We start from the raw sequence: 144,168 nt of genomic DNA, 5'->3' as shown, positions 1-144,168 counted from the left end.
CAAGACCATTATTCTTATAAAACTCTTTCACTGCTCCCAATAAAAAGATTGTTGTAAGCACAGAAATGTAAAGTGCTTTGACAAGAAAAAGCAACAGCAAGAAGTAGACATTGGCTGACTTCTGTAAACCTGAGAAGAATTAATCTTTTGAAAACAGGAGGCAGATTCTCAGCCGTGGTATAAAAGGGCTCAATTCCACTGTCTTCAACATAATTGTGCTGTCAGAGCCATCTACCACTGTGTCATAGTCACAAGACATTCTTGAGCTATTATCACAGATTCCTCCTTTTTCTAGCATGGGCAAGGAGACTGCAGGGCTGGATATGGTGGGAAGAGAAGTACAAAACAGAGTTGGAGGAGGAAAAAAAAAACTATGGGGAAAGAAAAATGCAATGAAAGAGCCCAGGCAACTGCAGTGTTAGCCACTGTCCAGATGCGATTGCTTTGAGTACACTGGGTTGTCATGAATTTTGGCAGAGCCACACTGCAAGGTCTACCCTCAGACCAGCTTTCTCCAGGGCATTGTGAGTGGGAAGCCAGTCTTCCCAGAATCTCATCTAACACCCTACTGTCAGAGTACACAGAAGGGAGCCAGATAAGCAGAAGACAAGTTCTCAGTCTAGAGGGGACCAGAGATTGCAAGGAAGAGAGAGATGGATGGAACACTGCTTGTTTCATGAGGACTAGCAGGGAAACCAGGCTCAGTTCATACAAGTAGTGGGGTTTCAGGAATGAATTAGAGGAAAAGAGCTTGGTCCAGTGGGGTTCAAGGACTGTCTGCAGGAAGGGCCAAAGCAGGGACGTAGCACCAGGAAGAAGAGCACAAAAGGGGCCCAGCTGCAGCCTGGCCCCAGGCTCGGCTCTGAGACCCCAGCAGGGCCTTGGGTCCCCAGTGGGCTTGTGTGGCAGCAGAGGGCACCAGGAGTGGCTGCAGCCACTGTGGCAGGGGCCTTCCCAGTGCTCAGATGTCCCCTGTCCTGAACGGACTTTTTTACCCCTGTCCTTGCTGCCCTTCTCTCCAGCTGGTCCCCTCCCTATCACCAGCTGTCCATATTCAAAGCCTCGCCACAGTGCCCACATTCCCCTCATCTCCCTAATTCTACAGCAGGCCTGCCTTTCCCTTTGCTGCCCCTTCTCCTACACTTCCCAGCCGCCCTCACCTAACCATGTGCATTAAGGGGGAGATGCCGGTGGGCTGGCGGTATCTGCAGTGCCTGGGGCACCCGCATTGACCATGCCATGGGCCTGCCCTGTCATTTTGACCACAGGTTTCTTAGGAGCAGGTACTATCATCAGCTGGAGTCCCAGGACATTAGTGTAATGACCCATGTTTTGTATAGCGAGTCAGCACCTGGAAACTGAGTGGTGGGTGCAAGGGGGAGAGGCTTTTTCATGTCTCCGTGGGAGGAGGAAGAGGAGAAGGCAGCCATGAGGCTTGCCACAAGCCTGAAATGGGCAGCAGAGAATTTGTTAGAGAGGGACTGCAACGTCCTGTTGTTGTCAGACCAAGGAAAGCACGGGAGCTGTGGTTCAGAGCAAACCGGTGCTCTCGCTGGCTGCTGAGGATCCATTAGGTGACCTGGCACGGTTGTTCAGCCAAGGAGGACCAGGGGCTGCAGCTTGTCGGCCATCTGTGCCTGCCAGGCTCCAGCCAAAACAGCTCTCCACAGGAACCCACACTGATGCTCGCTCTCATTTTGGCAGGCGAGGAGGGGGAGACAAGGGAGGAGTGGTAATAAGCTCTGTCTTAAGGAGGATTATTAGTGTCAACGAATTTCTGTTTTCCTGTAAGAGCTGTGACTGATTGCACCAAACTCCACTTGCAAACAAAATCTGAAGTGCTGAAGAGTACAGTATAAAAAATGCATGTGTTATGCAGAGCCATACTTGTCTTATCGCTCTCCTACCTGCGGCACATCCTGCGTGCCACTGACTTCATTTAAGCTATATTAGATTGAGGACTTATTTTAAAGAAACACTCACTATCTAACTGAGAAGCATCAATTCATATGGATACCTACACTCAGCATCAAATATTGAACCCCCCATCTACAGAATTCAATGCCTGAGTAAAGGCAAATTTGGATCTGAATAAAAGCCTCTTGCATATTTATCTGAGTCTAACAATTCGCCATGAAATATTAATGTGCCTGTCTAACTATCTACTAGTGCATTAAAACTTCACACTAGCTTTCCTAACACATATGGCTGGACTTTAGGAGCAGCAACTTGTGAGTAGCTCTCAGTGCAGCGAGGCATCAAGTGCCTGTGAGCAGTTTTACTCCCTCAGTGTAATATCCTACACTTCACCCAGCCTACGTATGGTTATTTACTTACTCCCTTCTCTCTGCCTTAAGCATCTGAGACAAAATAAAAGTGGAGAAAGGGGACTGGGTGAAGGGTATCCAGCATCCCTTTGGCTCTCTGCTATGAAACGCTGCATGTGCTGTGGGTTGTATTTTTGACAAGCCTTCAGTTACAGGGGATTTCTCCTGGCATATTCCCACGCTGTGAGCAGTGGACTCTGATCACAGGCACTTCACTTCCCTCATTCAAGGAAACCTTCTGGCCCCTTCAGTGGGAATTTGAGGAAACGCCTCAGGCTTCCCCAGCTGCAGGCTGCAGTGCCATAGCCATGTGGAGTTGCTTGTAGCCATATTTGCTATGTCTGAGTCAGACCAGATGATGTAGTCAGGAGATCATTTTGAATCTGTAGATAATTTTGAAATGAAATTGCATTGAACGAAGCATTAACTTCATCAAAAAGCTGAATTATGCTGGAGTTATCAAACATCACTCAGCTATGAACAAAACTCTGTTACTCCTTCTCTGTGCTTATTTGCTCTTTTCATGTCCTCTGCATTAATTTCCCTTGGGTTTCCTACCCCTAAGTACTGTCTGATGAGGAGAGTCTTGCATTTGGCCCCTGTTACATGATTCTCCAACTGCCTGGTGACAACAGACATAATTAGCCAGAACAGGAGGGAACAGCAAAAGATAATCCTGCGAAACAACAGCTGCAAACATCCCGTTTGAAAGTCTTCAGTGTGTGCTAATGACTGTTTTCAGCACATGCCAGTGAAACACAGTGCAAACATGACTGTGGGGTGGGCACGCACGAGAGCTGAAGAAAGTAATGCAAAATCTTCTACCAAATGATAAATGGGCAAAGAATCATTATAGATAATTCCTTGCTGACATATATGAGCAGACAGATCTTGGTCCATTTCTGCCCTCAATTACATGGTGCAGTGACCAGGCAATTTAAGGGAGATGGCACCTATGTTAGTGATGGCACCCTGGATCCTCCATATATTATAATTACAGGAGGCAGGGCAAGTTTTCAAATATGCCTAAGCACAGCTTACACTTAATTCTGTGAATGAAGCATATTAAGCATGCTGATATTTCTTTATTGTTCTAGTTTTATAGCTAACAGTTATATCTAATAAAATCAACCTAATAATTATGCTATTATTACTAATTAATCAAATACAAAGCACTTAGCATTTTGTCAGAGAACCATATAATTTTTTTTGAGTTTCACATTCCTTGGAGCACTTACCTTAGTCTAGTGAATCATGTCTTTCATCTCCTCAGCCTTTCAGAGGGTGTATCAGATTAGAAGAAGCTGTAACTTTACTGTAAAACCATTGAAGTGACTTGGGCTTCCTTGGAGATCAGTTTGTTCAACTACCTGTACTAGCCTTAAGAAAAGAAACAGACTTCTGGAACCAAAAATGTTTTGCATCTTGGAATACACTTATACATAGGTATTTAAAAATGTATGTCTTCATTGTCAGGTAGGACAATGTAAGTAACTGTTAAGTTAAAGTCTGTTGATAATGTTTTCTGCTTACTATCATTAATAACAAAATGTCAAACTAATTCTAAAAGTCAAAACTATGTGGAGGGGCAAGATGTGCTGGATTTAATGTGAACAACAAGCTAAAATCAAGTCAGACTATTTTGGGGGCAGCTCAAGTCAGAAGTCTTTCTATGGGATGAGGAAAAGGGAATTTGTTACTTGAGATGACAGTACTTTTATGTTTGTTATGTATATTGACCTACAAGACTTACTGTGAGGCTTGCACAGTCTTTAAGTATTAATTTCCTTGCTTTTAAGTCTTGTTTTGTAAATGCTGTGCTAGGTAATTATCTGTAGTCATTTCACAAGTATGGCTTTTGTAAAGGTGTCTATTTTCTACATTTTCTGGTCCTTCAGATGTATTTTCCAGATTTTACTTCTCTGATAGATAGCTAGACAAAATAATAAAATAAATGGAGTCACCAAGGTCACCAGATAATTAAAAAAGAGCGAAGGTAGCTGTGGCTGGAACTGGATATTGATGTCCCATTGTAATTATACCTGGAAAGCATCGGAGAGCAAAAGTGCACTGTCTGCAGACAATATGAGTTGTCAATACACTTGCAAAGGCGTGGGGCACCGCAGCTGCTGGGTATCACGCTGGGTGCCAGCAGCACCCCAGCCAGGCTCTCCACTTTGCTCGCAGACAGAGTGGGCAGCACGGACACACAGTGCCGTGCAACTCACCCTCTGCTTTGCCCTCAGCTCTGCTGTGGAGGTGTGCTCCCAGTTCTCAAATAAAGGCAATTCCCTTTCCATTGTACTATTTCTCACGTTGAATACTGTGCGATTTATTATCAAAAGCCTATCTATCTATTGGCGTCTCTAAGGCACGTATCTTCACGTTGTGATGCCCTGGCATTAGACATGGAGTAAAATCATTACAGCAAGAATGCTATGGGCAGCTTGTAATGACGGCAAATATTTTCATTTCTGCTACTATTTCTATAGGTAATTTTGAAACAAACAATGCATACTTACTCAGCTTGCTATGAAAAGGTTTGATACTTTTTTTCCATTTCCATTTATCTGTTTCTCCTGAGTTTCTTCCTTCTGCACTTGAATTTCCTTCCATCCTTCTTTCACATTGCCCTTAAAAGAGAGGAGAACAAAGAAGTCAGAACTTTTTAAAAGAACATTTCCAAAAGATTTTCTAAATAAACTACTGTGCTGGCTAAAAGAACATGAATTGCACCTGCTGTTGCTTAACTCACAGAGAAAACTTATCTATAGGTATTTAAAAATGTATGTCTTCATTGTCAGGTAGGACAATGTAAGTAACTGTTAAGTTAAAGTCTGTTGATAATGTTTTCTGCTTACTATCATTAATAACAAAATGTCAAACTAATTCTAGTTTGACTGGAAGTCAAGTCAAGTCAAGTGCGGGTCCTGCACTTGGGTCACAACAACCCCATGCAGCGCTACAGGATTGGGGCAGAGTGGCTCGAAAGCAGCCCGGCAGAAAAGGACCTGGGGGTGTTGGTTGACAGCCGGCTGAATATGAGTCAGCAGTGTGCCCAGGTGGCCAAGAAGGCCAACAGCATCCTAGCCTGTATCAGGAATAGTGTGGTGAGCTGGACTAGGGAAGTGATCATCCCCCTGTACTCGGCACTGGTGAGGCCCCACCTCGAGTACTGCGTTCAGTTTTGAGCCCCTCGCTACAAGAGGGACATTGAGGTGTTGGAGCGTGTCCAGAGAAGGGCTACAAAACTGGTGAGGGGTCTGGAGGACAAACCTTATGAAGAACGACTGAGGGAGCTGGGGTCGTTTAGCTTGGAGAAGAGGAGGCTGAGGGGAGACCTTATCACCCTCTACAACTACCTGAAAGGAGGTTGTAGAGAGATGGGGGCTGACCTCTTCTCCCTGGTGACAAGTGATAGGACGAGGGGAAACGGGTTCAAGTTACGTCAGGGGAGGTTTAGATTAGATATTAGGAAACATTTTTTCACTGAAAGGGTTATTAAACATTGGAATAGGCTGCCCAGGGAGGTGGTGGATTCACCATCCCTGGAGGTGTTTAAAAAAAGGGTAGATGGGGCACTTGGGGACATGGTTTAGAAGTGACTTTTGTCAGGGTAGGCTAAAGGTTGGACTCGATGATCTTAAAGGTCCCTTCCAACCTCAACAATTCTATGATTCTATGATTCTATGATTCTATTTTAATTTGTAGAAAAGCATAGGACTGGATGAGGCTAAATAGATATGTGAGCTCTTTTGCTGTTTGAGCTTCTATTATCTAAGGCTTTGTTCCCTCAGCCCATAAACAGACCTGTTTTTACTATGTTACTATTTCTGGTGACAAGATCAAATAAATACCCAAATGCAATTGGGTCTATTTAAAGCAATGATTAGCAGATAGACACTCATATACTTAAACTCTGATCTAAACCTGAGAAAACTATGGGTTTTCATCCTGAGACAAGTGAGACACGAAACCCCCTGTTTGAGGGACAGCACTCAGATCAGAAAGGACACTCGGACACAGCAATGCAAAGAGGCAATTCCCTGAAATTATAGAAGTCTTATTAGAAAAAAGCTTAAATTATTTAAATTTTTTGAAATAAGTTCCTGTTCTCATGCAGATTACTTCTCAAAAATTTGAAGGATCATTCTATTTGTATACTTTCTATAGACCTTAACTGGAATCAGTTTGCCCCTTAGAGTCAGGTATAGATCTATCCTTTTACTGTATGATTTAATAATCCCCCCAAACCTGCTGGCGTTCTTAAAAGGCCTTTATTAACCTTCAGCAGATAAATAAGTACCATGTGAATAACAGCTTACATTGGTATTTACAATTGAATAACGACCAAAACTGCCAGCCATCTTCCTTCTCCAAGGAAAAAAAATATTCATCAGTGAGATCAACGGGTAAAAAGAGGAAACCTGTAATTTACCCTGAATTCAACAGGACCGAAAAGGGATTCTTAACAAATCATTGCACATCTTCATACATATTGGTAGAAAAGTTTGCTGGGGAGCCTCCTCAGCCTGGGGGCACCAGATGGGGCCACAGGGAGGACCCTGGGGGAGATCAGGGGGCTGGCAGCAGGGAGCAGACCCAGAGCTGTGGGCACCCAGGGAACAGCAGGATTCCCCAGGAAACCGGGAGAGCTCCATGGGCTTGCTCAGCCTAAAAAGCCACTGAAAATCATGCGATGGGAAAGCCAGGGATGTACCCTGCAGGGAGATGGGGGAGGAGGGAGGTTGATTTCCAAACCTTGTGCTCTGTTTTGGGCCAGAAAGATGAGTTTATCTATTGAAAAAGGTTATCCTGGCTTAGTTTAATATTATAGCACGTGAATAAGACAAAGCTCTAAGGGCTGGACAGTGCTGGTGTCTTTTCACATGCTCACTTTGAAGAAAGAGGGGGATGTGCCTGGCTCAGGGTTGCATCACGGGTAAGCACTAGTTCCCAAAGTGCTGTTCTGCATGGAGAGGAGAGACTCAGGCTTCTGGTGGAGTAAGAACAAAAATGCAAAGCAGAGACAACTGCATAAAATTTACTTTTCTTTTTTTTTTCTTTATCCTTCATGTCGTTACATTCTTAATGCACGCAGCATTCAGCAACAATTCCATTTTTAATAGAGGGAAATTTCAGATTCTCAGCCATTGATATAAACCAAGGACAGGTCTCTGTCTTTGAGCAAGCATTATTCTTTTTTTTTATCATGACAGATGGTAAAGGATTTCCAGGGATCTTGAGATCAGCTCAGTCTATCAAAATTCTGCCCTGCAAATGAAATAACGCACCACGTTCCACTTCCCAGAGCCCAACAGCTAGATACGCTTGTAACTGGCAGCATCTTGGCAAATTCTGCTTTATGTCTTAAGCAGAAAGGGGGTAGAAGAAAGTTTCTGAATAGCAGGTGCCAAGCTCTGCTTTCAGAAAGTCAGGGGCACCGGGGAGAGCAGTCTGTGGGTTTCCATCGGCTCAGCAGTGCAGCAAACAAGAGCATCATCGCATCCCCCTCACTTCCTTCCCATTCCAGGGAGCATTCGAGTGCTATCAAGGCAGTCAGACATCTATCTCCTTCACTAAGCACCTCACTTCAAACAGCAAAATTTTCAGAACGTTGAGCAGCCACAGCTCCCACTGAGATCATTGAGGGTTGTAGCAACTTAGCATGTGCGAAAGATTGGGGGATTTTAATTCCCACATTAAAATATCAACTTTGGTGTCTAACTTCAGGTGTCCAACACTTTCAATAGGAGCCAAAGCAAATAAGCATGTCTGCTCCTGACTAATACTTTTTGGAAAGCTGAGCACATCAGAAAATAATCCTGGGAATTAAGGCTTCTTTCAGTAAAATTGTTTTCACATGAAGATTATCAGAACCAAGCAATAATTTTTTTTTCTTATTTAAGTATTTCTTAACGTATTTACTCACACAAAATAACAGTCATTTCTAATATAGGACCATGTGTCCAGAGCAAATAATAGAGCAGACCGGAGTTTTCTCCAGCACGTCTTTTCATATCCTCACTTCTGCTTCTGATTAGGTTGGAAGCACAGTGCTGGGATGGAGTAATGAACATCTACCCAGTAATTTATGTGACAGGAAATTGAACAACCAGCTCCTCGGCCATTATTTCTGTGAATTTCCCAAGCTGTAAATGCATCAAACAGTAACAGAAAAACATAAATTCTGTTAAGAAAAAGGTCTCCTTTTTCTAGGTTTTCTAGGTTTGTCTACAGGCTTTATGGGAAAAACCCCTCAAAATTAACCTGTTGACAGAAAACCTGTAAGACCAATGTTTACTCATTTGATAATGCATTACCATCGTGGCCTAAATTGTCTGAAAATGTTAATGATTTTAGATTCCCCATAATAAAAAGCCACACATCTGCCACCCAAACCTCAGACCTTTTATTACATGTTTTAAATTGGGAGTCCAAACTGCTGGACACTCAAAACAGCTCCGTGTTTTTACCCAAATGTTATCCAGTGGACTTGGAAATGGAGAAGGGTGAGGTTCCCTGTGAGGAGCATTACTCTGACAAGTCCACAACCAGACGCTAAAGTACCATCTTCCAGATGTGCTACAAATATAGGACTTGATTTTACTTATCCAAAATTAATACCACTAAGAGTTTATAGAACTAGTTTTGAAAAACTGGAAGGACTAACTTTTTGAACCTGCCAGCCATAAATTTATAATCTGATAAAATATATTTGAACAAGGAAAACTCTGCTGTTCCTTTGTAACCAAACCTTCAGTGAAGTTTAGCGCTTAGGTGTGTTTCAATTGTCTGAAATATACTACATCAAAACCCTCAGCAGCAGCAAAGAGCAAGGTGCCTGTGTCCATTGAGTAATACAAGGATAAAATTCAATTCTATTTTTTCACTTTGACTGCCAATTTTATGGCACTTCATTTAAGCCTGAATCTCCAAAGAATCAATTCAAATTAGCTTTATAATTTTCCCCAAAGAATCTGCTTTAAAATAAATTGAATTGGAACATAAGACTTAGTAAATGAGTATAAAATTCAACTGAACTTCTCCAAAGGAAAACCTCTTTTAATCAGAAGACAAATAAAGCTCAGGTGCAATAATATATGACAGCTCTAAAAATAGTTTGTCCTTGCTGGTGGTTTAACATCGGACAAACCATATTTCGCGTAGTTGCGATGTCTAAGAGTTTCGTGCCATGTTACTGGGAATATGAGTTGTTATATAAGATTGTGTTTTAAGGCAGACATACAAATCCTTTTTTTTTTTCTCAAGAACTGTCATTTCATCAAATCTTATTGATATTGTGGCAGAGCACCAGTGCTTTTTGACTTGTTTTCATACAGTTGTGGTTCAGAGTAAGATTTATTCAGTTTTCTGTCACTGACAGTGGCATTATTTGTTACAACTTTGGATGTTTTCCAGCACAGCTGGTAAAGTTTATCCTCCCTAAGCAGCAACTAGGAAGTCGGGGGACTGCATACCTGTGATCAGCTATCTTGACCACTGACAACGGACACAGGCTCCCAGGGCCAGAGCAAGGAGGTGGGATAGTTGCAGCAGTCATCTGCCAATTCAGTTCAGCCTTATCCCCAAAGAGAAGGAAAAGGATATGCCTTGCACCGGGCTGGAAATGAAGGCACTAAAGCATAGCTAGCAGCCAGTGGTGTTGTCAGAGAAAAGCTAAGGACGCTCACCTAAGGTGATATTAACAGATTTTAACCAATGACGGGGTGTTCAGCAGAGCACTGAACCCAGATGTCAACAGCACTTCTGAGTCCCATCCCATCATTAATTTTCACTGTCTCCTTGGCAATTCATTTAGCTTCCCTTTACAGTTCTGAAGAGCAAATGCTGAGAAGGTGCTAAGTTTAATTATCATATCACATATACATAAAAATCACTTTGCATTCTACTTATACTCAGCTATGTTCAAGGTGGAAAGCTGAAATTGAGACAATATTAATTCCAGCCATAGCTTCCAGCTGCCCCATTATCAGGTGTCCCCAGTAATTCACCTAAAGAAGGACAGTCAGGAGTCGGGGATGCTCTCCTGTGGACTCCTGCGGCTCTTGCCCTGTTGTAGTCTTCGGAAAGTTCACTTGAAATTGGGCAAGGGAGGTGCCTCCTGTTTTCTCATCATGGTGGCAGAAATCTGGATCTCAGCTTGCACAGCTCTAACCACAAATATGTTAATAAAATGTTCAAAGGAAAAACATCATGCCTTCACTTTGTCTGATGCCACACATTTACAGAGGTAGTGAGTAGTCACTTATGTTGTCACCTTCCTTTTTCTATAACATTTCCTACCACCATCCATTGCAAAATCTGGCCACTCATTACATATGGAAGATGGCATCTACATCCAACATGCTGCCAAGTCTTGGTGTTTTGGGAGGAAGGAATGGTGGCATTACCTCAGGAGTACTGAAAACATGAAGATGGGGACTTGAATTTTTCTGCCCCAGAGGAGCCTGGCGTTGTTTTGGGCGGCACAGAGGGACTGTGTGGCTGCTCAGGGCTGCACATGGTGACCTGGTGCGGGAGACCGTCTGCGTCCAGGAGGTAAACAGACCCTTGGGGCTGTCCCCATGGCAATAAAACAAAAATACTCCAGCAATTTACATGACTCCGCTTTGTATCAGGACAAACCATACAACACCTCCAATGTAGCTCTTCTACATTTCTTCTGAACTTAAAAGAAACCACCTCACAAGCTGTTGAGGAAGCATGGACTGGTGGCTCCCTGAGGGCCATGGGGGCTCCCTGGGGCGGCAGGGCAGGGCCTGGCGGCCCAGGCCTAGCCCAGGGAGGCAGGGCAGGCTGGGGGGCACCGGCAGCAGCCCCAGCCCCGGGCATCGGGCACTTCCCTGAGGACAAGGACAGGACAGGATGGGATGTGGGCCTGCCAGTGAGCCCAACTTGGTGGGGCCCATGGCCAGGCAGGGCTGTGTGGAGCTGGAGACCAGCCCCGCTGTGGCATTGCTGAGGCCCCGGGGGGCTGACATGGGGTCCTGGCCCGTGGGCAGGGTGGGGGAGGCCCTGGGGAGGCTGTCCGGGGCAGTCAGGCCTGTCAGTGCCCTCAGGGCCCCGGCACAAATTCTACAAACCCTTGTGTTGTACCCTCTATATACACAGACAGATACAGAGGGGCAAAAGCCTCTCTGCTGTATCTGTCAACCTTCAGTAATGTTCTTTCCGGCTTCTATTGGAAAAATATATTGTCAATATCCATATGGGCAATGAGACACCCAAGATGCCCAACAGAGAACAAATGACAGGAGTACAAACGCTCCATAGATACAGTCAGAGAAGTCTTCATTCAGGACACTTCATTATTCACTTAATTATTCATTTTGTTTATTTACAGAAGAGATATTACACATAATATGGTGTAAATCCCCAGCATCCTCAAACACCAGATGCTGGTTTTTCTCTCCAGTCCCAAAAGGAAAAACCAAAGCATCACTGTGAGAATTAACAAAAAAGCCCAATTAAATTCCTTGCCAGAATGTTAATTTCCCAAAGATAAAAGCAGCAAATTAATAATACGCTTCTAGTCACCTCCCTTATCACTTTTGTGCACATTTGAAATTACAATAATCTGTGTTTAAAAACGGCCATTACCAGGTAGACAAGCAAATTTTAAAACTGACTTAAAAAAACAAATATATAATGCCTTACTCTTTTTTCATCTTAAATACAGGTGATAGGGAAGAATTGCTAAGGGCATTGCTGCATTGAATGACAAGTTATGCACAAATCTTGGTATGGAGGCATGGAAGATGGGAAGTCTTCACGCAGAATACAGAAGACCACAGCAGGGGCTGGAAGGATCTCAGAGATTGTTCTTTCATCTTCTTGCCCCATGGCGGAATGGACTATACCTAAGCTTTTCTTGGCAGGTGTACGTTCAGCCTGTTCTTAGAGCCTCCCTGTTAATGGGCATTTGACAACAGCTCCAGGCAATAGATCCCTGCCAGTCACTCCCTGATCATTAAAGAGTTTTTCTTGCTTTAAAGTAAATCTCACTTGCTACAGTTTAATCACATTACTTTTTGTACTATCAATGGACGTGAAGGAAAGGATTATTTTTTTTTTTCATATCTGCAAGTCTTTTGTGCATTTGAATAATGTTACCGTGTCCTTGCTCAGTTTTTACTTCTTCCTGGGATTTTTTCCCAGTTGCTGTGACGCCACCCCCTGTTTTGGGGGGACAAGGGTGATGCCATACACACTTGTGTCAAAGGGAGTTTTTCCATTTACTGCAGCAGAAGCTGGCCTGAGCCCCAGCCATCTTTGAACCCTGCTCTTGCCTGCTGTTTCCCTGGTGCCAGGGAAGCCCTAGCAGTGTGTGATAAAATGGGCTGAAGGCTTCACGCTGCCACTCCATGCTCACAGTAAAAATGAAATTTTTCAAGCCCAAAACAATCAGGTATCTTTCAGACATATTTTCATTCCATTTAGAAAAATTACTATTAAATGCACATTTCTTAAAATGTTTTGACAAGGCATTGCTCTTTTTTTATATCAGGGTCCTACAAAATCATGCAGGCTCATATTAAACACACTTCTGTTTGATGTGTGGGACCAAATCAGCGCTTTCATTATCAATGAGCAACACATCTTAAGTTGCAACCAGACGGCACTTGAGCAATTATGCACATATATTATCTGACACAGGGAGGAGAAACATCAAACATAGCTTGCCAAACTACCGTTGCCCATGTGATTTTTATGATAATACCAGAGACTATTTCACAGAGGTGAAATATTTAGGTTTTCTGTTGATTGATTCAGGAAGGGGCATTAACAGGTTTTGCAAAACAGGCAAAAAATGCAGTATTCACATAGCTGGAGATAAGTAAAATTGGTTAGAAAACAGTGAGATCAGGACGTTATCTCAGCAGGAAGAAAGATGAACTGTGTATGTACCCTGTTCTTAGAGGCAGAGACCCTTCTAGACACGTTTGTGGAGTACTTTGTCTGCTGGGATGCTGTGCAAGGACAGATGCTGCTACAGTAAATATTCCTGAAATAGCAATCAAGAATATTTAAAGGAAAGAAAAGATTTTATACTGGATTACATGCAGTTCCAGCACGGAGGATTTAAAAGTCATAAAAATACCAAGTTTAAGATAACCCTAGCCCTATAGTGCAGGTAAGTGAACATCACAGATATTTTGTAATATACAGTAACAGTGTAACTATAGAGTTAGACTAACTGCTATGCTGAGAAGTGACTACAATTATTGTTTCTTGTTTACTGGGCACCAATAATTATTGAATCAAATCTAAGTTGTAAGTAAAAAGATGCTTCATGTAGTTGCAAATCTTCCAATAAAACTTCTAATAGAACTGACCTGTTTTCTTGCTGTTTTCTTGCACTATCATCAGAATTCAAGGTTGTGCAGAAAACATAAAATCTTCACTGACACCTCTGATTCCACTGACTATGTATAGGATATTGAAAAATGTCCAAGGGTATTTCTCTGCTGTGGTGCACAAAACAGACACATCTACTGTTAGCAATAGATGAACTACCTCAGATATTGAAAGCAGCTTAGTCTCAGCTACTTTTCACTGACATAAATTAGCTCATGCTTTTCTTTATGTCCTGTGTCAAGCCCTAAGGTATTCAGCAACGTGTTGTACGTAACTTCACTGAGGCATGCCGCTAATTTTCATAGACACTTTTGAAAATCTCATTTTTACCTTGACTGGTGCCACTGGTGCCACTTCACTGTAGTCCTGCCAGTGTTGGATTTGCATCAGGTGAAGTGGATTACAAATCAGCGGCTACAATGAATATTGCTATTACAGTGATGCCTATGGAACAAAAATATATCAAAGAAAAAAAGTTTTAAGTTAATATAACTGCTTTTGTATGAAAACCTCTTCTGCTTCATTTTTCACTTTTTTTTTTTTATCTTCCTCAGTACTTTAAGTGACTTTCTAGTGTCATTTTCCAAGGTTTTCTTAGTTCTCCTGATATGCTCTGCTCAGCCCGATGTGACACTGACAGGCTTCGTCTAGTTTTTTTCTGGACCCTTTTCACTTCTATTCTTGTAAAGAGTGTCCTTAGTAAGTCCCTATCAGCATTTCTGCGATACAATCAGCAGGACTGTTTAAAGACAGTAACATATTTAAACCTTCTCTTCGTGTGTAACAACTTTACCAACACAAGTCTAAATTTTCTTTAAACTGGTGTAAACTAAATTCATGCTGTTGAAAAGTAAATAGAAAAGAAAACAGAAAGGAATTTTAAGTCATTCGTGTTAAGAGTGTGAAGATTCAGAGTACCTCTGGAAAACACCAAAACACAATCTGTTTAACATTTGTCTTGGCTTCAGATTCTCCTTCAGAAGAATTTTTTGGGTAGAATTCTGAGGTATATATGCTCAAAGGCTCCTTGTATTAATTGAGATTTTATCTCCTGGAAATCTCCACTTTTTCTTGTAATAACAGGATGTCACGTCCATAACCATTGTGTAACAGAAAGAGTGAAGAAAACCTCTAAAGTGAGAGATGGAAGATAGGTACTTCAATTATTGCCATCCACTTGAGAAGATGTAATATTTCCTGGAATCTGAGATGTTCTGTACAAGCTCCCAGGGAAACCCACAACTTTAAACATACGCAAAGTTACATAAAAAATATCCACGCCTATGATCTCCATTTGTTCATTTTATACAATTTTAGGATTATAAATGGATGTTTGAAAGAGTATTAACTACTCATTCTGACACCCCTTTGCGGTGTGAAAATGGCATAAAAAGACCTAAATATAAATAAGAATTGCAGATAGTGCATGATATAATACAATACCCAGTCAATAAGAAGTCACAGAATGATACTATACTTACGTCAATCAACACATTTTTAAAAATCAGATCTTGTTAAATAAACTTGATATGGCTTCCCTATGAAATTACAAGCCTGGCATATTAACGTTCTGACATGACAGCCTCTGGGAGGCATTTGACTCAGTGCTATACAACATTTGGATTTTGAAATTACCGAAAAAAGGAATACAGCATACACTAAAGGGATTCAAGTGTCAACCTCCCCCTTCCTCCATTTATGAGTTTATGAGGAATCTTTCCTGAATTATTTTCCAGAAGACTCGTTTTGTGATCTTTCTTTATTAATATGTTATTCTTTACTGTTTGCATTAGTTTGTAGATTAATGAAGACTTGTAAATAATGAAGTAGGCAGGTCATTTTTTACCACATTCAAACACTTGCTGCAATAAACAAACCACATTGGGCACATCTTCGTGAAATACGGGAATATGTCATCAAGAAAAAATATTTTTTTTTCTTTTCAGCCCAACTAGATAAAGGTTTTGAAGTAAAATATAACTGAAGGATTTTTTGGCCTCTTCTGTGTGCAAGTCCATCTTTGGATCTTTCTATCTTTGATACCAAGGTCCCCGTTAAGAGCTATAGCTTTGCCGAAAGCACTATACAAGTCATTTAAAAGAAAGTAGGCGTAAGGGAGAGCAAAGCTGCCACCGAAGAATTCCCTCTGTTGTCAGAAGGCTGTGGAGCACTATTAATTAGCAGTTAAAATCTTATCTCATTTGTATGCTTCCAAGAAAAAAGGAGCATGCTGTAAAAGAATAGTGAATGACATATCTATATAAAAGATCATAAATATACTTTGAAAGCCTTTGACTGTTTACATTTTCTTCTGACAGAGTCTAGGTTTTGTTTTTTCAACGATGATTGGAAGGGTCCAAGCAATTTCAAGTTTAGCTTAGCCTGTGTTTAGCAGTTCCTGTAAAAGTAAATGCATTTTTTTTCCCCGTCAGTCTTTAAGACTTGCAGTGTGCCCTGCAACTTTCTTAATCCAGTGACTATGGATGCTGGGGCAGTATGGGGAGACTGAATCGCAGGTATCATCCAAGCTTGTGTGCTCTTTCTACATTGCGTTTCCCATGGGCACAGTTGGAGACTGGCTATTGAACTAGACAGACCACGAACCTGACCCCATAGTGCACTTCTTAAGTTCTTATGACTTCAGTAGGACAAAGGTGCCTGAACTTCTTTATGTCCCTTGGCCTGTGTACACCATTTCTAAATTTTTTGTTCTGTACTATAGTTAGAGAACAGAGAACTGCAATGATGAATCACCGCAATGGAGAACTGATACACATCAGAGAGCTACAAATATTTTCTTTATGATCCTACTGTTCTTTTTGCCATGACTGGCTCTCAACTATAGATCCAACATGATTTCTTACCCTTGACTTACAGTCCTCAGTTCTATATGTCTAAGAATTGGTCTTTTCCTGATCTAAATTTCGATATATTGTACAAACTTGTAGATTGTTGCTCCTAATCACAATTAGGAGCAAAATATTATAATCATTACAACAACGTAAATGTAGTTTCTGACCAGTCTTTGTCAAAGGTACCTAATAAGTTTCAGTATTAAATGATCTTTTAATAAATCTGGATGACTCACTTTTCCTAAGCTCCAGTAAGTGTAGGTGATTTGCTAAGTTTAGAAATCCTCAGCCGTTCTCATGGATTGCTCTGAACAGAGAAAATCTCTCTAAGAAGTGGTCTCTGGCTGATCATAATTCATCCAGGTTGTGGCACTGCATAAAGATTTGAATGCTACTTGCCTCATAAGGCAGATGAAGCACAGGGGAGCATTGCAGGGGGTTCTCAGGAGATACCGAGGAGGACAGAGCAGAGCACACAACCCAAACCTTGCTTCTGGGCAGCATTTCACCCAATATTGCCCTGCAGCGTATAAATGCACCAGTGGTCAAGCGCCAGTCTGAGGATCTACCTCATGTTCTCAGTGAACTGCAGGAGTGAGGCTGTCTATTATGTGTTGCTGATTTTTAAAATTCTTCTTTTTCTATTTATTCATATGAAGTGTCTAATTTTAAAAATGCGGGCTGATTCCTGCAGGATTTTCAAGGCTATGTATGTCGTTAGTGCATCAACTCTTAGATTCCAGCAGAAGCTAGCACATAGCTGCCTCAATTGTTTTGCAGATTGCTAGAGCCATCTTCCTATTTATTTAGGTGCTTAAATATTGTATTAATCTGACATCTAATTTATATTTCTTATTTATGATATATATATGTATTTTTATTTATGATAAAAAGTTATAAAATGTATGAAAGAAGACCATAGCAAAAATAAAGAGAAATCTAACTGCTTCCTAACATTGTTTCTGAATTAACTGTACTTCCATTTCACTACCGCATCTTCAAATTATTATTATTATGAAAGCCATAGAACTCAAAATGGGAAACATTATTACGCCGCAATATAAAGCCACAGTTATTTCCACAACTTCAGTAGTGAGTACAGTTCTGATGGTCTCAAAAAGACTGCAGCAGGACTGACAAAAACCACAGGGAAAGGAGCAAATGTGGTTCAAGAAAGAATCACTTCTTTAGTACAGGACACAATAGAAGGGAGTGGTAAACCCCTGGCTGCCGGACACACAGAACGTGCTAGGGAAGCATCACGCTTCTACAGCCCTACTGCTATATGGCTAATCGTCACCACCGCCAAATGTCAGACTGGATGTTGGAAGATGTGGATCTTAGGTCTGTCCTGTACAACAGTTACAATTTTTTGGCATTTAGCTTACGTTTCAGGACTCTGCTTTTCATCTTTTATGTGGTGCAATTCTGTCTCTCTCCAGACAAGACTTTTGGGCTCCACCATCTGCACTATTCTGCAGTTGTCCCTGTAGGTCTGACTTCAGGGCAGTATTAAAATCTCCAGTAAAATCTGTTCATTTCACAAAGCTAACTGAAAAAAACCCCGAAGCAATAAACCCCCCAATTTTCAGATACAGAGCCTATTAGAAAAAAGAAAGCTTAATACATGTTGCTAATATATTTACTAGTTTATCAGGCAGTGACCTATTTTCCAAATGGGGACTTGGAAAATCTGGGATATTTGGGGTCTTCTTCAGGGCTATTCTCTCTGGGCACAGCATATCAGTTCTGATACAGGGCTTCCCTCTTCCAAAACAAGGCTCTCAAATTCAGGATTTCGTGTTCTTCATCTTCTGAGGCCTTTTGAGACAGTTAGATGCATCTGTGTGCTGCTTCCCCAACAGAGCGGGTAAGTAGAACTTCAAATAACTTGTTATTTGTACTCTTTTATCACTAGAATTTCATATTACTAACTCTCAAGATTGCCCTTAGCCAGGAATAGGAATGCTAACAAATGTATGACACTTACAAAATTAGTACAATGTTTGACTATGACATGATTCCATAGCATCTGTTACATCTCAATATGTCACTGAATATTTCACAATTATTTAACATCTATCACAGCTTTCTTCTCCAAGAAAGATTAAGTATTTCAAAGTTCTTTCCATTCTAGCATAAATGTTCTGCAGCTACTAGGATTTTCCCAGTAGACCTATCTCAGGTCTTTTAGCGCAGCAACTCATCCTAAGATGTACTATTGTAGGCGTCTTATTTTTCATAGCTAGTTTGTAACCCATCCTTATCTACATTCTTCAACATTTTCTTGTATTTAGTAAAGTCAATGATAAAAGAAACAAAATTTTCAGCTTACATGTTAAATTTATTTAAATTAGAATGAATCTAACAGAATTATATATCTAAATGCAAACTTGACTGGAGTGCACATAGAAGTACTTCTCCTTGGTGTCAGCAAGAGATTTCATCTGGCTAAGGCTGAGGTTTTCACCACAGCATAGGTATCAAAGCAATTTTAAACTCCAGACTTCCTGGCTAACTCTGCATTAGCAAATACTTCAGTGCAAAAGCAGTAGTTCAGTATTATGTTGCCATTGGTGCTGATTCACTCCATGAAACATTCGCAGCACGCATTTTGTTCAAAGTTGTCTGAAGAGAAGCTATGCCACAGAACTGTTGCCTTCTTGTCCACAGGATCCTCCACCTTAGGGAACTCCATGCCATCCTTTTGTCTGTCTCATGCAGAAGACCGTAGCATGTCACTGCCCTGTCTCCTTACAGTCTCAAATTAAAAAATAGCATTATTTCTGTTCCTGCTCATTCCTGGCTGACACCATGATGCTGGTTGCCAAACTCAGCCCCCAATCTAACTTTGATCAACATCCAAAGGTCCTATTGAAGGGCTAATGAAGGACTGGAGCTATGGAAACAAATACAAGAGGACACTGTGACGGCAGTGACACTGGCTTTTCTTTCAAATGAAAAACCAGACATAGACAATGGGATATCTTGCTGCCGTGACTGTTTTGCTGATGGTCAGCCAGACCGCTTGATATATGCTGGAGGACTTGGAGAACTTCATGGTGGTGCAAGCTAGTCGTCATTGAGACTCATGTCTCCATTAGGTATCGAACCATGTTTCATGTGGGCCCAGAGTGATCTTCTAGTTTACTTTCCTCCAAAATGAATCTTGATGAACCATAATGACTCTGAAAACTGAACCCATACACAGAAAGTGGGGAAGATCAGCAGATTTACTTCATCACCACACTATGTTTTGAGACAAAACAGTAATGCATGTGCAGCCTCTGGGTTCTTTCAAAATTCATCACTCATTTTTTATTTATTGCAAATAAGAGGCTCAGATATGGATCTTGAAAGAACTATGATTAAAAACTCTACTTGTTATTCCTGTTTCTTATGGACCATGGTGCAATGTATTTTCCCAAATCACTATTGGCAATCACTACAGAAAAAGTTATACAAACAGGTCTAACTCTTTTTTACATTTGGGCAGCCTTCCCAAAGAACAGTGTTAAGGAATCAAAGCAGGGATGCAGCTGTAATTCCTACTAATTTTAAGACTGCATTTCATTGCCAGAGAAGTGTAAAGCTGATATGTTATAGTAAATGAGAGTCATGCCAAAGCTTTTCTTTGAACTGTGACATTTTGTGTATCATCTAGTTACTGGGTTTGACTTGTCAGCCACCACCCACCCAGCTGATTAAAGATAGAAGACATGGTAACACTGCCACAAACCCAAGCTACTATCTTTACACTAAGTTATATTTTGGGAACCTTTATAGGGACATAACGTTATGACGTGCTGCACTTATTTATTTTTAAATTCTTCTGGTTACTGAATAAATGGATGAAATACTCATTATTTGTTACACCAGGGGGAAAAAGAAAGTAAACACAATATTTCAATGAGGACAATCTTGATATTTGGCTTAATTGTCTGAATTCTTTTTCAGTCAAAGCTCTCCCAGATTTCAGTATACTATACTATGCAGGCCACCAGGAACGTCATGTTGCCCAAAGACCATAGTTTAAAAACTGCTCATTCAATTGATAAAATAATGGAATTTTCTTCTGATTCCATATATAAGAACCGGCAGGTCCCAACCCCCCTGCCATGGGAAGGGACATCTTTCACCAGGTTGCTCAAAGCCCTGTCCAATCTGACCCTGAACACTTCCAACGAACTTCTCTGAGCAACTTGTCCAGTCTAAATCTACCCTCTTTCAGTTTAGAACTATTGCCCCTTGTGCTGTCACTATAGACCTTCGTACAATGTCTAAATCACCCAAATCCTTCAAAAGCAAATTACAGATTACTAAAGTTCAACAGCTATATTGAGTTACAGAAGCCTCAGGGGAATAAATCAAATATATATGTGCAACAAATATATATCCAAACAATATCCATTTGCAAATAATTTAAACAAATGATTCCTCACTTGAAAATCTGAGAAAATAAAATATAATTTTTATGGATATTTTAAACAAGAAAATCCCACTTGTTAAGTAACTGAGGTGTCAGAAAACAACAAAAAGTCTACATAATAAGAAAGTCAATGTGCTCATAAACTTAGAAAAGATAGTATAATATTCAGGTAAGTAAATACTGAAGATCCACCTCTGTATTGTTTCATAGGGTACATGAATAATTATTTGCTAAAGAGCTACTGCAACTCTTTTTTCAGTGCTGGAGGTTCAGCCACATTTCCATTGCCAGGGTTCTGCCAAAGATGGTAGCTATCAAACAAAAGAAGACTTATCTGGGTTTATATCAATGATGTCCTTACGTGCTTGGAAATGTTTCAGATAAGAGTGTAACCTGCTAATGAGTGCATAGTTCCATTTTATGTCACTCTAGAGTTGACATGAATTGTCAGAGTTGCAGCTTGTAAGCTAAGGCTGATCATAGCTCTGAGTTCTGCTGGTCCTTTCATGTCGACCTTTCATGTTGAGCTGTTACATCAGCAACAGAAAACAAAGAAAAATGAAGAGCATGTGGACTCTTTCATCCAATAGCTGGGAAGCTACTGCTTTTACTGTTTCCCAAACCATTACTGAGAATAGGCCACCGCCTAACCCACCTAATAAATGTCATTCCTAATTTTATCAATTTGTAGTGATAGCTGAAGTGTTTCTGCAGTTTGCTAGCCAAACCCAGATAAGCACTAGCTAGTAATTAATTTTTATTCAACTATTCAGTAGGAAGAGTGTCACCAGGGCCTACTCAGTTCCACTCAGCTGTGGTCATCTGCAGTTTCTTTCTATCAGTCCCCACAGGAGGAGGAACAAGAATGCTTATGATCCTTTAATACAGTTCTAGTCTACTCTAAAAGAATTTTCCAACATGGTAAAACAATTTCATTGGCCTCTCCTGGAATTTATGTTCTCAGTAATTCAAGTTCACAGCAACTTATCAAGTCCTTGAGAAAATGAGGATTGAGAGCATATGGAAATAAAGGAGAGAGATAGAGAACACTGCCCTCTCTAGAGTTCCTTGCCATATATACAAGACATGTATATTTCTTTAAATGAAAAGCATACAAAGACCTTTCTGTCTCTTATAATATTTAACAGAAGACTATAGTTATACAATATAGTAGATACTTTCTAGGTATTTAGACAACAAACCACAGCTGGGCTAGAAATACAAACAAGAGGCCATAGACTTTTTAACTGATAAATTAAAGCTAGTACTACAAATAAGAATTCCAGCAGTTGGAAACCTCTGAGATCAGCTACTCCTTATGAGCTAAATAATTATTTTTTAAATAATGAAAATAATAATTAATAATAAAATAATATATCATAATAAAATAACGCTGCATGGATTCAGTGTTTAGGAAGGGTACAGGGTCTGAGCAACATAAAAACTGAAGTCTACTGACCAAAAAAATACAATGCAAGTAATATCACAGCAAACCATCACACATTTTTTCATTAATGTGTCTAGGCCTGTAGCGACTATCCCTGTGGGATAATAATTCAATCTCCTGCATCTCAGAAGAGGCTGTGATGATATTGCTAATTAACATCCATGGTGATGATTCTCTTATGAAAATATTCATCTCTTGGGAAATGGCATTTCTAAGGCAAAACCTCCAATCTATTAGCATGTCTTGCCATCACCTTTCAAAGGTAACACCAGTTCGCTCCCACTGATTAGCACGTAAAGCACGCTATTTGAGATACGGCTCATTTCATCTAATGGATATCTTATATATATAAGTTCTTATATATAGAATCAGATATATCTGCTGATATATTCAGTATCTCAAACTTACTCCCATTATTTATATACTATCTGCCTTGGAATTAAAGAAAATAAAGATTTCACTTTACATGTAGTAGTGAGATACATACATGTAATGGGAACAGAAAACATAGGTGTCATTTTATAAATTCTTAATCTGTAAATTGGAATGCCTCCCTAAAATGTAAAAGAAATTGGAGACTCTCTTGACTTAAGAGTAGAACTGATAATCTCTTCCATTTACTGATCATTATTATTTGCTATTTCTTTACAGCAATATTAAGTATGTGCTAGTCTGTAAGCTCACTTGAAGAGGAGATTGCTACTGGACAGTTTCCAAAGAAATCTCTAATCCAAGCAATGTAACAACTGGCTGGTAAACAGAAATGAAGCAATAGAGTGGACCATATGATCAGAGACAGTGCCCATTACAAAATCTCTATTATCTATTACTATTAATATGAACACACAAAGACAGTAGGAAAGAAGCGATAACAGATAAAATAAATTGAATAAGAAAGATTTATCTCACTATAGCACAGCTTGGCTGGATGTATATAAAGTTACAGCAGGCAAGAACATCTCCCAGTTACTGAATAAGAGAGAAAGAGAAGGGATGACAGCTTTGTAGACAATGACAGATTCTACCTTATACTTCCCGTCAACTCTTGGAAAATTCTCTGATCTAGCTAAAGTACATATATCCAAATTCTACCTAAAAGTCAGCTGAGAGTTTGAATACACACTGTTTTCAGCCTGCCAGACTGAGGTCCATGGTGTACACTTTAAAGCTTTGTTCTTATCTCCGTTTAAAAAAAAAAGCTTAGTATTTATGCTTACTTTACTTCCTTACATACACAGTTCTTGATAATTGTTCAGAATTAAATCATGTAACTAATTAAACAATACCTGCTAAACTAAAAATAATGTGTAATATATAAAAAAGAACAATATATGAAAGTGAAACAATAAAGGAAAATTATTGTTTCAAATATACTACCAATTTGAAAAAAAACAGGCATTATCTGCCATAAATTTAATCACTTTCTATACATGTGAGATATTTTGGTCTGTCAACAAAGGGCTGTTGAAAAAGTGAACAAATAAATTTCACAGTAACTGGAAATAAGAATTGCTTCTTTTTCATCTATTAAGTCAAGAAGTACACAATTGCAGTTCCTAACTAGGGTGATTGGGAATCAATTGAGATTTCAAATATTTTAAGTATTCTACACACACATATACATGTAAATTAATACACCCAACTTGTCAACAGTAAAGCTTCAAAGGCTGTTCTTCAGAGCTACACTTACAGTCAAAGTTCTTAAAATGCTGGCTGAAACAAATGAAGTTTCATTGATTTTTAAGTATCTTGAGATCTGAAGTTTTCACTTTGTCTTTCCACCAGAGAATATTCTGTAGGCAAAGTACACTGGTGATACTTCATCTTGTCCATACTTCATTGCAGATTCAAACTCTTTGAAGCTGATGCGGCCATCAGAATCCTGATCGACTTCTCTGTAAAAGAAAAGAGAATTGGTATTTAAAACCCAAAAGACATTATGTAAAACAGACATTATACTTAGTTGTAGATATCCAACACCAATATTGTTTTTGAAGAGCTTCTGTCCTAAAATTCAAACTCCATACAAAGAATTAATGAACTAAAAAAGGCTTTTTTGTGTAGTACATCTCATACAAGGATCTCAAAGCTCTTTAAAAAGAAGGACAAGTACCAATATGTGTATTCAACGGGAGCTAAAATTTAATTGCAATATGACTTGTGCAAATACAGCACATTTAGCACAGATTTAGTTCTTACACCTCATCCCTAATTCTCCAAATTCAGTCACCTGTGACAGAGATCTTCAAAGTTCCATGACACAACATGCAACCCGAAACACTGCAAACTTATATTTAAAATTTCCTGAATTGCCCATGCTGCAAGCAGATTATTTTGAAACAAAGATTATGTTAACAGAAGACCTACTCTTTGTGGTTGTAAGAAAAAAGTGCTAATTTGTATGTTAGTATATGCTAAAGCGGATATTCCAATACTCTTAATATTTGTTTCCACGATATAAGCTGATAGATGGCAATTCAATTAATGCCATTAACACACAGGGCTAGGTTTTATCAAATACACTTTGCAAAATTATTTGATGCAATTATAAATTAGGCTGACAAAATAGTATTCTATAAAGTATTTGTCTTAGTTCTGCCTAGCTTTCTAACTAGAAATACAACACATACAAAAGTTAAAATTAAATAATTCAAAAACTGATTCATTGTTGGATCTCAACATTCACTCATCATCTAGGAAAACATTTGATTGGTTTATACCAATGTGCAGTCCATAATTTTATTAATAATCTGGAATAAAATTTATGATTGTTACTGATAAAATTTACAGATGACACAAAGACTGGTATGATTGTAGTGCTTCAAACTTTGCCATCACCATCAGTGTTCAATGGTAGTCTCCCTACCATCTTGCAGCATGCAAAATGGGATGCATCCTCTACATAGATGAAACTGAAAATTTTAAAATAATCCATCCTACCATAATCCACCTCTTATTATCCTTTGAAATGCCTTGGAAATTTCAGAGAATCTATACCCTGAAGAACTAGTAAAGTAATTCAGTTCTAAAGAAGCCTTACACAAAGAGATAGGATGTCCGGTTTGACACTTATTCTAAACGCACTCTTCAGAAAAGCCTGGTAAAGGTAAGAGAAAATAATTTATTTACAACAGCTTCAAATACAGAAACACATTACAAAGGTTACAAAGGCTGATAAAAAAAAAATGCTTACATCTGCCTATTCCTACCTTAGTTGCAAGCAGCTTCTCTAGTTTATCCAGCTTTCAAGACATCAATGACTATGAAATCATGGGACCAAAGAAAGATTTCTTCTGAAAAAAATACTACATCTTTAAGTTTGCCTTCACAGAAGAGGATCTTGATTTGGAATATGCGCTTCCCCTTTCCCTGAAGAAGAACTATTTAGATTAAAATGTGATTATTCTCCCCTTCAATAAAAATTATTAATCTTCATCTTTTTCAAGAATCCCTTAGACTACCAACTTCCCACCTCTTCGGAACTTTTTGTGTCATTTGGTAAGATTCCTCTTATCTCTTGGCAATAAACAATCTGTACTAGTGCTTAACTGTGCTACAAATGAACTACTAACCTCTTGTGAAGTAGACTTGGTCAGACAAAGTTTAGTTCTCATTGTGCAATGATTGAACCTTACATGGCCATAAACATACAAAATGACAGCCTGTCCTTATGGAAATATTTAAATGAAATTAATTCCTTCAGCTCATTGTTGGCTCGAGATTAAGACTAGAACATGATGATATTCTATTGCTTCTCAGGTACGGACAAATTTAAGAGGATGGTCACCCTTAATCAAGTCTTTAGGGACAACATGATAGCTGGAGATGGACCAGTCACTCGGTTTCTTGGTGAGAGGGATCCTTTCAAACAGTGCATGTTATAATACAAAGAAATGCAAACTTATTCACCAGTGAAGGATGAATGCAGGTCACAATTACAAAATGGAGATGCTGTCCTGGAAAGCAGTGACTGAAAAGGACTGAGAAGTCATAGAAAATAATCAAATGAAGATTATCTCTTACTGTGGTACTTTACATAAGAAGGTGAATATGATCCTTGAATGTATAAGCAGGATAATATCTAAAACAAATACAAGACTGATTATATTTCTGAATACAGTGTTAGGAAAATTATGAAAGAAATAGTATGTCTACTTTCTGGTGCCCACACATCAAAAAGGATACTGAGGAACTTAAAAGAATTGAGAAAATAACTAATTATCAGTAATTATAAGAGTTCTGTAAAATATGCCTTGTAACTATACATTAAAATACTATGTTCAAGAAAAGACTGGAGAACTGATCCAAACAAATCAAGACCATAAGTATCTCTCTACAGAAAATATTGTGGATAGTAAATATCTCTGTAAGCTTACAAGGAAAGACATGATGATTGGCACAAGTTGAGGCCAAAGCTAGAAAAACATATAACTTAAATAAGGTGGTTTGTTTGTTTGTTTGTTAAAGTGAGGTTGATGAGCTACTGAGGTAACTTACCCAGGGACATCGGAAGTGATACTTCCTTGGTTTCCCCTCCCTTGGTGTATTCTCTCTATGTTCAGGAGTTTCCTAAACTGCATATGTGTGTCTGCATGTAATTATTCGTGATGTATATTTCTTGCATGGATTTTTTAACAGCTTTTTGAACCAATGTGAAGCCCGTGGCTTGAACACCTGCTCTATGATTAAGTACTGCATCTTATTGGTTTTGAAACTGCAAGTCATTTGGTACTCCCTACAATGTAAGAACCCTTCTCAATTACTGTATGTATCAAAAGGTGCATAAAAGGGATCTTTTTTTAAAGACCAACCATTGAAGTATTTTCTAACAAAAAGCTTATTTTAATGACAGTAATTATTATTATAACCTGTGCTACTTGCAAGTACATTAGTTCATTCAAAGTAAATGTACAGATTTAAATACCTGAGAGAATGTATAATAATCAAATAACAAAATCTATTTTTTTAATATTCTGATGTATTCTCGGAAGTTAATTCTGGAAGATCACTTCATGAATGTTTTAGAAGTTAGTGCTGACAACCTGGCTAAACTGAAGTTAATGGAAGTTTTGCCATTAATTTGCAGGAGGCAAGGATTTCACACAAAGTATCTGAGTTAGGGGCATAAATCACACCTTTAATGTTTATATTCACTACGTGTGCCTGTTTGGAAGCTGCTCTTGAAAAATGGCCCTCAACTTTACATGGTGTTTGTTCAACGCCCTGAAAGCCTCTAAATGACTCTTTGAATTAAGGATCATTTTCTGAACAACCTTTCAGCAGACACTAGCAAGATACATTGGGGGATAAATAAACGACAAATAAACTGGTAAGTAGTTAGCTGCTGTAATCTGAAGAAACACTACATTTATTTAAATGTTACAGATTTTTGGAACCTTGCCAAAAGTAATCTGAAAGCAAGAATGGCCTTGGAGTGTTAAATTTTCATTTTCATCTAGCTGAAGCAAATGATATATTCATCCTTGTGATTATGAAAATACTATGTCACAGAATATTGATCTTTATTTCACAGGTCAGTGTTCATTTAACGCTGTTAGTAAAATATATATAGGTATTTCAAGGTATGTAGTGCCTCGGGTAGATTGTCTGATCTTTCACTGAAAATTGAGTAATAATCAGCATCACAAGTTACTGACTGTGAGATATAAATTATTCTCTTATACAATTAGGTAATTGAAGACTCCCAAAATCACGTAAGTGTATTTTCATAGGAAACTGGATTAGATAAATGGCACTTTCCTTCTGACAGGAATATTTTAACCGTAAGTCTGAGTAGAGTAAATGAATAACCTAAAAGACTAATGTTTAATATAAGTTGCCTCTTGAAGTTTCATGTTTATTAATTCACTGAAATGAGTACCTACCAGAAAACTATCCACATGCAAATACAGCCTAGCCTTTTATTTTATAAATAGCTGTATATATTAATCAGTCACTTAAGCTTTTTCCCAACTAACCCCACAACAATTTACATATGATCAGATCTTGTAATTCCTGAGATAAAAACAAAGATGGAATTTGTCCATAATATTTCTTCTTTTTCTATGGAAAGATTCTCACATAAGCACTACCTCTTGAAGTAGGCACACAATCTGAAATATACTGTATCTATCTGATTTATACTTTTTTTTTATTAATCCATCATATCTGTCCAAAGCATGCAAAAATATAGATCAAAGATTTTAATTTTACCCAGTATGTCTCTACATAATTCGGTATCTGTCCTAAGCAGTAAATCAGAGAATTAAGCAATCATTTCTATTACTTAAAAAAAAAGGAGTAGTGAATGCACCGCAGAGCCAGCAGAGACTGCCATTGAGTTGGCTTTCAACCAGTTAGCTCAGTAGGACAAGCCCCCAAAGCTGAATAAGAGCCAGGATAAATTAAGCTCTGCTCAGATCTCTGATGCCAGGGCCATATATCAGATATATGCAAGTGAAGAAGGTGGCTTAAAACTAGCTTAAATTTCTCTACTATGTAAACATCCTTAGAGATCATTAATCATACTACTAAAGACGGATGGTCCTCACTTTGACTTTGAAAGAACTGAAGTTAATGCTTGGGAAGGAAGTTTTCATTTAATCTATTTTATACAGGCAGAAGTTTTCGTAGAGATCAGTGAGGAGAAAACACCAGATGTAGCACATAAATGAAATGCAGGAAAAGAAATATAACATATGGGATATGCCACTGAGAATGAAAACTTCAAGGTTCCTTCTCACAGCATTCTACATGAACACGGATTCACTTTGGTTACTGCTCAAACCGCCCCCCCCCCCAAACCAGTATTTCTTTATCTATACCTATATCTATATCACTTTTATGATAGAAATGGCTACTTGACTTTCCAAATAATTTATTGTCTAATATATGACTTAAAAACACTAATGACACATTTAAGTTTGGGTAAAACAGCATTAACAGTTACCGTAACTAAATATAAAAAGACTACTTTCTCTTTCTGTTTACAAATAAACATAAGTTAGAAATTTGAGTAATTTTAAGTACTTGTTTCCAAAGACTTGTATTTTCCAGTTAACTGAGTTATTATAAGAAACAACAAGTTACAGGGGTCTAGACTTTCCCTACACAGTTGCAATTTATCAAACGCCTACATGTGGAGGCATAATGCATGGCCTTTTATGCATTGCTTTATAGCAACCACTTTCTCAGAGCAGATGATGATGTAATGAGATATACCACATGTATAAGTAACTTATTTCTGTAATAGTCCATGAACTAGAGTGATTTTCTTAATTGTCCATATTTTTTTGTCCACAACGAAAGACTTAGCAATATTATATATATATAATATACTAGTGCTCCTGAATTAGAGACAAAAGCATGCCAGGCACACCAGGCTGGGTCTTCAATCACGATTTCTCTGCAATTTACATTTCCCAAATAGCAGTGGTTTTCCCCTATTTATTGTAGTGATACAAATGAGATTAAGCATTCATACATACTTCTACCTTAAGTCTCCAAAATCTATATATATCAAGTTCCCTGCTATCTCATTATTTAGGTGCATACTGTGAGTAAATTATTTCAGAGTAGTGCTAAGGAGGGCAGTTTCCTGAATTACCATGCTAGATTGAATCCAAACTGCTGTTAAGTACTGCGAACCATTCAGCAGTACTGCCTTGCAACTCTCACAATACATTTATTGTCACATTAAATATTTTCTTCATTTCAAATGCTGTATCTTAGACACCAGAGGCCAGCAGGATTGCTCGCTATGAATGATTTAGGCCCGGAGTCCTTTTTGCGAGTATTTCTGGGCACAGTTCTTTTATGCTTAAGTTCCTGGCAACATTCAGGTCTAAGAATATCTGCCTTACCTTCACTCTTCTGACAATCCACAGCCCATTTTCTATTAAAATAACTTTTCTCATTGTATTATTTATGGAAATCTAATACAAACATCATCGGGAGCCAGCCTATGCAGGAAACCCATGGTGATTTCTTAAGAAGGCACCTAAGAACCCCATTGCCTTTTTCACTAATATCAAATGATGTTAAATTTTGATCTGACTTGTATTTTCAAAGGAGCAAAAGTACTGAAAAAAAGCAACTTGCCTTGTGATCCAGGGATCTTCCTTTACTGCTCTTCTACTATTTCTGACACTATGTTTCCTCTGCCTCAGTCAGAAAATTTGGATTCAATTTCCAAGGGAACCACATTTCCCATTAGAACTTCATCATCCATTGCATGCACCCCAGTGACAAAATTTTCCAAATTATATTTGTCTACTATATGCAAATTCTATTTAACCCTATTACTGACATACTTTTCTTCCACATCCATTTGCTCTGTAGAGACACTTATTACAATGTTCTCCCAACCCTCCTTGATGCACTGAGCTTCAAAGTCATATGGGTAAACGATACTTGGCGCTCATCCTGTTGGCCCTTATTTTAACTTATTCCTTGCAACTTGAACAATGTCAAAAGATCTGTAGGGTAACATGTTGCCTGCCTGCCATAGTCAGGACTGACTGCTTTACTGTCCTTTTCCTCAGATTAAATGTTAAGAACACAGGGCTCAGAATTTTTTTTTTATGTCTTCACTATCCATCTGAGAACTTCAATCCTGACTTCTTTCTTTGGGAGTTACAATACAAATAATAATTAAAACCCCCTAAAAAGAAGACAGTTTACAAATACAGGTCTATTAAACATGTTTTCCTACTATTTGGTCACAGTTTTATAAATTAATATTGACTCCAGTAGGCAACTAGCATATGCTAGAAAAATAAGTCGTATTAACTGGAAAAAGCCTTTCTTTTTATCCCCCATCCAAACTGCTTACGGAAACAGCAATGAAAAGAACAGAACACTTTCTTAGACTTTCCAAAGTACCAGCCTATGAAACAAACAGATTCATATAAATATTCCGTATGATTACAGTGTAATTCCAGAGAGTAAGCAGAAATATCACTGAATATGCATTAAACTATACAATGACCATACAGACCTGTGCATCTACAACAGGTGAAATATTTCATTTCACAGTTTGAATCGCTCTGAGTAAGAAACTCACTACTTGACAATTATTCAGAAAAAAACTACAACCACCAAATAACCTCAAAACAATTGCTAGAAACTGCAGAAATTGATCACATGTATATAATCTCAATAGTTTAAGTTCTCACATCCAGAGTTTAAAATTGATAATATCTTTTATATCCAAATTTTATTGCTATTACATTTATTTCATATTTTTAAATAAACCATCAGGGAATAATTTAAATCAGAGCCAAGACTTTCACTGCATTTAAACAAAAGCTGTCATCTGATTGAGCAGTGAGAGTAAAAATTACACTTCATGGAAGGAGTACCTGCTGAGGACAAAATGACCCACCAATTGAAGATTGAAGGATGACAGCTTCTTCAACAAGCTGCCTTCTCTTCTGATTAACCAGCTGGTTCTTTCTATTCACCCTGCTTGCTTCCTTGTTGACGGGATTCCTGCAGAGCTCCACAGATGTTTTCTTACTAATGTGCATATTAATTTCACTTCTTTAAAAAAACAAGTGTTGAGAAAAGCCGTTCTGATCTTTAGTAGATGCAGAAGAGTTATGAATATGCCCCTGGTTATTTTTCCTGAAACAGGACATGCTATTGGAGTACCAGCAGTCAGAAGTTTCAGTTAGGTAGGAGAGCTTAAGGAAGCATTTAAATTGTCATAGAATTATATTACTATGAAGGTAGAAGTGCACTTCACTTTACTTCAATGCTGTTCAGGTTTTTTTAAATTCTTTTTAAAAGTGGAGACCAAATGAATTACTGAGAGGAGAACTGCAACAACAATATACTACCTTCAGTTGTTTCTTCTCTCTCTGAGTGTGCTGCCTGGGTACTGCTGTCAATAACTGTAATATGCTTCCTTCTTGATGCCCCGTTTCCTACCTGCAATATAATGTATGCTTTCCCCAATTTTATTCTCTCTGAACAATGGAGATAGTCTTGGACACCCTAGTCCTGCCAAATTTTGTCCCTTCTTTCTTAACTGGTTCTGTTTTCTGAAGTCTTTATTATTCATGTTGATCCCATTGGGCTAGTAGTGGTACGTAGGTAGAGTAACTCTACATTTCATTTCTCTGAATGCCTCTCAGCAAGCAAACTACCTCTGACCTTCTCTTCTCACATCTTCTCACTCTCTTTCACTTAGGAAAAATATTTTACTCTTTGAATATAAACAATCCTTGCTTATGTCAATCTTTTCTACTGCTTGTTCTTAAGCTTCTACCCCATAAAGAAATCTACTGAAATCTACAAGGATCTCCAGGTTTTATGAGTGGATTAAGAAATCTCTTTCGGAGCTCAAGAAAGAACTGCCGTTAGGAATCACTACCAAACGTGTGTGATTCTGGTGGATTTATTTACTGAGCGGTTGTAGGAACAACATCATTAATAAAATTTTCATCCCTGATTTGGAATTAAGTAGAATTTATAATCTATGATATATATTGTAATAATATATAATTATATAATTATATATTATCCTGTTCCTCTACTCCACTTTGGTGAGACCCCACCTGGAGTACTGCATCCAGCTCTGGAGTCCTCAGTATAGGAAAGACATGGACCTGTTGGAGCAAGTCCAGAGGAGGGCCATGAAGATCATCAGAAGGCTAGAGCACCTTTCCTATGAAGACAGGCTAAGAGAGTTGGGGTTGCTCAGCCTGGAGAAGGCTCTGGGAAGACCTTATAGCAGCCTTCCAGTACTTAAAGGGGGCCTACAGGAAAGACGGGGAGGGACTCTTTATCAGGGAGTGTAGCAATAGGATGAGGGGTAACAGTTTTAAACTGAAAGAGCGGAGATTTAGGTTACATATGAGGAAGAAATTCTTTACTGTCAGGGTGGTGAGACACTGGAACAGGTTGCCCATCCCTGAAGCGTTCAAGGCCAGGTTGGATGGGACTTTGAGGAACCTGGTCTAATGGGAGGTGTCCCTGCCCATGGCAGGGGGTTGGAACTAGATGACCTTTAAGGTCCCTTCCAACCCAAACCATTCTATGATTCTATGATTCTATATACCACATAATATGTAATATATGATATAATACATAATAGGTAATATTTAATGTGTAATATAGCACATAATCATTAAATAATGATATAATGTTATGGAATATTATGTTTATAAATAATAATTTATGGGTGATTCAGAGAATGATGCAATAGTATGTAATATGGAAGACATGGTAACTGAATACAACAGTCTGAATTATGCATTAAGCTTGCCTGTTCAAACAAAATCACTTTTTGCAGAGTCAAAACTGGAAGCCTAGGAAAAAGAAATGCAGATTATATCCCCAATGGGGATATAATCTTTATCATAGAAAGATGATCATAAAGAGCTCTGAAATCTTAGTGGAAAAGCAACCCAGCTTGCACTTTTAAGGAGCAGTCAAGACATAAAGAGTGAACCCATTTTTAGTTACACAAATAAGGGAGAAGTGTTATTTATGCTGCAGATGCACAATGCCATGGATAACACCAATATTGGAATACTGCATTCAACCCTGGTGTCTGTTTTTTGAAAAGAAAACTTAAAACATTATACGATGCAGAAACCTAACCTGTCAAAAAATCCTTTGGAAACAGGAATTGCCCAAAGGAATTCAGATCCTCCACTTCCATCAGATGCTGTTGACATGACCATAGTGTACCTCCATAGAGATAATACTTAATATCAATGGGTAGTGAACAAGAACAAGTGACAAAGGCTAAGAAGAGACAAACTGAAGAATAAAACAAAAATGTTTAGGCAAAAATGAGTTGAATTATACAGCCTGTAATGTACAAATATTCAAGCTAGCATCTTTAAAAAATCTTAATCACTATACATATGTCAAACATTCAGATAATCCCTCATCTCCTCCTGTTTTACTAAGTGTAACTGCTTTAAAACCATCATACTTGCTGAGGACTAGACACCTAACTTTAGAGCTACTAATTCTGCCTTTAATTACTCGGTAAAAGCACTGAGGCTGACTCAGAGATTGGCTATTGTCTCCATAGTAGTAACTCATCAAATGAGGAAAAAAGGGACTTTAAAAATCAAGGCTTTAGATATATCTAATATATTCGATATTTTCATCCTTTTATCTCCTCTGAACGGATTTATTTGAAAACATGAAATACCTAACTTTGTGGCTAACATATTTAACTATTCTTTGTCATTAATATTCATTTTTCTGTTACCTAAAAGTCCCAATCAGGCTTGAGGTCTCATTTAACAAGGAAATATAAAATACAGAAGACAAAACCTGGAAAGAATGAGCTTATACCTAAAAAAGAAGACATGAAAAAACTAGTCACAGTAGGTGAGTACTAGCCCATCCAAGTGCTGTCTAAATTGGAACTTAGGTTAAAACTTCCTTAAACTCCAGGTGGCAAATGGTCACCCTGCTTTCCAGAGCTGCTGAATCTTTGAGATGGCTCATGAGACATCACTTTGCTTAGCCAAGGATGCCCTGTGTGACAATTCTTCACCCTTGTTCACCCAGGTTTAGTAGAAGCAGAGGGCAGCATTGTACCCACCTAAAGCTCCAGTTGGAGCAGACGGTCACCTGCAGTCTCCCTGCATTCCCTGGAGCAGTGCAAATAGTTAAACACTATCAAGCAACTCAATTCAATGTAACTAGATGGTGTCTAATTTTTGCCTCCTTCATATCTTAACATTTTTTATTCTAATACTGAAAAAGAATACTACTATTCTCCGGCTAACTTGCAGACTGCAGGGAAAAAAACACACACACACACATATATATATTTCCTGGTTTTCTTACCATTTAAAGCTGCACTCTCAGATCTTGCAAGCTAGGTAGGATCAGACCTGAAAAGTTTCAAATAAAATGCATACGTTGGAAAAGTTGGAAAAAAACATTACAATACTCATTCCTCTAAGTCATTCTTGAAACTATGTTCTAGCATGGATAAAGTAGATACTCCGTGATACAGGATGCTATCTTTCCAAAAAGACTGAAAGTTTAGTATTGAAGGTCATGGGCACATGAATAGGCTGAGAAGTGGTAACTTGAGCTCTCCTATTTGTCCAAAACTGCAAACCCATGATGCAAACTTTGAAAGAAGTAGCAAATGTCTTCCTTGATGAACGATGCAATTTTCTCACACTCTTAAATGTTTATCTTTCATGAACAGCCTGCTTATTTCTCATGCTTTCAAATGCACATCTGCTCATCTGTGTGCAGCTGCCATGCTGCAGCAAAGTTTATGCTTTGAGCTTCACAAGCTAAGACAGCACCCTGACGTGGAAGCACTACACACATGTATCTGAATCCAATGTCACATTCAAAAGATGTTCTTGCTAGATCTTGATTATTATATTCTTGTTGCTTACACTTTCAACTGGATACTACCAATCACCTGTCATGATCTGGACTTACTGCAGGACCTGGGATAGAAAGAGCATTACCATCTCTGTCAGACAATCCACACTATGAGCACCGTAGTCATCCCTGCTCCTTTTTTTCAACCTCTCTACAGCATTTGACATAACTAATGAACTATGAACTTTGTGTAAAAGAGGCTGACTGTTTTGAAACAGTTTATTTCAAGAGAACCATAACCAGAGAGGAGCAGTAGAAAAATGTACCTCACTGTTCCCTTTTTTTTCAACCTTATTTAAAATACAGACACAGAGACTGAAAGAACTGGAAAGGTCTCATGAACTCCAGAGAAAACCCTATGTAGGCATTACAAAATTCCACCCTTTTATCATATTGTATTGCTTACTGTAACACAATGTCACCAAGCTGCCTCAGTACTTGAGCTCAGGAATAAAAAGCAGAAGGTGGAAGCAGAAACTCAGAAAAAGGTAAGTTACACTTGGTGGCAGAAAGAAACACTTTAAGGAGCTTGTGGCACAGTGAAGTACCTCCTGGCTGATGTTACACGACCCCATTTAGGCAAGTCAGTCTATAATTTAGAACTGATCCTGGGCTTCTCGCTCTGACAATAACTCTAAAAGTGGTACAAGAATGCATCCTGTCTTTACTGTTGATGTTTTGGCCTCTGTAATACATTCCTTTGTCACCTTTCAGCTGGACTACGGCAATGCAATATCCTGGGCACGAAGCCATTAGCCCTTAGGAAACTCAAAATAGTACAGAACACAGCAGCACATTTCCGCTGCAACCCAGGGTACTATAAGCACATCAAATCTGCTTTCATCTTACGCTAGCTTCTGTAAAATACTGAGCGAAGTTTTATGTCTTTGTCATTATCTTTAAGGTGTCCAATAGCAGAGGAACAGAATACCTAAAGTATCAACTGAGAACCTGCAGCGCTGTCCCATTAAGGACAAAGCTTATTTTGTGCTGTAGATAGAGCTTTGACAGAGAATAGTCTGAAGCAGTTGAACAAATGCTCATAACATCTAAAGCATCATCACTTGCTATTGAGTACAAGATGTGCTCTTTGGATCTAAATCTCAATAACTAGTTCTTTTGTAATAATAATACAGCAGTTTGAAACAAATTCACAAAAATCTAACAAGTTTTTGTTTGCTCTAATAGGAGACAATGAAGAAAAACAGAATCACGCTTAAGTGTTACCCCTATTTGTTCTGGAAATGACTCAGCTACGAAGATAATAAAGTACGTATAAATATCTGAGTAGAAGAGCATTTGCAGCTTCTTCCAAATGTAGTGGCAGTGCATATCTTACATGAACCAGGATATTCCACGTCAGTGGCGATTAATCTGATTTCTAAAAGAAATACATCTGAGCAACGTGTTTTAGAAACCTTTAGGAAAAAAGCAAAATATTAAGAGGTAATGTAAAACTTTCCAAAACACTTTAAAAGTTTGAGGACCAAAGTGTAATTTATTTTCAGTGAGACAAAATTGTAAATGCCTAACAGACCCAGAAAGTAATGTGTGTGTTAGGCACTTTTAGTAATTCCATTTAAATTTTATTAGAGAGTAATATTTTAAGGCGATATAAAAAATGAATTTCTTATGACATATCTCACGTGAAAAGATTAAATTAAAAAAAGGACTGAAAATTCAGAAACACTCCATTCAGCAAAGGACAAATATAAATGAAAATTTATTCAGGGACATACTAATCTTAGTGTCTCTGTATAAATTATCAAAATGGATGGCATATAGTATTAACTCAAATATAAGTTTTATCAACAAAAACTGTTTTTAATCAATTAACTTTAGGAATACTAACAATTATATAATCATCATGTAATAAAAGCTTTTGAAAACTGATGATTATTCAAGTGAAACATCCTGTATCCCATTAAGCCTTCCCTGGGGCATCAAGTTCCCATTCTCTACACCTAATTCAGGTACAGAAATATTTCTTAAATTCTTAATTGTATTTATTAGTATCAATGTAAATAAGAGTTTGAAATCTTACCTCTAGCATGTCAGTTCCTGTTAGACCGATTTATACTCTAAATGTCTCTCAAGGCTTCAAGTAAGGGAACAGTTACAAGGAACCATAAATATATTAACATTAATGGAAAAAAATCCATCTGTCTTAAACACTGTGATACCAAAAAGGAGATCAAATAATTTCTATTTCAAATATATAATCACTTCAACTGAGCTATCCAGTACCATCTTGAAGTTGATCATAAGATGAAAGAAATGGGACAGAGATGATAATCATTTAATCCCTTAAGAACAGCTATTCTGAAGAGCTTTTCACTTTGTGCTCAACAGTGTTCTAGTACGTTATGATCCAGCTAGAAAAGAAGTATAATGATGAGGAAAATTATGTTTCCAGTAACAGAGAAATTCACAGTAACAGGAAGTCCTACAAAAGACATAATACAGGAAAACTGACCACTTGAACAGATGGTGTCACAGATGAGCGTGCCGATGCAGTCTTCGACAGTGACGAGTTCATATCATCTGATGTGGTGAGGATTTGTAACTTCAGAACTAATGCAGCAGAGATTAATACATATTTGCCAATTCTGGGTGCCGAGGATATATGCACACGGGGCTGGATGGGATGAGAGACAGCATGGTTCTGACTGTACACTCACAGATATATTCCAATGAAATCCTAGTCGTGATTCCCAAACTGAAGGTGCAGACAGATGACACCCAATGACCTGAAAGGTCCCTTCCAACCTAGGCAATTCTATGATTCTATGAATACCCAAGCAGCTTCGAGGTGGACTGTGGGAAAAGGAAGCATGGTTGCTCAAGAGGGAGTTCAAGGACCCCTTGAAGACGTTTGACTAAGTACAACCTACCTGTCAACTCGCTGGAGTTCTTTGCTGTGAACGCACTGAGATGGAGCCCAAGAGAAAGGCATGGAATGTCTGGGGTGTCCTGAGGAACGGGACATTCAGGAACTGTTAGTGTTGTTCCCATGGGAACATGAACACCACCTTCCCCCAGGGTGAGCAGCAGAACACCACTTCAGAAACAACCCGCTAGTTTCCTTTCTATGATATATTTAAAAGAGCATGAAAACGACTGTATAACCTTCCTATCAGGTAATTTTTGCTGAGGCCACTTTTACACTTGACTTGTAACACCTGTTTTGCATGCAGGTTACCAAATATTTATGGCTAATTTAATTTCTTTTTATAATGTTGTATGTGGTCTAGGGAGGACAGTATTCAGTATATGTTATCCTTTTCAAACCACAACACAATTTCCTTAAAGAACAAAATAAACCAAAGCCAATGGAAAATAGGAACGAATATCAGTTATTTTGCTACATAAAGGGAACAGTACACATCATAGAGCTCTGGTTCTTAATATTGCCATGTGTTAACAGCAGCTGGAATTAGTATATACCTCAACTTACTGAAGCACAGAGATAGAGTTATAATAGATTTCTATTAATACTTCACTTGGTAGACCTATCACACTGCACCTTCTGCCTTCAGATTTACATAACTGATTTCTTAAACTATGCATGAACTTTAACATTATTTTAAAGATTCAGTTTTTGAGGTCAACTTCAGGTACACAACTTTTCCATAATATTTTATGAAAAAATGTGACCATTTTGCTACACGCACTACTGGAATAAGTAGAATGTCAACAAGACCCCTTTTAAAAACATTGTCATTCATATGAATTTTTCTAATTTGCATGTATTTGGCTTTTAATAACAGTATTTTCTACAACATTTCTACACTTAGTGAAAAATTAGTATCTCTCCATTTTATTTGCATCAGAAAATCTCCTTGTAATCACCTATTCATGCTACTAATTAACCAGAACAGACTTGGTCTTCTGTGTACTTTAAGAAATAGAGGCACTATGGTTTCTGTGACTAGCGTTACATGAAACATAAATCCCTCATGAGACGAATAAGAATTACTGAAGCAGGCAGTCAACCTTATACCTTTGATTATTACATTCTGCCTACCTAAACAACTCTCTGTAATTGCATACGGTAGGCCTTATGTATTGATTCTAACTTGATTCTTGCATTACCATACATTTCTGCCACATTTCTCCTCAGAAGTGCTTTTATTCCAGTGATGGATTAATGAGTTTGCATATGTGATTGTGAAACGTGAAGTGATGCAAAGATGCAAGTTTCTAAGAGTATTTGTATTCTACTCTGTAAATCATAAATTTTCTTCCAGTACTAACGGGACAGATTATATTATTTGTTTTGAGGCATAAATCTCAAGGAACATCAACTGGGAGGTAAGACTAAATCCTGAAAATGGTATCAGGAATTTATACGTTTCAGTGATGCTATCTGCACACTTACTAGAATGCATCACATGACAGACACCTTAAAATATTTATTTTTTTCATTCAAAGATTTGGTATTTTAGTGTTCTGTTTTTTTCCCATATTTTTCCTATGCACATTCATCTCAATTTGAGAACACAGCAAATACATTTTTCTAAATATTAAGAGAGGACTAGCAAACTATTTTAAAAACAAATCACCCTGAAAAAAGTGTTAGTTACAATGAATCTGAAATCCCTTTTGTGCTTTGTTGTTTCTATTTCCTAAATATTATTGGGGAAAAAAACATTGTATACGAGGTAAAAATAGCATTAACTGTGTCTCAAATGTTTTTCACTTCGAGGTTTTCAGATATTTATGACTTCTGATTAATTCTTCTCATTTTTCTCCCTATTTAGCAACTGGATTCACCATCTGTTTCAGTATAAAGCATCACATAAGGGCAGCACAGAGCTGGATAACATAAACTGCCTCAAAAGCTGCCTTGATAAAAACAGATGGAATCATACAAACATAATCTTCAAATGTGCAGTTGCTGAAGTTATAGTTTTTCTTTATAAAAGGGAAATTTTAGTATTTATTTAAAGAAAACCAGGCCAGCTATCTAGACTATTTCAGTAAAAGATATGTTACTACATGCTTTAAACATTGAACTAAACTATCATTCAAACTGCATGCTTCATTAGGTGTGCTCCTATGTAGCAGTATTGTATTCAACAAGAAGTAAAGATATGCATCAAAGCATAAACATATAAATACATGCTAAAAGCAGGTTTAAGAAGATAACAGTAGAGGTAAATAAATCTCTTTTCAGATTTACAAAAACCATAAATTCAGAAGAAACCCTAGGTACTTACTAAACTTAGTAAGTAAATATGTTTTCTAGAATCTATTATTCTACACTGGCCAAACCATATTTTCTTTAAACTGTCTTTTTTACATTAACAGAAAAAAGACTTTATACAGATATTAAAAAGAATAACCTGGTTTTACCAATATCATATTAAAGTTATTTCAAGATGCACAATACCAGCATATTCTATGCCTCAGAAAGAGAAAAAACACATTTCTATTCAAAATTCTTAAAGGAAATGAAAGCTATTTACCAGTCTATGGAGCTAGGGTATTCTGTTTCTGCAAATTCCCACTACTGGGAAGTACATGCTTTCACTGTTGAAAGCAGAGGAGTGTGAACCAGGTGTATGCTATATCATGAATACAATACTCTATACTGAGTTTCATGAAAAGCTACGTCCCATGCTGTTGTAGGGGATGTCCACAGCTGAATTAACTTAAAAACAGCCCTAAAGAAGTGAGAAACTCAGAGAATTTACACTTAAATTCTTCCGCCGACTGATAAAATTCCTTTTTCTTTCAGGAACCTGTTCTATAGTTTTCTCTCTGCCATTGAGATATGACTGCAATAGGTAACAAAGGTAAGTAGTGGGAAAGAGTAAAAACAAGAAGATGATGTTTTCAAAACAAGAATCTGATTACACTCAGACAGTATAATTTTTCACTGGAACTTCACATTTTTTCAAAATTTATACATTCCTTCAGCAATCTAGAGAAAGCTACTTCACATTTTATGGGTAAATGTTCTGGTACAACTGCACCCTCTAACACCGTAAGAGGATATAATGCAAAACCTAGTCCATTTGAATAGCATATGAAATGAACTAGCTTTTCTTTAACCTGATGTTTTCACATTAGAAATAAAGAATATAAACACAAAAATTGCCACACTAGATCAAATCATCAGTTTTATCTTGTAGCCAACCTTTGTCAGCTATCAATAGGAGATACTTCAGGAAAAAATACAAGTGCTTGCCAGTAATCCTAAATTTTAAAACAGGCTTTCACAGAGGAATGTTCTTCCCAGTGCTCATTGATATGTGGCTGCCTTATACTCTAAGTGATCCTATTTTCTCAACCAAATAAAAATCTACTTCATATAGCTTTCTGTATTTTTACTCCTCATAGGAGTAAAAGGCATAAGCTTTTTCTGAATACTATTGAATATTGGGATTTATATAGCGTATTCTGTGTTCATGTAAGCCTCATTGCATTTTTTTCACAGGGTATTTGTACTTTTATTACAATAGAAGATAAGTACTAGTTTGGCGTTCCGTGTCTTTTTTAGCATCCTCTTTTTTGTTTCTTTCAATCATGCACGTTCTTATTCATCTGTTATTCAAGCTAGCTGACCCCAGTCTTTCCAATTTCCTCTCACGCGCAAGTTTGCCCTTATCTATAATACTTTTTGCCCATTTCTGGAGTTTTTCCATCAAAAACAAAGCCCTTCTGAGTCAGAAGGTAGAATTTATGTGTCCTAACTTGCAAACTGTTCTTTCGGCTATATATAATATTAATTCTTTAGGTAATGGTGTTCATCTGCTATTGGGCTACCAATTAACTTTGAATGAAGGTTCCATTAGATATCTTGATAAACTCACACAGTCTCAACCAATAATCTCACATTCTTTATTAACCAGTAACTTCGTTATTCACCCCCTTCTAGTTAAAAAATGTGAAATAAAAATGTAGGATTTAATCAGATGCCATCCCACTATTCAAGTCTCGTTTTTGCAGTTTGCTCTTTACTTAATGCATGTACTTTTCTGTTTTTCAGACACAGACATAGTCCTAATCCTGAAAGAGGCCAAAGCTCTGATCAGCATGGAAGCTTGCATGGAACAAAAGTAAAATGTCCACAGGGGACCTGTAACGTCTTTGTGGAAACATATTCTTCCCCACCCTAAACTCTCTTTCTGAAAGTATGCATGCTTTTTCTTCTACTTCCACACCACCAGCCTAGGTAAGAAACAATTTAAATTAAATACATAAAAGCATTTAGGTACACTGGATCCGCTATACCCATAAGTCACAAGGAAAGCAATGACATCACATTATTTCGCAGTATAGACCATGTAAAAAGATCATGTGGAAAAGGAGACAGCCAACCTGCAATGGTCAATGTTTTAGAAAATTTAGTAAATCTTCTACCACATGATACTATTAATTTTCACATAAATTTACTTATAATTATCTTTACTTATTAGAATTAGGTTTTCTCAATGACAAAAAAATCTCTGTGATCAAATGCAACTGTATTTTATGCTCAGATACTGCAAACAAACTGTAATGAGCTCTGTAAGCAAAACAAAACCAAATGAAAGCAGAGTAGTAAGTAATGCCTACTTTACTATTTAGATTTAAATACTATATTCTTTCTCATGAAGGCTTGTAGTTGCTCTGTAAATAAGTTACGTTTCTGTTTCTCAAAGGATATCATGTATAATTGGAAAGGCACTGCATAAACAGTGGAATATGTCATTCCACTTAAAAAACTGATATATGAATTTAATAACCAATCATAGACAGAATCATAAAGAAGAAATATGGCTGGGAGACAGAGAGTCTAGTCTAGAACTGGAAGCCTGTGTTCAGTTAATGGTGCTTCTATTTGTTCCATGCGTGACACCAGCCAAGCCATTTCATCTACTCTATACTTCAACTTACCTGTTTACAACACAAGAGAGATGCAACCCTTTGCTCCCCACAAACCTCTCATTATACACTTTAAACATGGCTGTAAGATACTCAGATCCTAGTCTGAGGACATAAAAGTTCCTAAGAAACTTACTGCACTCATCACTAAGGTAATTAGTAATTTTAGTATGATATCCAACACAAGACGACCTTTTTTCCCCATTTTGTCCAACACATAGATAAAATCACAGCTGCTTAGTAGTTTAACCATGAGCCAACTACAGCTCGTTTCATTCCTACCTGTGCTTCTTTTTCTCTGTTTTCATTCTTTTTTGCTGTTTTTTCATTGCAGATATTGAAAAAGAGTTGAAGTAAGGAATTTGGATTTTGGTCCTGAAGACAAGATCAACTTTCTCTCTTTTGATAAGAGTTTTAAAGCTTCTTCCCTTGCATTGAGGAAACTCAGCTTTGTAGTTTATGATGGATTTAAGAGTTGAAAAGTCATTACTGGAATTTGGGATGCACTATCTATCTCCAGTACCTTTTACCAATACTGTTAAAAGTCTTTAATATGAACACTAAACCACCAAATTCAGCTAAGAATAACAAAAAAAAAACATTATTGCTGGGTAGGAAACATCAGACCAATGGTCTTAAACATCTTATCTGAGCACATGGATTGCTACAGCAAAGACTAACAGATTGGAATTGCAGTGAATATCTTCATTAGCTCATGAAGGCAAGCATCACTAGCACAGCTCACGTGTTGTAAGACAGAATGCAATCTTCTGTTTATTTGAATATGCAAAAAGAGAGTATGTTTTTGTAGATTTCTGTCTCACCCAGTAATTCTGTGGATTCTAAAAAGATGTCATTTGCAGTCTGAATGGTGACTTGTCAGCTTGAAGAAAAAGTTCCTCTGATCCACCCTTGAAATGGAACAAATATAACTGTTAAAGAACTTCTTCCTACTAATACTATTTGCGCACTCCCTTTCTTTTCAGAGGTGTTTTAACCAGGTTAAGTCTCATCCAGGCTATTGTCATTTGGTCTGGGCTGGCCACTGTACAAACGACAGACGCTCTCCTTAACCTTTCTCCCTTCAGAGAAGGGAGAGCAGCTCCCTTCAGAGGACGGGAGAGAAATGAGAGAGAGAGAACTTATGGGTTGAAAAAGAAACTAAAATAATTTAATGAAATACTAATGAAAAAATAATAAAAGATAATTATATTAATAAGCAAATAAATAATGAAATATATACAATATACATAAAACTAGAATTGAGATCCCAGGATGACAATCACGCATTGGGAAAGTCCCAGACTGGACTCAATGATGAATGGGAAATGGATTCCAGATCTGGATTCAGGAACACACAGATCGGGATCAAAGGTGGATGAACAGAGTCCTCCTTGGAGGCCGGCCATTGACTGACTGCCTAGGGAAACTAGTCGTAAAGGTATGTCATGTAGATGCCCATGTACCCATGAGTCGGGCCACTGAAGAGCATCAAAACAATCAGCAGGAGGGATCAGGCTGCTAAAATTTTCCAGACATATTTGGACTGGGAACATAATGGCGAGCTGTTCTTAGCTCGGTGGGCCTATGACACTTCAGGTCATGAAGGAAGGGATGCAACATATAAACGGGCTCATGACCAAGGGGTAGATTTAACTATAGACGCTATTGTGCAGGTTATCCACAACTGTGAAACATGCGCCAAAATGAAGCAAGCTAAACGGTTAAAACCTTTGTGGTATGGGGGATGATGGCTGAAAGGTCAGTATGGGGAGGCCTGGCAAAATGTCTGCATCACAGTCCTTCAAACCCGCCAGGATAAGTGCTATGTGCGTACAATGGTAGAAGGAAGCACTGGATGGTAGGAAACCTGTGCCGTGCCCCACGCCACCACCTGGAATACCATCGTGGGCCTTGAAAAGCAACTCTTGTGGCAACATGGCACTCCAGAAAGAATTGAGCTGGACAATGGGACTCATTTTAAAAACAATCTTCTAAGTAACTGGGACAAAGAACAGGCCTCAGTGATCCTTACGGGCTCCTTCAACTTGAGATATGCTACGATTCTATGATATTCATAATATCCTGAGGCTAGGAAGTTTTGTGGTAACCCAAGCCCCAAGGAGGCAGAAAGCTTCCCAAAAAGGCACGTCTGGTTGGCAGAGTAGGGGGGTAGTGAATCAATTCCCCGAGACAAACAGCTCCGGTGTTGGCACGTCGGAAGCAGAGCCAGGCGACCGCGGCAAAAAAGGGCTTTTCCCGGGTTTTCCTGAGGCCGGCACAAGCCCGGGCAGCGGCAGCGACCCGCAGCGAGCCCGCAGCTCGCGCGAGGACGACTGACGGGGGGGGGGGGGGGGGGGGGGGGGAGCGGGCAGCGGCAGTTTTAAAAGAGGCGTAACTGCCACCAACGGTCACTCGCCGAGACAAACAGCTCCGGTGCTGGCACATCGGCAGCGGAGCCAGGCGACCGCGGCAAAAAGGGCTTTCTCCCAGGTTTTCCTGAGGCCGGCACAAGCCCGGGCAGCGGCAGCGACCTGCAGCGAGCCCGCACCTCGCGCGAGAGCGGCTGACGAGGGGGGCGCGGAGCGGGCAGCGGCAGATTTAAACGAGGCGTAACCGCCACCAGCGGTCACTCGCCGGGACAAACAGCTCCGGTGCTGGCACGTCGGAAGCGGAGCCAGGCGACCGCGGCAAAAAGGGGCTTTCCCGGGTTTTCCTGAGGCCGGGACAAGCCCAGGCAGCCGCAGGGACCACAGGGAGCTGGCAGCTCGCGCGAGGACGACTGACGAGCGGGGGTCGGAGCGGGCAGCGGCAGATTTAAACGAGGTGTAACTACTACCAACGGTCGCTCGCCGAAACAAACTGCTCCGGTGCTGGCACATCGGCAGCGGAGCCGAGCGACCGCGGCGAAAAGAGGCTTTTCCCGAGTTTTCCTGAGGCAGGGACGCTCAGCTCGCGCGAGAGCGGCTGACGAGACGAGGTCGGAGCCTGCAGCAGCCGCGGCAGATTTAAACGAGGCGTAACCGCCACCAACGGTCACTTAAAAGGCGGCCCTCGGGAGCGCGACCCACCAGGGCGTGGTGTGGCAGTTCGGGTGGGAAGGGCGCGAAAAGCTGAGGAGGGGAGCTCAGCCGTGGTCTCTACCCGAAAGACGCTGCTTCCAGCATCTTCTCCACTTGTCAGAGCAGATGTAGCCATGCAAACAGAGCTCCCGTGGAAGCACCCAGCCACCCAGGTCTCTGGCTGCAGGGAGCGCCTTCACCCCTCGCGGCTAGTGGGTGGTAGAAGGGGTGACAGCTGTGTGAGGTGCGACCACGTGGGTGATCTACTCAGCCTGGTGGCAGAGCTAAAAGAGGAAGTAGAAAGGCCGCGGAGCATCAGGAAGAGTGAGAAAGAAATTGATTGCTGCAATCAGGCTCTGACCTCCCTAGTGTTATTTTTGTAATGTATTCCTTCTCAGCTTGTTTACTGTGTTTTATGTGAGTGTCCTTGTCCCCTTATTATGAACTTCTAGTTCTGGTAATCTCTTTTGGAATCAAATATTTTTAGGGAATGAATGAATTAATAACCCTGGATTTCTTGACAGGTGAAATTTTGATTCATCTTGTCTACTATAACTGACAGTGTCTTTTCCTTTGTCTAATAAATACTAAGCTGTTTGTCTTACACATCTAAATCACAAACTTGGCAGCAAATTATCTTCTTCCTTCTATTGGTCTTTATCTGCTGGGCTTTTCTCCCATGAGTAACATTAATATGGTATATGTACTACAATGCCGAATGCAATGTTAGTTCTTTACCTAATTTAGTGAATATAAATACATCATGGCATTGTCTTCTGCTTATGCATAAATATACATAATATGCTGTGACTAGAATTATTGAGTATGAGTGTTTATTCCAATTTAAAGATCTAATAATTTTATCCTTATATTAATTCTATAGTGAAAAATAATAATTCTGAAAAAAAGTTAAACATTTTAGTGTAACTTTAAAGGGCATGTCAAGATTTATTTGAAAGAATTATATCAACTATTTACTCTTTTCCTCCTGGCTTGTGTTGGAAGGTTAATAAATTCTTCAGCCTAACTTTCATGCTGACAAACTGTGCTTCATAAACAGTTCAAATGGAGTCTTGTCTGGAGTCATCTAGTTAAAACAAGGTCAGGAAGGAGTCACTGATGCATTTAATTAACAAGATTGTAATTAACTAATTTGTTCTCTGGTCCTCACCTTAGTGTTTTTCTTTTTTCTGAAGATTGATTTTAGTAAATGCGCCTTATGCTTATTTTCATATTTTCAAACAGCCATTCTGTTTTACGGACTCATTCTCTGTTTTTCATACTTTTAAAATCCTGACTGCGACTGGAAGCTTTTCATAGTCAGCCCCTTCTGGTAGTGAATTTCCTTTAGCATTTGTTAATGTCCTTCATTTATAAGGAAGTAAACAATGGTCATATCTCACATATATGCCTAGAAATAACTGAGGAGGGTATGAATTTTAGTGACTGTAGCTTCTGAAGTCAAGTGACTAATACTGGTGTTCAGAAATCATTGATTTCCCTCAAGCAATGTCAGTAGTTAGAATCTAATGGGTTTGGAAAATACTGTTCTTACACGTTAACTGTTGTCCATAGTAATGGCTTGTAATAGTTTAGACATTTTTGTCTTTTATGTTGTTTTATACTTTCACTTTTAGGGGTGGAAAACCTAAGTACCTACACAGAAATCGGAAATAACTTCTTTCTGTTCTTCAGTTAATACAGTTTTAGGTAGCAATAAGTGCTAATTTAAGTCCAGAGCTCAATTAATACTGTCAAGAAATCTGGTGACAGTCCCATAAAAATTTATAAAAAGTTTTTAATCTGTTTATTTAACGTGATTACAATTTTTTTTCACTGGCGTGAATTGAAATGTTATCTTGCCGAACTGAATGTATAATGTAGCCTACAGAGGCTCATATATACATTTGCTGCTTATTTAGTGCGTATAATGTTATTCCACTTCAAAATCTGTATGACCTTGCAATGGAATAAGATACCATATACAGCCTCCTAGATTCATGTGAACTCTTTCATAGTCTTGTGTCTTGATTGTAGGAGGCCTTTTAGATGTTAAAGTAGCTATTATCTACTACTGCAGCTTTAATGGGGAATGATGAAGCATTCTTTAGGGTCATTCAGGTTACATTGGTTTAACTTTCTAAAACTTCAGGAAAACCCAGCATGGTGGCAGATGTCCAGCCACAATCAGGAACAACTGTGATTTACCTAGACCTGTGATAGTCTGGGAAGTGTTTGTCGGCCAGTATATGCAGGGCCTGCTTTGCAGGGAATAACAATGAAGAAAACTACATGTTTACTTTGGTTTGAGATGTCATCCTCAAATACAGCAGAAGAGAGAAGCTGGCAAAACCCGAAGTGAAACAATGAAAAATTGTATGAACAAAGAGATTCCCGTTTAAACAGATTGCAGAGAAAAAGGTAAAAAAACCCCCTCTTACCTCTGTGCTTTTTTAGTAAGGCCTAACATGTAAGATGGGGAACATAAAATACTTTATTTAAAGTTTGTTGACATAAATTCATTGAAAACTTGTGGAAAGGAAGGCAATCAGTAGAACATAGTCATGGACTAAATCACGCTTGTGTATGAATGAAATCATATATTAAAGAAAATCTTAGGAGAAATTGTTATGTTGGTGGAACTGTTGATTTCTCCTCCCTTCCTCCTCAACCCTTTTAATGTTTCTTAATCCTATAGAAGACATGTATAAAACGAAACAAGATTTTTGGAGTAAATGGGAAAATTATGTGAAGATAAAGTTCCATGGCAAAGAATAAAGCTTTCTGCTTTGTGTCAAAAGAGTGATTCAACACTGGCATACATAACTGCTGTTTAGGAAACACACATCTTGTGCTGATGGTGCCATTGGCATACTTTCACAGAGGGATACAGAATACCTTTGTCAGTGCTTGAGTATAGTTTTGATTTAAGAGGTAAGTATTGCATAGTTCAGTGCAAAGTTATAGGCCTTCTGAAGGGATCACGTATGTGCTGACATGTAGAAGAAAGGCTTCACAATGGGTAGCTGAAGCAAATTACAACATACTGCCCTACTCTGGAGTAGAAACACACCTTGACTTTTCATTCTGTACAGTGATTTTTGATCAATACTACCTGTATTTTTTTATTTCATCATATACTCTTCTTGTTTTCTAGAGAAGTAAGTCACACTAGAAGTAAGTCACACTTTCTGTCTATCCTGCCTTAATTATTTTTAATACATTGGCTAATTTCAACCAAACTGGAGACAAATAGAAATCTAAACCATCCTAAGTCTCTAGAACTTAGCATTTTAGCAACATGTGTTGTTTTCCAGCAGAGGCAGAAAACATGCTATTTATTCATTCTGAGAAATAGAAGCAGGTTATTTGTTAAGCCTGTATTTACTCTTTTCTTATATACATGTAGTTTTTAAACATACGTAAAGCTTCATTCAGTTGTGGCATATACTGCCTCTTACTCAGCCAAACAACAAGGAAAAGGATGAGAAACATGAATTGGAAGTATTCTAAAGTGAGAAGTCACTGAGGAATCAGGTTATTGTGGTAGGTAGATGAAGCAATCTATAGAAGGCTAGATTCATTATTTCTCTACTCATTAAACATCTTGTTTCTGCTCCTCTAAGTAATTTTTTTTCTAAAAGAGAAAATTGATTTGATGCTGACAGCATCTGTTGTTTGGCAAGGCTAATTCCTTAGGACATTATTAACCCCTTTCTACCCTGCCATAACCCTGTCTGGCTTTTTGAAGAGAATTTATTAAAATATTCCATGACTCTGAAAGAATGTAAAAGAACAAAAATTAATAAGAGTTAGAGGAGGCTGAAGGATGGCAGGTGGTTGAATTTCTTTTATATTCTATAACAGTTTATAACCAAGCTTTTTTTCAATTTTTAATGTTAATATGAACCCTTAAAAGTAGACACCTGTGATGTCTATATAGTAAGTCTTAAAAGTCTTCCAGAGAAAACTTTACTAAAGTTTACCTGTTTGCTATTCTGTGTAGCTTTCAACAAGCATACAGGAACAAAGCCTGCTTGGGTTTATCCAAGGCATTCTGTGTGTTAAGTCCTACATTTGCTTCTGTGTCCTAACTACATCAAATTTACACTTTTCTCTACCTCCAGGACCCCACCATATTTATGAAGCAAGGTCAATCTTAGATGCTAACTTGTCTTTTGCCCTTCCTGCAGGTCCATTTTTGGTAACCTTTATCTCTCTTTTATTCTTTACTTCGTACCTCTGCCCAAGTTAGCAGATACATTTCTTCATGCAGATTATTTTCTGTATCTTTTTTTTTAATTGAATAGAGATAAAAATGAAAAAAAAAGAGCATCAACATTGAGTATTAAAACTATAATGTCTGTTTAGGAATTACTTTTAAAACTGTATAGATATTCTTAGGCAAGTTACTCTGAACAGGGCGTGAAAAAACGTGGAAATGAACAGCAACATTGAATGGGATAAAGTATTGGAAAAGAATGATACAAATGGGAAGTAGAACGTGTTCAAAGATAGATGTATGTATGTTCTAATGTTATGCATGTTGCTTAGTAACAGGCAGTAAAAGTGTGGATGAACAAGTAAGTACCAAACGTAATTAAAGGAAAGAGGCACGTGCGTGGCATGGTACAGTATAATAATCAAGAACCCAAAAAAGATGAGAAAAGCAAAGATGGAGAAAAAACAGATCTAAAGAATGTTAGGAGAAATATTGAAACATTTTTTATTCTTTGTAGACTGATTTTGTTCCCTGTAACATTAGCTGGAAAAAAATAGCCAGCAACTTCCTCTGTAATAATGCCTTAAAATAATATAGCTTACCTGAAGGGAATATAAATTTTAAGACGTGAATTGACTATAAAGAAAATGTAAAAAAAACCCAAACCCCACAAAATAATAAATCTAAAATATAATAAAAGTTTATTTTGCAATGTAGAATTAACACAGACTTTTAATTATTTCGGCTACTTAGAAAATAAGCATTTGAAATAATACCGTTCTCTTTTAGTGAGAATCCAATTTGCCCACATTTTCTGTCTCTGAATCACTTCTTGAAAGACTGTGCTCTTGTGGTTGCTTTTAAAGCTTCATTTTCTAATGCTTAGACAGATTTCCTTATAGTACAGGTTTTCACTGAACTGTCTTCAAATACGATTTGGAATTTATGAATATATTTTTATAAAAATCTATCAAAATAAATATTAGGCTTTTTTTCTCTGCATCATTGGATTAGAAAGTTACGCTAAGGGTGCCTAATATACACAGATCAATGAACACGTTTAGAATGATTGTCTTTTAAGAGGAGTGAGAGGATCTGTGGTTTATAGACCTGCCAAAGGTTATTGCATACTGTTCTGCAAATTGCTGTACCATTTGTGCCTCAGTTTCCTTGTCGCAAAATGGCATTTCTCACCAGCCACACCGAGCATATTAATATCAGAATCATAGAATCACAGAATCATAGAATGGTTTGGTTTGGAAGAGACCTTTAACGGTCATGTAGTCCATCATCTCTGCAATCAGCAGGGACATCTTCAGCTACATCAGGTTGCTCAGAGCCCCATCCAACTTGGCCTTGAATGTTTCTAGGGATGGGGCAACTACCACCTCTCTGGGCAACCTGTGCCAGTGTTTCACCACCCTCATTGTAAAAAAACTTTCTTCCTTAAATCACCTGTTCTGAAGTCTGTCAGGAACAGGAACAATTCAGCAACAGCAAGGTTGCTGTTCCTCTTTTCAGCCGTGAAAGCAAGAGTAAAGAATGGAAAACCAAGCTGAAGAAGATCTAAGACTCTCTGATCACGCTTCACAGAAAGTTTACAGAGAGAAGAGAAACACATTTAAATGAATATTTAAAACTTACTGAAGTTCTCCAATGTGTATCAGTGTTCTAACAAAACCATTATGAAAATGTATATGATTAGTAATTTCTGCAAGGAGCCAAAACTAAGTAATAAGTATCTTTCCTCTGTCACTGTTTCTGCTCGCCTTTTTAAAGGTGCAATATCAGTGAATAAATGTCATTTTCTTTCATATTTTATAATTGGTCCCTATGAGGAAAACCAACTACTTTAGGTGGAACGTGCTTTAAAAGTAGAAGTGTAAACCACTTATGTTCTTACAAGATGTAGGTCTGCCTTGATTCAGAGCAGCAAAATAAACAAAATGCTTTAATTAATCTGACTTGCAGAGCACTTGAAACAATGAACTCTGTATACAAACATTGCAACATTAAGTCTCCCAGAGGAGGCAGCTCAGGCTTGTAGAGTAACTGGATGAGAATGCTTAGAAAACAAAAAAATTATATCTAGTATTTTTCAAAATACTTTCAATCCAAAAATTGTTGAATTCTGTACCAATATAATGCTGAGATTAATTTTAGCGTTTGTTTAACTAGAAAATTATTTTCAATATGCAACTTTCCTTTGATGAAAATGCTATTTAAATGTTGGTGGAAAGACAAGAAAACTTTTTTTTTACTGTAAGGGTGATCAAACACCGGAACGGGTTGCCCAGAGAGTTCGTGGAGTCTCCATCTGTGGAGATATTTGAAAACCAACTTGAGATGATCCTGGGCAACCTAGCTGGCAACAGAGTTGGACTAAATGATCTCAAGAGTTTTCAACCTTAATGATTCTTTGGTGACATTGAATTAAAACATAGGTGTATCTATTCTCAGGAAAAGTTATGGTTCCAAAGTACTCCATAAATATTGAAGTCAAGCTTTAGAAGGCTTTTTAGAATATCCTTTTGGAGAAACTTCAATGATGGTAACAATCAGTTAAAATGTATTTCTGTACAATGGTGAATGAGAATAAAAGAGTAAGAAAAATTTGGCCATTTTTAATTTTCAAAAGACTTATAAGGAAATGCCCACGGTTTTTAAAATCCAATATAGGATATGAACAATCCAGTAGCAATACTTAAAAATGACATAATGTTATTTACCTTAGTTGTACATAGAGAAAGTTTTGAGGAGTCAGAGGCTCCCAGCAAAGCTAGGAGGAATGATTGATAATTGCCCAACGATTGATAAGAGATGTGTTCAACAATAAAGCTATATAAAATAGAATGAATAATTATTTGGTTTCAGATTATCTTTTATCAAATTAAGAGAAGTGCTAATTTGAGTTTTCACTGGAAATGTGAAATTAATTTCAAAAAGCACTGAAATATTCAATAAGACTGGAGCAGAAAAAATACTATGAACAAGTATAGAAATGTGTGAATCAAAAGGATGTTCTGCCTTTGAATATTAGCTTTCTCCAGCTTAAAATGAACTTGAGGAAACAGGAGCAAATCTCGTTAGACTTCCACATGAGAGGAGACTGCAGAGTTGGGGACTCTTCAGTTTAGGAAGTGGATAACTATTAGAGTATATACTACCAGTTCTCGTTATGGATGTAAGGTGTCACAAGTGCATTTTTCATCTGATGAGGGCAGTAAAGCAAAAGGGTAGTAATAGAACTGAATGAAAAAATTTTGTTTTGCTGAAAGGATATATTTTTTGATATTTATTTTGGCCCAGACCAGAGAATAGTTGTCTAAAGAATGCATTCCATGAAAGATAACCCAAAGTCTAAAGCTATAGTCAAGAAGTTGAGACAGTTATATGAATAATAAGGATATTTGCAGTTACACTGACAGTACATTACAGTTACATTGAGTTTTTTAATTAAATTACATTGAGAGTTACATTACAGCTGGTCACCAGCTGATGGGTTAGGTTAAGAAGGAAACTTATCTGTGAACAATCTATTTAATGGTTTACCACACTAGAGTTTCAGGTACCCTGCTCTGAAGGGTCTAGGAATAGCTGTTGCGAGGGAACAGAAACTGAATTAAACAGGTCTTCGGTTGATTCTCATGTTTCAAGAACACCACCACACCAGATCTCTTGGAAACAGTTGACTCTTATAACCACCACGTTACAAACAGGAAGCTGATGGAAACAGAAAGGCATACTGTCAGTCTGAAAATCCTGTTTCATTCTGAATATGATCCTTACATGTAATTATAAAGAATCCTCTTTTAAAATTTAGAAGCTTTTTTTAACCTGCTTTTACCAATTCTTACTTGGTGGCTGTGAAGCTACTTCTGTCATGTATTATTTTCCCCAGACTTCGAAGAGGATGTTTTCTGAGAAAACCATCAGCAAAACTGAAATTAAAGGATAGAGATGCATGTAGAAAAAATAGCATGGACAGAAAGTCAGATATTTGTCATAGCTGCACTTGTACTGGCCAGAAGGCCTTTAAACATTGGTTGAAGATAGAGCATTTTTCAATCAAACAAGGTAGAATAAGGTATAGTTCCTCTGGAGAACACGAGCAGTGGAAACTTCATGAATACCTAACTAGTGTATAGTACTTCTCATCAGCACATCACAAAGCTCTTTGCATAAGAGAGAGTGTCATTCTTCCATTTCACAGAAAGCCAAATGTGGTGATCTCATCAGAACTGACCAGAAAATCAGAGTAGCAGGCATATTCAAGGCATATTAGGCAAATGTCAAATTTTTGTTGTTGAATGTCTATTAATGTTGTTTTCTCTGAATTAAACATGGTAAAGTATCTGTCATTTGTTAGGTGTTCTTCAGGTGGAAAACATATCTTCTTTTGGTTTGGTTTGTTTTTTTCTCTTGGTTGCTTGTTTGCAGTTTATGGAATGTATGGGAATGTCACATTTTGCATGTTGAAACAGTTTCTGTTAGATTAGTATCTGAAAGAAAGGCAAAGTAACTGTCCTGTCAGTTACCAGATAATTTTCTGTTTTGTGAATCATTATGCAGCAACACTATTTAAGGACCATGAAAGGTCTTTAAGTTAGGAGCTCTCTTTCAGCTTTCATGGATATAGTAACAGAATGGACAAATGACGACATTGACATAGAGGAGACAGGGTTGTAAAGGAATATTTTGTATAGACCAATTGGTGCAGTTGGAAAAACTGGAGAAGTTTTCAGACGTACCAGCTTTTATTGAGGTTAGAAAGCCAAGCATTTTTTTATCAGTCTTGAGAATAAATTCAGTCTCTGTCTGGACTTGTGCCAGAATTCATCCGTCATAAATGGGTATCTAGTTGTTTGGGCTGAGGAATCAAACCTTGGCCATCTCACTCTCACATGGCTGGCTAGAGAAAATAGCAAGCAGAAAACTGTTCTACCATCGTGAATACGTAGGTTGGATTTGGCATTTAATCTTGACTCTTCAATCTTTCTTTAAATCTTCTACAAATATATATATTCCAATTATAGGCCTTCATATAGATAAAACTGAACACAGAGCTTACGAGTGTAGGCAGGTATAGTGACTCCAAAGTCATTCTCCTTCCCTTGGACAGGTCTCTTTTCCCCCAGTCATTCCTGTTGCAACTATTCTACCAACAATTTCAACTTCTATTTTCTAATATTGTGAAGAAAACATTCAGTATCATAGTTCTGCTATTGAATGTGCATGGATCTATGTACTTTAGAAAAGAAAACAAATTCAGAGCTACTGCATGGCTACTGCCATCTTTTTGAAATAATTGCATGATTTTTATATTTTGCCTCAGGTTCTGTGTGTGTCTCACCTTTAGTAACTCTGCTCAGAAAGCAAAGTGCAAACTGAAGTTATTGCACCGTAGCTGCTAAAGTTAGGCAAAGTTTGCAGTTTTGTCATTGGAGACTTGATACTAGCCTGCAGTTTGTCTTGCTACCCAGTTACATATAGGTGAGCACTGAATAAACATAGAAACACCAAAGACCAGCATAAAAAGGAATAATTACCTGCTTGCTATGCTAACATTGAAGAAGTAGTTAAAGCTAGCCTCCTTCTCCTTCCATCTTCTCAACACCAATTAGTAATAAAACACAGTTCTCTCCAGGGAGTCCTGAGTCTTAAAACATGCTTTGGCAGGGTTATAGGTGATATGGTAATTATTTTAAGATTAATCAATTATGGACACTGGGGCTGTAGGCAACACATCACTTTTTGACTCATACTTCAGTATTTGCCCAATTTTCATTAAAACAATTGGTCATATAATGCCCATGATATGAATAGATTCTGGAGTTTTTTAACAAGATGTAAAATGGTGATAACTTGACCTTTGAGCTCCAGAGGTCAAAAAAGTAACCTTTTTGTAGAGCTCATTAAAATGAACATGATAGATATGCGCAACTATATAAGAAATTTGGAAGACTCCGTCAGTAAGGAGACTTTCTTTAAACAGAACCCCTACCTGCCCTATATGTGTATTTTTCTACGAATACCAGCCAATACTAATTATCTTACCCACCTCTTCTCTTTAATAAAGATATATAAGCACTAGTAGCTTGTAAATTAAATATTCCAAAATAATTCCATAATCTCAAATTATCCAAACAAAGACATCTCCAATATTCAAGATTTTGCACGAACAGACAGAGAGACCATACTTATATGAACATCTAGAGAGACTGTATTTAAAATTAGATGAAATCATCTTTGATTTAACTGAATGATGTACTACAGGTACAGTTCCACTCTATGCTGTTCCACACTGCCCATTTCTTGTGCTTCAAGCCTAGGCTGGAGGAGCCCGCTGTAACAGTAAGAAAATCATTGTGTCTCATGCCAATTTTACCACTTGATTCCTGTGTTTTCATAGATTTCAACCCCTAGTTTCTTTGCTGAGACTGCCAACGAATTTGTTGCAGGTGTTTTTTGGCAGAGGCACTGTCTTGTAGGGAACTAGACTAATACCATCATGCCTAATCCTTGGTTTGAACAGTTTTGAGACTTTTAAAGAACTTATATCAGATACGATCTGGTAAATTGAAGGTAGAGTCCTCAGTCCAATTATGAATCTCTTCCAAGTCAGCACAGTTCCCCAAAATTATTTAAAGTACTTACTAGTATGAAGAGTGGAAAAAAAGACAGAAATTCCACATCTCTTTGCATTTTTTAAGTTTTTTTTTAATAAAATGGCATTATTCTACACAAGAATTTCAGAATTTTTTGCTTCTGGAATAGATTCTATTTTAGTATGATGACCTAATAGTTGTTACGTGTGAAGAAACATGTGTGCATGTTCTCTTTCAGCTTGTATTATATTTCCTGAAGTGATGGCACTGAAGTGTTTTGTATTTCATGCTGTTTAGTACAAATAAATGTAAAATTAAAACAATAAAGAAAATGACTGAAGTTGCACAATGTTCACATTTTGAATTAATCATATATATACTTCAGGAGATTTGAAATATATTTTTTTAAGAATATATATGATACTCTTCTTGAGACATTATTATTATATTAAAAATATTTTAGTATTTTTAATCCGCTCCCCACCCCAAATGGCATCTACAGAAATTGAGATCAATGTAGTAGGTGGGTTATTCTACAAATCAGTTCATTTCTTCAGCTTCAATAAACCACAGTCGTGTTCAGATTAACGCTTTCGTCATGTAATCTGTTATATTAATACAAAATTTTGAATTTTATGTAAATAGTAAACCTCATTACTGGCCAAAGTTAGTAGCAATCTGAGGCTTACTCATTTTTTCTTAAGATACCAAGTTTTTTCATGTTTTTGTTAGGACTTCTATTCCTGGCTAACATTAAGTAATAGTAACAATAAATAATAGAAGCTATTCAGCATTGCTTTTCTTGGTTCACCAAAAATGTCAGCTCCAAGCATAAATATACCAGGTAGATGCCTGCCTATAGCATTTCTGCCCAGCAGACTGAATCATCACCATCTACATACACTCTTAGTTAAATGGTTAATTCCGTCACAATTATGAATTCCTGTTGGCTTTGTGGGACAGGATTTCATCCAAAGAGATCAAATGGAGTTCTAATTCGGTCACTTGTGTTCTCGGTAACATCTCTTTAGATTAACTTGGAAAGATGTCTCCAATTTATTTTTGTTTAACTTTTGTGGCAGTTTCTAGTGCTTCAGAGGTCAGCTGACAAGAGGGTTTTTCATGCAGGAAATGCTTTCTCCAGTTGTTAAATCAGGATTAGTAGAGGCAAAAATTAGCGTGTTCTCAATAAAATCTCTCAGGTGGTTTTTGGACTTCCTTTTCCAAAAATGAAAATGACATTTTGTAAGGTACTTCCTTTTGTGCAAGTTCCAGTTAGACATTTCATTATGTAAGTCTAGATTAATAAGTGAATCCTACGTATTTCTACTATCTAGTTCCAATCACTTCATCTGGTTTCTGCCACCTTTTACTCCCTTCCTGTTCTATTATTTACTTTTATTTACTTACTCCCATAGATTGCTTGAGACCTAACAGGTTTCTTCCTTGAAATTAATCCTGTTACTGTATCTTTTTACTTAGTGTTCTTCTGTTGATGTACCTAGCTCCAAAGAGATAAGAATATATGCCTACAAAATTAGATTTGCCTATCCTCCTCTTCCAAGGCAAGAGACTCCTCAACACACTTACCACATTTTTAAAGAGATACCCACAAAACAGGCCCGTTCAGCTTTTGCTGAATTCTGTTTCTTCCTTGATTTGACATTTCCCTAAGTCCCCGAATTTGTAAAAGGTAAGCAATGGATTTATTCATCATAATGACTAGGGTAGTCTATTTAAATGCTTTTCCTAAAAAGCTGTCTCATCAATGTTTAAAACCAGGAAACCTTTCAGTGCACGTGCACTTCAGCAGCATTCCCAAAATCCTTATTAAATGTATTGCATTGCTAAAATTGTTGTTTACTATAAAATCAGTGAACTCATGTTTCTGGTGAAGCACAGCTATCTAAATAGAGATAGACTGGTACGTGGTTTATATAGATGTGCTACAATTTCATTCTGTTCCTGAAGAAGCTGTCAATACCCTCAGAATTTCCATAAAGAGATACAAGAGTTCTAGATCTAATCCCTGCATATGTAGTCTTGATTATCTTTTCTGTTATTTCAAATGAGTATAAGAAAGTAATATTGAAGGGTTCATTTTATTTGTACAGATGTAACTCTTAAAAGCTAAGCTGGAGTTTGGTTTTTGATGTTAGTCACTTGAAATCATTTACATTAAAAAAATCTTACGAAGATTTGAACATGCAATTCTTTGCCAGTAGCCCACTGCTTTTCTTCTTCTTGAAACGGTTTTTTTTACATATTCTGTTACACATGTGAAATATGTTTTTCAGATGTGTGGTTATTGCAGCACGCTGCTTTCCATGCACTCCTCGTATTTACATCAAAAGTTTCCCCTTACTTAGGTGTATCAGCCATTTATGATTAGGTTTTGGGTTTTTTTACGAAGTTGAAAACACAAGCAACATGTTTCTCCTAGAAAACATATTTAGTGAAATTACAGTCTTGTTTGCCATATGGTACTTCATACAGACGGATGATTATTATGCAAATCTTTTGATTAGTGAGTTTCTGCTAATCTAGGAATCTTTTCTTTATATGTGTTGGCTTTGTACACATTTAGTTCCATTCTTAGGATGATCTGGGACTGTGCCAAATCCTTGATAACCTTGATGATACAGTTTTTCACAACTTTAAACTTTTTCTTGTATTTCTGGCTTATTCCATTTTCTTTGTTCATCAGGCAAAAGAATTAATTTTTACTTCAGTTTACCATATGAGAAATATAATGCAAGAAAGCATCACTCCATGCTGAATGAAATAAATAGCAAAATCTGCATCTTTCCATCATAGACTTTCCCTCCATAGTTATAGGCATGTAACATTGGTGAGTAACACTGATGATTCCTACAAACTTTTCCCCAAATAGCAGGTTTTGTGGTTGAGGACTGGTCAGAGTGATCTATAATGCTAGGGGTTTTTTTTATTTCTACATGGTTCATAAAGATTTTGGATAGGAATTATATCTTCAGCTCTTTATGAACATGGAATGTGAAAATTGTACGTGAAAAGAAAATGTTACTTTTTGTAGCTAGCCCTTCTGTTAAATTTAGATTCCTTAGATACAAGGGACTAAGGTCTGTGAGTGATGGAAAGCATTCAGTATATGTTTAAGTCCGTTACTAACATAATATGTTCTGTATTATGATTTGTTCAGGCCCATATGAAAATCAGAGTTTTTCCACTGCCTCCAGCTGGCCTAATATTAATAAAAATTAAGCATTCCTATATTACATAGTTGAGGTGCATGGACAGGAGCATCAGACTTCTTATTTCTTCAGAGAGGTAAAAATTAGACCTTAGTACAGATGAGATCCAAGGAGGTATGACAGATGTCATTTAGGCTCTCCCACAGAATGGTAACGCTGCACATCACAGTGTGTGTTCCAGGAGTCAATTTTTGTAAATTAAGCTAATCTTTTATCTTTGTCACAAAACATTCTAATGAATGAGTCTACTAAACTGAAATTTAGGTTTTTAAATGTTTTGTTTCATGCAATATTTTGATGTTATGCAAATATTTCAGACATAAACAATATAAAATGATACAATTATAACTTAACAGTATAAAATGATAAAGTGATATTCCTTAACTATATAATTCAAGGTTATAGTGAAGGAGATGGTTTCCAAGAGTGAAATAGTATTTTATGATCAAAGCTGTTGCCTTTCATCCATTTATCTAAACCAGCTCATTAAAACACTTAATGAATATACAGATACCTATCCCATAGAAAGCAGCTCTTATTTCTTCAAAGGTGGCTGAAAATAAAGCAGTTTTATCTATATCTAAGGTAAAAACCTAAATTGACTAGCTGTAAAGCCGAACTGAATAATTTACTTCATCAGAGGTGTTATTGGTTGGAAATTTTGGGGCCTATTATGCCTCAAGGAAGACTAGATAGTTATAGCAAGTCATTTTAGTTTTAATCCCATGACTCTATTAATCATCTGTCTGTAATCAGTAGAATTTTAGATTTTTTTAGGCCACTACAAGGTAAAAGAACAATTTCACTCATCACACTATGTTTCTGTATTTTGAAAAAATACTATTTTTTCTTTTCACTAGTTAAAACTTTGATATACTAAGAAGTGTTTTTTGCTACCTTGTAAACCATTATACCTATATGAAATAATGTTCTTAATTAACTTTTGAGAATGTGTTTAAATACTTGGTAATCTAAATAGTGGAATTGTACCAGAAGTCGGTCCTACTTTAAGAGACAATAGAGCCATCTTTGGACCTTCTTTTTCAGTTTGATTTTGCATATGATGAAGTTTATTGTTTATTACTAAATATGTTTATTACTAAATATTTATCACTTTGCTCTCTCTCTCTTGACTATTTACTGTATCAAAATGAGATGGTTGTTTTAATAAGGACCTTATAAATGGCATGTCCACAACAGTAAGCAGATAGAGCAACAGCTGAGAAGTAAAGAAACCAAATGACTTTCTGAAAGGTTCAATATCAAATCAGTTAGAATTTAGAGAATTTCTTTGGTAGGAAGTACAGAGGCTGGATGACTCAGTCTCTCAGTTTCCTATCTGAACCTTTTAAGTACACGACTCCTTATCCTTCCTAGTTGCCAGTCTCAGTTCTGCTGTCAGTTTCTCTTTAATCTGCTTGACAATCCTGTCTGTGAGCGTTAACGACCCTCAGTTCTGGCATAGCACGTGTCCTGCACTGAAATATTATAGCACCATTCTCTAGTTCTTGCCAAGACTTACATATAATACTGTGTAGTGAGTGTTCGGTGTGTATTAATGATCACTACGAATTGCAATAGTAACTGCTAATTTTTCCAGTATTTAAATCCTTATAAAAATTTCCTTCATCAGAAGCTTCTGATATGGAAATATCCAGTTTGGATTCCTCCTATAGCACTTTGCTTGCAATAGTATTCTTATCAATCCATCTAAACTTTGGCAATTTCTCACCCCCACTGAAGACAGTGATGAGACTATTGCTGTACATCCAAAATGTTCATCATTTGACTTAGACTGTTTAGCTATAATTATTTACCGACCAGTACATTGCTAATTTAACATCATCATCATTCTCTAATATGTTTTCAACTAGAATAACAAGGAAAAGTGCAGATAGGTGCTACTGTTCCTGAATACAACTCTTAAGTTTTATTAGGAATTTAGGAAGGAGCTGGTAAGAAAGACAAACTAATAAAGGGGAATATATTTTTTTTAACAGCATTGAAGATTTAAGCAATAAGGTAGTCTGGAAAGATGAATACGAATTTAGAAATATGAATTTAGAGAAAGAAAAAAATTCAAGGGGAATTAGGCTGTAAATGCCACTGTGTGGAGGAGAAGCAGGTAGCATATAGATTCTATGTTGAGACATTAAACTGATTTCTTCTTTTTTTTTATTAGTTTGCATATCTGCTTTCTGACCCATTTGCACATGAGAAAAATTTTTTTTCTTTTTCTAAAACAGTTTATACAAAAAATCATTATTAAAACAATTTTGTCTACATAGAAGTATTTAATAAGCAATCTATTGAAAAATATGGCAATTTATGACCTGTGAACAATCTACTAATCGGTAAAGTCAGAGTAAAGGATTAACAGTATTTTGTACCTTTCAAAACTGTGTTTTCTTTGTGGATATGTTAGAGTGTATATAAATTTGGTTTTACTGTTCTCTTTCATAGTTATGAGGTTACCTCTGTATTGTGATGCCACTATCATTAAAATTTCAATAGGCAGAAATATTCCTTCATTACAAGCAAATTTATTGCTTCATTGGCTTGCATAGTAAAAATGTTAGGAGCTGCAAATTAAAAGCATGAGTTTCCTCTATAGCAGAAAAAAAGATTGGATGGAAGAAGGTAAATGCTATTTACTACAAATGTATAATGTTTGTCTTGCATAATTACTCAGCAGAATTCATAGACAGCTACACACGTTTCAGCACATAACTTTAATATTTTGTTCTATTGGACTGATGATTATTGAAAGTGTAATTTCTAGAACACTAAATGCACTACGTTCTGCACAAATGGATAAAGCTGGTCAGATGCAATGAAGAAAATTACTTCTGGAGAATGATGGTCAGCAGACATTTTTCCTTCCAAAACCCCACCACTATTGTCAGATATTGACAAAATAAAAATTCGAATGTAACTTCTTCATAGAAATTGTGAATTAATATCTTCACTAGCTGTAGTAAGACTTCAGTAAGTCAGATATAGTCAATCTCTTAAAATTTAAATCATTATTTCTCATTTCACTGTAGCTAAGAGTTTTATGTACCTGAGCTGTTTAGATGTCATACATAAAAGAACTTTCGGTAGTGGCCTCCAAATGTGCTAAAATCCGGCATGTGCTATTTTTGTTTCTAACAATTCTTGGTTTTGTTAAAACTCCCATTATCTTGCTTCCATTTAAATTATAATATTGCATTTGATGTATTGTTTCTATTAAAACAATAAATTCATTTAAAAGAAAGAAGATTTGAAAAACTTGTATGCTTGAAATCCTGCCTGATATTTCCCGCTGTCTAATGAAAGGTATTACCTCTTCCCACAAATTTTTCACTACTTGGACTATCTCAGCTGTGACAACATTACATTGATTTTATCATAACTGATATTCTCAAACTAAAAAGTTCGTTGTCTTACAGAAACCGGATGTTGGAGTACCAAATTAAAGAACCGTCTACTCATTTGGAAACGCATAACGAACTGTTCTTATTAAGAGACATGAAATTCCCTTCATAACTTGTCTCTTACTAAGTGCCCCATCTACCCTTTTTTTAAACACCTCCAGGGATGGTGAATCCACCACCTCCCTGGGCAGCCTATTCCAATGTTTAATAACCCTTTCAGTGAAAAAATGTTTCCTAATATCTAATCTAAACCTCCCCTGACGTAACTTGAACCCGTTTCCTCTCGTCCTATCACTTGTCACCAGGGAGGTCAGCCCCCATCTCTCTACAACCTCCTTTCAGGTAGTTGTAGAGGGTGATAAGGTCTCCCCTCAGCCTCCTCTTCTCCAGGCTAAACAACCCCAGCTCCCTCAGTCGTTCTTCATAAGGTTTGTCTTCCAGACCCCTCACCAGCTTTGTAGCCCTTCTCTGGACACGCTCCAACACCTCAACGTCCCTCTTGTAGCGAGGGGCCCAAAACTGAACGCAGTACTCGAGGTGGGGCCTCACCAGTGCCGAGTACAGGGGGATGATCACTTCCCTAGTCCGGCTCACCACACTATTCCTGATACAGGCTAGGATGCTGTTGGCCGCCTTGGCCACCTGGGCACACTGCTGGCTCATATTCAGCCGGCTGTCAACCAACACCCCCAGGTTCTTTTCCGCTGGGCTGCTTTCGAGCCACTCTGCCCCAATCCTGTAGCCCTGCATGGGGTTGTTGTGACCCAAGTGCAGGACCCGGCACTTGGCCTTGTTGAACCTCATACCGTTGGTCTCAGCCCATCGGTCCAGCCTGTCCAGATCCCTCTGCAGAGCCAACCTACCCTCAAGCAGATCAACACGCCCGCCCAGTTTAGTGTCATCTGCGAACTTACTGAGGGTGCATTCGATCCCTTCATCCAGATCATTGATAAAGATATTAAAGAGAACCGGCCCCAGCACCGAGCCCTGGAGGACACCACTTGTGACCGGACACCAACTGGATTTAACTCCATTTACCACCACTCTCTGGGCATGGCCATCCAGCCAGTTTTTTACCCAGCGAAGAGTACACCTGTCCAGGCCATGAGCAGCCAGTTTCTCCAGGAGAATGCTGTGGGAAACAGTGTCAAAAGCTTTGCAAAAATCTAAGTAGATAACATCCACAGCTTTTCCCTCATCCACTAAGTGGGTCACCTTATCATAGAAGGATATTAGGTTTGATAGGCATGACCTGCCCTTCACAAACCCATGCTGACTGGGCCTGATCACCCTGTTCTCCCGCATGTGCCGTGTAATGGCACTGAGGAGGATCTGTTCCATGACCTTCCCAGGCACCGAGGTCAGACTGACTGGCCTGTAGCTCCCCGGATCCTCCTTCCGGCTCTTCTTGTGGATGGGTGTCACATTTGCTAACCTCCAGTCAGCTGGGACCTCCCCGGTCGTCCAGGACTGCTCACAAATGATGCAAAGTGGCCTGGTGAGCACTTCCGCCAGCTCTTTCAATACCCTTGGGTGGATCCCATCCGGCCCCATAGATTTGTGCACCTCCAGGTGCTGAAGCAGGTCCCTCACTGTTTCCCTTTGGATTAGAGGGGCTTCAGTCTGCTCCCCATCCCTGTCTTCTAGCTCAGGGGTCTGGGTACTCAGGGAACAACTGGTCCTACTGCTGAAGACTGAGGCAAAGACTGCATTAAGTACCTCAGCCTCTTCCTCATCCTTGGTCACTATGTTGCCGGCCCCATCTACTAGAGGACAGAGATAATCCTTAGTCCTCTTCTTATTGCTAATATATTTATAGAAACTTTTTTTGTTATCCTTGACAACAGAAGCCAGGTTTAGTTCCAGCTGGGCTTTGGGCCTCCTGATTTTTTCCCTACATAGCTTCACTACCTCTTTGTAGTCCTCTTGAGTGGCCTGCCCTTCCTTCCAGAGGCCATAGAGCCTCTTTTTTCCCCTAAATTGCAACACTAGCTCCCTGTTTAGCCAGGCCGGTCTTTTTCCCCGACGGCTTGTCTTCTGGCACATGGGGACAGCCTGCTCCTGCGCCTTTAAGACTTCCTTCTTGAAAATCATCCAGCCTTCCTGGGCTCCTTTGCCCTGGAGGACTGCCTCCCAGGGGACTTTGTCAACCAGGCTCCTGAAAAGCCCAAAGTCCGCCCTCCGGAAGTCCAAGGTAGCAGTCCTGCTGACCCCTCTCCTTGCTTCTCGCAGAATCGAAAACTCTATCATTTCATGGTCACTGTTCCCAAGACAGCCTCCAACCTTCACATCCCCCACAAGACCTTCCCTGTTTACAAACAACAGATCCAGCAGGGCACCTTCCCTAGTTGGCTCTCTCACTAGCTGTGTCAGGAAGTTATCCCCAGTACGTTCCAGGAACCTTCTAGACTGTTCCCTCCCTGCTGTATTGTATTCCCAGCAGATGTCCGGCAAATTGAAGTCCCCCACGAGGACAAGAGCTCGCGATCTTGAGACTTCTCCCAGCCGTTTATAGAATATTTCATCTGCCTCCTCATCCTGATTGGGCGGTCTATAACAGACTCCTACTACGATATCCGCCTTGTTAGCCCTGCCCCTCATTCTTACCCATAAACATTCAGTCTCATTATCACCATCATTTAGTTCAAAGCATTCATAACACTCCTTAACATACAGGGCCACACCCCCGCCTCTCCTTGCTTGCCTATCCTTCCTGAAGAGCCTATAGGCATCCATGGCAGCACTATAGCTATGTGAGTCATCCCACCACGTTTCTGTGATGGCAACTACATCATAATTATCCTGCTGCACAATGGCTTCCAGCTCCTCCTGTTTGTTGCCCATGCTACGTGCATTAGTGTATAAGCACTTCAGCTGGGCTACCAGCTGAAACCAGCCTGTGAGTTCCAAAAATATCAGCAAGAGGACACCCATTATCCTACAAGCGTTATAAGAAGTCAGTTAAAAAACTCAAACAAATTCTTGTAAAGCTGAAACACGAACGCTTATAAACTTTGTCAAATTCAGGAATATAAGGATTGCTAACAGCACATACATCATTTAAATGCTATTAATAATATTTTATCTTTAATTTAAACAAAATACTAAAGGTGAAGTAAAGGGACACAGTGCAGCTATGTCACAAACAGTATATGCTACCAATTAATTTGAGAGCATTTATCAAATCAAGTAATAGCTTAGTCTGTCATGTTAAAAAGAAGCTCTATCATCAGGTGTTTCTTTAAACTAGCTATTAATTTTTGTTATATAGATGTAATATTACAATATCCCCTTTTCAATTGTGTTACAATTCTAATGCTGAATAGCTTTCTCAAAATGCAGCAGAGATTGTAAGAAAAAAGAACAAAATCTAAAACTGGCTAACAATTTGACAGAAGGCTGTTCTTTTGTTATGTCATAGACTGGTTCATTTTTAGTTTTGTCACAGTTTTTTTCTACTATAAGGGGAACTTAGACTTTGCAAACACTTCTTTGCTACTGCGAAGAGTTATTGCTATTTATATTATCTACAATTCTTACTATGTTATTATATTATATTCAATGGTGTTTTTTGCCACAGTCTTTAATAATACTGATAGACCTTGGGCTGCCTGGTCCCCCGGAGCTGGAGGACCACAAGTGTGTGACTTTCCATTTGTGGACACTGAAATTGTAAGGGACCAATTTATCAGCTGAATATTCACAAGTCCATGAGGCCTGATGGGATTCATCCCAGAGTTCTGAAGGAGCTACCTGTCAGTTCCCCAGGGAACTACAGACCTGTTAGTTTAACCTCAGTTCCTGGAAAAATTATGGAGATTATGATACTGGGTACCATTGAAAGGCATTTCAATATGCATTCAATAATGTAATCATCAGGCACAGTTAATGTGGGTTCACAAAGGGAAAGTCCTGTTTAACTAATTTGATATCCTTCTATGATAAGGTCACCCACCTAGTGGATGAAGGGAAGGCAGTGGCTGTAGTTTTTCTGTATTTTAGTAAGGCTTTTGACACTGTCCCTCACACCATTCTTCTGGACAAGTTGTCCAGCTGTGGGATGCGCAGGCCTATGGTGAAGAACTGGCTGTAAGGCAGAGCTCAAAGTGTTGTAGTGAATGGGGCTACATCTGGCTGGTGACCAGTCACCAGCAGTGTTCCTGAGGGTTCAATTCTAAGGCCAGTTCTGTTCAATATATTTATCAACAATCTGGATGCAGGAGTTGAATGCACCATTAGCAAGTTTGATGATGATACCAAATTGGGAGGTACTGTTGCCTCTCTTGAGGGACAGGAGGTGTTGCAGAGGGATCGAGACAGATTGGAACATTTGGCTATGATTAATGGGATTAAGTTTAACAAGTCCAAATGCTGGATTCTGCACACAGGATGGAGTAATGTTGGGAATAAGCATAAGCTGGGAGACAAGTGGCTGGAGAGCAGCCCTGCAGAAAGGGAACTGGGGGTGCTGATTGAAAGTAGGCTCAATACAAGTCATCAGTGTGCCCTGGCAGCCAAGAGGGCAAACTGCATCCTGGGGTGCATCAAACACAGTATGACCAGCTGGTCAAAAGAGGTGATTATCCTGCTGTATTCAGCATTGGTGCAGCCTCACCTCAAATACTCTGTGCAGTTCTGGGCTCCACAATTTAAGAAGGATGTGAAGGTCCTTGAATGTGTCCAGAGGAGGGCAACAAAGCTCGTGAAAGGGCTGGAAGGAATGCCCTATGAGGAGTGGCTAAGGACTATGGGCTTGTCTAGTTTGGAGAAAAGTAGGCTTTGGGGTGACATCATTGCTCTCCAGCTTCCTGAGGAGGGGAACTGGAGAGGGAGGTGCTGAGCTCTTCTTCATGATATCCCATGAAAGGACACGTGGGAATGGTTCAAAGCTGTTCCAGGGGAAGTTTAGACTGCACATGAGGAAGCATTTCTTTACCAAGAGTGTGGCCAAACACTGGAAGAGGCTTCCTAGAGAGGTGGTTGAGACCCCAAGCCTGTTTGTGTTTAAGAGCCATTTGGACAATGCCCTTAACAACATGCTTTAACTTTCGATCAGCCTTGAACTGGTCAGGCAGTTGGACTAGATGATTGTTGTAGGCCCCTTCTAACTGAAATATTCTATTCTATTCTACTCTATTGATTAAAGTAAAAAAAAATCCAAACATATCTGAATATATTTTCAGTCTATCAGTACACATCACAGATTACACTTCAAATAAAAGATGCAGTTCATTTTGCTAAAAATCTTCCATTCTTAACACTGGAGAAAAATCTACTTTTTATTAAAAGTATCCTCTGAAAGAGCTCAAGGAACATTTTCCCCTTCAGGGTAGATGTTCAGCTTTGGATGAAAACGAACAAGAATTAACGTCATCTAATGGCTGTTTAATAGTTTATTTGAAATTAGTTTGGTGGGGCCAGTCTTTTTCACAGTTTCTATCATCCAATGCAATTAAAAAAATAATCAGCATCTGTGTAGGTAGTCTTTGTAAAGAGATCACCAAACTGAATAAATATAAGGTACTGCTAAAAGAACTGATTCACACTTGAGGCATGTTGGCAGGTGAGAAAAAAGATATCTGTGCTGCTATTACCCCAGATGTTATTCATAATAAAAAAAAATAATCTTTGATGTTGTGAATTTGGTCTATTTTACAGCTGCCACATTCAAATATTTTTAGTTATATGTCAAAGTTTTATCCCATCTGAAAGAAACTCTTTAAAAGAGAGCCCCACGGATATGACCAGCTAAGCACTTATTGCGGCATTAACATGTTTCAATATTACCATGGATATATTATAGTGACTGACCACGTGCATATTCCTACTCCATGGCAATGCAAAATAAAATGGATTCATATGAACTAAGAGCGGTTTATGTTAAAACAACTTACTCTGCACTTCAAGGACCAATGAGAGAAGGCCAGTGCGAATGGCAGGAGTGATAACTAAGAGGCATGAACCAGTGACTTATTTCAGTTTGCTAACATAACTGCAAATTCTTGTTTGGAACCCTCAAAAATAGAAAAAGCATAAATTTTTAATTTAAACATGAACTTAATTTAAATTACTAACTTGAAGAAATTTTTTAAGATTTATTTCAAGTAGCATTTTTTTTCCAAATTAGAAAAAAGTATGTTGAACTATTTAGAAGGAATAAGCACGTAAATGTGTGGCATATTGTGTAACACTCACGTGCTAGGTTTTGCTCTGAAACCTGCAAAAATTCATGTGTGTGCTTATGGCAATTGTTTTAGCAGTCCCTCTCTCATCAGATAAAGTGATACACAAAAAAAGTTCAATATTTTAAATTAATTTTCTGTAGGATTGGGAAAATATCTAGACCTGGGTCATATCTGCTATAAATTCTACTTAAAATTTTTGTTAGGATGATTTGGTGTCAGATTTATTTGTAGTGAAAGCTCCATGCTTTCACTAGATGTGAAATAGATGTATAACGGCCTACTGCTCCATAGGAGCAGTACAGTGTGCCCAGTTTCTGCAGGATTTCCTAGTGATGTTTTTTATTGGACAAGTGTTAGAATGAAGGAATAATTTGAATTTACAGTAGTGTACTAGTTCTGGCTGGGACGGAGTTAATTTTCTTCACAGTAGCACAAATATTGCTGTGTTTTGGATCTGTGACTAGAACAACAACAGTGTTGATAACACACCAGCATTTTGGCTGCTGCTGAGCAGTCCTTGCACAGCCCCCAGGCTTTCTTTTTCCCACTGTGCTCCCCTAGTGAGTAAGCTGGAGGTAGCCAAGAAGTTAGGAGGGGACACAGCTGGGACAGCTTACCCAAATTGACCAAAGGGATGTTCCATACCATATGAAATTTGTTGCTCGTGCTGTAAAGAGACTTATGATATTACATATCGTTGCAATAAAAGAAAGATTGAGAGAGTTGAGGCCATTCGGCCTGGAGAAGAAGAGAAGGCTCCAGGGAGACCTTTTGCAGCCTTGCAATATATAAAGGGGGCTTACAAGAAAGACGGAGAGAGACTTTTCACCAAGTGACAGAACAGGGGCAATAGTTTTAAAATGAAAGGGGGTAGATTTAGATTAGATATTAGGAAGAAATTTTTTTACAGTGAAGGTGGCGAGACACTGGACAGGTTGCCCAGAGAAGCTGTGGATGCCCCATCCCTGGAAGTGTTCAAGGTCAGGTTGGATGGGGCTTTCTACAACCTGATCTAGTGAAAATCACCTGATCTAGGGGAGCTGGACTAGATGATCTTTAAAGGTCCCTTCCAACCCAAACCATTCTATGATTCTATGATACCATGCTCAGCCATCAAAGCTTGGGAAAAGGACGAGGAAGGAGGGGATGTTTGTGATTATGGTCTTTATCTTCCCAAGTAACCATTAGGCGTGCTGCTTTCCAGGAAGCAGCTAAACATTTGCCTGCTGATGAGAAGTAGTGAATAAATTCCATATTCTGCTTTGCTTGCATGTGCAGCTTTGCTTCACTCATTAAAGTGTCCTTACCTCAACCCACGAGTTTTCTTGCTCCTCTTCTTCTGATTCCCTCCCCATCCCGCTGTGGGGGAAGTTAGTGAGTGACTGGGTGAGTGCTTAATTGCTCTCCGGGCTCAACCCACCACAAGTAGCAATGTGTGTTGTTAAGTAATTGGATTACAAAATTGGTAACAGATAGGGAAAGCAAACCAAAAATCACTAATATGACCCCAAAAATACATCTATCTTTAGGTGTTAATTTAGGATTCTCTACAAAATGTTTTCAAACATACTTGCGTCCTGGTTTGAGGTAAAACAGAAGCAATTTCCTGTTCAGTAGTTTTACTTTTTAGCTAAGCCTCTTCTAACTCTCTGAAACTCTCTGAAATTAACAGCGTATTGTAGAGAAACTGTTCATTCTCAGAGTGATAAGACCAAGGAATGGTACACAGAGAGGTCCTTGCTTATACTTATTGCTATAACAACTAAGGTCATCTCGTTGGAGGGTTGGATGCAGAAGAGCATAAAGGGGTTGCACCTGTGGGGAGGAGCAGATACTTTCTCACAAAGTATCACTCCACTTAGGCAGAACCTGAAACGCATACAGCTTTAATTGTGTATCAGTTCCCTTTGCAATGAATCATGAAATAGGTACAGCCTTAAAAAGAAGAACTTGTGTTAGGGTACAGCTTTGCAATATAAAGATCATTCAATTTGACTCTTGTCCCCCTGAACATCCTTAGTACTTCTTTAGATTAATTATGAGGATCTCTTTTTTTTTTTTTTCCCCAGCTCCTCTAATTTCTTATCTCACAAGGGTGAAACAGTGTGGATATTATAAGACGGCTGTTGGATTTTTGTCCACCTCACAAACGCCAGCTAAGGACAGATAGGAGAATCTTTCTGTTTTCCTGGAGTGAGATACTGGTTACAGAATAATAATCCTAACTCCAGTCCCTGTTGAGAGATAGTAAATAAAGATACTGAGGCAGGTCCTTTACACTTTGATGTTCAGTTTACCGTCTTCTTTTACCAATTTTAGGGCAATGGCATATTATTTGTGGGCATGGGATAAGCTTTTAACCCATGATTTGAAAAAAAAAGTACATACATGGATATGCATGGGTAGACAAAAAATTGATCTTTTCTATTAGAGATGGTTCTCAAGAGATAAGGGAAAAGACTTGTATAGGTGATGAAGTGTGATAATATGAAAGGCTGCAAGACAGTTGCTTAAGAAACAAGAACAACAAAGGAATAAACTACTGCAGGCACCACCAGAGCTGGAATGACATTGTACTGTGTACTATGTTTCCATGGCAACTAGCCATAGGAAGATGAATGTCTCATATTCACTGTGCTCTGCAGTACATGTCTATAAATCAAACTTGCATAAAAGAGCATAAGATTTCTTCCATGGGGTGGCTCTGAAAACCAGGTTATTTTCTCATTACTAGATAATTACATGAAAGAAATACGAGACAATTAGGTCATTTTTTGTATGGAAAGTACCAATACATACAAAAGTACTAATATACCTCTAGTGTGTGATCCTATCAATCTAAAGGCAGAGCAGCATAAAATGCGGACCATGAATGCCTTCTTTTCTTCCTTAAGATCTGATTTATGCTTGCTAGCTTTAAAAACTGTATGAGACTTTTCTGTCCACTTTTGGTTTGTAAGACATTTTTCATCATTTATAGGTTCACTCACATTCACATGTGATTGGTTTTCAGCTTGCTTCTGTTACTATTTCCATTATCATGGTCTAAGGTTTTGGCATACAAATAACCTATGTTTCTTAAACAAATGGCACAGCTAAGACAAATGTTTTCTCAGCAGCAGTAATTAATAATATTGTATAATTTGAATATGACATATTCACAACAAAAAAGGAAAACAGTACTTGAAATATTTTTTAAGAATTTGAATCCCACTTTAGAAGACAACATGTTCACTTACAGACAGTCATTTATCACAAATTATTATTGCAAAGGACTTGTCACATTTCATATCCATGTAGCTACCTCCAGAACAGCAGCATTATTATAAAGAAATTCTTGTGTGTGCTACCCATTAAAAAGAGCCCCATCATGAAAGAACATATCATCACACCATTTACCTTAGCAGGCACTGCTGCAACACCTGTGTCTAGAATGCTGAGATTTTATGGTACAAAGGCATTTTAATCAGGCACACACCAGGTGCATGATAAGCACTTCAGCATTTTGTTCAATATAACTGCAATATTAGCTCAGAAACAATAAATGTTACACTACTGTTCAGGCAAGATTACGGTCAGTTAATACAATCAAATATAAACTGAAAACTCACATGCATTTTGCAAACTTTAGCAACAGCTAAGTGCAGTATATTACTGACATTCGTAAGAAAATAATCCCTTAGGAGAAAGAATGTCTCCATCAAATATTATTTTATCAGTATGAGATGAAAATATATTTGTTTGGTCCTATTCCCATGGAATTAAGAAATAAATAAAAAAACCCCAAACTACCCACTTACTGTACTTAGAAACACTGTTGAATGAGGTGTCTTTTTTCTTTCATAAAATAGAGCGTTTAACACCACCCCATCCTGAAGCTCTTCTACCAATTCAAATTCATTCACTACATCTTTACACATTAATAAAAGAATATACAACGTTAAAGTAAAGCAGGGATATTAACTGTATGTTTCATAACCCTGTATTCCAGTAAATACAGTGCAACCATTGCTAGTAACAGGCTGCAAACTCTGTACTGAGTTTGCAAGGTCTGAAGACTGAGGTTTGTCAGATTTTGTCTGAATTTGCTTGACCTGCCTGGAGCTTTTACTTGCTTTACCTGTAACAGCAGTTCTTTTAAGGACCAGGTGGTTATGCCTAGTTTGTTCTTCTTATCTTTACACAGTATAAATATAGCTTTATAAAGACAGTAGTAACAAGAATTTCTTCTATGTAAAATGAAACTTTTATGAGTTTAAGATAATGATGTAGAGAAGTACAGACATGGCATGACAGCAGAGGCCTTTATATGTAAAGACACAGCACATAGAATAGGGGAGGACAGGCATGGGATGTTAAGATACAGGCCACAGGCTAACACTGGAGGACCAGGACAAGAAACAACTTACCAATGATCAGTTAAAGAACCGCAGACACAGGAGCTGGACAAAAGTGGTTGCATGGATGACAAAGAGAGCAGTGAACAAATATCTAAAATATGTAATACATGCTATATAAAGTAAATTTGGATGCAACACGGGCTTGCAAATCAATGAAGAAAGAGGAAGATGTAAACTGTGCTGGAAAAGATGTAAAAATGACCCAAAGTGGGTGCTGGAGTGAGAGAGAAGAAAACATCAATATGAATATCATACTCCTCTTGGTAAAGAAGTCAGGATAATGGCAATTCACCCTACTGTGCCTGCCTTGAACCTGTCAACCTCAGAACCAAGAGGGACAGTGGAAGACTGAGAATAACAACAGAAAAATAGGTAGATGTTCGGAGGTGTATAACATATTTAACTGCATTGCGACTTTTTGTATCATAGTATTCTTTATTTTATTTTTCTTTCTTTTTTTTTGGTAATTATTAAATCTGTACTAGTAATAACTCTTTGACTAGACTGCTAAGATTTCCATATAGTAACAGTAAATTTTGGCTTTTTGTATCGGGTGTGCCTCCTTTGTAGACATAACAAGATTTTGAGATTTTGAGCATAACAGCTGTTGTAGAGGTAGGTTAGAAAAATAATTTGTTATTCTTCAGCTTCTTATTCTATTTTAAGACTATTTTAATATTAATAAAATACATGAATGATAAATACAATAATTCCATTTTCAAGCTTCAAGTTTGTTAATTCGACATGTATGGATGCCTCATGATGAGCATTTTGTACTACTACAAATCAAGTCTACTTGATCTGAAAGCTAAATACTTCAGTGGGGTCCTTCATTCTTAATGCAAAACAATTACTGATATTCTCCCTTCCTTGTTCTACAGACCTGATCCCTACGTGCTGTATTAATTGCTAACATAGACCTACTTTTAGAACTCACACTTGATCAGAGTCATTAAATCTGAAGATGCTAAAAATATTTCCTCTGTCTTTCTTTTCATACAGTCTTAATCCAACTGTACAGCTCAAATTAGGACAAAATTCCTAGCTCTGTTTCCCTATGTAAAGTTCAACATACCCATCAAGAAATATCCAAAAAGGATGTGTTCCTAAAAGAGGATTTAGGACGACTCTAATTTCAAACTAAAATTCTGAAGAGTTCTCTGCAGATTTGTCCTGGTCAATGCAAAAGAAATCCGTATTACACAATACTATTGTGTAATTTCTTTCAAGAGTAGCCAAAGAAACATGCAAACTTCTCGAAAATTTCATTTTCAAGAACCTATGTTTCTCTTCAGGTTCCGTACCTCGTTCATAAATATGCAATCACAAGTTTCATTTGCTGGACTGTGATAATGCTAGCATTAGAGCTACTGTTGATGTTGTTAATGACATGTCTTCCTTACTAGATACAGCGTATACCATAACATTTGCTTGAACTTTCCTTCATTTATAAATTCACCAAGATTATAATTTAAATTCAAAATTGGGTAGTTTCACTGACAGAAACTGTGTCAAAAGTTTTCAGAACTATTTTACGTTATGAAGCTGTCTTCATTTATTTGACAGTTTTTCAAATGAGAAAGATAATGTAACAACATATGTAAAAATGCAAAATAAACCAGTATGAACAACAACTACATATGCTTTTCTGACCTAAAAAGGATTAATATTCAAGACAAAGATTTTAATCACTGGACAGAAAAATTGGACATTAGGCCCTTCATAGAAGTCCTTAAAATAAAATATTTAAAAAAAGGATAACACCTCAAGCTATTCTGCTTACATTTTCCTATTCATTTCTTTACAATATACCAAAAAGTTATAGTAAAATCACTTGGACATCAAGAAAAACATACCACATAACATTTCAAACCTTCTTAAAATAATTAGTTTCCTCAAAATACATTACATCTTTAGTGCAAAACCACAAGAGTATCATCTAAGACCTTTGACACTCTACACTTTTATTTTGTTATTGAATGCCAGTGGCTTGAAAGATGTACAGACCAATTCCTGTACAGACCAATACCAATGCTTTGTACCATGATTCCAGATAACTACAAAAAAGAATAACGACCCAAAATCCCCCCCCACCTTTTAAAGATGGTGCTCAGCAAGCTATCTGATGCCATGTCTTCAAAAGTGAAGGACTTCTCTCAATGATTGAGTTACTTCCAAACAAATCATTCACATCACAAAAAGAAAGTTTTACATTTTGCAATGCAATGTTTTCCAAAACAGTTTTTAAATAATGTTTACTGACAATTGCAGAGGTAAGATCATTTTTTTATGATCTGCAAATTACTCTCAAAATTTTATTCTTCCACTTCTGAGCCAATCTTACCTTGCAGGAAATCTCACCACTACTGCCTCGCAATATGCGCTACAGTTTAAGTGAATTTTTCAAGATATAGCTCTTAAATACAGATTTCCCCAATTACAGGAGGAAAATGTAAAAGTAAATAATTTTAGGCTTCTTAAAAAACAGTACAGGCAACAAGTTACTTTCTGCATCTGATAATAATTATTTTAATTATAGTTATTTTATTACTTATATTTATACAATTTATATTAATTATTATATTATACATTATTTATCTTCATAACATACTGAATATAATATACTGACTATAAGGCACTGAAACAGTAATGTGCTGAAGCTTATATCTTCAGTTGCATGATAGAATTTAATCATTTCAATTAACTGAAATATATACAACACAAAGCCCGCTATCCAGGAATACGGATGTCTTTGTTAATCTTACCTGAAGGCTTCAGCTATGATTCTTTCAAATAACTTAGCAGAAACAGAGTTGAAGGCTTTCTTGAAGTCTTCAAAAGTTAAAAATCCTCTATCTTTTAAATCAAGATTAGGCAAGAGAAAAATAATGTAAATTAAGGGTTTTTTTAAACTGCTTAATACAATTATGTTTGCATGTGAGCTAATCAATTCACATTTCTGAAAGGATTATACACCCTTTAAGTTACTGTATTTGTAAAATATTTTAGGATGGCTACATTATATAGAAGAACAGTCTGAGAAAGATTTTATACCGACAATTCCTTTTTTGACACTGTGAACCCTGTTCAAAAGTACTGTGCCTACAACATCTACAACTCTCTTATTTAAGTTTTAATTTTAAAAGTAGACATTTTGAATTGTAAATTTCAGATTTGTAAAACTTTGAAAACATATACTCTAAAATATCAAAATTACATTTCAAATCTATCATTTTCATTGACATCTTAGTTATTCTAAACATTGTGTTTCAAAAATTTTCTTGCATAAAAAAATTTCTCCTTCAGTTTAATCCTGCTGCAGACATAAGATCCTGAATACTTTATATCAGAGTAATATCAACCGATCAGTCACTTAGATTATGAATTCACTTCCAGATCCAACTGGAAAATAAAGCATCTCAAACAGGGCTACAGCAGATTGTGTGCAGCAGATCACAAGACAAACAAAAGCACAGTGCTTGAAACAGTTAAGTCCTTTGAAATAACTCACTAAAAATAACACTTCAAAAGCTACTTTTAGTTCTTGGCAAAAAGCTGAGTGGATGCCTATCTGATCATCCCAACATCTGATTTGCCATATGTTTCACTTTCCCTCTTTTCAAGGACCATAGTCCTATCTCAGGTCAGGAAGAAAAAAGCAAAGGATCATTTGAATGTTTATCAGCTCAGAGGCTCCTGGTGAAGTTTTCGGTTTTTTAAGTTTGATGATGGGAGATCCCCTGTTGTCTAGCAGGAACAAAAAAGAATCACATCTGCTTCTCAACAAGAACAAGAAAAAAATCCTTGTTATTTTCATTTCCCTTCCTTGGTCTATCACGAGAAGTCAAAACGATCTATATCCATCACCAGGGACAGAAATATGTAAACTATGTGGCATAAATGAGTGGAAATATATCAGTATGAGTAACAGAGAAATAATGAAAGGTAGCAACAGCAACTAGGTAGGGTGAATGGCTAGAGACTTCTCTTAACAGCTGGAGGAGCCCATAGTACAACAGACAATCCAGAGCTACCATCTAGAATGCCACAGCCTACTGACCTTGACTTCATTTATATTAATACCATCATGATCTTTGTTACTCTGGTACTGTTCTACTTAACTTTGCAGCATCCAGAACATCATCTTAACTTCTTTTTATTTCCTGCAGGTGTTCTGTTTTGTTCAATTATTTTAGAGTTAAATTAATACTCCAAATATTTAGGAGAAAAAAAATTACCTTGCACATCAAAATCTGTAAATATTTGCCTTGCTTCGTTACTGTATAACTGTGCAGCCTTTTTTGCACTCATGAGATTTAAAACTTTTCAAATAATAGACCTAGGAAGATGTAAAATATAAATAAGTACCCCTGCAAAAAAGTCAGTTTTATTTTTCTCCTTAAAAATATGTACAACTGTGGTCTAAAAATTACGAATAATTTTAATTATATAAATAAACACAAAAATAAAACTGAAATAGTAGTCTTCAAAGTTAGATCATGATCATGCAAACATTTCAATATCGTTTTAATTTTCTCACTTATTTTCTATACTTTATAATAGATGACCTCTAAAGGTCCCTTCCAACCCAACCCATTCTATGATTCTATGATAATGCTTCTGTTTACTTCTACGTTTTCCTTCTTGTTACTTGCCATCTCATGTTTCTTTGCTTTGGAGAGAAACATGGACTTTTCTAAGTCAATAGCACTTGCATGCCATGGATAAAGATCCATGCTGCATAAACAATCTATCTGGCATCATTCCCAGGAATGAGAGAACTCTGAAATAATCTATAGCCTCAGATATAGATTCCTATGACATTTCTAATAAAATTGAATGTAAAACTGGATTGGTTATTCCTCCTGCACACTATATGAAAGTCTTTACTTGTACATTTATCTTGTTCTTTTAATGAACTGAAAATGAAAGAAATTGAAATGCAAGCATGGCTTGGAAGTACTTAATTGACCATTTCTTCTAAAATCAAAGTAAAACATAAAAATTAAGAAACAAAAATCTGCCCCTCAAAACTTCAGGCCTCCCCATGAAACGTGCAAAAATCTTGATATAAAAATTCTGCAGATACATATATTTTGCGCAAAAAAAATCCCATTTCAGCTCAATATTTAAACAGACAAATATTCCTTTCTTATAACTTTCTAATATATGCTTTATGCTCATTTAAAAAAAATAATTTTCCTTAGAAGGCAACATCACTGTATCCTGCAGGAATTTTTCTTTATCAAATAATATAACAAAAGCTCTGCACTTCTTTCTTTTGATTCATTCATATCCTATTCTTTCTGCAGTGGTTCAAAAGCACAACTCCTTCAGCTCCACCTGCTGTCTCAATTCAAATATTAAACTACAAGCTTATGGATTTCCGGTGTTTCTTTCCTTATTTCTTCTTGAAAAAAATCATACATTAAGAACTGTTACAGTCTCAGTTTCCAGGATTACAAAGACTTGCTGCTTTCAACTGCTAGGTTCTGTACATGCACAATTTCTTTAATAGCAGAGGTTGCCTAAAACATACTGAACTTGCCTGCATGAACAGCTTTCCATTCAATTGGGTAACTATGGAAGTGAAACGATAAAAAACAATATAAGCTTTCCACCCATTTATTTTTTTCTCTTTCAGAGTAACATACGAGCCCAGAAAATTGTAGTATACAATTTTCCTTTTATAGAATGACTCCTCTAATAGAGTGCCGCCTATTCATTGATCTTGAAGCTTGGCAATTTATGTGCTACTAGAACAGGCTGTAAAGCTATCTCAACACACAAAAAGGTCATCTTAAAAAAATATTCAAGCCAATTAGGTATTAACAAATCCATAATCTATCTTTATATATTAGTTCACTATTTTTCGTTCAGGCATTCATATGTGGTTGTCCTCTTGAAAAAAAATCTGAGTAAAATCTTCATTCTGTATTTATTGCCTAAATGAAAGATTTACTAGTAAGGGTGTGGTTTTATGAACATGGGTTTTGGCATCAATGCTAGAATAAACAAAACCAGCCTCTGCACTGCCTTTGTATCCATACATATACTTGTGGGGCCATATGGCAAAAGGGATGGGGGAACTTACTGACAAAAGCAACCACATTTTTTTGCCACTTCATTTTTTATAGGAATAATGTCTCCAATAAGACTTGCCACGCGACCCCACAAAGAGATGTATGGGCATAATTGATAAGGTCAAGGGCAATAAAAGAAAAAAAAAAAAGGAGAACTATATAAATGGGAAGGTGTTACAGAAAGAGACATTTATTGAACTTTGATGCAAGATTCCAGTATTTGACCAAGTAAACAGTGGAAAAACATCAAAAAATGGATAGAACCTTTTTCATCATTTACCAACTTGAACACTAAAAATTCCTAACTACTCTATCACTAATCTATACCATGTTGCTAGTAAGAAATGCCACTTAGAGAAGCAAGAATAAGTTCAAGATAAATGTAACATAGAAGCACTAAAAATATTACAAAACTAAATGAAATCATATGATCCTCTTTAATAGCCATGGTAAGCTCATTTATAGAATCATAGAATAGAATCATACAATCATTTAGGTTGGAAAAGACCCTTAAGATCATCGAGTCCAACTGTTAACATAATACTGCCAAGTTATGACTAAACCATGTCCCTCAGTGCCATGTCTACACATCTCTTAAATACCTCCAGGGATGGTGACTCTACCACTTCCCTGGGCAGCCTGTTCCAATGCTTGATAACCCTTTCAGTGAAGAAATTTTTCCTAATATTCAATCTAAACCTCCCCTCGCGCAACTTGAGGCCATTTTCTCTTGTCCTACCACTCGTTACTTGGGAGAAGAGACTGATCCCCACCTCGCCACACTCCTTTCAGGTAGTTGTGGAGAGCAGTAAGGTCTCCCCTCAGCCTCCTCTTCTCCAGGCTAAACAACCCCAGTTCCCTCAGCTGCTCCTCATAGGACTTGTGCTTGAGACCCTTCACCAGCTTCATTGCTCTTCTTTGGATACGCTCCAGCACCTCAATGTCTTTCCTGCACCGAGGGGCCCAAAAGTGAACACAGTATTCAAGGTGCAGCCTCACCAGTTGTCTTGGTTTCAGCTGGGTTATAGTTAATTTTCTTGCTAGTAGCTGCTGTGTTTTGGATTTAGTGTGAGAATAACGTTGATAACACGTATTGTTTTAGTTGTTGCTAGGTAATGCTTATATAAAGTCAAGGACTTTTTCAGCTTCCCATAGAAGCTGAGTGGGAGCGTAGAAAAGACAAACTGGCCAAAGGAATATTCCATACCATAGACATCATGCTCAGTATATAAATGGGGTCTGGCCAGGGGACAGGAATCTGGGATTGCTGCTTGGGATGGGCTGGGCAATCAATCATTGGGTGGTGAGCAATTGTATTGCATCACTTATTTTGTATTTTCTTTTATCATTATTGTTATTGATATCTTCTCTTCCATTACTGTTCTATTAAACTGTCTTTACCTCAACCCATGAGGTTTTCTTTTTTTTCCAATTCTCCTCTCCTATCCCACTGGGGCATGGGTGTGGAGTGAGTGAACAGCTGCGTGGTCCTGGTGGCCACTTGGGGTTAAGCCATGACACCAGTGCTGAGTACGGGGGGATGATCACTTCCCTAGTCCGGCTCACCACACTATTCCTGATACAGGCCAGGATGCTATTGGCCTCCTTGGCCACCTGGGCACACTGCTGGCTCCCATTCAGCCAGCCATCAACCAACACCCCCAGGTCCTTTTCCACCAGGCAGCTTTCCAGCCACTCTGCCCCAAGCCTGTAGTGCTGCATGGGGTTGTTTTGACCCAAGTGCAGGACCTGGCACTTGGCCTTGTTGAACATCATACAATTATATACATTATCATTAATCTGCATCAGGTTCTTCAAAACTCCGAAGAGTCTAAGCTTCATAATTTTTTTAAATTTGTGAATGAAAATGGAGTAGAAATCATTGACAGGTAAATGTTTGCATATTACCTGAATTTTGTGGTCTCACAGAAGACATTACTGAATCCACCTTCACCTGGAACACAGAAGATATGCCACAGTGGGTAAGTGATAAATCTGAACTACCGTATGATTTCCATTTTATATCAATAGTATGTGATTTCATTAAACAATGATACCATAATAATACATATTACACAACTGTATCATCTATGGCATTTAAGAAAATATTTTATTCTAATTAAAATAAACCCATCTCTCTTTCATCCAGTAATCTGAGCATATATGTAGCCCTAATAGAATCCTAATCAATATCCAAACCTTAAACTAAGTATGCTTAAACAAACATGCTTAACTTTATACAGATTGGAGTTCAACTACACAAAAAGGAACTGTAATATTAAAAAATAACTTTTGAAGCATCAGCCCCCAAATTCATTATTTCCTTTGAACAATGAAAGAAATTCCAGTGTCAATATTTAGATTGGAGACGAGCTATTTTGTGAAACCTAGTTTGATCAAAATTCATTTGGTAAATCTGTTTAAAATAAAAACTTTAATAAAAAGGTATAGAATAAAAGAATGAAAAGGAAATTTAAAAAAAAAATGTTTGCATCATCCAGCTTCCACAACTATCCTCAAACCAATCCACTATTGTCTCATTTTATGTATTACGTGTCTCCTTTACTGTCTTTTGATAGGATCGTACCTCACAATTTTATCTGTTAGGAACAGACTGACATATGTTGATTAGCGTGTTACCAAGATCACTAACACTCACTAAGATTAAAGTGTTACCAAGATTCATTATAATACAAAAGCAAAAAGCTAGATGACATGATGAAAATGAAAAAACTGACTTTGCAGAACTGAATTAGGAGGGGACCAAGAGATCACTGGAAAAGATCTTTGAACAATGTAAGGAACAGAAAGGGAGCATATACCCAAGAAAGCACAGGTCTGCTTTGTATATTTATATAATATTTATATTGCTTTTTAGCATGACTGAGTGCTTATGAGTCCAAACTCTCGCATCCATGTTATCAGAATACAAGACTGCACATAGTTGCAGCACTGAGACAACTACATGGGAGGAGAGGACGTGTTAGCAGCTTCTGGTGCAACCTAAGCACGCTCCATTCTGGAGAACGGACAAGCCAAACATGCCGTGGCCAGTCAACCTAAGACTATATGTTCCATTTGTCCTGCAACACTTTTCACAGTGACTGTGTCAAGCATGGAAATAGACTAGGGAGTCCTTTTTAGAAAGCTTTGATAAGGTGTGCCAAAAGAGCACCTGGAAGTTCTAAGCAGCCCTGAGCTCAGGCTGCCTTTCTGTACTCTGGATGTCAGGGTGCCCTGCTCTTGGCATCTTATCCAGCGGCAGACGCCAACCTACTGGTGTCCTGATAGGAAGGCAGGGAGTTGGGTCAGGGAAAACACTGGACATTTCTGGGGGCCTGGCTTCCTAGGCATAGCGTAGGGAGTGGTTTCAGTTAGGTCGAAATATAACAGTACCAGGAATGAAACGCCAGCTGTGGAAATTACATCTTGTCATGACTACTATTTCTGCAGTACACTTTTCATTTGAAACACTGAACACCTGAATGTGCAGTTAGCTAGCTGAATGGTTGTTAAAATCTGAGAGCATTTTAGATCAGTTCAAATAATTTTAGGGAAAAGAGGATCAGTGAACCGAACTTCCACAGCAAAAAGTGTAAGTCCTACAAAAATGATTCCCACAATGCTGCTAGTTCCCCAAAATGATGATTTTTATATGCTAATAAATATATCAAATATACATGCAGTATCAGTCCAACAATCAGGTTAATCTCTATTTTCATGTTTTCCCAATCACTTGTTTCAGAAGGCTTAATTTTAAACTGCAGTAAGTACAGAACCTCCATGAATAACCATGTAAAAACAATATTTTATGAAAAATAATATAGAATTGTTATAACAAATTATTTTGAAAAAGCAAGTGGAGCAGGAATGCAATTCAGTCTTAGGTCACGCCTTCTCTAGTAAAGAGTTCTTTCACGACATCTAGTGGGTAAAGTTAGAATTACTTTCTATTTATACAATAAATGAAAACATGATTAAAAAAAAGATGCAGCAAAAACTTAGTAAAAATGCAGTTGCTTGATTGCAATTAATGATGCTAAATAACTGCCATTTCCACCGAAAAATTTCTGTTAGTATGTCGTGTAGTTGAGGAAACAGTTTCACCTTAATTTAATAAGAAATGTGTGCACACCATTCCCTACTCTTGAAAGTACTCTCCTTGCCAGGGCTGTTCTCAGTGACTTCCAAAGAAATACAAGGACTGTTACTATAGCCTCTGATTTTAATCAAGCGAAATGCACAATAACATGATCAAGAACTGGATTCTAATAATTAACTTTTAGGATTGTAACTTCTGTGTTTGATTTCTATCCGGTGCACGTAAAAAGTTGCGTTTCTCAGAACTAGACAAAAAAGTACCAAAACGTCGTAAGGAACACTTACAAGGCCTAGCCATCAGCAAACACAAAAGCTGTGGCTGTGCCATAAACCATAGTTAATACATGTTAGCAAAAGCCACAAATGAAAGTATCAGTCTACCCAGGGATCTTTTAGTACTTCACAATGAGCAGTCATTGGGTAAAGACCAACAGTTGCTGGAGCTTGGCCCACTTAAGGAGCTAGCAAAACCACTAGACAGCAGAATCACTCCTGGAACAAACACTGTTTAATTAATTTTTGTGCAGCTGCACACGCAAAATGGTCTACAGCCAGGTGGTCACAGCACTGCCTAGAGACACAGCAGGTGTGACTTGGCACCTTTTCAGGAAGAAATAACAAAACCTGCACCTCCTTTCTTCCCGAGAGTCCTCCACTTCTATTCTCTTTTCAAGCGGGAGCCATCAGTGACTTATGCACAAAACCTGCACTTGTTTGAATGCCTTAAGCATGTTTTAAGTACTCCTACTGGAAGAAACATTCCGGGAATTTAACGGAACAGCTAATTTTTACACCACAGTAAAAACAGATAGGAGAAGATGGATAAGAGTCAGCTGAGCGTTTTCAGATTCATAATTCAGCAGTTAAGACTCATTTTAGAAGTCAAAATTATTTTTAGATCTGGACGTACCTCATTGAGAAAATGTCTACCCACAGCTGAAATGTATCAGAGATGACCACTTTCAGTTTAATAAAACATTTCTGTGGTTTTTACTGTAAATTATCATAGAGAAAATTTTGTTTATGCCCTTGTTAAGACTATTTGCCTAAAATACGTATTTAAGTAAAAAAAAATAATTAGTTCACAAGTGGTCCTTGGGGAAGACTTCTCAAACTGGAGAAGAAAGACGTATCATAATTTCTATGCTAAATAGACTTTATGGTATATTGGTCAAGCTTGTATCGACCTGCCATGAGAAAGACAAACTCACAGGCATACATGCATTTATTTTGAAATCTTGCATGTGTGTCCTTCTTTTGAGATCACCTACTAGAGTAGAAACATAACTTAGAGAACTACACTGAGCCATATAATTTATCCTGTGTCTTCCTGTGAGTATGCAACACATGATTTCTCTCAGTATACCTTTCTTTTGTTAAGATTTTCGTACAGCTATAGATTTATACTAGTCAAAATTAAAATGCCCAACTGTTACTTGAAACCAAAAATAGGTATATTTTTGAGAACACATTTATTATTAGGACATGCAGTAGTTTCACATCTACTGAAACCACTGAGTAAAGAAATGGAGTGTACCACTAATAAAAACCAATAAATGATCAGTAACAAGCTCCGCAAGTCACTTATTTCATATATCTTGTACATGAGTGAAATACAATGCAACCTTTTGCTCATCACAGTCTGCAGCAGGAGAGGTAGGGGGTTGATTATTTTCTTTTGAAATAAATACCCCCAGATAAGAAAATTATTTTAAGAATCTGCAGGCATTTCTGTTTACCAAACCTAGCGTAATCCACTCCAATTAGTGTGGACCAGTCAGTACACAGAGTTCTCAATACTGAGACTTCAATATAAGCTAGATCTTCAGAATATAATTGAAAAAATAAATACCTTTGAGTTTATAACTGTTGTTTTGGTTTATAACCAAACAACATTACTACAGCAACTTTAAAGCCCTCTCTGCTTAAATTGACTTTGTTATCTTCATCATACGCTTCAAAAACCTAGAGAAAGAAAGCAATTTGCATTAAAAAACAATAAACCTGACCTAATATTTTTTACTTTGAATAATTGTTATGGGAAGAATAAAATAGGCATTTGCCAAATAATCTATGCTATTTAAAAAAAAATAAAATTGAAGATTAGTCGCATCTCTGTCAGAACTCTTCATTAACTCTGTTACAGGAGCTGAAAACGTGTCCATTTAATTTTAAATTCTTGTTAAGTTTTCCTATTTCTAAGTTTTATGTGCTTATTATGAAAAGGCTTTTTGCAAACTTAGAATATATGGTAAAGACTTTGCATATTAAATTTGTTTCTGCAAAATCTTGATTTTTTTTATTGAAAAATGCATCTTTAATTCTCTCAGTAAAGTCATTATATAGACAGGAACTATGAGGAGAGACTGGAATGCAAGCATAGTCAGAAACCACCAAATTTTCTTAAGTACTTTTAGAAAATAAATACTGTTTCCATAGTCTATATTTAGACAAGATATTATGCACATAACATAAGAAACCCATGCAAGTTTCCTAAGAGCTTTTCCCACAGCTTCAGCTGTGGGACCTTCAGCAAGGGTTGGTAATAAAACATTTAATCTCACAGTACTGAAGAGTATATCCACAGATTGTTTCAGGAAGAAGCATTACATGCAACACTCCAGAAAAGTGACAATAAATTACACAAACAAGCTGAAATTTCATTAATGGTTTTCTCGGTGTAGCTTGCCGATTTTAGTGCATGCTGACAGAAGACACATTATTTGTTAACTGCAGTTAACAAGCTTGTAATAAATTAATGAGAACCGAATACTAAGACAGTTCATTTTGGTAGACAGAGCAAGCTTTGATGTGGTCTATGCTCTTACTTTGATTAATTTTACACCTGTTTTCCTCCCACTCCATTTTTGAAGTTGTCACGCAGTTATCTCATTAGCGGGGTGCTTCAGACACAGTAATTAACAACGGGCTGAATGAACGATTATGCAAATACCGCACCTGCCCTCAGCAAATACTAAGGCCAGATAATAGCTTATTAGATTAATTCCGGTCACTAAGACGTGACTCTGTCGCCGGTTCAGCAACATTTGAGAGAGGCGCCAGAGCTGCCTCACTGCCCCTCGACGCCCATGATGGCCCTGGGAGGCCGGAGAAGCCCTTCAGGGACCACGAGGCACCGATGGGAGGTACCCGCCACCCCTCGGGCCCCCAGCGGCGGGGACGGCTGCCCTCAGGCCGCGGCGCCATGGGGGCCCAGAGGCCCCCGCCGCCACCAGCTCCCGCGGGCCAAGCGCAGCGCCGGCGCCGATTGGCTAAAATCAGGAGCGCGCCATTGGCTCGGGAGGCGGGGAGGGGGCGGGGCTGCGCTGCGCTGAGGGCAGGCGGGCGCTCGGCCTTCTCCGCTGCGCTCCTGGCTGCGGGCGCTCTTGCTCGGGCGGCGGGGCTTGGAGGTAAGCCGCTGTCCCGCCCCGGAGTGCGACGGGGCAGGCGCTGGCGTCTGGGGTGAGCGGTAGAGCCCGCGAGGTCCCGGTGCGGGCGGCAGCGGCCGGTGGGGCCTTAGCGCGGCCGTGGCTGAGGGGATGATGGTGGCGGCTGCCGCGCGCTGCTGCTCGCCCCGCCCCGGCCGCAGGCCCCGCCCTCCCGGCGGGGAAGGCGGCGGGAGCAGCGGTCCCGTCCGCACGGACCCGGGGCGGCGGGCAGGTAGGCAGGCCCGCCTCTTGCCGCCTTCGGCTGCGGGCCTCGCCGGGAGGTGGTGGGAGGGGGGTTGTGGTCCCGCAGAGGCAGCCGGGAAGAGCGGCGCTGGCTCGGCTCCGTGCTGCCGTGTCCCCTCTAGGCGTTAGGGTCGGTATGAGAAACAGCTGTGTGATGCAAAGTGCTCTCTTTACGTTTGAAATGCTGTCTTGTACGTGTCCTTTTCGTAGCCGCTTTTCCATGCGCAGTTAGCAGCTTCTTGCTTGATGGTTGCTTCCATTGCACGTGGTCCTTTGTTTCCCGGGCACAGAAAAAGCCTTTGTGCGCTAGGAAATTTTCCCGAGTCAGAAGTCGTGTGGAGGTTCTGCCAAATACAAAAAGCAAAGCTCTGTAGTAATGAGCACATGGAAATACGAAGGAAAACAGGCTTGAGCATAGTGAAAATGCACAATTTTTGTTTGGTTTGTTTTTTAATCCCTAGGAACATGCTTCAGGAAGGTGCGCATGGAAAATGGACAGTATCTAGCAGTGATGAAAGTACCGAGGAAAATTCTGACAGTGAAAAACCGTCTACATCTTCACTACTGGATGCTACACGTGGCAGAACGAGTGGACCACAATATCCATGCTCTGACGCTAGGAAAGCTGCTCACAAGAGAAAAGCTTCTCCCCTGAAGCTCAGTGATAAAAAAATTTCTACAGAAATACCTCCAGCAGAAAAACAGAGAGCTAGCCAAGAAGGCTTAGGCTGGTGTCTTTCTAGTAGTGATGAAGAGCCTGAAGATCAGGAAAAGAATGCCCACAAAGAAACGCTGAAAGAAGAAAAGTGTGATTCGCCCAAAGAACATCCTCTGAATCTTAGCAAAGATGATGAACTCCCAGAGAATCAGAAAGCAGAGGAGTATGATGAAACACCCAGTGAAGCCCAAGATACCTGGGATTTGTTGAATGGAGGAAACCCTTTCAGGTTTTTTCTCACTAAAGTCAAAGGAATTGAACAGAGCTATAATTCTGGAGCCCTGCACATAAAAGGTGAACAAGTGGCTTCTACGGAAGTGGGCTTTTGGGAGAGTTGTTTCCAACAGAATGCTTATTTTTAGTTTGTGGGTATTTTTAAATGCATATATCCCTTGGTGTGGCTGAGGCTTCATATTCTAAATGTGCAAGTTGTAGGAATTGGTTCTGTTATCTTTGCCGTTTTCTTTCAGAATTACAGTGTATAAAGCATTAATTTGCTGATACTGATTCTGTTGTAACTTCTGAGTTATGCTGCACAAATCTAATGTTTGTTTAGCAAAGACAAATCATAAGGTGCTGACTTCTGTGTGAAAACCGCTTGCCTTCGTGGCTCTTAAAGGGATACTTAAGTGCCTAATCATGCTCCCTGAGTAGTTGTTAGCGCTTGTTTTCATGCTGCTGAGTAGTTTGGACCTAGTAGTTCTCTATGACTTGATGCAGTACAAGGTGGTATATCTGAAATTCCATGGCTGGGATTCATGGGCCCATTTCAATTCAATTAGAAGTGAGCATAAGTCAAGATGCAGTGAAGTCTTTGGTGTACAATACTGATGCTTCAGGAACGCTGTGTAGCTGTGGTTTGATTTAATGGGAAGCAGCTCTGTCCACCTGTAAACATTATCTCATTCAGAAATGAAATCTTACACATCCCAAGAAAGAATCAGAAACAAGCATTAATAGGAGATTTATGCACAAAAATACAGTAAAATGAGGTAGTCCTTTGAAGGAGAACAAATGACTGAAGACCTATTCAATTAGATTCTAACTTTTCCTGAACTTCATGTGCTCGCTATGAGCACTGATTATTGGTGGGAGCCTGGTGTTAAAGAACTCAATTGCTTAACTGCTGTATGTCTTTTATTTGCTTTGTGAATTCATTGTGGCTTTTGGCTTGCCCTCTCAGGGGTAATTGTCATGCTAGGTGACTAGTTGAGCTGGTGGGGGGGCTGAGCATTTTTTTGTTTGTTTAATCTGCAAAACCAGATTTCTGTAGAGATAGACATGAAATATTTTGTCTATCGTAGAACATATTTGTAGGATATGTTCTCAAGTTGCTGCTGTGCTTCAGTTATTGAGGTTATAAATATTCAGTTGGATATACCATGAATGAATTAAGGATGCCCACATCCTATAATCACTCTGCAACAGCTAAATCTTTAAGCATGCCCTTACTACTTCTACCCTGCCACAGTTCTTCAAGCCTGCTCTAGAGGGGAGAGAGTAGTTTGATGTCCGTTTCTCCATATGATCTTGGTCTTTCTCCTAATGAGTTCTTAAAATTTGTTTTCTACTTTGGGAGGATTAATGCTTTCTATAAACATAAGACTGTAAGTCACTCGAATAGTCAAAACAGTAAACTTAATTGTGAATGTCTCAGTTACACCGAGTCTGTGAACAATCTGGCACTTGTGGTAGTTACCAAACTGTTCAAGTTGTGAAATGTTTACTTGAACCTTTTTTTACTCAATTATGCTTTAATGTTTTTAATAGATATTTTATCTCCTCTTTTTGGGACTCTCATATCTTCTGCTCAGGTGAGTTTCTTGTTTGCCAAATTGATTTCACTTGCTAATTTCACTTTATTAAACTTAAACTTGATAATCCACATTTGTGTCAGGTAGTTGATACTAGCAGGGAACTCTGTTAAAATACAGAGGGAACTCGAAATGTTTTCAACTGTACAAGAGTTTATTGAAATATAAAAGTCATTCCGTGTTCTGCTTAGAATTCAGACTGCTTTCTCCTGTTTTGGGGAAATGGGTAACTGAAAAATGCGTATTTGTGAGCATGTACATGATTTTTTTTTTTTTTAAAGAAAAAAGCCTTGCAATTTAGGAATGATATATTTCGTTTATCGCGTAGAAGCTTTTGCTATCATTCATGGTAAAAGCACATGTCAGAGAGATGGTTCTTGACCAAAGTTTTTACATTATGTGTACGTGATTCTTTTTTTCTGCATGTTAAATTTTATTGACACTAATACGCGGTTTTGAGTAACTTAAATTAATTCCTGAATTGCTAAGAGATGTGAAAGAAAGCACGTGGAATTCAAAAATACACCTGTTTTTAGAACACGCTGTGTATGATGGAAGCCGTATTGAGTGATGACTTAATGTAGAAAGCTTTTTTATAGTTCATTGTTCTGACAAACTCTGCTTTTTCGTATTAACAAGTCTGTTTTCTTTTTCTTATGTACAAGTTTAACTACTGTATAGATGTGGGATGGCTTGTAAGACAGTATCCGCAGGAATTCAGGTATGTTTATTTTATGAAGATGAAATGATGCAGTTTCCAAATCATTCTGTTCTGAATAACTGAAGGATAAACACTTGCTTACAGTTGTAAATCATTGTTACCAATTATGTATGTGTAGAGTCTTGTATGCTTACTCCAGTTGTAGTTCTCTATTGATTTCTTGCCTCTTTTCTAGACTGTTAAATGGTCATAGCTTCAGTATGGCTGGTTTCTGATTTTTATTAATTAATGCTTAGGAGGTCCCATTGTGGGCCATGGTGACAATGCAGTAGATGACCTGTAAAGATGGAACAAGAAGCTTTTTACTGTACAGTTTACTGAGCCAAGAGCAAGGTAATGCAAGAGATAGGAGAAAATGTAGGAAGGGTACAACAAAACTATGCAAAAATCATCAGGATGATATGTCATGGATGTGATATGGTTGGAGTTTCGGGATATTGTTATGAAAGCAGTTTTTAGGTTTGCTTGAAATTCCATTCTGATAATTGCAACCTACTGCAGATGAAGTGCTTGCATTTTACTGGAAATGGGGTAGAACAGAGTATTAGGAAGTGAATGGGAATCTACTGCCAGAGCAGACCTAGCCCTCTCCTCTTCCCTCTCATTCTTCCCATCTTCTCAATGACTAAATTGTCTTTGATCTATACTGTGTATATCAGTACTTTTGAGAGCTTTTATCTGTCTTGTTGCTTACAGATCTTTCTATCTTGTTCCTTACAAAATCTTGTAGTATTAGTTTCTATTTTGGTGTCTGATTTACTCCACACTTTCTGTTTTGTTTTTGCCTTTTTTTTTTCCCCCCATTAAAGTTTTCTGGTGTCTTTCTCTTAGAGGTTCTATTGTGGTTACAGCTTGTTTGAGTTAGTTAATAAGGCATGTAGACTTTAGTGCCATCTTCCTGCTGGGCTATTGAATTTAGGGGCCAGAAGTCATAGCTACGTGAAGGAGTACCTTAGACTGACTAATTCACTTGATGTTTTAATAGTAATCTCTTTTTATTTAAGGAAGAAGCCATTGTTGATAGTTCATGGCGAAAAGAGAGAATCCAAAGCTGAACTGCTTGCCCAAGCACGCCCTTATGAGAACATTAGCTTTTGTCAGGTAATTAACATTTGTATCATCCTCTGGTTGAAATTAAACAATCTGTTGCACTCAAAAATCTTGATACGGATGGAGAGGGGCACGCCTTCTATGGGAAGTCAAAAATTTAATGTTACGGTTTAAGGAATATACTTACCAGGACTGTAGGAACATGGTAATTACATTCCTGGTCTTCTGTGATTATGGTAGACTGTCACCTACAAAAAGTTTGCTCAGAACAGCTGCCTGCAAAAATGTCATGGGGCTCACAGAAGAGCTGTACACCTTCTCCACTAATAGGTTGTGCTCAAATTCTTGTAATGTCTGAAAAGGAAGCACCTTTTCTGTAAAGTGTGGAACTTAGTCCTAGCGTCACTGTAATCTTTATTCTCATCAAAGAATTATTATTTGTCCAAATATGTTTTACACAAGAAAACGCTGTTAGAAATATCCTCCATAATACTGTTTAAATCACTATCAGCATGCTTTCTGGCATATGCCACTTTCTCTCTGGATGTTATGCTCACTCTTTTACTGTCTCTGAGTCATAAAGTTATTGGCTTCAACCTCAGGGAGGGATGTGGCTATGGCAACTTGACAGCGTTTTGAAATTTCGCTGTTTGGAGTATGTTATTGATCATGGGGATATTTTAGGAAGAGGATGATCTTGGAATTTTATTCCTTCTCAGGCAGTCTGGTAATCCTGAGCTTCCTAGAGATTGCTGTACTGATGCCAAACAGTGAGTTCTCAAGGCCAAGATATCTGGGCTGCTGTGTGCTATACTAATTGGGTGTTTGCACTAAGTTGGGGAGTAGCAACAATTTTAGATGAAGATTTCAAATATACTAGCAATAAATTCATGCTTTTGCATGAATTCACACACAACAAGAATTTGAATGTAATATGTCCCATATGATAGATTTGTCAGTGTACTTAATAGTAAGTAGTGGGGCAAAATGGCATTTCTGATGATTTTCCTGTTTGGGTATACTTCTTCAGATTGTTGTGCTAGTCTACATGCATTCCATTATGTAAGTACCCCAAAATGAAATGCAAGTATTTTGATCTTCTCTTCCATGCCCATATTAAGTAAGCAGAATGTTGGAGCCATCACTGGCCAAAAGTATTTTCTTAACATCTGTAAGTCATGTTTCATTCTCTCCCTAGAAATTTTGCTGTAAGTACTCTTTACCAGTGCTCTGCTCTTATTAAAAAGCATTTCTGTCTGACTTCTGTCCCTTTCTTTGCAATTTTAGCCATTAAGCTACTTGTAACAGCGATCATATGCTTCAGAATCACAGGATGGTTGAGATTGGAAGGGGCCTCTGGGGGGTCATGTGGTCCAACTCTCCTGCTCAAGCAGGGTCACTTGGAGCCGGTTGTCCAGGACATTGTCCACACATATCTTGAACATCTCCAAGGAAGGAGACCCCACAACTTCTCTGGGCAACTCACGCCAGTGCTCAGTCACTCTCACAGTAAAAAAAGGTTCCCTGATGTTCAGACGGAACCTGTCTCTGGTCCTGTCACTGGGCACCACTGAAGAGAGCCTGGCTCCCTTATTGCCCCCTTCCTTCAGGTATTTGTACATAGTGGTCAGATACCCTCTGAGCCTTCGCTTCTCCAGGCTGAATAGTCCCGGCTCTCAGCCTTTGCTTATAGGAGAGATGCTCCTGTCCCTAAATCATCTTAGTGGACCTTTGTTAGACTCTAGCTAGTATGTCTGTAGCTCTCCTGTACTATGAAGCCCAGAAATGGACCCAGTACTGCAGGCATGGCCTCGCCAATGCTGAATAGAGGGGAAGGATCACCTCCTTCAACCTGATGGCAATGCTCCTCCTAATGCAGCCCAGGGCACTGCTAGTCATCTTTGCTGCAAGGGCATGTTGCTGGCTCCTGTTCAACTTTGTGTCCAGCAGGACCCTCAGGTCCTTTTCTGCAAGGCTGACTGTTTCTCAAAATATTGCTGGTAAGAGACCAGCAATTCTGCTGGAGCAGTTTCAGCAAAGAGTTGTATTGCCATTTAAAGTCTTAACTTCTAGAGAGTACATTTAAAGTGTTAAAGGGAAAAATAACGTTTTTTGTGATCTGTCCACTAGAGAGCAGTGAAGTGAAACAAAAAGGATGAGAGGTGCTGCTTCATTAATATTCTTGCATATAGGAATGCACAATGTGAATTTTTAATGATCAACTTTTTAATTTTATAGGCTAAACTGGATATTGCATTTGGAACTCACCATACGTAAGTAACACTATGAAGCAGAAAGTTCTACTTCTAAAGATGACCACAGAGTTAGTATATGCACTTACCATAATTGGACTAGTAATTAGTGTCTCATGTCTGAAAGTATTTATGGGATAGGAATAAGTTTATCTGAAGAAAGTAGCAAATACAGAAAGTGTTCTGAGGGTATTCATTTGTGATTTGGGAAATCAGTTGAATGAGATATTGAGCTGTACTCTGGAACATATTGTATGATGCTGCTGACAAAATATGCGCGAATAGTCTAATGACTGCCATGCAAGTTTGGAATGCACGTGGTTTGAAGTCTGTTTGCCCTATGCAGAGCAAATATTTTGAAAATAATTATGTTGGAGCATTTTAATGAATTCTTAATTTATATCCTACTCAGTGTATGTGAAACAGATGAAGTGTTATATATCTTTATATTTTTTTTTTTTTTAGGAAAATGATGTTGTTGTCATATGAAGAAGGTCTTCGAGTTGTGATACATACATCCAATCTTATTGCTGAAGATTGGCACCAGAAAACTCAGGGGTAAGCAGCAATCTCTAGCAGGTATATGTTTACTTTAGGTATTTACTACTGCTGGAGACAGGATACTAGTCAGATGATCCAGTGCTACAAGTCTTAACACTCCTAAGATCGAGCTATCCTGAAAAAAAAAAATTAAACCTAGAATGGTGGTATGTGTCTAAGCCTGAGCCCTACTTGCTTTCTACTGTAAACAAAATTATGCCCTGAGCTGGCTGTTACCTTAAAGTCAGTCTGACTGATTTAAGATCATTTATTATGCCATGCTGTCTCTTTATGGAAAAGAAAACTACCTAGCTATAAAGTACTCTTTATACAAATCCGAAGCAGCTATTTGAAAATTATCTTAAAACTGCAAGAATAATGTGAATGTGCAAATGTTCTGTTTCTGCTGTGACTGTATCTAGAATGCTACTGTCACCCTGACGTCCATTTTGCTGCCATTAAACAGGGCAAGGTTTTGAGGCTTTTCACTTGTCTGAGGCAAGCTCTTTTTTTTTGAGTGGCAAAAATATAACCACTGATTTTCTGCCTTTAAATCTTTTACTTGGTGATGGCTTCAGTATCTCTTGGCAGTTAGCTTTTCAGAAAGCCAGGAAGGCATGAAAATATGTATTTGGGATGCTTAACAAGATGCCCTACTTGTCAAACATGAAAAACGTTTTTCTTTTTAGCTTTTGCACACTGCAGTAATATGCCGTATCACCAATATGATGGTTCACTGGCTTCTCTGTTTTATAGGCTTCTGAATTGCAAAGGATAGTATCAACACATTGTAAAGTTGATAATGCAGAACCTTTGGTTTCCATCGCTACAACAATGTGTGACTGGAAAGAAACACTAGATGTTTTCCCTGCATAGTGCCCACCCTATTTTATTCTGATGGAAGTTCTGGAGAGGCAAGTTATCATTGTGGGCTAGTCTTCAAACTATGCAGAACTTTCAGACATCCTAATTGGTGTTTTTGTGTATCATTAAACAAGCCAGTAGCTTAGCAGAACACGTTGCAGTGTTCTATTCGTACAGAAAATCTTGATGAACGGACTACTTACTGGTAAGTCTGAGCCTGGTCTGTTTAACAGTGGTGAAAGCTGTAAACGTATGTGTGGATAAATGTGTTGAGATTGTTGTTTTCACTTGAAAGTATTAGTTTTATGGTATTGAGTATAAGACTTGACTATTCCGTAATTGTAAAGTAAAGGCAAGTCACTTTATAGTTAGTATCACAATAAATCTGTCTAGTATTCATTCGGGACCTTCAGATGTGCTTCAATCACTTATGAAAACCATGTGTTAATGTGTGGTGTCCTTGTTTTTGTGGCTTTGTTTTTAGAATATGGATAAGCCCTTTATATCCAAGGCTACCTCAGGGAACAACTGGTTCTGCTGGTGAATCTGAAACTAATTTTAAATCTGACCTAATAAGTTACTTGATGGCTTACAATTCTCCTGTGCTCAAGGAATGGATAGATCTGATTCAAGAACATGATTTATCAGAGACAAGGTATATGTTATCTTGTGTTTATAGTAACTTGCATGCTTTTTATCCAAAAAAATTAAACATATCTGTTAGACCATGGGTTTGTTTTTGAAACTTACCTTGTTTCAGGCTTAAGTGTTCAAACATGAGTCTAACTTCTGGCAGTTTTTTAAATCTATCTTGTGCCAGATTATGTTGAAGTGACCAACTTCTACTTTTATGAACATGCATTTTAAAGGAATGAAAAAACGGTATCAGCAGTAACTTGACAGAAGGTAGCTATAAGTAATAGGGATTCAAAGTTTCACTTAAGTCAGTCTGGCTTAAATATTTGCTCCAGTAAAATTACCAGTGGAAAAACCGAGTTGTGTTTGGTTTTTCACGTAAAAGGGATCGTATAAGCAAAGGGTATTGTAATGGGGTTTTTATTAAGAATAGGCTTCTATACTTTTAAGGCAAAGTTCAATCTGTATATGTATGTATGGAATTTTTCCCACTGCAGGCATAGATTGTGTCTGGTAGGCAATGTTACGTTAAGCAATAATTTACTTTGTCTTGAAACAGTCTTCTCTAAGCTGATATTACTTAAAATAATTCAGGATGCTTCTACTATACACGTCCCAATCTTTGCTGAAATATGGTATTTAATTCAGAAAGTGTAGATCTCCTCAACTGATTAGTAGCAGTTTTATAAGCTGGCAAAAATTTGTTGGAGAAAAAAAAAAAAGCTGAAAGAGGTCATGAACTGTGGTGGAAATAGCCTGAAACTTTGTCTGGTTTAATGTATAAAATAAAAAAATGTGGATTTTTTTCTTTACATGGAGTCTTACAAGAATGGAGGGGGTGGAAAATTATGTATCTTATAGTCAGGTTGGCTGAGCCCTAGCTGATGCAAGTTTATGCATGGGTTAGGGAAGAGCCGCTTGTTAGGATAAGGATCAGTTCCTTGCCATATAAAATATGTAGGGGACATTAATTCATGGATAAAGCTGGGCATGAGATGCAGTAGGGAACAGCTTCTTAAACCATCTGTTTGTTGTGATTCTGGACAGGTCTCTTCTCTGCTTTCAGGGCAAAGTCAAACAGGTTTAGTACGACAGTAGTAAGTATTAGGAAGACAGGTGAAAAAAACGTACTTCGCATCTGAGCTATTAAGTGCCCAAATGAAGTCTTGTACCTCAGTCTGCTTATTTGGATGTGGCAATAGATTGGTTTTACTCAAAATTACATGCCCAATTCTGTGCCAAGCAAAAGCCATTTGCATTTATTGCTGATGTCATCTATGTTCTGCATTTTTGTACACAGAAATAGATGCAGTTCCTGTCTGTGCTATAGAACAGCCTGGTGATGCATGACAGCCATATAGGATGCTAATAATAAACTATACACCTGAAAATCCACTTTAAGTTGTTAATCTTAAATGTGAAAGATTACGTATTTCTGGTTGCACTTCTATGTTAAACCTTGCTCATGGGTTTTACTTAAATGCCTTAATATTTTGCAAACCCAAACACTCCAGAGCTGCAAATAATTTGGTGGTGTTTTTTCTTCCTGTAGAGTGTATCTGCTTGGTTCTACCCCTGGACGATACCAAGGTAGTGATAAAGAAAAGTGGGGTCATCTTAGGCTCAGAAAGGTACTAAAACTGTAACCTTTTTTTTTGTTAATATCCTTTTAACTGTAAATATCATTTTGGAGAGCGTTCTTTAGTTTCTTTCAATTCTTCCAGCTATGATCAGCAGTCTTTTTTAATACATTGTTACAGTTTAAGTTAGCAATAACATAAGCTTGCAACTTATGACAGTGTAGACTTTGCACATAATATTCCTGGGCATTATTACCATGGTCAGCTTGTGGTCTGAGTTGTCATGTGCTTACAGATACCTGAGCAGTCAGCATCACTCAAAGGACTTCCTGTCTGCTGTTGGTGTTTCTGACAAGCGTGAGACTATCAAAATCCAGTCTGCTGTGACTGGGAACAAAATATTGCCTTTTTCAAAGGCACTCACTGAGACAAGATGTGTTGACACAGACTTGCCTGCACATGGGGAACAGGCTTATTCTATTTACTTACATGTTAAGGGTTATTACAGTTCCTCTTTTCCTATGACGTGGGAAAAACCCATCAAATTAAAAACCAGTTTGCACATAGTTGTTGTCATCAATTCAGTCAGGCTTTTAGTTTTGTTCTACTGTGTTTCCAAGACCTTGATTAGATTTTTTTATTAATTTTTTAATTAACTGAATAATTAGAAACATAGATTATTATTTTTTTACTACAACCCTCTCCAGCATTATTTACCCTCGAGCATTATTCAGATAGGCCATAACGGTAAATCTTCATTCACTTGCGTATCTCAAGATCATAGGGCCCCTTCTTCTTCAGTATTTATTTAAAATCAGGTAAGGTATGTCATCTCTTAAATGCCTTTCATAACTGGGGAATCTTCAACCTGCATCTCCTGCTGAAGTGGCATTATTTCAAATTTCATTGTGCATTTTACATGGAATTCTAATGCTGTCCATGACAAACTTCAGTGACATACAAAATGTCTATTAATCACATTGCTTTTCAAGACAAGGTTCCTCTTTTAGACCTCCCTTCACTTATAAAGAGCTTGGCCTTTCTGATGTGTATGCATCTGCATGATTTTTGCCTAGTAAGACACTGAATAAAAACAAATAAAATAGAAAAAGCCTGTAAAGGATAAAGATGGTCTTGTGGCAAATGTTCATGTGATTAAAAAGATTTTTTTTTTTGATGACAATGCAGGTAGACCTGGTGATGCTACATTGATGACTGAAGCCATTTAGTTATGTGTTCTCTCTAGGCGGGGGGGAAAGGTAGCTGCTACATACAATTCAATATATGCCTATATCCGTCTGGTTTTAATATGACTTTAAATTCCATTCACAGCTAAAGAACTCCTCTGAAAGGATTATTTTAATTTTCTTTCATTGTTCTTTTTCCCCCTCTTATTCTGGGCTTCTGTTGTAGCTGGGGCTTTAAGACATGAGAGGAATTTTATGGCCAACAACCACCAAATTTAGTTGTTTACTCTGTTGTGACTTCTGAAGCTAACGTTTGATATTTTTTAGGAAGAGCTGCTAGCATTCTTTTTACCCATTATTTAATGTTTGGCTTCAGTGCTTTTGGATAAAATTTGCAATGTTTGATCTTCTCTTGAAGGAACAGTGGGTTATTTGGAAAGCCTGATGATGTTTTTTATTGCAAAGTTAAATAGATAGTATGAGTGTTATTTGTCAGAAGTGAATTATAGAGGATTTATTATATCAGAAGCAATAGCAACCCCCTAGTTAAGGTTTTCTTTGCCTGTTGAAGTCTAACAATGTTTTAATTGCTCTCACTAGCTTTTGAAAGAGCATGCTTCATCGATACCAGCACAGGAGTCCTGGCCTGTTGTTGGACAGTTCTCAAGCATTGGTTCAATGGGAGCTGATGGGTCCAAATGGCTTTGCTCAGAGTTCCAGGAGAGCCTGGTGGCTGCAGGCAGCAGTGTGACGACTCTCCTTAAATGCGATGTTCCAGTTCATCTGGTATGTCTTCCTAGATGCTAGTGACCTTTATTTAACATTTATTTATTTGTTGTTTAAATCGTAGTCATTGGTTTGTTTTTAACTTTCAGAAAACAGTAATGTAGTTTTCATCCTGAAATCATTAGGATGCCACTTAGTGACACTTACTTGTGGATGGTATACTATAAAAACGTACTGTAATTTCCATCTGCATGACACTAGAGTATATATAATCTTATCAAAATTATATTCTCATTCTATAGCTTGTCTTCAGTTGAGTTTTGTAGATGCAGCTGTTTCTGCTACTGAGATGTAACTGAACCCTGAGTGATTAATACCTAAACCAAATTATTTTCTAACCTGGTTATTTTGGTCACAATGAGGGGGGCACGCAGAAACAAGTTTGTAGCAGAAGCTTGTTAGATCGAGGACAAAATATTTTCATGCTACACCCTTACCATGTGCTAATTGCCCATGCATACTCACGTTTGAGATATGAGTCTAAAATAACATAAGATAATGTTAAGAGCTTACTTTGACCTCCATGTAAAGTGATTAAAGCAGGATTGTTTTGAGTCTTGCTAGCTAATTTTGGTAAGCTCTGCAAGAGAGGTAGAAGTATTAAAGACCGTTACTGGCACACAACCATTTTTAAGCTGGAGTGTAATTTCATTCATTCTGAAAAATTAAGCTTTTAATGCTTTGGGTTTGTTTTCTTGAAGGTGATTTTTGTTTGAAAATTGATGGCTTGTGTATTTAGAGTTGTGTTATTAAAGTTATGTTTCTTTTTTTTTTCCTAACCTCCATGAAGGTTTATCCTACTGTGAACAATGTGAGGCAAAGTCTGGAAGGCTATCCTGGTAAGCAAATGAACCCCCATTTATTAGCTTTTTGTGGTCGTAATGTCCTGCAAAATCACTTCAGTGTTGAATGAACCTGAAGCTGTCATCTTGCTGAGAACTTGGTAGAATAGGTGGCAGTAGAATCCTTTTATTACTGTTACTGGAGCTCTGACTCCAGCTCTCCTATTGTGATTGAATAGAAAAGCTTTGTGGCCATTGGTACGTAATGTTTAAGTCTGTATAGCCATGTTCATACATCACAGTAGAGGAAAAAACAGCTCTTGCTCACTGTTCTAACTCCAGTCGTACTTTCATTTTGGCAGAAAACTCAGGCTTGCGTGTGCCAAGTTCTCCTTGTGTTTTCTTTGCAGTGTCACCCTGCACGTCAGATACAAAGGAGAATAAGATGTTTTACTACTCATTAGTCATTTTTTTTTAATATTGCAATATGCAATTTTTCTGTTCAGTCTTCCCATGTTTGTGTTAATGAAGTCAATATATTTGTATAGAAAGTGTAGCCCCAGCCAACTTGAAAGAGGAAGAGGTACTGTAGTATTCTGATGCGGTGAAGTTTCTGTATCTCAAAAGCAAGCACTTATGCAGGTTATATCCGTGCATGCTAAGGGAGCTGGCTGATGTCAATGTGTGGCCATTGTTGATAAATCTTCAAAAGGTCAAGGCAATTGGAAGAGATTAATGAGTTCCGAAAGAAAGGAAATCTTTCCTGCTTTCAGGAAGGGTAAGGAGGAGGATCTGGGTAACTATAGGCCTGGCAGCCTCACCTTGATCCTAGGGAAGGTGATGGAGCAAAGAATGCTGGAAATCATTTTCCAAACATAAGATGGACAAGAAGGTGATCGGGAGTAGTCTGCATGGATTTATAAAGGAGAGATTATGCATACTTAACCTGATGTCCTTCTGCGACAAGATGACTGACTTGATGAATGAGATGTTGTTTATCTTAACAACAATAAGGCTTTCGACACCATCTCCTATGATATCATTGCAGACAACCTGTTGAAGTACAGGCTGGACGAGTGGACAGTGAGGGAGATTGGAAACTGGTTGAACTGCTAGGATGGTTGTGATCAATGGCTGTGATCAATGGCATGAAGGCCAGCTGGAGGTCAGCCACTAGTGGTCCTGTGTGTCAAGCAGTGATACTGGGGCCATGCATTTAATATCTTTATTAATCCATTAACTTGGATGGTGGGGCAGAGTACTCTCTCAGTCAGTTTGCAAACGATACAAACTCAGAAGGAGTGGTTGATGCATCAGACGATTTTGCTGCCGTTCAGAGGGACTATAGAGTCTGGAGAAATGAGCTGAAAGGAACCTCTTGCAGTTCAGCAGAGGGCACTGCTAAGTACTGTGCTAGGGCAAGAATAACTAACGCCGGGCACCAGTACACACTGGGCATTGACAGGGGAAAGCAGCTTTGCAGAAAAAGACCTGGGAACACTGGTGGTCACTAAGCTGAAGATGAGCCAGCCATTCTTGTGACAAAAAGGCCAACAGCATCCTGGGCTGCATTAGGAAGCATGTTGCCAGCAGGCTGAGGGAGGTGACCCACCTCTTCCATTTAGCACTGGTGAGACCACATCTTATGTTATTGGCTTTCCAGCAGAAGACAGACATGGACATACTGAACCAAGACCAGCAAAATGCCACAAAGACAAATAACGGGTTGGAGCATTGGTCACACAAGGAGAGGCTGAGAGCTGGATAATTCTTCAGCATAGAGAAGAGAACATTCCTGTGAGATCTTATCAATGTGTATAAATACCTGGTAGGAGGATGCAAAGCAGAGGCAGATTCTTTGCATGGTGACCAGTGAAAGAAGAAGAGGCAACAGACATAAACTGAGATACAGGAGGTTCCAGTGTACCCTTATAGCAAAAAAGTTTTCTGATGTTTAAATGGAACAAGTTGCTCAGAGATATTGTAGAGTCTCCGTTCTTGGAGATACTCAAAACCTGTCAGGACACTGTACTGAGCAAGGTGCTCTCTTCAACCCCGCTTTGAGCAGGAGTTTATTCTAGATGATCTCCGGAGTGTGCTTCCAACTTCAGCGTTTCAGTGATTCTTTGGCATTGCTGAATCCATAAATTTTGGATTCTGTTCTGTTTCTGTTCTAAGCCTACGCTCCTATGTAGTATGAAGTAGGGTAGCTCTTGAGCTCTTATAACAGTTGGTGGAATTTGAATACAGGGGCAAGCGGGAATGCTTTCACCTCTCTTTATCTTTCCTCTGAACTGAGCAGTGTTTGGACATACCTGTAAACTCATTGGCTGCAGTTTCTATGTATCTGTGTTTCTACAAGTAAGGCAGGGTCTTCTGAAATACATCTAGTTGTCTACAGCATCTGTTTAGCAAAGCTGATACTCTTGAAAGTCAGAGATGCAATCAGCGCAATGACTCCTTACTAAATTTCTTTTATATTGTGAAATAACAGTGAATTACATACCTCTATATTTGTGCAAATGAACATCTCTGTGGACTCCTGCAGTCAGTGCATCCCTGAGAGTAGTAAAGCTTTTGTGACAGGGTCTTATGGTGTCTTCTAGGACAGGCTGAATGCAGTAGGTTTTGCATCATGTTTTTAATACACAACACTAATACAACTCAGTATGCCATGGCTGATTCTTCTTTGTTAAATTCATTTCAAGAAATCATAACATGCATTAGCCAAAGACAAAATCAATACAAATACAATTTCATCAGAGAAGTTCTTGCTCTTTAAAATAATGTTGTTTGATGGTTTTGTGGTGGTTTTCTTTTTCCTTAGGTTTGGTTGTGTTTTTTTCTAAAAGCTGCTTATTTTATTCCCTCTACCTTGTATGGGTAATGATTCCAATCTGTTGATATCAAGTGGTATCATAACAAAAAATTACCCATAAACATCTATCTTCTAAGAGGACTTAATTTCGTACCCTAAATACTGTTTCTCTTTTTCCTAGTGTAAATCTGCTACATGGTGTTTAAGAACTTGCCAAATTATAAGAATAAAAAAAAAAACCCCAAAACTGCAAACACCCCTATATACCATTTTATACTAACCATTTTCTGAAAGTAACTCATGAGGATAGTACAGATAATGTATTCCCCAAGATGCTTTGTCTTTCAAAAAAACAAATATACATCTTCTATTTTTTTTCTTCCTTAAGCTGGTGGCTCACTTCCGTACAGTATACAGACAGCACAGAAACAGCTGTGGTTGCATTCCTATTTTCAGTAAGTAGAACTCAATTGTTTATGTTTTGGTTTTTGCTTTTTTTTTTTTTTCTTGGACTGTACATTTAAACTTACAGTGCTGGAATGTTTGAGTGGTAAAAGCAAATTAAGGGGAAGTAGTCCTTAAAATAAAAGCCTTTAGTTTCTTATCTGCTGATCTGATCTCCAAAACATAGCCAAAATGTGCTATTTACCTGTAAAAATGATATGGAATACTGTTGTTAAGGGAGGACACTACCAGATTTTGGATTCTGTAAACTTTTATTTAAGCTTTCCTTCCCTGAACTAGAATAATGTTACTCCTCTTTTTTTTTTTTTTTGACAGTTGTATTTCACTTTTCTATTTGTGCCTCGGTTTTAACAGGATTTCAACTGAGCCACAACAGGGTTAGGAAAGCTATTTTTATTTGGGTTTTGAGTTCAGCAGTCCTGCTGCAAAAATTCGTGTCCCTTATGGTAATACAATCTTTTGTTAAAGGTGCCTGATGTTTTCCATTAAGAACTTCTATTTTCACTTGCTACTACTTTTGCCAAAGTCTAACGCATTCCATGCCAGATGTCTCCCTCAGGCTGAATCTTTAAAAACTTAAACGTGTTCTGAGAACAATAGGGAAAAGTTGTTTTGCACAGATGAAAAAAAAAAACAAAACAAAACAACAACAAATTTAGATTGGTAACCTCTTAGAAGACCACAGCTCCCTATTCCTTTCATCAGAAACTTAACTCTTTCAGGTGGAAGTTTTGCTGGTAAAATACTTTACCCTTAGAGTTTGCCCCCGAGTTTGTAAAGTTGTGTATATATTCAGAGGCTTGAAAATACAATTGCTAGTTGCACAGAGCATCCTCCATTCTGGAGCGAACATGATTGCTGCTGTGAGCCTTGCTGGTCAATGTCCAAGGCATGGAACTGGAACAGAAAGTATGTGAGATTTTGTCTCTCCTGCCTTTGAAGTGTGCCCCTGAGCACATTCAGCAAAGGAAGAAAGCTACAAACACCTTCAAGACTTCAAGATTGTTCAGTCGTGATTTACAAATTGAGGAGATCATAAAAGTAGGGGTGTTTGTGCAGCCTTAATTCAGTTTCTATAAGCATATACCTCATGAGAATCTTATTGTAAGAAAAACGTAACCTTTTTTTCGGTTAGTTTCTTATTTAGCGCACAGAACGTTATGTGGTGGGACCGTTCGTTGCTCCTGTTCAGTGAGAAAACACCCACATACCTGTCTCATTGGGCATATTAGGATCCTGCTCTGGAAACAAAAGGGCTGTTTTAAATTCATCTGTCGAATTGGTTGCAGATGACAAGTGGCCCTGCATAATTGCTCTGTAGTGACTACCCAGATGCAGATTCGTACCCTGAAGTAATACAGGATACTAGCCCTTGAGAAGAGCCTGCATATAAGCTGTTACCATAGAGCAGATGACATACAGCAGCTTCTTATCTATGGTAATCTGAGAGACACAGAAAATGGTAGGTCTTGTTTCAATAGAGTTAAATATAAGATGAGGTATTTTGAAGACTTGCCATAATAAAAAGCTTTGGGTAGTAGAGAGATTAGAGGAATTTGTCTTTACCTCACTGGAAAATAATACAAAACCAGCAAGAAACTAGGGATCCTACCAGATATGAAAGAAGATAAATACTTTATACTTACAATAAAGGAGAAGAATAGCTCCTTTTTACAAGTAGGGAGAGATTAATGGAGTTGGAAAATAGTGTCCTATAGTCTCATCCCAAGAGGTGGAACCTCTAACCCAGGCATATAATTTTTATAATGTTTGTGGGCTGTTTCTCTATCTCTTCTGCCAGTTGAGGGTATTTAAATAACCTGTAGTGCAGCTCTTAATTGTAATTTCTCAAATTTCTTGAAGTAATTTCACAAAAGAATAAAATGAGTAAACTTAATATTGATTTCACTTTTCTGATCATAGCAAATGATTACTAGACTGCTTTGTTAGATTAGCTTCTGTGTAAATGCTGCAATTTGCGCAGTTTTCTCTCTGGTAGAGTTGCTGGTTTTTCCTTTCAGTATCACTCATTGATAAGGAGATATTTGCAATGCTTAGTGATTTCTGTTAATTGCTGCTTTTGAAACAGTTGATCATCTTTAACAGTACGTAAAACATTGTATTTTGATGCTTTTTTTAATTCATTGACTTTTAATACCACATGCGTTATGTTTGTGCAGTTACCTTGTCAAATTTTTGTTTTCAAAGAATGTAAGAAGTCGATTTGACAAGAGCTTTTTTGACTTGCTGTTGAAAATTCCTAATCATAGTTGTATTAGAGCTTTATGTGTTCTTTAGGCCTGTAGAGTTTTGAAGAATAATCCCCTTCTCAGTTAGAGGAACAACACTGTAGTTCTTCAAACATCAAAAAAGATGAGAGATATGTAGCATTTACACAGAGGACCTACTGTTCTCTTATGGTTGAGACTAATGGTGTGAGTTGTTTTAACTATGTTCAAGCCTTGTTGCCAGTATTTTGAGGTGGAAAGCCCGTTCAGTATTTGAAGTAAGAACTAAATGATGGAAGAGATGATGGTGTAGAAAATGAGTTATTCCTGGCACTGCTTATGGGTTGAGTGTGTTTGGAGAGATTAATTTTCAGGATGTTGGGATTATCTGGTTTCCCTGTCTCAGTGGCTCCACTTGTGAAGGGGCCTGTGTCTGCTTCTTTACCTCATTTGTGCCAGAAATATCAGGCACTGGTGGCAATTGATACTTGCTCTGTGTCTTCCAGCTAAATGCACTGTGATTACAGTGTAGTCTGCTTTTCAAACACAAAAACTCGTTGCAGAGTAAAACAAATATTTATCAAATGTTTTAAAAAAGCATACTTCTGAAATTCTGCAAGTGGTTAAGTACATATAAAAGCAACAACTCATAAGCATTCACGTTTGTAGTGCAGTGCAAGTGAGTGCAAAGTATTTTCTATATTGCAAAAGATACCTTATTCATGGTAGAGAACACTTTTTCCCCTCTTCCTTTCCCTCAAAAAACAAGTTATATGAAACTCAAAAATAGCTATTGGAAAAATGGAGGGATGGGAGAGGCAAAAGCTGTCACGTTTTGAGTTGGAAAGTAGATTACCTCTTTATATCAGTGCACCTAATCATCACATTAGAGGCTGTGTAATTAAAAAGAAAAGCTGCTGACTGAAATGCCACAGAAGACTCTGAGGGAGGGAGGAAGTAGCAACATGTTACTGGTAAAAAAATCTCACGATTAGTGGTCTAAAGTCAGAGTTAAGCTGTATTAGTGATAAGGAGTTCTAGAGGTGTAAAAGAATTAAAAAACCTAGCAGAAAGGCTTTCAAGTTTTACTCTTCAAGTTCTGATAATACCTCCTCACATAACTCCTTTTCCTCACCCCACACTTGAGCTTTTAGTTTACATGGTACCATGACCTCTAACTGTCAAAAAAATAACTACTTCAAGCTGTGGTTTTGCTCCATAAAATTTCTCAAAGCTGTTTTCATTTAACTTACCATAATTATCGCTGATGAGACTGAATATGCCTGAAGTTTACTGCAACATGGTGAGATCAGGCCTGTATATGTCCTCTGCCAGCTGCATTCTCATGAAGTTTACAGCTTCGAATGTGTTAAGCCAATTTGACTGGAAGTAGCTTGAAATTGTTACGCTGTCATATGCTGTTACTTTAGGCATTTTGTAATCTGTTTTGGCTTTTTTTTTTTATTCTAAAATATGCCAGGAAAGTTCCATGGTGAAGTTGAAATTTAGCTGTATTAAGGATCGATTAAATGAGATAATGTACCCATCTGAAACCCCTTCCAGTTCTTTTGGTGTATCATTGCATTTATTATTTTAGGCTGAATGGAAGACATTTCTTAAATACTTCTTTGATAATACTGCTTTTTCTAAAAGCATCAGAGTTTTTTAATGAGGTAATTACTTTAAAAAAAACCAACAAAAACCAAAACAAACCAAACAACCAACACGAACCACACACACCCCCAAACCAACCAAACCTGATCAAAGAACATAATCACTTTCTTTCCCTTTTTGTCCTTATATATTTCTCTCCCATTAAAAAATATGGCCAAAATGTATGCTTCCCTTTCTGAAATACCAGTGTCAATCATTTGTAATTGAAACCAACTGCAATTAGATTACTGTAGAATGCAAGAGAAGTGGTAGTACTCTTAATAAAACAGGACTTAATTGTATCTGTCAAAGATAAGGAGGCAAAAAAGCAGTAGACAGGTTGTATCTCAAAATTATTGCAGTTAATAGTGGGGAGATGTTTGTCCTCAAAAAAGGCAGTGAGATAGATCTAAATAGAATCTGTGTTCAATTCCCAGTTCTACTGGTTTTCCTGTTTTGGTTTGTTTTTTTTTTTTTATTTCTGCAATGTTACTGGAGTTACCTAATTATTTCTGTGCCTTAAACTTAAAGATGTTTACCTAAACTGTTAGTTGTGAGAGAAACGCTATTAACAAGAATTGTTGACTTATGGTATAACCTTACAATCTGTATGTATGTAATGTGTGGAGATCTGTAGGAGAACACAAATTTAGTTAGCTGTTTCTGTATCATATGTATCTTAGTCTGTTCTTCAAAAACAGACTTCCGTGTGGCTAGCATCAAAATACAAAGATGTCTAGTTTGCTCCAAATATGCATATAGTGTTTTAGCTCTTGCCCTTCAGGAATACACGACCAGTTCTCAGAAACAGTTCTTTCCCTCATCAGAGGATAGGGTTGTTAAAGTAAGTGGGTCTTAACCCTGAACTACAAAGTCTCTTGACTTAACTCACGTGAAAGTTAGTCCTGAAAGTCAACTTAGGTAAATAATTACAGCCCTTCCACTTCAATCTTTATATGTTTTTAAATGGACATAGTTCACTTCAGAGGTATTCTGGAGCTGATCAATTCTTGTTGATTTGTCTTTTAGAAGAGAATGCTAAATTAGGGAAACAAAATTGTGACAAACAAAACCAGAGCCTACTATATTACAAACTGAGGAAATAAAAGTCTCTGGGTGGAGGAAGGTGTATTTGGAAGCCTTCCTCCTGATTTTGAGTGAGGACTGACAGCTGTGAGTGGAATGTGCTTCTAAATACCACGATTTCATACCTTCGGTTATGTACATGCATTTACTGCTTGCGTACAGGTTAGTTTGGGAACATTGGTGCTGAATTGCTCCAGCAATGGCTTGTTGTTTTAAACTAGTTTATATATATATATTTTTATATATATATATATATACACACACACATACACATAGATATGACTGCTAGACTGCTACTCTCTTAAGCCCTCAAACTTCTCGGTGGCTTAAGGGCACAGAAAAGGGAAGAGGAAGGGTAGTGTCAACAGTCTATCAGTTGCTCCTTGCTTCTACTTCATGCGTAATAAATTGTAATGAGCTGAGGAAATTTTGCTAGGTTTAATTTGGTGCCAGCTCCTTTGCTTAAAGGCATAACCATTGATGGTCTTATTTCTTGAGCGCTAGATGGAGTGGAGAAATGGAAAAACTTGTTAGGAGAGCCTGATACACTGAGGAGAATATCTGTCTGGTTTGTTTGTAAAGAAAATAAAATAATCCTGCCCTTCTGGCTTCTAGTAAGATTGGATTTCAGGATTAAAAAAATCAGTTAAATAAAGCATTTTCAGCCTTTCTATAGGGGCAACAAGTATTAAATGGGACAAGTATAGGATAGTATTACTGAAAACATGGCACTGTAGTATGGTATTTTTTTAGACTTCAAAATGAAACTTTTTATGAAAATAATTCCTTTCCTTTTGCTAGCAAATGGTCAGCAGAAGTCTCGGGTCGAAGTCATGCTATACCTCACATTAAGACATACATGAGACCCTCTCCTGATTTCCAGAAGATTGCATGGTTCTTAGTTACAAGGTAAACAACTAACCATTCACCTCTCACTTAACGTTTCTTCATTGCATGTCCCTTTTGGGGCTGCAAGTTGAAATGATTATGTCGGAAACTGTTGGCAGTCGCACCAACATCTTGTTTGAGCTGTAACTGCCAATTTCGGGGTTCGGCATCAATTTAAGTGATAAGTATTTTTAAACCTTGGGTTGAGTTTTAACGTATGCTGTACACGAACGTGCTGGTTTGTACAAAATAGATATGAGTTAAGCCTAAATTTATCCTTGCGCTGCCTTACCGTTATGAAACATGTAGATACCTAATAATTGGAATCTGACCTTTTGTCAGATTGAGTTGTTCAGTAGTCTAGCTTTGTATTTCTATTCTTTGGGGTTTTTTAAGGAAGACAAAAGAGGGAGCGATAAATTTTGATGTGAGGGGAGAATGTTTTATTGTGAATGAAAAATACAGATATCTCTCAGTTTTGCCAAAACCGATTTTTGTGCAACCCTATATACTAGAGATCGTGATCTTTGTATCCTTACTTTTAAATGCTCAGTTACTTTAATCTTTCTTTCCCTCTTTATATTCTGGCTTTTTAAATTTCATCGCTCATTGATACTGTTGCCTGCAATGGTAGTGATTAAGGTGTTTTTTAAAGGATTTAAGTCATTCAAAAGTGATGGTGAGTCCACCTAATACAGAAATTCATGGTTGCTTCTATTTTTTTTCTTACGTTTCTTCTATTCCACCATTTGCTACTATCAAAAAGCATCCACTATGTCTGTCAGTTAAAACGTAATGTTTAAATTTTGTATTTTGCTATAGAAGTTGGTTTTGACATGCATTTACTTTTTGACTTCTGACTTTATGTATCAGATACTGATGAAGGATTAACTGTAACATGGTGCCATTAAACCAAAAATACCTCTTCAGTAAACACTTGTTTTCATAAATATGTCAAAAGAACAAAATGCCAGGAGCAAAAAAACTTACACTTGCAAAAATACTCTGTACTAAATGTATTATAGTGTAACTAGTCATAATTGAGCTAGCCTTTAATCTTCCGAAGTCATCAAATTGAAGCTATTTATCAGTACCAAGTTCATAGAATAGTTTGGGTTGGAAGGGAACTTTGAAAGGTCTAGTCCAACCTCCCTGCAATGAGCAGGGACATCTTCAACTTCAACAGGATGCTCAGAGCCCCGTCAAACCTGACCTTCAGTGTTTCCAGGCATGAGGCATCTACCGCCTCTCTGGGTAACCCATGCCAGTGTTTCACCATCCTCATTGTTTTTAAAAAAAAAAAAAAAAAATTCTTCCTTGTATCTAGTCTAAATCTACCCTCTTTTAGTTTAAAACCATTACCTTATGTCCTATCTCAATAGGCTTTGCTAAAAAGTCTGTCTCCATCTTTCTTGTAAGCCCCCTTTAAGTATTCAAAGGCTGCAGTAAGGTCTCTCCGGAGCCTTCTCTTCTCCAGGCTGAACAACCCCAGCTCTCTCAGCCTGTCCTCATAGGAGAGGTGCTCCATCCCTCTGATCATTTTTGTGGCCCTCCTTGGGACCCACTCCAACAAGTCCACATCTTTCCTGTGCTGAGGGCTCCAGAGCTGGATGCTGTACTCCAGGTGCAGAGTAGAAGGGCAAAATCACCTCCCTTGACCTTCTGGCCATGCTTCTTTTGATGCAGCCCGGGATACGTTTGGCCTTCTAGGCTGTGAGCGCACATTGCTGGCTCATGTCCAGCTTCTCATTCACTAACACCTGCAAGTCCTTCTCAGCATGGCTGCTCTCAATCCCTTCATCTCCCAGCCTGTATTGATAACCAGCGTTGCCCCAACCCAGGTGCAGGTCCTTGCATTTGGCCTTGGTGAACCTCATGAGGTTCACATAGGACCACTTCTCAAGTCTGTCCAGGTCCCTTGGGATGGCATCCCATCTTTTGGATGTGTCAATCACACCACTCAGCTTGGTGTCATCTGCAAACTCACTGAAGGTGCACTCAATCACGCTATGTTGCTGATGAAGATATTGAACAGTACTGGTACCAGTATGGACCCCTAAGGCACACCACTTGTCACTGATCTCCATCTGGACATTGAACCATTGACCACTGCCCTCTAGATGCGACCATCTATTGGATTCCTCATCTACCAAATATGTGTCTCTTCAGTTTAGAGAGAAGGATGTTGTGGGGGACTGTGTCAAAGGCCTTACAGAAGTCCAGAGAGACGACATCCGTAGCTCTACCCTTGTCCACTGATGTAGTCATTCCATCATAGAAGGCCACGAGGTTGGTCAGGCAGGACTTGCCCTTGATGAAGCCATGCTGGCTGTCTCGAGTGACTGCTTCAAATGACCTTGAATGTCCTCCATGTGCCTTAGCATAGCTTCAAGAAAGATCTGTTCCATGATCATCCCTTGCACAGAGGTGAGACTGAGAGGTTGGAAGTTCCTTTCTGGAATGTGCAGAGAAGATTCAAAAGGCTAAATTTGTCTTGTAGTTCTGTATGACACAAGTAAGCTTGTGTAATTACCTATATGGGTTGTATGAATACCCTTCTATATATTGTCTCTGCTGCTCCCACTATGCTGTAAAAATAGCAATAAGGAATAACACCCAAATCACTTTTTATGAAAAAACTGTTCTGATTGAACTGAAGTTCTCCTGCTAAAAGTGCATTGCTACGGCTGTGGTACTTAAGCATTTTCTGCTGTAAAGATTATGCCTCACTGAAATGATTTGTTTCTCTTCGCAGTGCCAATCTATCTAAAGCAGCTTGGGGAGCTCTGGAGAAAAATGGCACCCAACTGATGATCCGTTCTTATGAACTTGGAGTCCTTTTCTTGCCTTCAGCATTTGTAAGTTTGTAATTCAAGTACAAATCTTGGGATATGCTGAGAATCTGCAAATATTGACGAATATGAATGTGACTGAATAATCTACTCTCTAGGTTCTGTGTTTCCAGGTTAGAAAGCTCATAGCAAGTGGAGTTTACACAAGGTATTCTTTAAAATAGAAACAGTCTGTTTTCCTACACGATGAGTACGAATTTGGTATTGTTGTGACTTTTGTCATGTTACTGAGAAGCAATAACATTCTAAAATTGTAATACATGCTACATGTTGCTGGAAAGGATGATCAAATCTCTTTTGTGCTTCTTAAAACTAGGCTGTGAGTGCATTCTCATTGAAGTGATGCATGTAGGTTGTAACTTGCAAAACGATTCCTAATGTTGCATTGATTGCTGTTCTTGCTCCCTGAAATTCATTTGCAAAGCCATGTGACCATGTCTTTTAAAATTTTCTGCTTTAACAAGTTCTCAAATGCATCTTCTAAAATCTCCAGTACAAATCTGGAAACATAAAAGGCTGTTTAAAAGCTGAAGGATTGTATCTTCCTAACCTATGTGATAGCACTCTCAGTATGTAGATGACACAAGTTTGACCCCAAATAAGTATTATTCTAGCGTGTGGAGCAGAGTATTGGGAGACATGAAAAGTTTTCATGGTAACTAAGGTCCATCTAGCTTGTAGTCTAGTCTTAGTGCAGTTGTAGCAGATGCCATGGGGATTAGCACAATAAACAGTATGTATGTTATACCTCCTCAGTATATGTTCCCTATTATTTATTTTAAAGTCTGTCCATGATAGTTAGGAGTCACAACTTGGCTTATTCTCTTAGCACATCAAGTTCCTTATTAAACTACTCTTGCTGGTTTTTAGCCCCTGACAGAATCCTGTGGTATTGAGTCCTGTGATTTAGTTGTGCATTGTATTGAAGAAAAAAGCTTCCCTTTTTTGTTTAGATTTGGTTTTTTGTCTTATTTAGATCTACTGCCTGATAGTGGGGAAATGTGAGTTTCTTGTTCCTATTGTTGATTCCTCCTTCTGTCTGATGAACCTCTTCGTACCAAAATGTTATCAACAGCAGTTAGTCTATGACCAGAAACCATTCAAACTCCTTCCTCTCTGAAACTACTTCTTTTCCGGAGGAGAAATTGTAAGTTTCTCTGAAAAAGCATTTGTATGCTAAAAGTCCTTAGAAGTATTTTTCTGATGAAGAATACATCTTTCCTAGATAACATTCACAGATGTTCATGTAATGTTTCTTCATTTCTGTTGATTAGTGATGTACTGTCAAATGAATATTCACTAATATTATGACATCGTAAAAATGTTTACCTACCATAACTGTATAATTGCAGTCTCCTAAGATTGCAGTATTAAGATTGATGGTTTCTGGCTGTAGCTACCGAACTCCTGTATCTCATTCTTGACATTTATTAAGGAGTTTATGTAGTAGTGTGGTCTCTGATATTGTGAACCTTAGAGGCAATCTCAAACATCATTCTCCAACATGGTTTATATGGAAGAAAATTTTCAGAGAAAATGCATTGATCAGATTCTGAAAGAAGAAAAATCCTACAACTTCCTATAGTAAGAAGCATTCGTTTTGATATCACTGCACTCATAAAAAAAAGTCACTTGTGTAAACAGCTACTAATAACACAATAATGAATCGCTGGGCAAAAAAAATTGTGCAAAAATATTTGACTTTTAACAGCAACTGACCTCAAAGGATAAAATAGTGTTCTAAAAAGTTGTCCATTGTGATTTCCAAATGCTGCCAAACAGAATTTTCGTACAGTACTGGCATGATTGTACTTAGTTGATGAAGTTTTTTGTATGAACACAAGTGGTCACCAAATTGTGCAGTCGTTTTACATAATTTGAATATTCCTGTTCTGACTCTGGCTTTTCCATGCATTGCTAGTTTTGGAAAACATACTTCAAATTGGTAGAAAATCAGGAATAATTGAGTTAGTCTTTTTGCCAAGAGTTGACTATACTTCTTTCAGATCTGAGCGATCTGCAAAATTTTCACCTTTTAAAAAAAACAAAAAAAAAAAACAAAAAACAACAAAAAAAAAAACCAAAAACAAAAAAAACCCCATGAAGCTACACTACCACCACCCAAAAAAAAAACACCTCTGTGAGAACGTTTGGCTTGCATTCCATCCTGAATCTTGCATTCTATGCAGGATTTCTTGCATGTGGAGCAGGGGAGGGGGGAGATCACCAGAACGTTTTGTAGAGAGCCAAAACGTATGTAAAAATAACTTGAATTTTCTTCCCCAAGCCTAAAACTGTAAGTCTCTGTTTTTGATCTTATTCTTACAAGGTTTTCTATAACTACCTCAGTTTCATTCTAAATTCAGACTTCATTTTGATGAACAGAATTATTTGTTCAGGAGCATCTAATTTGTCTTGGCAGAAATAGAAAATACTCTGAAGCACTTGACCCTTAGAAAGTTTCAGCAATCTGAAGTTAAAACTTTACCTTCTTTGCAAACTAGTTAGACCTTTCTGCTATTAATGACTCTGTCATCATTCTGAGCGTTTATTTAGACCAAAATTATTAATGTTTTTGTTTCTGCTCGCAATCCAATCTTAGCAGTTGGGGTAAAATGCACTTAGCCATTTAAGGGGTTCAGAATTATTAAAAATGGAAGTGTATCTTTATTCTTGCATTGCATCAAAATAACTGGAATTTAAATGTAATGTCTAAGCTAAGTTTACTGATGATTAAAAACACATTGGATACTTACTTAAGCATCTGCTCCAGCCTTTAGCAGAAGCCTGCAGAGCTGGTTACACAAGAAAACTTAGAGATAGATGTTGCTATAAATCCAATGAGTACTTACTCTACTAGTAATGACAACAGTAAACAACAGTTTTGGTGAATACTCTTGGGTAAACAGTTCCTAATGAAGCTCAAGCCTTGCAGTCATCAGGGTGAGAAGCAAAGAAGACATTGGTTGGGTCTGCTCTCATGAGAGGGAAGGATTCACTGAAATACTGCACAAGTACGACCTCTTCTCTCCCTTCTTTGCCAAACCTCTGTTTAGGGACTAGAGATAATTTTGCTTGGTGTGAGACGGCTGCATTGCTTTGAATCTTAAAGGCTTTCCAGCAATTCTTGCTGCATTCTACATTCTTATGCACACTCTAAATTTGTTAATGAAATGAACCCCGGAGGACACTTAGTTTTTTATGTCCTGGACTTCAGGTATTCAGTATTTTTCCTTTTGATCAGCCTTTTGGAAAAGGCAGTAAGGATATTCCTATTCTAATCCCCTCTATGTTCAGGAAAAGATCAAATTCTCCTATTGCTATATCGCTTGCACTCTGTTATTTTGACAATAGTTGAAGTAGCAAGCAATGTGGAAACTTACTGCAGTGTAAAAGAGTCACTGCTGAAAATTTGACCATTACGTAAGGGGATGAAAAATGTTTATTTTGTTTTTAATGTTTGTAGTAGCAAAAAGGAGGAAGAATCAATATATTTCATACACTGGAAGCAGGAACTGTAATCTTATATAGTATGCCTGCAGGGTAATACCAGATTAATTGGAGAAGTGGGATTTGTCCGCTGCCAATCTACTCCACTGCTCCCTACGATCTGATTGTTGTGACTGTCCCTTAGAAACAGATTTCAGGCTTTAAGACTGTAATAGTGTTACTGTGCTGTCTTATCTAACACCTGTAGGACTTGTCAACCTTAAAGCAGTAATGAAGTTCTAGTTTTCACCTTGGAAGTGTCTACCTTCTCTAATGGGGAAAAAAATTGTCATAACAAAATACGGTATCTGTGCTGCTTTGTGGTTTCTTATTAAAGTTGAAAATAAACATAACTTACGTTAACATAGTCAAATGCAAAAGCTAGGGGCCAGTATTTTCAAAACTGAATTTTTGAGTTGCCAGTTGATGGTTATAGCAGTAGAGTTCAGTACAAATTGGCAAAACTGTCCAAGAACTGGAGCTAAAACAGAGCCATGGTAAGTAGCATGTTATGATCACTCTGCTAGTGTCCACTGCCTCGGGCATATCTGTACAAGCTGCTGTCATTACAGTGACAGGCCTTCATTAATTAAATACATTTGTAATGTTTTAGTAGACACTCTGCTTTTGACAAAATTTTTCCTTTATGCAGCTTTAGGAGTCAGCATTTCAAGAAGATGGTTCCAGGTATCTTTAAACGAGATTTAATTTGGTGTCGATAACTTGAGATAACTTGCTCTAAGGCTGTTTCAGTCTAATGATATTCTGCAGTAGACTTTCTAGTGATAGGATCTGACCCTTGGGATCTCAGTCTGTCAAAAATCATTCATTTTAAAAGTGTCATTAGCCTTTAGAGATGAGAATTTTGACTATTGGGCCATCCTTTCTCATAAAAGTCTATGGAAATTTATAGCTATATTCAGTAAAAAAGGAGCCTTCAGCAGGAATTGAAGTAATTAGTTACTCAATAGAGTAAATTAATCCGATTTCAGTACATCAGATCAAAACAACAAGAGTTACTTATACAAACCTGGCCAAGATCTTGATCTTACCGAGTAGTTGTAGGACAAATTTGTATTTGCAGAAAGGACGCTGAAACTCTTAGAATTGTGGCAGTCGTTTCTGTTTGATGTTCAAGGCCTCTATTCCTTAAACCTACAGCTGCTGCAGGCTTAGGCTTTCCGTCTAGGAAGAAGTGAAGCTTTGTTGCAGCTCAAGGTCACATTTTGGTGACAAGTAGGTTGCCGTACCTGTCTGACTCAGCAGATCAATCTATTAGAGAATTAAACACCTGATAAGGTAGGTTGGAATCTGGCTTATCTCAAGCATGTCAAAGCAATAGAGCTTTTAACTTAACATGTGGAACTACATCATCAGGTGGCTCTACCATGATTGTAGCCTCTCCATGACTCTCTCTTGCTTCCTTAGTTGTAGCGGCACTGGTGCTCAGGGGATGATTCCTTGGGCTTTAAACCAGCTCAGACTGGCCAAAACCAAATTGCACAAGTTTTCAAAGTGTTTTTGCATGAACCAGCTCAATATGATCAGGTGAGTGCTAATGCAAGGAAGAAGTAGGAAGGACAAGTTCAAGGGGGCAGAGAGCAGGGAGGTGTGTAGGATCATATTGAGATAACCTTCTTTTGGCTGGGCTTTAGAACCAGAGCCTATGGAGAAGGCTGATCAGTGAAGTTTTGGATGAAAATACGCATAAACGGCTAGGACCTGGCTGAGGAAAATGCATTGTGCACTGGTAGAGCCAAGCCCCCAGATCTTTCCCTTTTTGTCACACTGGTTAGTTTAAAGTAGCCACTGTTGGGGGAGTAGAAGGCTTTACTCTGTCCTATCAAAGGCATAATTCAAAACTCTCAGTGGCCAAACACAGATGCTTACAGAAAAGTATAATGGGCAGGCATGTATGTAGCAGTTTATTTGTGAAGATTTCTTGACTGAGAGGCTATAGCCTTTTCTGTGAACGTCTCTTGTCTTCTCTTAAATGCCTCTAAGTTTCTAGAATTCACAACCTGCTCTGGCTGAGTTCCACAACTTCACAATGTCACATGAAGCACACTGTTCTGAAAATTAGTTTCACTTGATGGCTTTCCCTTCTTCTTGCATTAAAAAACGCAATAAGCATGTGATCCCTGTTCACCTTTTCCGTACCACTCTTTCTGTTTCTAGGCTGAAGATCCTTAGCCTGCTCAGTTGCTCCTGGGGTGGAGATTGCTTGATCATTCTTACTGCTTTTCTCTATTTTTTTTTTTCCTTTATTATTTGGGTTGGAAGGGTAGTGAGTGGAGGGACAATGGTGTATGTGAGGTGCAGGTATAAAGCTGGAAAAATAGATCCAGATATAAATCTGACACTGATGTTCTCAAGGTTCTCCTTGCTCACTGAGTCTGTTTGGCCTGCTGTATTTTTTACAAAGTGGTATGTAAAAGGTTAGCCTCTGATTGTTTTTCAACAAGTGAATGAGAAAATTGTTTGTCCAGAATTGACAGAAATGTGTAACATGAGAAACATATCGCACTTCATGATAAAGTTTAGTTTGATTTTGTCAAATAGTATGCAGTATAAAGATGCTTTGTGTGAGTACGAGGCTTTCTTTACAGCCCTCAACTCTCCTGTTACATAAATTATAGAAAACTCACAAATATATGCTCCTGTACAGGTGGCTGTACTAAAATCTGCCAGTCTGCATGAGACAGAGGTCTGAAACTCAAACATGAGACACAGAACACAACTTAATTGAAGCTCGTCTAAAACTTGCAAGAATATGTAACATTTAACACATATTTTGGAAGAGAATACTTAGTCCTTTTCTTCATATTGATACTTAATTGTGAAGACTAGCAACCAGAAAAAAAAAAGTCACCTGTCAGTTGCCACGTGATACAGTACATACGGGAGCAAAGTGGGGAGACTGCAGCTGTCTTTCCTTTCTTCACTGGGAAGTGGCTGCAGACATGTGATAAAAAGGAGGTAGTCAGAGAGACAAATACTAATGTTTGCCTTATGTACATGCAGTCATCTGATATTCAAGTTGCAGTGCTCAGTTTGTGGATCCGTCTTATGTATATGCCCTGCACTTAACTCTTTATAAGAAGTGCTTCTTTGATAACTTAGTTTGGTTGTCAAGACTTTTGTTGGTTCAGTGTGGCTTTAACATATAATGTGGCAGTGTAGTCTTACGTGAAAATAAGGGAGAACTAGGAATAGACTAACATTTTTAGAAACGGAATTTTTAAAGTTAGTTTGCAATTAGAAATATACAGAATCACAGAATGGTTGGGGTTGGAATGGACCTCTCAGGATTACCTAGTTCAACTCCTCTGCTAAAGCAGGGTCACCTAGAGCAGGTTGCACAGTATCGCACCGAGGTGGGTTTTGAATCTCTCCAGAAAAGGAGACTCCACAGCCTTTCTGGGCAGCCTGTTCCAGTGCTAGATGAACTAGATGAAGTACATTGAAACATAACTGGGCATTCCTAGGCCTCAAGAGACTCAGTATGCTCTAGCTATTGGAATACCAATTTAATACAGTTTCTGGTAGTTCTGTTTCTTCAGGTTGTTTCATGCACTTTGATCACAAAGTTAATGACACTTATCTGGTAGAAGATTTAAGATTTGCATAGCACACAGTTAATATTCCTAATCTTAAAAACTCCACTAGCACTGTGTTTTGTGCCTTCTATTTTCTGCTAAATACAAATTTGGAAGTGGATCATTCCTCGCTTGTCATCTGTTGACTGCCAGTTTTTGTCTGGTCTTTAAAATGTTTCCAGAACTTATGCTTTGAGGTTGGGTCTTGGCCTGGTGTGCTAATGTAGACTCTCAGAAATATGCTGAATGGTTCTTCTCAACATAGAAGCAGCTGTTCATCATTTACGATTTTAGTTGAGGGAAAAATCAGCTGATGCTGACATTGGATCACAAGTTTCTTTTGATTAAAAAATAACGTTTATAAAAATTATCATGTCCTGTGTTTGAACTGTATTTCCCTTTCTATCTCCGTTTCTATTTCTCACCTCCTACATCTTCACTCTCACTCAAGTTCAGCTTGCTCTTTCAGCTGCTGGGGGTTCCTTTCCAGAGGCTGAAATAAATTGCATCTTTAACATGTAAAACATGTTGAGAGAACCCCTAACAGTATGGAGTCCTGGGAAGCACATTGTAGTAATTATTTTGTTTGAAAAATCCTGGAAGTGTCTAATGGAAAGATTTTTTTAAAAAGATTTTAAAGATTTTAAATAGTTCCTTGTTACAGCTTCCATGTCTGATAAGGTTGTCAGATAAACTGAGCTTGACCTGTAAAATGGTATAAAAAGTTTGTGAATACTTAAATCTTCTAAAAGGTCTGTTTAAGAACATGGTACTAGCCAGTCAGCTTTTGGAAATACAAACTCAGAGAAATATACTAGTTGCTATTAAACTGAGAACTTACCCGTTACTGCCTACCTAGTGCTATCAGATGCTACAGTTATGTCTAGATAATCAATCACAGACAATTAACAATAGCATTTTGGTTTCTGAAATGCTGTATTTGATGGTGAATACTCACTGGTAATGAGTAAAATACTCTTTAATAGTTGCCTGTGCTGCATGGGTGTAACGAGGTGAATCTGAATTAGAGAGCAGCCAGCCATTGTGTGTGTATTATCATCAGAACTGAACTGTTAAATTTTTGCTGAGTCAAACAACTGAACATAGCACCTTCAGCCATAGCTCAACGTAGACCAGAGGCAAAATAAAGTAGCTTAAGCTCTTTGACTGTAACATTAACTTCCAAAGTAACGTAGAACCGCTTACTACTTTGATTTCTCTAGTTTCAGATGAAGTCATCTTCCTGTATGAAATAGAGTAGGGCTGGGGAAATAAATACAATGTAGGTAAACCAAGATTTTACATTTGAACTTTAGGATGTTAAACCTTTCTTTTAGCATTCACAGAACTGCTACAAGGTTTTCAAACTCCACTGGTAAAGAGACCCAGAGACATGCTTTCCAAGCCAGGGAAATTTGGGGTTAGATACCTGAATTTGTCACTGTGGGCTTCTTACAAAAAAGGTTCTGATATAGTTGAGTAAAGCTCTGTTTTGAATAAATGCACCTCAGTGTTGAGGAAGAATTTCGTTGTGTATTTTCCTGGCCGGAGGAGCATGGTCACTGTAGAAGTTCTGTGTGGATCCTTAATTCTTTAGTGCCCAAACTAGTGATGTTTTCAAATAGTTTTGTCGAAGAGTGGGTGGGCTTTTTTTCTGTTTGCTGGCATGGGAAAGGATTGACCCGTAATCATCCAGTGGAATAATCTGCTGTCTCCTGTAGGAGTTACTTCAGCAATATCAAAATACTGTAGTGATATCAGTGTTAATTCCCACTCAAGTAGGGATAGCAATTCTTACCTCTGTCGTGTATGATGTTTTTTTATAGGCCGCAATCTGCCTTGTGTTTGGGGCAAAAAAAGGCTGGGAAGCAGAATTTTAAAAGCTGTTCTACTTCCTTTTCCCATTCTTCCTCCCAGTGCCTGCTTTGACAATGTGTGATGCTAAGACAATAATAGAACCCACAACAGCATCTAAACTTTCATAAGTACAAAAAAAAAAAGCCTTCCCAACTGAGAAATGTATCTCTTTAACATTTCAAAATGTATTCCTGTGAGCAGCGGACAAAGAACAAAACATAGCTGCAGAGGGAAAAATTCTGAAAGAATAGAATATGGCTAAGGAAGATTTACAAGGCAGGCAGATTTTTTTTTTTTTTTTTTTAGGCAAGATCCTGCTGTTTTGTTTTTTGGAAATGGCAATGAGAGCTATCAACAGCCAGGAAATGCTCAAAACAGACAAAATTTGTGACTTCTTTCAATTTCTGTGTGAAGATAGACACATGAGAGTTATTTTTAAAAGCATGTGAATCTCCTCAGAGAGCCTTGTTAAAGAATGCATTCCATAACCTAGATTCTTACTCTAGGATGTTTTGAGGAAAAGTAAGTATCTTTTAGAGTAGCATTTCCTGAATGGAAGATCTCTGCAGGTTAAATTCTGACAGACAGGGACCAACTGCTAGAGTCCAGCAGGGTTGGAGGACAGCATCAGAGAAGAAAGAAGACTCTCAGAGGAGAGGAAAATATAACTGGTGACTATTGAGGCAGAACAAGGGAAGAGGAAAGCAAAAAGTGTAGAACAAGAGAAGGAAACAAAATGTCTGAAAAGAAACACACTGAGGTAATAACAGGGCCCAGAGGTAGAAGAAATGAAGCAGAAATGAAAACATTGCTGGGTTGAAAAAAAAAGATGGGTAACAGGAAAGAAAATGAGATGTAAAATGTCTTACAAGTGGTGATTTTTTTTTTCTTTCATGTTGTATGAAAACTGCACACTGCTATGGAATTCAGAGTGGAATACATGTGGCATAGTTCTTGATTTAAATTGAGATTACTATGTATGTACGTAGAGGCCTACGTAGGTGGTGTTCCACATGATGTGCTTTGATAGCAATGGTTATACAGACTTCAAACTCAGGTGGTGCCAAGCAACAGCCGTGCAACTTTGGTGCTCTTGATGGGGTGTGCATAAGTTCATTGTAGAACAAGAGCCAACTCACGATACAGCAGAGAAGCCGCCTCTGCCTTTCCACATTTCTCTCATAGCTGCATGTAGAAGACAAGAGAAAAAAGCTCACAGGCGCTCAGGGCAATCAAGCCTCATACAAACCTCGTTTTAGTTTGCAATTTAAATGTCACCTTATGAGCAGTATCTAGGGCTGCACACCACCCAGACTCCCCACCAACTGAACTGATATTTATGAGCTTTAAAAAAATAATCTTCTATTTTTGCACTGGTTTCTTTTAAACATACTTTACTTAAAGGCTAAGCTCTACCAAAGCCTGTTGCCTGGTTTTAATGAGGTTTTATTAAAATTCTACTGACTTTAATGGTATAAGAAGGGGAAGTTTAAAATGGATTTTTATTTGCACAGTCCTTCAGCATGGACCTTGTTTGTTTCCTCTCTTCTTTTGTTTAAAAGGTAGTGGCTTTTACCTGGTCCTTGAAATAATACACAGTATTTTTTATATCATAACTGGTTGTTCCCTGTTACTTTGGGTTATGAGACGAGAGCTTCTTGAACTGACTTGCTAGAACCACTGTAATACAGATGGACCTTGTCAGCTCTCCCTTTTTTCTGTTACTGTGCTTCTCGAATGTTCAAGAAAAAAGTGTAAGGCTCCTTTGTGTGGTCATATGAATGTTGCTTTCTCCAACTTACAATGCTAATATTTGAAGTAAAACTTCAGTAAAGAAGAACTTAAAGTATTGTAAAAGTATTGTATATAGATGGGACTATCAATTCAAGCAGCATGTATGTTTGGGTAAAATGGAATTTTAATTAAGTGTAATTAAGAAGTGTGTTTGTACTGTCACAAAACAGTAATCTAGTAAAACTTGGAGTGATGGATCCTACAGCTTGGATGGTGTATGTTAATATTCAGACATGAGCCAGCAATGTATGCTTGCAGCTCGGAAAGTCAACTGTATCCTATCCTGGGCTGCGTAAAAAAAAAAAAAAAAAAAAACCGTGGGCAGCAGGTCAAGGGGAGGTGATTTTGCCCCTCTGCTCCGCTCTGGTGAGACCCCACCTGGAGTACTGTGTCCCGCTCTGGGGCCATCAGCACAGGAAAGATATGGACCTGTTGGGGCGGGTCCAGAGGAGGGCCACAAAAATGATCTGAGGGCTGGAGCACCTCTCCTGTGAGGACAGGCTGAGAGAGCTGGGGTTGTTCAGCCTGGAGAAGAGAAGGCTCTGGGGAGACCTTATTGTGGCCTTTCAATACTTAAGGGGGGCTTATAAGAAAGATGGGAACAGATTTTTTTTTTTTAGTAGGGCCTGTAGCAATAGGATAAGGGGTAATAGTTTTAAACTAGTGAGGCTAGATATAGGGAAGAAGCTTTTTTACAGTGAGGGTGGTGAAACACTGGAATAAGTTGCCCAGAGATGTGGTAGATGCCCCAGGTTTGATGGGGCTTTGAGCAACCTGATGTAGTTGAAGATGTCCCTGCCCACTGTGGAGGGTCTGAACTAGATGACCTTTAAAGGTCCCTTCCAACCCAAACTATTCTATGATTTTTAGAAAGAAAAATACAGTTGTTCAGTAATGTCTTAGAAATAAATAATAAAAGTTTTATGGCCTTTAAACTCTTAGTGTATTCTGATTGAATTGTACTTGATTGACAATAGGCTATTGGAAATCTCAGTATTGGAGATTTGCTTTTGTATCACTCATTACGATTCATGAATGGGATCCAATTTCTTGGGAGAAGTGCCTAAACAGTATCATCTGCCAAAGTTACTTGAATCACTTTAAATCTATCTGTCCTTGTATTGTATTGCATTATAGCTTTTTTTTTTTTGCAGTCCTTAACCTTGTTTGAAATCCACTGTCATTCTAATATGAGTGTAGTCTTTGAAACTTTTATGCAAGCTGTTTTAAATCTTCATTATTTTTTTTTAGTGTACATGGATGGTGTTACCCAAGATATCTGACAAGCATACATTTGAATATTTGTGTATCACAAGTTTAATTTTAATTCAGTTAATGAAGCACACAGAACATCTCACTAATATGGTCAGGATGAAACAGCAAAGAAAAAATTTTTCAACCTTTCCCTTTAGTTAAATATTAAACACCAAAGGTGTTAATATTTTGTTTAATAATTAAAATTTGATTTCAATGTCTGTCTGCTTTTATGCAAAAACCATTATGTTGTATTGGGATATGCTGCCCATATGGTCCTAGCAAAGACCGCAGGCAATTTGGATAAATTGCTCACACAAGCAAGGCCTCAAGGATGTTTACCTAGTGAACTACATGTAAGGGATTGAGAAGGTAGAGTATATACAACGTGGGGCCAAGCCAATGAATGAAAAAGAAAGAGAAAAGCCTGAAGTAGCAGTAATAAGAGAAGCTGAGCTCTTAAGACAGGAAGGTGCTTTAGGAAGTATTTAATCTCAGTAACAGAGGCAAAACATTTTGTTTATTAAAATAACTGTTATTGTGAAAGAATCTATTGTGGATTAGGTTTGTCTCTTTCCCCAAAAACTAATAAGTCTTTCTTCTTTATGCTTCTCTTCCTTCATAGGGATTGGAAAAAGGTTACTTCCGTGTGAGAGGGAAAATGCTTTCAGAAAGTAAAGATTCAGCAACATATTTTCCTGTACCTTATGACCTGCCCCCAGAACAATACGGAAGCAAAGGTAAGGTCTGACTTCAGAAGAAAAGTAGGTGTATTATATATGGAGCAAACTAATTTGAGTAACTGAGTCATTTGAACACTGCTATGTTCCAAAGCATTATTTTAACATTCTTGTGGTATGACTGCATTTGAGATTATATCAGTCCCACGCTCTGCTTACGACCTCAAAGAAAGCTACTGCATAGTCTTTTGGTTCTATTTTTTTCTGTATTGTTGTTTAAGTTTTGAATCAACAACCTAAATATTATTTTTGCATTCTGGGATTCTTGTATGTATTAGGAAAATAGATACTCTTTATGGAATCAAAATGTTTTTCTGCAGAACTAATGGGGAAAGGGGTGTTGAAAGAGGAATGTTTGGAAGAGAGCAGATGTGAGGGGGAAAAAAAAAACCCAATCCTTGGGAAGTGGGGTGTGAAAGAAATAGCATAGAGCAAATGTGAAAGAATTGCTGCAAATCAGAAGAAAGAAGAGTAGCTTTTGAACCATTCTGTATTTTGTAGTTTCAGACTTAATTTTCTTGAAGATTTGTGTTGGAATCCTCCTTGGAGGGGTGGAGGGGATGTATTTCATAACACTTGAAGAGATTTACCAAATCTCAACCTTTTCAGCTTCTGAGACTATCTCTAGAACATGCAAATCAGAAAAGTGATAAGTTAAGTGCTGCTATGGGGTGATGATGGCTTGAAAACCTAAAAATACATTGAGGATAATGATGTTGGTGTGCAACCTGCAATATTTGGGAAGAGTACATTTTTATATTTTTGTCCTTAAAACTAGTACAAAAAGATTGTAACTAACTACTTTTTTTGAGAAGCCGTGATCTAAAAAGGACATCATCTGTAGCAGAGCTTGAAATGATAGAGACTAACAAAGAGTTCAGGAAAGATAGCGTTCATAGTAACTCAAATCTTCCTCTAGATTTTTGAACTAACAAATGGTGTGGGGAGAAAGAATGTTTAAAAGCTAAGAAGTAAATAGACTTAGAGTCTTATATAGTAAATAAAAGCAAAGACACATCACTTCAGGGTGACTGAAGAAGTCCCCCAGCAGGATCAGAGCCTGCTAGAATGATACTTCCTGTAGTGAAAGTAAGTATGCTTTGGCAGCATCCTCTTGATTGGGTGGCCTGTAGTAAACGCTTACCATGAAGTTTCCTTTGTTTGCTTGACCTCTGATTTTTTTTCACCCGTAAGCTCTGAACCTGTTCATCGCTGTTTTTCGAACACAGCTCTGTGCAGTCAATCCACTGGTTGACTAGAGGGCAGCCCCCCTGCCTGTCTTCCTTGCCTGTCACTTCTGAACAGTTTATACTCATTGATTGCAGTGCTCCAGTCGTGTGACTCATCCCACCAGGTTTCAGTGATATCAGTTAGATCACAGCTTCCTGGCTGTCGAGGGCTTCCAACTCCTGTTTGTTATCCATCCTGTGTGCATTGGTATAGAGGCACTTCAGCTAGGCTGTTGACCCTGTCGCTTTTTTAGAGGAACAAGCACTAATTCCTTTGCAGCATTTCACAGGTGTTTCCCTGTCAGTTCCTAATGCATCAGCTGCCCCTGGCTCGTCTGTGTTGCTCAAAATTCCATCCCTTTCTGCCACTGAGTCCAGATTACAAATCTGGCCAGCTTGTTGGCGGAGGGGCACTTGCCTCACTTAATCAGGTGAATCCCATCAGCTCCCAAAAAAACTGGCTTCTCACAGGTAGATCCATGATTATAGAAGCCTAAACCTTGAGTATGGCACCAGCTACACAGCCAGGCATTCACCTGTTCAATACGATGCATGTTACTTTTGTAACTTGCAAAGATGATTTTTCTGCTTTAAGAGCTTACTATTTACCTAAAAGAATTCTTAAATGTTATCTCTGTTTTCCTAGAGAAAAAATACTGGTTCAATGTAGAAATGATAATGCAATCTATTATACTGGGGTTTTTTTAGTATAAAACACTTTGTCCGTTGAAGTACTGTTAATGTTGTTTCAGGGAGGAGGGGTGGCAGGTTGTGCCTGGGTTACTAGCTAACTAAAGGGGGAGAATATATTACATACTATCGTTGTTATTATTATTGACTTGGCTTTCAATTCTTCTTAAGAATGTAAATGGTCAGGTATCAGCTGATGTTCCAGTAAGTGCTGTGAACATCTACACTTGTGGATGAATTCTTACGTACAGCCAGTTTTAACTGTGGTCCTCTGGGATGTGTATGCCCTGTCTGCTTGGTAACTAATGCTCAAACTGTTGTTTTTTGGAAGGTTTTCCTGAAAGGCCATACTTAAATTTTTGGAAACTTTAAAACCAAAATTAAAAATTAGAATCCATGTGTATTCTCAAGTGTGTTACATATACTATCTTCCTTGTACAAAAAATTCCTGCATTTAACCTACTGTCAGCAAATTTTATGCATATTTCAACTAAATGTAAAGACTTTTTTCCAAATAACTTTTTTCAATTTTTGCATGGAAAGCTTATTCAAACCTTATTCAAAACTTATCAAAAGCTTATACAAATGAGTAGAGAACTCGTTTGTCTGTAGTTCAGCTTCTGGGTCTCAGCTTTCTCCCGTGATATGAACAGATGTCAGAATTCAAGTTGTCTAGGCTTTAGCAATGCAAGCAAAATCAGCTGCCTGTGCCTTTTCGCATCTCTTTCCTGAATATTCTGTTTCAGTTCCTCAGCCTCCTGATTGAAAAGATGTTTGAAGAATTCCCATGTTACGAGATGGACTCATGAAATAATCTGTCCTTAACAATACAGTTAATCAACTCCCAAAGTCTCTGGAGAGTGATATAAATAGACCTATTTTTAATAAAGTCTTGAGAAGCAGAAATGCAGTAATTACCCTTTCCCTAAAGAAACCATATTGACTGATCCCTATAATTGAAGGGGAAAAGACTCGGGGGCATTTTCCATGAACTCATATTCTCTAACCATGGGAAAGCAAAGTACACATCACTTTCATATAATCAGAAAAATCCTATCAGGAGCAGGAAGGAAGAGGAACAGGCAAAATATTGCACAGATGATCAGGAGCAGGGCCATACATTTGCCTTGTAAAGTTCGAAGTAGAAGATAAGTATACCAAAATATATTGTTTTTTCTTGTAGTTGTGCAAATTCAAATCTCGGATCAGACATACTTAATGTTAGAGAATTGTATTATTATATAATGTAACAAAGTGAAAGAAAAACATTTCCTTAGTTTGTGGAGACAATTTAATTGCAGAGATTTTTTTGGCATTCTGTCACAATGGCTTTCTGTCATATTCATTGGTTTTAGACCTGCCTGGATGCAGCCCTGAGTAATGTGCTCCAGGCAATCCTGCTTTAGCAGGGGAGTTGGACTAGGTGATCTCTAGAGGTCCCTTCCAGTTCTGAAAAATTCCATGATTCTAGCGTGAAAACTGTTAGAGCGGAGTAAATGCATCTTGAAAAGCAATAAAATACATCTAAGGGCATACAATGATAAACTCATCAGTAAACAATGTAAACAATCTGTCTGGTTTCAGCCATAAGAATTCATGAGGTTGATCTGCAGTCTCTTGAAGTCCATTAAGATCAATACTAATGAAATAATTTGGTCCCTGTCCTACTTTTCTCTCATCCCATGTAACAGGAGGAAAAAAAAGCACAGAAGACTTGCCCGCCTCTCCCTCATTAGTTAGTGGGCTTCATTCTAAAACTCAAGTTTAGGCAAAACAGAAAAATAGGATCTCTTGGAGAAACAATCATGAAGGTTTTCTTCCTCTTCTTCCAAAGATTTCTAAAGAATATAAATTGAGATCATTGTGAGACAGATAACTTCTTGGTTTTGCACTGTGTTTCTCTCCCAGAGAGCGATGGATTATCTTTCACTAGTACATAATCATAGGCTAAGCTGTAGTCACTGAAGAATGTATTGATGTGCTTTAATATGTCACTGCTAGTGTAATTATGACACATCAGCTCTGTGACACATATGTAAAATTTTCCTGTTGGTTTCATTTAGTTTTTAGCTGTATTTCAAACTTGCACAGAGCTACATTTTACTATATATGGACAGATAAACTCCATCTGCTTGTGCCAACCAGAGTCATTTCATCTTCCTGAAGAGAACAAAGAATAAAATTTAACTGGATCTCAAACCATAGTTGGTAGCAGCATAGTCACCTCAAGTTGAGGTGAGAAGTTTGTAAGATTTCTTCTGTGAGAGAAATTATACCAGAAATGTTTTCATGTGAAGTAGCTCATTTTAACTACAGAGGGTGATATTAAAAAATAAAAATAAATTAAAAAACCCACCAACACAAACCACAGCGTAATGCTCAAAAAAATTCTTTTTGGACCTAAAAAGATTCAGATATGTATTGTAAACCATATTGTTGTTGTATTACAGTAAGCTTCAGTATTTTGGACTACTTCATCTGCTTTTTTTCCTAGTGAGTTGCACTTAACTTTCCAGTTACATTTAAGTGTGACTAGGTGTCTGCTTAATTGGCTCTGTTTCCTGCTTTTTTAGGAAGACCTCAAGAAGTGAAACATTTCTGAAATGTTTCTCTGCGTTATTATTATTATGACAGATTTCAGATTTATTTATTTCATGCACTTGTTACGGAACTCTCTTACAGCGCTACTGAAAAGGGGATGAGCTAAAAATACATTTATGAACAGTTCTTTGAGTTACTACTGGATTACAAGGCAGGAATTTATATAAGCTTTTTCTGAGCTCTTAGTTAAAAATGCTCTGGAACTGCTTAAACCCTCTGGAAGAGAACCCTGTAAATTAGGGAGGGTAAGTAATTTCTGATAAGTAAGTTATTTCTCATTCAGTTTTCTCTATGGTGTATTTATTTAAATCAAAGAAAGAAACTGTCTATTCAGTTGACTGATAGTATACAGAAAATAATGTATATACAAGAAAATAAGATACGTTCCAGCTCAGTTCAGATTAATCTAAACTTGGAGTGAAACTACATATTGTTCTCTATTATGCCAATTATATGACTTACATTAGTCTTTGGATATTTTGCTCTTTGTTGAAGATTTCTTCCCTCAAGTTATTCTAACTATTTGTTAAAAGGCATTAAAAATGTATTTCATTATTTTCCAGTGGGAAAATCTATTTTACCCTTGGTAACTGGGTGCTAAAGCTGTCAAATCTCATGCTATGAGAGGCTGGAAGAATGGTGGACAAATGAGATGAAAATTTGCTTTAACTCAAGTTGAAGCATTGTGGAGAAATGAACAATCCACTTAACAATTCATTAGTTCTCTAGCTGAAGTTTTCAGCCTCTGCCAACTGTGACTTCATTTTCTTAAGGATGCACAAAAGGATCTGTAACATGTCTTACAGGAACAGCTCTCTCCCTTGTGAAGGGCCCTGCTCACTGTTCAATATTCCATTGCTACACCTACATAGAAGAGCAATCTGTCCTTCGCCTTGTAACTTCAGATATTGAGTGCTTGTACATCTTGTCTAGTTTTCAGTGACTGTAAGAGTGACTTGAGAGTATGGTGAAATTACACTTGGTAAATATTTATAGTGATTTCAGGAAACTAGTAACACTCCATTTTGTGCATTACACGTAAACTGCTGTTGTGTTGGATAAAAACAAGAAAAATATCAGGGCATATTTGCCTCCAGTTCTGGTAGGTTTAGATATTTGTGTTTATCCTGTTATTTAAAGAGTGGGGATAATTTCCATTTACCCTGCCTTCTACTAGTGACAGAGTGCGTAAAAGAAGAGATCAGTGTTTTGTCCAGCTAAACTAGAGGAATCCTTTATTACTCTGAGCGCCCTTACAGGGACCTGCTGTATCCTCAGGAGGTCAGAGAAGTTCTGGGAAAATGTCACTATATGTGGTCTCTACCTTTCTCCCACCTTTGTTTTTTGTCCAAAGTTCTAGAATTCTCCACTTTCTCTGTCAAGTAATTCAAATATTTTTGAAGAAATTAAGAAAGAAGACTTCTGGGCAAGTCATTCACACTTTTCAATAACCTCCTTTTTTTCTGATTAATATTGCATAGCTACGTGGAACCTACTTTCTAGAGTTTGAAAAAATTCTACTGGCAGCCTCTTATATGAATTTTCAGAGAACTTCAAGTCCTCTCAGTATGCTTAATATGGTACAAACTCTAATACCCTTTCTACTGAGAAGATAACAGCTAGAACCTAGTCTTGTTTCTAGTGATAGTAGTACATTGCATAGAAAATATTTCACTTATTTAACACTCAGAGCAATGGTAAATGTAAATCTGAGTATGTTTAGAAGTTTAGCTTTCCATTTTTTCAAGCAGCAAGTATACATTGTCATTGTAGTTCATGTACCGGGGCAGGGTGCAGGGGTTGGAACCAATCTCAGTCTGTGTTGGCATCTGTTTCCTTCCTAGGTGGAACCAAAAGCATTGTTACTGACTGGTAAACTTGCCATTTCAGATAGATGCTCTCTTAAGATAACTTGATGTGATTCTGTGACACCAGGTGGCCTCCCCGAGTTCAAGTGTAACATTTGAGTACACAGCAAAGCTTTCTTTCCTTCAAACAACATGAAGAAACTAACACTTTGTATGAGAAGAAACTCGAGTTACAGAGTCACCGTTTAGTTTGCCTGCTTCTATGTATTGTTTTGATAGTGTTACAGACTTGAACACCAGAAGAAGCCACTAGGTTTTCTGATCTGATTTGCCACGTGTTGCTAGCCAGTTTCTTTGAGCTCAGAGCTTGTGTTTGGCTAAGAGGGATCTTCCAAAATACACTTCGGATCCTTAGTTGAGAGCATCGTCATGAGACGGCAAATTTGCCAGATAGTCAGTATTTTGCTTTAATAGTTGGTCAACCCAAGAATTTTAAAAAGCATTTAATTTTGGTTATTCTTTTTCAGGATAGAGGTATGATGCCCAGTCTAGTTGTTAAACTTACCTGTGGCTTGATCAGTCTTCTGCAGAGTGCAAAATTTGTAGTTGAAGTCTGAGGAAATGTAACAATAAGTCTTCCTAACAGATTAGAGTTAAGGTTGCACAGAGAACTTTTACGTGGGCATTTTTCCTTTAGTCTGTCTCTTCCCAGCTGTTTTAAATTACCAGCACAAAAGAGTCTTACTACACAAGATATACATAGCTTGCATCTTTCTCTTGCTGCAGGGAATAACATGCATGTTTTATATCTGGCAGTTTTAAAATAAAGATTAAGATTGTTCTTACTCTGAAGTGACAAAGGACCTCATTAATTTTGAGCAGATAACATTTGTTGTGTGAAAGGGAAAACTTCCCAGCCTCATGCAGCAGGGAGTAAGTTTGCCATGTTAGAATGTATATGTAGAATGACTTGAAGAACTCCAGTTATTTGTGACTAACCTTTCTACGTATATGAGCACTCACTACTTCAAAGCTATATTTTTCAATTGGTAGACTCATGAAATACTGTGAAAGATGAAGTAAGAATCCAGTCTCTGCATTTAGAAATCAATCAGGAATAGCTCTCTTCCAGATCTCCACTCACAGTGCAAAAGACACTTGTATTTTAAACTGTAGAAAGAGGATCACAAAGATGCTTTAATTATATTTTATACTATACTATTCAATTGCATGTTACTGTAATTCACAAACTTTTCTGGTTTTGGCTGTACATACTGTACTGCCATCTGTCATACTTAATGAGAACATGAAGCTTTGAGATGTCTTGCCAGCAAGTTTTTGACCTACACAATATACTGCATTTGTAAAATACTATTGTTAAAATTTGCAAAACAGCCTTGTACCACTGTCAGCTCACGTTTTCATATTCTGTAACATCATCTAAAAATGTGGGGGATTCTTTGAGTGATTAATCAGGTGTACTTGAAAAAACTTGTTTTGTTCTCCAGGGCCTGCCTATCTTTAAATGAAATGTGGTAGTCTGTTCAGTCGTCAGAGAATCTTTGAAAGTCTGCCTGAGTATAACTGAAGTAGTGCTTTGTCTGAGATTTCAGATAATCTTAAAGTAGCGGTGGGGTAGGAATGGCCCTGGTCCTTTTACTGTGTGATAACTCTAGTGCTAGAGTTCTGCTTATAAGTGAGGCAAGGAGGAAACGGTGGTACTGGGTCACTACATACCCTAATTTTGTCTCAACTGCACCTTCTTAGAATTAGTGTTATCAGAAATGAAGAACTCAACTTGGAAGGTAGGTAATTTGAACACACTTCAAAAATATATATAGTGGGACTATAAATAGGGAGCAGTTAACCTTTTTCTTTTCCCAATCAAAGGATTTAACTTTCAAACATTTGGCAGTCATTTTAGTGTGCAACAGTAAGCAGGTGTGGTCATACAGTATTTATAGACAGTCATTGTCTTTCTCTTACTGCTATAGCTTCTATTAAGTTATAAATAATTTTTAAATGGATCCGACATTTTAAAAGTAACTGTATTATAATTTTTTTTAGTAGTAGTTTTACACGTGGATTAGTAAAATATTATCAGGTGTTTTAGTAAACCAACAGCATCCCATTAATAGAACAAAGTTTCAAGTATGTTGATAGCTACCTTAAGAAAATTTTATTAAGATAACCACAATAAAAAAGAACTAAATTAGGGGTGACTGAAGCTATTTCTGTACATCTAAGTCTTCCTCTGCCTGTATGTTTTTGCTGGATGAAACAGGTGGATGGTAGCAAAGATAGATAGGTCCAAGCTGCATAATGTTCTCCAAGTGACACATTCCAGTGCTTGAGTGGGACTGGATTTATTCTGATGGCATAGATACACGTCAACAGTCAAATGTGAATGTATGCTTGAACTCCTCAATGCTTTTTTTGACATTTGCTTTATTCTGTACCCATCCTTATAACTATTAATGTTTACTATGTGGTAAGGTATTTACCTAAAATACAAAAGGTACACATGGCTTTCAGGCAGGAGACTGATAAAGAAGCTTAGGGGAATAACGGTGCTACTGTTTGGTTTTGTGGGGTTCTTTAAGAGATCACTCAAAGTCTAGATGTCCTGCAGTTGACCCAGAAACCTAGAGACATTTCTTGGCATTGCACTGTGAGTTAAGCACTATGGTTTCTTCCCGTTTCCGATGCCGTTTATTTTTTTGTGCACCTATCCACTGTAACCAAAACCTAGCCAACTACTTCTTCAACCTAGAAGTTCTATCATGATTTTAAATCAGGGGAAGATACGGATGTTTGCTTCTATTGTCTTATAATAACATTATGTGAAAGATGGCATTGTTGCACAAGCTGTTCTTTCTCTGATCACGTTCCTGTGACTTGTAACATCCCTATCAGTCTTCATAAACTACACGTAAAGTCTTTTTTCAAGTCAAGCAGATCCAATTTGTTGTAATTTAAAACATTTTCCTATTACCCTCTTAGTATTGTAAAAAGACGCTTTTGTAAAACATTTGCATAGCTGGGATACGTTTCACTGCAACATATGGAACTACAGCACTAGAATTAAATGCAGTCTAGTAGCAAGTAATAATGAGTCCTTGGTATGAATGCTCTCCCTGCCCCGTGTTTAGTTGATGTGGTACTTGTCACAAGTGTGCTGTTGCATAATTTATACATCACTTCATTACTGCTTCTGTTAATTTATTATTCTCCTTTTCTTGCTGTGGTAATCCTCACTTCATATATTGTGAGAGCTGTCACTGGATACTGTAAACTTAAAATTGGACCACAGTAATCATAATCAATAGTTTATCTAAAACTTCAATTGACAAGCATGTAGCAAATCTTCTTTAGCAAGTATACATGGTATATCATGTAGATGAGTAGCTTGGTTTTGATAAAAGAAATATTCCCATCATCCTTGGTACAATTCCGTTTAATCTATGTGTTGTACAGATTAATGTCACTGTCTTCCTTCAGGGCTCATTTTGTAGATGGAGAAAAAAAGCGGGCTAGATTTATGTAAACTTCTTATATAAGAAAAATCACGGAAAAGATTGAAGGAGTTTTCTGTGTATTTCAGTAGGAGTAACCTGAGAGAAGTAGAACAATAGCTTGGCTTTGCAGACCAGCTGCTTTTCTGCAACATGTATGTGGCAGGAGGAAGAGCCTAGAGCAAGTTGCAGAGCAGTTGGCTCCTGCTGCGTTGCCTTTTATCCTTCCCAAGAGTAGGAACTTCTTCTGTAGTCTGGGAAGTGGAGGGAGGGAACTGTCTGTTGCAAACCTCTTGCTCATCAAAAAATACAATGTTTGAAGCAGCAAGGTGTGAATTTGAACATCACAGAGTTCATGCAGGGTCATTCTTAGATACTGGATTCTCCCTATCCCTGTGAAAAAAATACATTACAGCACTTATTTTAATTCCATTGAGTTAAGAGATATGCAGCACAAATCTTGCCGCCTATGGGCCAAACCAAATTCGGCTGCATAATTGTTCTTGTATACTTGTCTGAAATACAGTTCTTTTACGGCTGGTGGGGAATTATGTTGGGTTACAATAATTATACTTAAAATAATATTTGGGGAAAAAGAAAAGCCTTTTGAAAACTCTAAATCTCACTGTTTTTACAAAATAGCTGAATAAAAATTTCCAGTAAACTGAAATTGCACATGAGGTTGTGTGGAAACCAGTAGGAGTTTTGACCTTCCTCTTCCTCCAAAGGGAGGGGAGGAAGAGGATCAAAATTTTACATTTAATAACTGATTTTGTCATAAATATGTTTTGGTTTACAGATCAGCCGTGGATTTGGAACATTCCTTACACTGACGCCCCTGATACACATGGAAATATGTGGGTTCCATCATGAATGTTTCCAGTGTTCTGTGATGTTTCACCTACTGACACTGAGCCTGCCACGTTACATGCAAGAGTGCTTATTTCTGGTTTTTAAGCTGTAATGTCTGCGATAATGGCTAATTTGTTGTTGAAAGAAACATTAACGTGTCGATAACAGGAAGATTCTTGGAGAATCTGTAACCATATTGCTATAAACGGACTCATAACACTGCATTTTTAAATACCTTTCTATATGCTGTTTCCTTACTGTGGTCCCTAATATGCTCTTCAAGATTAAAACAAGTGTAGACTGTTCTCAGAGATTCTCTCTGCATTTTTAGCTGTAACAAATTTAAAATCTACTGTTCTGTGAGACTGTCAGTTGGCCTCAGTGGCTGTAGTAAAAGTTACTGTATGTAAAATTTAAATAAAAATAAAGTCAATCTTGTTTATATATACTTTGTTCTGTCTTCTACTAAGTGTGTGCATTTCAAGTTGGATTGAACTGTTTTTCAATTATCACCTCTAATGCAAGCTCTAATATTTGCTGGTTTAGCTTTTTGCAGTATTTGGCTTCTCATCAGTTATTTCCTAATCCTCTTTTTTTTTTTTTTTTTTTTCCACCCCTTAGCAGACATCCAGGTACTATCCAAAACACTACATTGAAGTGGATGGCCTTGAATGCAGAAGAATAGTCTTAAATAGTGCTTTGGGATGTGTGAACAACTGGTCCTGGAAATCTTGTAGTGTAGTGTGGTACTTCATTCCACGCTATACTGCACAGGGAGGTGATTCAAGACAGCCAGCATGGCTTCACCAAGGGCAAGTCCTGCCTGACCAACCTTGTGGCCTTCTATGATGGAGTGACTACATCAGTGGACAGGGGTAGGGCTACGGATGTCATCTGTCTGGACTACTGTAAGCCCTTTGACACAGTGCCTCACAACATCCTTCTCTCTAAATTGGAGAGAGAGGGATTTGATGGATGAGGAATCGGTTGGATGGTTGCATCCAGAGGGTAGTGGTCAATGGCTCTATGTTCAGATGGAGATCGGTGATAAGTAGTGTCCCTCAGGGCTCCATACTGGGACAAGTACTGTTTAATATATTCATCAATGACATAGCGTGATCGAGTGCACCCTCAGCAAGTTTGCAGATGACACCAAGTTGAGTGGTGTGGTTGACATGCCTGAGGGGCAGGATGCCATCCCAAGGGACCTGAACGGGCTTGAGAAGTGGTCCTATGTGAACCTCATGAGGTTCAACAAGGTCAAGTGCAAGGTCCTGTACTTGGGTCAGGGCAACCCTGGTTATCAGTACAGGCCTGTGGGATGAAGGGATTGAGAGCAGCCGTGCCAAGAAGGACTTGGGGATGTTGGTGGATGAAAAGCTGGACATGAGCCAGCAATGTGTGCTCACAGCACAGAAAGCCAACTGTATCCTGGGCTGCATCAAAAGAAGTGTGGCCAGCAGGTGATTCTCCCCCTTTACTCCACCCTGGTGAGACCCCACATGGAGTACTGTGTCCTGCTCTGGAGTCCTCAGCACAGGAAAGACATGGAGCTGTTGGATCAGGTCCAGAGGAGGGCCACAAAAATGATCTGAGGGCTGGAGCACCTCTCCTGTGAGGACAGGCTGAGAGAGTTGGGGTTGTTCAGCCTGGAGAAGAGCAGGCTCTGGGGAGACCTTATTGCAGCCTTTCAATACTTAAGGGGGGCTTATAAGAAAGAGGGGAACAAACTTTTTAGCAGGGCTGTTGAAATAGGACATGGGGTATTGGTTTTAAACTAGAAGAATGTAGATTTAGACTAGATACACGGAAGAAATTTTTTACAGTGTGGGTGATGAGACACTGGAACAGGTTGCCCAGAGAGGTGAAAGATGTCCCATCCCTGGAAACATTCAAGGTCGGGTTGGACAAGGCTCTGGGCAACCTGATGTAGTTGAAGATATCCCTGCTCATTGCAGAGATGTGGACTAGATGGCCTTTAAATGTCCCTTCCCACCCTACCATTCCATGATTCTGTGATACTATGATTCATAATTCCTTCTGGATCCCAAATAACCTGACTGCGTAGCCGTTCCAGGGCTGCTTCATGCATTTTGCAGTGTCGTTCCCTGAGATGCTCTGGAGTACTTCCTAATGTGTTTCTAATGTCTGTCATTGTTTCATTCAAAAGTCACCATAGAAAAGGTGGGCATTTAGGAAATCATCACGGCATGTGGTTAGTGAGTTTTCTTTCGTTTTCCTACACTGTCCAATCCACAGAGAAACACTATGAAGTGCTGCTTCTTTTCCATCTTTCATACCAATTCCCTGTTGTTTTACCCTCTCTAGTTCTATTCAAGTTCTGTGGTGCAGTTATGAAATGGTCTTTCAAGTTAAAAAGGTTATGACTTTCAATTACTGTTGGGGAAATTATTGTACGGTCTCTTATTCAAAGGGTAAATGGAGCTACATAGTGGAATATTTTCCCTATAACACAGAGGAATTTTACTCTCACCCTTCACAGCAAGTACCAGGAACTTGGCTATTTAGGGTGCTTGTTTCTTAGCAATTTAGAGGCCTGGTAATCATTTTTATTGCTTTATCTGGTTTTGAGAACTTTGCAAATAATGTGAGCCATGTACGGGTCAGAGTGCTGCCGGGACAGCCACAGGACAGAGAGGAAGACTGCTTTCTGCTTTCCACCTTCCCTCGATTCTGTACACAGAAGCTTTACGCTGCATGCAGAAACTGTTCAGCTCTATCCCTGAGGAGCCTGAAAAGACTGGGATCAGGGAAAGTAACATGAAAACAGAGCAGCGTGCTCTGAAAACAGAGGTAATTTCACAGCCATCGTTATGCTTTTTAAGAGAGGATGATCTCATTTTAATTATTTTCATTCTGTGAGGATTAGAGAAACTCTAAGTAGAAAGATGTCTGAGGAAAGCTTTAAGGCTTCTAAAAGGCTGAATAACAATTAATAGTTATAATGAATTTGTGAAGAATGTTACAATTTATTAATGCTAGATATGTATTTCTATTTTTGGCATAGAGTGGTTTGACCGGCTCTAAGGCATTCCTGGTTAAATTCCAGCTGGAATTTTTTGGTTTCCAGGAACTTGGTAGGATTTAACTTAAGTTCTGCAAGGCGGAGATTAATCCACTGTCAGAAGACCATTCCGAAGTCCGTTGGTGGGAACAAATACACCAAGTGATCGGTTCTGCTAGGAAAACCCAGGGAATGTTTCCAACACAGCGCTGTGACCCGAAGCAACTTGGGCTGTGGTGTAAGCGTGGAGCTGAGACACGGCTGGTGGCAGAGGTGAGGAGAGAGCCAAGGCTGGGGCTTGGGTTGCTGGGCATATGAGATGCGAAGCCAACTAAGGGTTCAAATAAAGGTTGAGGCTGGTTTAAACAGAGACGCGCGTAGTTCTAACTTCTGCTCTTCCGAAATGCTGTTTAATCACAATTTTCTAGATATGCAGCCTCTCATCTGCCAAGACAGGTGTAAGAACACTTCTTATCAGAATAAAATTTTAAAATTCCTCATGTGCAGTATATTTTGAAATTCCATTTTATTGATCATTTTTTCCTTCATGTCGTTTTTTCACAATTTTCCTGTTTTCACTCCCATTTCACTTAATTCTGGTAAGTAGTTCACGTGTGTATAATCATTTTTTTTCTACAAGATCAGCGGATTCCAGAATTCTGTCTGAGGAAAAGTAGGAGCCCTAACATTTGGAATATGAAGCTGTGAATAAAGAGAAGGAGAAAGCGACTTAGCCCAACCCACAGCAGAATACCTGACATATGAAACTGGACCTGGCTCTGGGATCTTTGGTTAAAGTGATATTTAGGTCTGAAATTCGTGTGCTTCTCCCTTATTTTTAAAAGGTAGTCTAAATTTAAAAAAAAAAAAGCAACAGCCTTGCCTGCAGAAGTAATTGTTATTCAGCAGAATGCCTTTTTTACTCAATAAACTTATGGTTAATTTCTCTCACTACTGCTGAGAATGGATCTGTTCTGGTGCCACTTCAAAACTAAGTGCTTTCCATTGTAACAACAGTGTAAGAGTTTATCGTTAACGCATGTCAGTACGTGCTGGTGCAAATGCTGCACACGCCTTTCTGCGGTGCTGCTAATTAGGTTGCGAAGAAGGAAGTAGGGCATTTTTCTGTGCCTAAGTGGCTACAACAATTTGATGAAGCCTTAGCCGCTTGTAGTGGCCAGTGCAATTGGTTGTGTTTTGTAAAAGCTCAACTGACTCCCACCGCCCAGCCGCACAAGGTCCCATGCTGGTGTTAGAAACCATCCATCAGGGGGGTGGCAGCGTGGAAGGGAAGCAAGCTCTGCAGAGCTGCCACACGCCCTGCCGAAGGAGGGATCAAGGTGGACAACTGGAAATTTGGGTTCACAATGGCACTTCAGGATTGGGCTGCGTTGCTGTAGCCACTAACGTAACAGGATGATACCAGTTTACTCCTTTCTGAGACAAGGAAGGAAAATAAGCGGTTGCTTGTGATTCTGAAAAGGTTCAATCTTCTGTCTAGGGCGGCGTAATGTTGTGCAGTTTCCTACTGGAGTCACACCGTAAAGCAATGATCAAATTCGGGTTTGTTCAAGACCATGATACAGTGATGTATTTGTAGTCATTTCACTGCACTTGAGACTAAATCCAGTTATCACAGAAGGTAAAAAGGCGTAAAGGTACCATGCATTTGTGCCATACTAGGCGTGCAAAGAACCAACAAGCTGTCTTGTCTGGTGGCTTTCCTAAATGCCTCGATGTGCTTTTTTCAGCAATTAGTAATATGTTATTTCCTTGTACTTTCTTCTGCTAAGGCTTTATCCAGCCTGTCTTCCGGTAAACAAATACGAACAAAGCGACAGAAATAACTGTGCACAAAATTCCAGGTAAATGAAAATTAATAGCGCTCGATACCAAGAACTAGATATTGAGATCAGTAAATTAATGTAATATATAGATAGTCACTGTGACATTATCTGGCTCTCCAATGTGTGTATTTGAAAAAGTTAGAATGGAGATGTAATGTTCTTTATAATGCTAGATGCTACCTAATTCTGTAGATATTCCTGTTGACATCAATAAAGTTTCTGACATCTTACAGCTGTGGAATTAATCACTGTGACCCAAGATGTCAGAACTGCAGCCGAACACTAACAGCAGTCACACTGTTCCCTCTCTCTTATCTCTGAGTTTCTTTTAATCTGAGCAACTGGCATCCTGAAGGGCAAAAGAAAGAAACATAGCAAAAAGTACTGGAGGCTGAAAGGAGCTGTGTAAATCCGGAGAAGTAAGTTCTTATGTTAATCTACAGTCCTTATATCCTTGGCTTTTTTTTTTCCTTTTTGTAATAGACTAGCTTTTCTGCTTCTCCATTTATCAAAATTTTATCTCTACTCAAACGAATTCCCAGTTACTGTTTTCTGAATGTTGCTGTAGCGCTTTCAAGGTATTGCGACCCTGTTTTATTAATCAGAGTAAAAAGTTCATCCGGAGGTTGAAAGTATTTTCCAGTGCTTAGAATGAAGAAATGCAAGGGGGCTCCTGGAATCTTTTACTAACTCTCTTTTTGACTCCAATCTGACTTTATACAGGTTGATTCATGTCTCTCGTTTTCTCCCTTAACATACAAACCACCACGGCACACAGTTCTAGTACCAACGTGAATAAGCATTAACAAACAAAAAACTTTGCTCTAAATTGTGGTGCTTTGTTATGCAGTTTGGAAAACTAAGCTATCAACCTGACCGTGGTTTCCTTACCTGTTGAAATGCTAGAAGATAAACAGCATACAAATGCAAAGTGGCTTCCAAAAGTGGAAGTTGTTCTTGAGGGCAGCTCCTCAGGAGTCCCTTGCAGGGACTTTTAAGCCCAGTCTATCTCTGTCTCACTTTCCCAATTGTAAAATTTAATTTGCAAATATCTTCAAATAAAAATACCCCTATAGGGTATTCTCTAAGTAGAAAAGAAATATTGTCTTCCCCGAGAAGACTGGAACACAATTATCTCTATCAGTCACATTTTAGTAACTGATGCAAAAAATATGGAAAAAGTTTTCACATTTCTCATTCCTGAACGTTTCTTTTATACAGACAGGTTTAGTCATCTTTTCTGCTACGCATCTTCTGCTTTGTGAAGGATGAGTACACTAGATAAACGCAAGAAGCGTTCTGGCTGAATATGAGCCAGCAGTGTGCCCAGGTGGCCAAGAAGGCCAGTAGCATCCTGGCTTGTATCAGGAACAATGTGGCCAGCAGGACTAGGGAAGTGATCGTCCTCCTGTACTTGGCACTGGTGAGGCCCCACCTCGAGTACTGTGTCCAGTTTTGGGCCCCTCACCACAAAAAAGACATTGAGGTGCTGCAGCGTGTTCAGACAAGGGCAACAACGCTAGTGAGGGGTCTAGAGCACAAGCCTTACGAGGAGCAGCTGAAGGAATTGGGGTTGTTTAGCCTGGAGGAGGCTGAGGGGAGACCTTATTGCTCACTACAACTACCTGAAAGGAGTGTGGCAAGGTAGGGGTCAGTCTCTTCTCCCAAGTAACAAGTGACAAGACGAGAGGAAATGGCCTCAAGTTGCACCAGGGGAGGTTTAGATTGAATATTAGGAAAAATTTCTTCACTGAAAGGGTCATGAAGCATTGGAACAGGCTGCCCAGGGAAGTGGTGGAGTCACCATCCCTGGCGGTATTGAAAAGACGTATAGACGTGGCGCTGAGGGACATGGTTTAGTGGTGGGCTTGGCAGTGCTAGGTTAACGGTTGGACATCATGATCTTAAAAGTCTTTTCCAACCTAAATGATTTTATGATTCCTTACTTCACATTCAGGAGGGCTGCCCCAGACATGCAATCTCTTTGGAACTCTTAGTAAAGGAACGTAGATGTTGAAAAGTTTAGTCTATTCTAGATACCCCACGTGTCACGTGTTCATGAAGGTTGGGATTTTTTTTTGTCCAAGTAGTTTGTCAACATCAAGGTTACTAAGTTCCAGAAGAAGTTTTGTTTGGTGTCAAAGGTAATAGAAGGCTGGTTTCTTTGCTCCTCTAGCAAGATGTTTTACTATGTATAAAATTGCTCAGAAGTCAATTGCAGCTCTTCCAGAGCTTCTCCAAGGATAAGCAGTGCATTTTAGTTAAGTGT

General features: G+C 38.2%; 2 protein-coding genes across 3 annotated transcripts; one reads left to right on the top strand and one right to left on the bottom strand.

The window, feature by feature from the left end:
• Nucleotides 1-24,202: 24,202 nt before the first annotated feature.
• Nucleotides 24,203-86,967, bottom strand: EFCAB11 (EF-hand calcium binding domain 11). Its single transcript, XM_063331760.1, is given in 6 exon segments — nucleotides 24,203-24,332; nucleotides 77,590-77,680; nucleotides 79,063-79,143; nucleotides 79,146-79,163; nucleotides 82,816-82,869; nucleotides 86,886-86,967. Coding segments are annotated over 6 exon segments (393 nt in total). The 5' UTR covers nucleotides 86,905-86,967.
• Nucleotides 86,968-88,328: 1,361 nt separating this feature from the next.
• TDP1 (tyrosyl-DNA phosphodiesterase 1) lies at nucleotides 88,329-137,450 on the top strand. Of its 2 annotated transcripts, none has more exons than XM_063333011.1 (16): nucleotides 88,329-88,418; nucleotides 89,141-89,691; nucleotides 91,168-91,211; nucleotides 91,877-91,932; nucleotides 92,937-93,033; nucleotides 95,221-95,255; nucleotides 95,700-95,792; nucleotides 97,123-97,293; nucleotides 98,827-98,905; nucleotides 100,642-100,827; nucleotides 101,618-101,666; nucleotides 104,816-104,882; nucleotides 110,661-110,768; nucleotides 113,503-113,605; nucleotides 126,218-126,332; nucleotides 136,975-137,450. In XM_063333011.1, exons 2-16 carry the CDS (start codon nucleotides 89,145-89,147, stop codon nucleotides 137,046-137,048), a joined length of 1,824 nt encoding a protein of 607 aa, XP_063189081.1. In that variant the 5' UTR covers nucleotides 88,329-88,418; nucleotides 89,141-89,144; the 3' UTR covers nucleotides 137,049-137,450. The 2 variants fall into 2 exon arrangements, with proteins under 2 accessions (XP_063189081.1, XP_063189082.1); XM_063333012.1 differs by lacking the exon at nucleotides 136,975-137,450 and adding an exon at nucleotides 114,576-114,746 and having other exon boundaries at nucleotides 126,218-126,337.
• Nucleotides 137,451-144,168: the final 6,718 nt, after the last annotated feature.

This window comes from Chroicocephalus ridibundus, chromosome 4, assembly GCF_963924245.1.
Source record: "Chroicocephalus ridibundus chromosome 4, bChrRid1.1, whole genome shotgun sequence".
Taxonomy (NCBI): domain Eukaryota; kingdom Metazoa; phylum Chordata; class Aves; order Charadriiformes; family Laridae; genus Chroicocephalus; species Chroicocephalus ridibundus.
Note: the sequence above shows the minus strand (reverse complement) of the source record. Positions and strands in the feature narration are given on the sequence as shown.

What these genes read in the sequence shown, in the direction of transcription:
- TDP1 (XM_063333011.1), top strand. Translation starts at nt 89,145, where the DNA reads ATGCTTCAGGAAGGTGCGCATGGAAAATGGACAGTATCTAGCAGTGAT. An exon ending in CATGATTTATCAGAGACAAG is followed by an intron (nt 97,294 to 98,826) that starts GTATATGTTATC and finishes TTCTTCCTGTAG; the next exon opens with AGTGTATCTGCTTGGTTCTA. An exon ending in GCGATGTTCCAGTTCATCTG is followed by an intron (nt 100,828 to 101,617) that starts GTATGTCTTCCT and finishes ACCTCCATGAAG; the next exon opens with GTTTATCCTACTGTGAACAA.